The 144,179-nt window shown below is 40.3% G+C and overlaps 1 protein-coding gene across 1 annotated transcript; it reads left to right on the top strand.

The window, feature by feature from the left end:
* Positions 1 to 12,377: 12,377 nt before the first annotated feature.
* LOC126455752 (zinc finger protein 728-like) lies at positions 12,378 to 120,751 on the top strand. The gene is made up of 5 exons (XM_050091517.1): positions 12,378 to 12,498; positions 16,459 to 16,503; positions 55,917 to 55,970; positions 115,792 to 116,738; positions 120,494 to 120,751. The coding sequence occupies exons 1-5, from the start codon at positions 12,378 to 12,380 to the stop codon at positions 120,749 to 120,751; spliced, it is 1,425 nt and encodes a 474-aa protein (XP_049947474.1).
* Positions 120,752 to 144,179: the final 23,428 nt, after the last annotated feature.

The following is a 144,179-nucleotide window of genomic DNA, read 5'->3' on the forward strand; positions in this document are numbered from 1 at the left end:
TACCGGCTAGATGTCATCCATGCAGCCAATTGAGGACATATTGAACATTTATGATGGTCTTTATAAACTTCTGTCTTTTCTGAGTAATTTAGTATGCAATTTGTTGGTGTTAAGTGTTCTTCCTAATAAATAATTCTATTTAAAATCGGGTCATTCTTTTGGGACACCCTGTATAATTCAGACAAGGACAGCCAATGATATCTTCAGTGTGGATGCATACTAGGCCTGAACTCTTACAGGAATCGATAAAATGCCACAAGTAAAGAGGATAATGGGCAAGGGGCACTATATTAGTAGTATGTGGATAAATTGGGAATTTGAGTCTTATGGGAGGCATGCTAGGGTAATCCATGCAATTGCGATGACCACTGTGTCCGGATGATGGTGAAGACATGGCATCTGCCTTGTAAGCAGGGGGCCCAGATTTGAATCCTAATCAGGCACAAATTTCCAACTTTCCCCATCGATTTAATCAATGCCCACTTTCAGCCAAAGCCTGTAATTCATTTGTGTCTTAATCTGTATACGTTTTGAAGTCTTTTTCTCTGCGTTCCCCATTGTGCCGCTTCTCCTGTAAGACGATTCACTACAAACATAATCTTATGAAGGTCAGGCCAGCTGTTATGTAGCATTCCCTGAAAGGTTTTCAATAATAATATCATGTCTAAATCACTTGATGAAGTGAACTTTGAAAACTATGATTGATGACTTTGCTAAGTATTGATGCAAAAATCTTGATATGAGGAATAATCTAACCTAATACTAATTGATTCCTACTCGTGTCTGCCTCGAGCATTCTGACATGTGTAGCAACTGTAGGTGGACTATTGCTTATAGGCATTATGTATCTGTTATTGTTAACAGCGTGTTCTGTACTATTTGATGCTCTATTCAATAACAGAGGGAGAAAAGAGGGGGGGGGGGGGGAGGGAGATGGAGGAGGGGTTATTAAACAATGAATTAGAATTGCCTAACACTGAAGACTTATCATGAAATTGTTCTCTGTTTTCATTTGATTTCTTTTTGTTCACTAGCCGTTGTATCCTTGGCTCTAATTGATTAATCACCACTGATACAGCATCTGTATTCGTGTTGATCACTTTTTCTACATGGATTTTAGTTTGCATTAATTCTCTTAAACAAACTAATGTATTGAAGTAATTCATCCTGTGCTGACTTAATTGCATGCATATGTTCTAACTTACCAGCTGGGTATCCATTTCTGCGTCATGCTTCAATCCTATGTCTGGTCAGTATTCTAACCCATCCATCCTTCCTCCTATATGGAACATTGCTTCATCAATCTCGTTGAATGTTATGTTCAGTGTGGTAAATCTTTTGTCTATCTGATTTGGCCTGTTATCTATTTAATTGAACCTTGTATCCATATTAGAATTTAATTGAGTAAATTTGCCCATTAAAGTTTCCAATATGCTTCAATTGCCAACTGATTTTTCCGTTTGAGCCAATTTTGTTCCAAAACCCATTACTAACTGATAACTGTCAATATATACAACTAACTAAATATAAAATCTGTTATTCAAAATTATTTCTCACTTATTAAATATTGCAAATGGTTTTCCTTTGTGCAATAAATCCTGGAGTTCTGAAACAAATAATGGTCTTCTGATTTGTTACTGCCAACTCTGTATACATTACACTAACAAGCACTTATAATAAAGTATGCTACTATTCACTATAAAATAATGTGCAGCCCACCGAATAACTTAATATTGTTGGCAGCATGGTGGGCTGCTGCTACTACAGTGTCTGGTTGTATCCCATTGTTGTAGAAGTGTGTTGCTACCTCCAGGTTTGGCTGCACTCCTGCTGGTGAACTGGTGGGCTGCCATTACTATGTCCTATTCCTTTACCGAGCGAGGTGACGCAGTGGTTAGCACACTGGACTCGCATTCGGGAGGACGACGGTTCAATCCCGTCTCCGGCCATCCTGATTTAGGTTTTCTGTGATTTCCCTAAATCGTTTCAGGCGAATGCCGAGATGGTCCCTTTGAAAGGGCTCGGCCGATTTCCTTCCCAATCCTTCCCTAACCCGAGCTTGCGCTCCGTCTCTAATGACCTCGTTGTCGACGGGACGTTAAACACTAACCACCACCACCACCTATTCCTTTCCCATTATAAAGCCTCATTATTCGATAAATGCTGCCAATCATTATCACCACAATTGCGTGTTACGGAGGTGATCTGGTAAATTTGTAACTACCGATATCATTTGACCGTAATCATCCTGAATACTGCAGTTACAAAATGTGTTGTCAAAATAATCTCCTCAGAGATTGCTTGGTTGTATCGAGTGAATTAATCTTGAATAAACTCCTCTCGATACATTGTACCAATGGTTTGCCTTGTCAATTATTCGCCTAGCACTACTGTTTAATACCACTGCCATGTGAAACTTTCCATATTTTGTACCAAATTATATTCTTCTGGTCACTCCGACTTAATGTTTATGCAAATAATCCACTTTTATCAATGCATTTGCATCATGTTTGTTCATATCTTTTTCGAGTTCACATCATATTTTTTTTACTTTTTATCACTTATTCTCAATTTTGTTGTTGTTATCAATTCAATTACTAATGTGGTTGACTATTGGTTGGCTGCCACACATATCTTCTTATACAATATATTAGTGTCTCACGGTGTCAGGTTCAAGACTCCATTTCTTTGTTGCCTTTTCCTCTTTATCAAAGAAACATGGTAGCCATATATGAGGGTTCCGCCACCTTGATGCGTGCTTTTACTTTCTATTGGCAGAACTCCCCACTTCCTCCAGAAAATTGGTTTTTACAAAGAACTATTTAATCATTCTGGAGGAGTATTTGACTTATTTGCCAAATTACAAACAGACTTGAATTCACAACTCAATTTACAACTTGTTAGTTATAGGAATGTGACTGAACTGTTCCAAGGCTATTGGCAGATTTCTCCTGTACTTCATTCAACACTCTTTGGTCAGTGTTGACCATCATCATGGAGCATTGTCATGGAGGGGCGCCATGGTGCCACACACAGTGCTGTATACTCTGTGGCTACATGTGATGACATGGTTTCATTTTGAGATGGTTTTTCTCCACTGCACAACACTTGAGGAGTACCTCTAACAGAAAATCCAAACACAATGAACCTATAATTGCTTCAATACTCCGACTAACCCTTATAACATAACGTGAAACTTGATTGCCTATCAACTAGCCATAATGTCTCAATTATATCAGCTATTAAGTCGAGCAGGTGTTCTTTGAACTCCCAAATTATTAATTCGCATATTTGTACCCTCACAGTGGCTAACCTTCATTGCTGCAGTATGGTGATGGATATGGCTCCCCGTAGTTCTCGACTAACAATGTATCCAATGGATCTGCTATGTTCGTGTTTTCATATCACTATTACCTCGTACTTGGTTAACTTTTTAACATTATAATTCAATTTTGCTGACCCATTGTCATTTGCAGCTCACTTGCTAACAACCTTATAGATTGCACCTCTCAATGAAATGTTAAAACAACTGCTGTTAGGTGAGATTTTGGCTGCCGTTAGTGTTTTATAGTACCTGATAAATGCCTGTGCTATCAATTCCATCTGAATGAGACTCATTTATGACACAACTGTATGAGCACTGATGGAATGTAGATGTTATGGATGCTTCACTAGCTGTCTACCACTGCAACTGTACCCGTAGATTCAAATCTCGTTGAAGAAGAATATTCAAAGTGATATGTTGTCACTTCCTCTGATTTAATTGTAAATAACCACAAAGAAAATTATGTAGTGGAATTGAAAGAAAATTCTTGAATTAGTACTAAGTGCTATGCAGAGTAAAAAAGCAGCACTTTTTGAATGGTTGGTGTGGAAGAAAGAAAGACTGGATGTTTGCCACACAGAATATTTGTATTTGTCCCAAGTGTTCAGAGGAACTGGTGAGTACTGAAATATGCTGACAGAAGAGATAACAAGAAGTCTCGATGCCTATTTGCCGGACTTTTTTTTTTTTTTTTTTCACTGTTTGTGTGAACCTACATTTTTAAGTGAAACATAAATTGGTGAGCAGACAAGTGAATGTGCCCACAAGCTTTTTGACTGCTTTTGGACATCTGTAATGGTTCAAAGGTTGTAATTAAGCAGTTGCATTTTGTAGTGATCTGTGCCTTTCATGGAAGGGCAGGTATCATGTACGTCAAATGTAAAGCTAAGAGTAAAGATGTGCATGATTCAAATTAGTTTGTAAACATCAGGTCACATTCTGTGTGTAAATATTACTCAGAAGGTGTGGAGTCTACCTGCCAGAGAGCATTTGTAATCTCCATGGAGTAAGGTGGAATGAAGTAGCTCTGGTACTGTGGAAGACCTTTGGCACCAAGAAAGACGAATATTATGTTTATAAGTGGTTGGTGTTATATCCTATTTACAGAGATGTTAATGAGAGGTTTTTGGGACAGTCATATTAACTGGTTCTGGGAGTAGAAATGTCCCATGTAATGTGTAACAATTTATGAAACTTTGTGACAGTATACAAAATTAATTGGAACCAATCTTTACTTTATTTAAGTAGAGAAGCAGTGTTTTGTTTTATAGCCATTTTCCCTTATAGAAATCTGCTTGGAAGAAAGAAGTTCAATGCCGAGGAAGAACATGGCACAGTATAGCTGGACCCTGAGATAAATCACAAGAGTTGCAAGGTTGAATCCCTACACCAATCTAATAAGGAAGTGTTAGGGCAGCAGTTTAGGTGTAACTGAATGGAGTAATAGGTCTAGAACAGACGTTGCTTGAGCAGCCAGTGGCTGCATGGTTAAAGATACCATGTCATGGATTGTGCAGTCCCTCTCGCCGAAGGTTCGAGTTCTTCCTCGGGCGTGGGTGTGTGTGTTGTTCTTAGCATAAGTTAGTTAAAGTAGTGTGTAAGTCTAGGGACTGATGGCTTCAGTAGTTTGGTCCCCTAGGAATTCATACACATTTGAACATTTGAAGCAGTCAGAACAGTGCCACTCAAGATGAATATAGCTGTCATCAGCCATTAATAAACACTTCATTTTATCTACTGCTAATGCCGTTATCACTGATATGCCGTTCTGTAGACTGTCTTCACTAAAGAGGTTTAGCTAAAGTAAGGAATTGTATTAAAATAACTTAATATTATACTCAGTCCATGGTCATAATTTATGACATTTACACTGGATGTGTGGGGGAGGGCCAAGGAACAGTTGTGGTCGATATTGTGATAGATTGTAAGTCTCATTTATTGCCTCTGCGATGTGGAGATGCAAGCGTAGGGAATTTTGCTGCAGTTAAATAGCATATACTGAGTCTACATTATGTGTGGTGCAAAGATGTGTTGATGTTATTCACACACTGTTGAGCATTTCTTTCACAGACAGAAATAGTCTGCATTATAATTTGGCTTCAGTAACTACTGTTAAAAATAGAGTAGCAGAAGTTTGGTGTCATGAATCAGCAGCCTATAGGTAGTCCCTGAAAATTCCAGAACCATCTGCTCATCTGTGCTGTTATATTATAGCACTATTCTCTGTCTTGAGGATACTGACATTCAAAAATCTCTCAGCATAGGCAGTTCTTGTTATTATTCACAAAGCACCAGCAGCAGGTATATTATAATCATACATGTATATGGTAATTGTCATTCTTTCAGTATTTGTAGACTGAATGGCAATTCTGCTTAAGGATGACGTATTCCAGGCATTATTGTCAGTGTTTTGTGTTCCTTATTTCGCGTTCTGATGACAACTACTTCTCCTTTTATGTTATTTGTAGCTTGGGAAGTGACTCTGTGTATGTTCATGTTTTGTAATCAATGACAGCATTTTTAAGAAAAACTTTTTTAAGCCTATAATGATCAAAACATGTATTGACTACTCAAAATGCCTACAGTACAACTACCGAAAATACTACAAAAAAGTGAGTTACATCTTGTCCATGAGATTTTCAGTTTCCAGTACACTTAAGACAGAAAAAGAAAAGTAATTGTGACAGTTATTGATTTATGATGTTAAGTTAGCAGTTTGTGATCAGTGTAATATTAGTAACCACGCTTAGTTCCTAAACCTACTTACAGAAATGAGAATCACACACAATGGCTTGTACATTTGGTATTCAGGTGCTTGATGGCTACATTTTGAGACTCAAGCTTCAGCTTACTCCTCACTTACAAGCCTGCTAAAGAAACATATCTTATACAGGAATGTGCTGGTAGTATAACTGAAGCTTAGCAATGAAGTGTGGCATGTCATTCTGGGAATGAGTTGTCCCATTTCCCTGCTCTCCACTGGATGATGAAAGATGTTTACAAGTTAAGGTAGTTAATAAGTAGGAAACATCTCACTTTCAGAAGAAGTTTTATGGTCTGTGCCGATCAGAGTTGTACTGATTGTGTGCTATCGGTGAGGTGATTCTACCTGCTGGGTGGAGTCGTCTACTCTGTGGTTCCATGGGTGAAGGACATGGAGAGATTGTGATCTCCATGACATCAAAGAAATGCTCACCAGAGAACAAATGACATTTAAATATTTTTGTGCCAGTTATTATTGTCTTAACGGACTCTGATTGACATACATTTTCTTATGTTACTGGAATACATGGCGATGTAATTGCTCTGTCATCATCTAGAATTCTATACACAAAGGAGAAGAAGTCCACTGAGATGAGCTGATCCAGGGTTAAACAGGCACAGATTCGCAGGACCCTTTGAGTGCAAGAAGTATGGCAGCCGATAAATACATTGCACATACTTTGAAGAATCAGCCTACAAAAATTCTACTGACTGACTAATGAATTGTTTTACCTATCAACACCTTTAACCAAATTACGAAAAATAGGAAGAAGCGTTTCAGCATCACCACATAATATCTTTAGCAACTCTGTGGTTGTTTATTTACTTCATGCATGGCACAGAATTATGATGTTAGATTCACATGATATTATGTTGTCATTTCTACTGAATAATCTGAGTGATTTACTCTTAAGCTGTGACATTGATTTATTGGTTTATGGATTTGAGTTGAAGAAGATCTTTACACGCAGGAATTGCAACTAATCACATCTTCTACATTTCAGTTTCTCTCCCCTAGCCACCACAGGTGCAGTGAGTGAGGTAACTGCCACAGCTCTTCTTTGGATAGGTTGTAATTCATTTGTAATAGTACAGTGGATATCGTAATAGCAGTTTTCCATTAGTTTATTGAACACAGCATATGAGGAAATTAATCAACAACAATTTAGTCTCTCACATTATTTAAAACAGTCTTCCAATGCTTTGATAGTTTTCCAATTCCACACCTGTAGAAAACTACTGCTTTGGTATTAAAGACAGTTGTTTGATAAGAAATAGAAAAGCAAACATTTGAAGTTGCAAGATTAGAAGAATATGTGTGTGAGATAAGACTTCCCAAACAAACTCCTGGATGACTTTTTTCTAAATCCGTAGAGTGCAAGCAGGTGCTATGGTAGCAACACTTAATACAAATTTATTGGCCAGTTTTCTTTCTCTGCAATGGAAAGGCATCCCAGTTGTTGGCAACAAATGACATCTGCAATGTACACATCTCTGGAGAGCAGTTTATAGTACAAATTCCTATTTTTGTACTGAATGCAAAATATTATCTGTTCACACTGACCTTAGCCTTGAGGAGATGTTTTTCATTAGGGCCCACCCATTAATTTCTTCTTTTAGAAGACAACACAAACGAATTATAACTTGCCAGCATAACAATACTGCATATAAATGATCAGTGAGTAAACTGATGGTGTTCAGGGAAAAATGTAGTGATAGCCAGTCCTCTGTTTTTTGTTGCTTTGATGTATATCATGCTGTCCTCCTGCACCTGGCTTCTCAACCCTGCCTATTGAGTGCAGATGTCACATGAAAGAAAAATTATGCAGTTCATCACAAATATCAGTCATTGGGACTTCTTGAATGTGGCAAATCATTCTTACCAAAATGATCTTTCACGAAACAAGAAAATCCTTTCTTGATGTCATTTGTCCGTTAGCAGTTGCCTCGCACACAATACAAATGTTGAGGGCTGTGTCTGCTGCAGAAACAGATATGTGACCAAGGTGTGCAACTTTGTGGTCACCTGGTTGAAGGGCATCTGACAGAACTATAACAATTAATTTCCTGTTGTTCTGCAGTATGTGTTACTCACCAAGAAACTCACTTTGACTCTTCACTGATTACCATTCTACAGTTGTTTGACGTTACCATGTGTTATGTCAGAACTGTATTGGCCTGGAGAGGACATCTAAGTGGTCTAGACATTGGTTCACACATATATCACCAGTGTGTATTCCCTTCAATAAACTTTGAAAGCAAGTGCACTGACAATGCAAGTGACCCCCACCATTTGTAAAATCTATTTCCCTCCAGGCAGTGCACTTGCATAACTTTAGACAACAACTCCGCTCCTCTTTTCCCATACTTGAGGATTTCAATGTGTACACCCCTGTGGGTAAGTATCACTACATCTGGAAGAGGCCTTCTGATTGACTAACTTCCTTCCCATCTGATCTCTCCCCTCAATAAAAGTGGTCCTATCCACTTTTGGTGCCACCCATGGCATCTTTTTGGATGTTGACCTTCCCCAATCTTGTGGCTTTGTATGACCTTCGTACCCTCTGTGTCCTGTTGCTCAATGAGGTTGTTGCCATACAAGTGCTTTGATTGACCAAAGACATTGCAACAGCTGTTTACTCATCACACAATATGACCTCATTCCGTGATTGATTCATTATCAGGTGATTGACATCTAAAAGTTACTCAAATATTCCATTTACTCAGAGTCTTCCACAGTATTTGGTTAGAAGGTGTTTCCCTTCACAGTGGCGAAGTAGTAGTATTGTCTCAGTAATTAAAGCAAGCAAAAAGCCAACGTCCATCGATAGCAACCAACTGATTAGCCCAACCAGCATGCTTTAAAACTGCCTGAAAGGATGGTACCCCAATCATTATGCTGTGTTCTCAGATTACTGGACCTTTTCTTCCCTTAACAATGTGGTTGCCAGAGCTGTTGGAAGCAACTAAATCTGATAGGGTTTTCCTAAAAGCCAACAGATGATGGCAATCTTTTTTACTCTGTAGAATGCATATGACATAGCTTGGCACATCAAATTATACTTACCCTTCATGACCGGGATTTGCCAGGCTTCCTACTGATTTTTATTTGGCAGGTTTTATTCCATAGCTTGTTACGAGTTAGAGGATGTACATCTCTCAGCTCAACAACAGTTTCAAGAGAACAGCATCCCACAAGTCTCTGTGCTGAGTGTAACATTCTTACATGTCACCATCCTCGAGTTAGAGACTTCTGTTGGATTACAGGTCACCCCTGTGCTGTATATTGGTGACTTCTGTGTTTTAGCCGGCCAGTGTGGCCACGCGGTTAAAGGCGCTTCAGTCTGGAACCGCGCGACCGCTACGGTCGCAGGTTCGAATCCTGCCTCGGGCATGGATGTGTGTGATGTCCTTAGGTTAGTTAGGTTTAAGTAGTTCTAAGTTCTAGGGGACTGATGACCTCAGATGTTAAGTCCCATAGTGCTCAGAGCCATTTCAACCATTTGAACTTCTGTGTTTCATATAGCTCACTTTTTGTAGCCTTGGCTGAATGCCAGCACCAAATAACCATTCAAGAGGCCTCCTCGTGACCCCCTTCGTATGACTTCCATTTTCTCTCCCATGAAAATACAGTGCTGTTGTCATATCAGGGTCCATCTGGAGTGAGAACTGTACTTGAGTATCCACCACTTGGCTATTCTTGCACTGTCATGATTTTTGGGACTCCTCTTTGACAAATGGCTTTCATAAAAAGCTGATGTAACCTGCACATAATTTTATTTTGTGTAATGCTTCACCTCAATGTTGTGGTAGCAGAGCTGTACTGACTGTAACTTAAATGCTGGTGGACTGCTCACTCCTTCTGGTCATTCAGATTCTTTGCCTCTGATACTGACAAACAGCTCCCAGACAATTGCACTGTTGTGGTTTTTTTTTTTTTTTTTTTTTTTTTTTTTTTTTTTTTTTTTTTTTTTTTTTTTTTTTTTTTTTTTTTTCCTCCAGGTATGACATTTTAAATTGCTTTCAGTGCAGTGGTAGGGTGTTGAGGCTGGGGCATCTCCCACTGTATGCTTGTCTGGAGACTCTCAATCCAATCTCCTTTGCCATCTTCCTTGGTCATCACTCTTTTACTCTGGTTGGAATGCTTTTAGATGTAGTTAGCCCTGTTTTACTGCTGCACACTATTTTAGGGGAATCACTCCAGTGAATATTGGATGTTGTTCCCCTCTTAAAACTTTGACAGTAACAGATCATAAGGTGAGAAGCATGGTCCCCATCGCATGGGGAGCCCTGGGGGACATTTACTTGGCGTCACCCTCCTACTGACCTGACCATGTATCTCACCTTGGTTTATTATTATCGATCCATCTGGTGTCCACTATCCTTTTAGGCTTCTCCCTTCTGTTGTTACAAATCTGCTGGATATAAGGCATTCTTTACTCTGTAACTGTCTTCACCATTAGTGGGGTAGGAGCTAGGGATCAGATGTAGGTGGGATTTCTCTCACCACAGTTGTGGCTTAGGAGACCCATTGTCTCCTCTGACCAGTGTACTGGCTTGATCCATATACTCCTTTTTAAAAAAAATTCCTCAGCTCTGGCAACACATTGCTTTGAAAGCCTCAATTTTACCACTCCTTGAATACCTTCATAATGTGGTCACGTTTCTGGCTGCGATCACTATATCAAGGGTGAACTATCTCTTGACTGAGGACGTGATGACTGTGATGTTCAGCCGTTTAGCCCACAACCCACTAACAGTCTTCCATTGTATGCATTCTTTCCAATGATTGTTCCATTTTTGAAGGTATGTATTTCATCAACTACTGGCTTGTTAGTCTATTGTAACTGGATTTGCTATTGAAGTTTCTTGACCAACCTCTGTGGTCTGCAGGAAGTATATCATTTTTCTCTTATGCTTCAACAGCCAGGAGCTACATTCCCTATTCTACCATTTACACTCTCTGGGACTAATGATGCCCAAAGAGTAAAAGTTATGACCCCCCCCCCCCCAAAAAAAAAAATAATTTAACAACGAAGTTGAACAAAGCTCAACAAATGCATAAAAGTTCTTATTTTTCTGGTGTTGCAGTCCCTGTTCAGCCAACAGGTCACTCTTCTTTCATTTTTTGTGTACTTTCTTTCTTGCCAAATATTCTTGACAAAATAGGAAGACAAACATAATAATATTTCTGTATGTACCTGATTTTCATGCACAAAGTATCCTACCACAGAGCCCCCAGTTCAAGTATTCACTTCTTTATGAAATTAAACAATATGTAAGCAAAGTCAATAATTTTTGCTTGGTGCTTAGGACAGTTACGGTATATGTATAGTTAGGAGTGAACACCTCATTGTTACATAGACTATTCCAAATATTATTAACATTTGAAAAATGAAATCATATTGTGGTCAACAGAATAGGCTTGTCCTTTTTTAAATTGCACTCTTTCATGGCCCTACATGCATTTATCAATATCCAGCCAACTATCAACAAAGATGTAACTGAGTCAGAATAGTGCCAAAGACTGAAACAGTAGTGAGTCAAAAAAATGGCATATAACAGATATTAAGCCATGCTCTCACAGTAGTCGATATAAATTTGAATAAAAATACATTTTATGTTTATTTTATCGTAAACAGATAATTTTATGACTTGTGAGAGTTACATTTGTTATCATCATATAAAATATAAAACTGGATGTATATTTCTGTGTCTATTTTCCACGTCTCCCAGAACACCGTATTGAGTTGCGCCAATTTTGGCACACTTGCTACTTACAGGGGTGGGGGTGGGGATAAAAAAGTGTTGGTAACCACTGGCATCGAGACTGCCTTGCATAACTTGTGTGTGGCTAGTGTTGGCATGCATTTTGGGCTAACATGTCTATGTGGCCATGATGGAGCAGAGATATGAGGAAGGAGGCAATGGAGAGTGGCAAGACGGAGGAGGAGATGCACAGAGAAAAGGGAAGGAGGAGCTGGACAGGCAGAGAGACTGTAGGAGGAAATTGATGGAGAGACTGTAAGAGGAGGTGGACAGAGACAAGTGATGGAGAAGGAGATAGGCAGGGGGAGGGGGTAGGATGAGAGGGACAGAGAGAGGTGGCGGGAGGAGTGGACAGAGGCAAGTAGGAGGAGGGGATGGAACAGGAGAGAGTGGGGGAGGAGACAGACGAAGGGAGGGAGAGGATATTGGCAGAGGGGGTTGGGGATGGCGGTGGAAGGGATGGATCGAAAGATGGGGGAGAAGGTGGTGGACTGAGGGTTGATGAAAGAGGTGATGGACCATGAGAGGTGGGGAGGAGGAGGACAGAGATAATGCACAGAAGGTGACAGACACAGACACAGATAGGAGGTTGGAGGAGACTGACAGGGACACAAGGAGAGCAGGAGGTGGACCAATAGAAGGTTGAGCAGGAGATTGACAGATAGAGGGAGGAAGGCACTGGCATGATACAGTTCTAGGGCGAGAAGGTAATGGACCATGAGAGGGGATGGTGGAAATAAACAGAGAGACCGGTGGTGGGGGAGGATGTGTAGGTAATACAAGTGACATACACAACCATGGGCAGAGCCATGAGTAAAAAGCTTGTTTCTTGTATAAACTTTCTTTCCTGTACTGTACTTTTTTATGTAAACATTACTGTCATATGAAAGGTCATTTTTTAAGTGAATTAGAAAATAAAGTAAACAGTACTTGTGTGTTTTATCCCACATTGGTTACTTTTGCAATTATGTGAACAGGATCCAAAAATGTCAACTGTTTACTTAGAACGATATGACAGAGCCAAAATCACAAAAAGACACACCTTGGAACTAAAAAATGATGATGTATTGGGTGCTTAATTAAACATTTGTACTGAATTTAAACATTTTTACTGAATTCTAGAATAAATCCTGTCTGAGATAACTGCATTTCAAAAGCAAGGATGGAGGGGAGAGGATGATTTTTTGTGTATGCATGGAGAGGAGGGGGAGAGAGGGAGGCTTGTGGGAGACATGAGAGGAGCAGAAAATTTACCGATTTTTGCTTTTCATTGCTAGTTCTTTAAATTTACACATATGAGTTCATAAGAATATCACCTTTCTTCCAGAGATTCCCTTCTATGTTGCATAAATATCTTTGTTACACTTCATTGTCCTGGACTGTTATATTTTTTGTAGCACATTTGTGAATTCATTTTACTTGTGCTGTCATGCCTGTTTTAAAGGGTTCCAAGTCCCGGAGCGGTAATTGAGAATTATAGATTTACTGTGCCCTTCCATAATGCTCTTAATAAATCAAAGAGAATTATAGATTTACTGTGCCCTTCCATAATGCTCTTAATAAATCAAAGCCTTTCATTTATCTTCTCTATTACTTCTAGGTATTTAAACAATGTCACATGCTTCAGATTTCTTGTTTGTATCTACTTGTAAATAGAGCCACAATTTTCTGTATTAGATTGAAAAGCCGCCTGTGTTTTTTCTGCATTTCCTTATGATTCTTAAGTAACTCCCTTGTAGAAGATTGTGCCCATATATCACACTATGATGACTTTCCTATTAACTGAAAATTAACACCTTCCTGAAGTCACATTTGTCCCTTAGAACATATGAAATGATGTGAACAATGCCTCTAATAAAACTTCCTTCTCAGTGCATAACAGAAACTTCTTTCAGTTCAAGAATCAATGAGAAAAATCTGATTTGGTGTGCTGTATAGAGGAACACTATTTTGAATATAACGGGCTTATTTGTTGCTCACATTCCTTATAGTTTCTTATATTAGTTGGTTGTACTGACTACCAAACAAAGGATTGAGTATTGCCAGTTCTTCTTTTAAAACTTCTTTTGTCTTTTCATAGCACAGGGGCATAGCATTAAAACTAGTTATAAATCTTTTCAGTCCTATAAGCTGGTTTCAGAAGGGTATCCTGTTGATATTAAAGTTATATCTGCACCATCTGTCATCAAATTTTAATAGAAATTGTACTCTAAATATCCCAAAATATTCTAAATTTATTGGTCAACAACATTTTGTACACTCAAAAGTAGTTATGTCCACCTTAAGCTGCCATTGTATTCACCATATCAAATACTGAGGGTTGGATGAGAATGATTCTTCAATATTGCATGGACTACAAACAAACCCCATATGATTTGTATACCTGTCCTTTCTCTGTGGAGCAATAGTGAATGTTCATTTTCATTGAACTTGAGCATGTTGTGTTCAGCTGCATGTTGTGCCACTATGTTATCACTTTGCCCGTGGCCGCATTTTTGCAGTTGCCTCTTTTTCTTGTGAACAGCTGGTTGCTTGTCATACCAACATAAAAACTGTGGTTGAATTCATCCACATATAACCAGGCCTTTGATGGAATTGGATAATCTTGTGGCAGGCCTGGAGTAGGATGTGCTGAGTGGGTGGATTGGGCAGGTTTTGCTAATGGGTCTTCCACAGATATATGACCCCTGTGGCAAGCTGTTGGGAGTGAGAGTGGCATAACACCAGACCAGTGTATTGTGTGGGTTGGTTGGGCATTGGGATACCACTGTAGAAGGGGTGGGAAGGATCTTGGGTAGAATGTCCCTCATTTCTGGGCATGACGATATATAATCAAAGACCTGGTAAATTATGCGGTTCAGCTGTTCCATCTCGGCATAATGTTGAGTGAAAGGGGGTTGGTTTTGGATTTTGAGAGGCTAGGAAAGTTTCCTCTAGACTGCCCATAAAAAGATTGGCATACAAGGGTACCATGCAGTGCCCATGGATCTGTTTATGTAGGTATTCCTCAAAGGAGTAGTGTTTGTGTGTAAGCATGTAGTTGGTAAGGTGTATGAGGAGTGAGGAAGTGAGTTTGGACTCCGAAGGATGTTGGGACAGGGAGTGTTAGATAGTGGCTAGGCCATGGGCATGAGGCACATTGGTGTTCAAGGAGGTAGTATGAATAGAGACAGTAGGGATCCAGGTGTTAAAGAAGTGTAGGGGTGGTGGAGTTATGAAGAAAGTGGTTAGTGTCTTTGATTGAGAGGCTAGGCTTTGGACGATTGGTTGGAGGTATTGGTCAACAAGAGCAGAAATCCTTTCAATAGGAGCATAGTAACCAGCTACAATGGGGCACCAACAACTCTTGTGTTTGCGGATTTTGGAATGCTGATAGAAGGTGGTTGTGTACTTAAGGTGAGTGAGGAGTGAGGTGGACCCATGGGAGGGGGGGGGGGGGGGTGAGGGGGTGAGAAGGGAGATGGACACACGGGAGAGTTTTCAGGTGGGCCTAAGGATTTCAGTAGGGATTGGAGGTTATATTGCACTTCTGGAATGTATCTTGTGGAGGGAGCAGAGGTGGTTCTGGGTCATGGAAATGTTTTTTCTACAGTAGCACGTTTGAGAGGAATCTGGAAAGATGAAGGTTACTGTGAAAGGATGGGGTGGGGACCATAAAAGGGATTTTCATGGTTAGGCCAAAGGGTGGGTGTGTTAGGTATTCCATGGTGTAGGAAGAATTTAAGGGACAGAATGTGGGATTGGGCTTTTGATAGGGAAAGAGATATTTTCCTGAAATTGTGCCAAATATGCTGTGCACTGCAACACAAATGACACCTACAGCTGTTTTGCTATGCGAGCTGTTTGGATTCTCTCTTCCAGCACTAGCTTCTCTGAACTACACAATTGGGAATTGTCTCTCTACCAATTTCTGCACCCCAGGCCTATATCTCTGTTAACCTGTTCCCTGCTGCCTCACCTTACCTTTTCCCTTCTCTCCACACCACTCCCTCTTCTCTCTCTCTAACTCTTATATGCTCTACCCTCTTAACATATTTTTTCTTGTGGTGCAGCCACCCAGCTGTTGAAAGACCTGATTCACACTGTCCCACTACCACCCCTGGCCTAGTGTGTCTTTCCCTACCTTCCTCTCCACCACTATTTGCAAGGAAGCTGCTACTGATAAGCAACAGTCAGCCTTCCCATGTATGTATTCGTTTTTTCATGTGTGTGTGTGTGTGTGTGTGTGTGTGTGTGTGTGTGTGTGTGTGTGTGTGTGTGAATGAATGCACTTTTACTAGAGAAGTAGCAACACCTCAAAATGTAGAAAATACTGTTTACTGATTCCTACCTGCCACATACCAGTCAGCTATTGGTGACTGGTAGCCATTTGATGTGTTATTCCAGGCATTTCCATTGTTGTTATACAGCAATTAGAGGAATTTTTAAAATATGAAAAGCGAGGCATGCCCTCTCCTTCACAATTTTCTTCTTCCTCCCTACTGTATTTGTTTATAATGGCTAAGTGTACACAAACTGTCTTGGTATAATAGTTGCATAACACTGTAAGACCCTCTATTGTCCATATTAAATAGTAAGAATGTTTCTTTTCATTTTTGCAGTAAAGGAAGAACTAGTCCCAGGGTTATACACATTGCCCATGACTGGTAAGCTACTTTGAACTTGTAGAATGTATCCTCATTATATAAGATTACATTGGTGCAGGATAATTAAGTGTAGCCTCTAATAAGTATCATTAGCAGCTTGTTTCTGTACAGAAAAGTTGTTTGCATTGCCATGAATTCTGCAGTGTTGTACCTGTTTGTATTTCCTTTTGTTTATTCAGTTCTTGGCTACTGTCAGTGCATTCTGTACCACCAACCTTCATGGTGTCCTTTTACTCTTACATTTACTTATTTAAAAAGGAAAATTTCTCTAGTGTGTGTGTGTGTGTGTGTGTGTGTGTGTGTGTGTGTGTGTGTGTGTGTGTGTGTGGTGCCACCCACCCTTACATCATTACAGAAGCACAGTTATAATTGCTGGCCAATGTTAGTAACCTCATGTGTTTTCTGTACAGTTCTTGAGTTTGTTTTATCAGATTAGCAGGTTTATTTACAACTGTGTGTATTTTCTGGAAAAAGTGGTAAATTTCAGGATCTGCACTGTCACCCATCTTTTCATTTTTGCAGTAAAGGAAGAACTAGTCCCAGCATTATACACATTGCCCATAAATGGTAAGCTACTTTGAACTTGTAGAATGCATCCTCATTACATAAGATTATGTTGGTGTAGGATAATTAAGTGTTAATGTTAAGGGGGCCACTGGAATTGGTATGAATGGCAGTGGAACTTTTGTATGACAACTGTGATACATGAAGGTTGTATGGATGCCAACTGACTGCCATTCTTAGCCAATGTCATTCTGAAAGATAACGGTTCACAGTGTAACAATGCCAAGGGGAATGACATTTGGCCACAGAAACAAAATAGATGCATTCTGATCAAGCAAGTGATCATTATTATACATTTATCACAAAAATTGTAAATAATGTCTACAAGAAAGACAACAAAAACATATTGTCAAGAAATAACAACAACAACAAAACTCAGTCAATAATATGTGTAAATTCACATGTCATGAGAATGACAATGCCTGTAAGGAAAAAAATTAATTGAATGGTGAAGAAATGCTCTCACTGTTGGCACTGATTTGCTAACTTTGTGATTTACTCTTCATTGTACTTAAATTTTCTGGATTCATAGCAACTATTAGTCAGTTAGAGAGAATAAAGTAAAATTTATATTAATGCGGGAAATGTAGGTTGCAGAATACACACTACTAGAAGAGAGAGTACTTGTACAATTGATTTTTCTGTACTGGACCACTATATGATTCTCCTGTGTGTGATAGATAATTCTGTCATCATAAATAGAGTAATAAAGTTAATCTGCATTATAGATCAGAAATTTTGATACTACTAGGCAATGCAACATTATTTCTTCATGTGCTGTGTTCACTCTTGGCAATACAATTCCTTACAAGGAGGAAAGTTAATATTATCATATCGTCTGTTAGTGGGAGAGGAGAGGGAAGGAGCACGTGTTTCCTAATGATTCTAATGAAAGAATGAATTTTATTGGCCCTCATTGGCAAATTACAAGCAAGCTGCATTTGTTTATTAATGCTGCACCTGCTATATCTGGTGGCAATTAAGATGATTCAGTATGTTACAGTATACTGCTCAATGCAGACTGTAACAAAGAAAGCTGCAATTGCCACCAATAGCTCTATGCATTCTTTTAAATATAGAATTGTTGTAAAGTGTCTTCTCTATTTCTGTCACAGCATGCCATAACACAGAAAAGTTAGTAGCATAGCCAAGTCCATTATCTCATCATAGCAGATGAATAAGGAAAAAGTAAGTAATATGCTCCAAGTACTTAAAGATTTACCATCATTGCTGATAGAGAAGCTTTTATGCAGAAGTAAGAGCATACAGCAAACAGGATTAAAGTCATCCAATCACCCTTAATTAAAAGTGTTGGACGTATCACATGATGATACTCCAGACGAATATCTAGAATTTCATGTCAACTCAGGGTAGCCACCCAACCATTCATTTAAATTAAACGGCACGAACAGTTCCTTAGCCATGCTCAGCTCATTTATGAGAGAGAGAGAGAGACATAGGGATAAACTCACCACTAAAGCCAAGTAATAAGATGGTTAAATTATAAGTGAGGGTGACATATTTAGTAGCAACTTGTTGTGTATAACACCCTTCCATGCTAGTCTAGTCTTACCAAATTACAAGGGTTAGCACAAATAAACCGCATGTAAATTGATAGACTTGATATATCCCTCAGAATGGTGTTAATAAGTTTTAATCAACTGCTTTTCATATTAATCACTTTTCCATTATCTCTTGAGTCAGTTTTTATGCGTAAGTTACAGTAGTCACCAATGAGAATTTTGATATGACTGCTTTACCACATTTAGTGCTATTAGAAATAATGTGTGTGAACTCATGTAACCTACCACTCCTCCAACAGTATTAGCATCTGTGGGTAATGCTCTGTGTTAATATGAAGGCAGTAATTCATATGACAGTCAAACCATTGTAGAAAGGAATTTGAAGCCATTTTGACTTGTGTGGAGTAATGTTGAATGGCTACAGACTGTGTGCGTATGGTAGACAAGTTGAGAGGAGAATCAGATCTTTTTAAGGGAGAAACTAACAAAGTAATCATTCACAGCAGAGGATGAACCCATGTGCCCATTCCCAGTGATGTACCTGTAATTATCTACCACACAGTTAATCAGTAGCCATGACAGGTGTCCTCTGCAATAAGAGATGATATCCACTGACTTCATTTATTAATCTTCAATTGGTAGAACATGTTCTGGCATAAAATCAAGCACTGTCACACTGGTCGCAAACATTAAAGCAGAGAGCGCTGTGAAGAAGGCATTAGCCAATAGCACGGTGTTTGACCCCTATCTGGGACAACGACAATACAGCAGTGGCTTCTAGGCAGAGAGACCATAAGCACTGCACCTGACTGGCTGTGGCCCAGTTGAAGACTAGCCGTTCTATGAGCTCTACAGCAGCGACTTAGGAACTGTATTATTTCATTTGTATTAGAAATTGTATATACTGAAGAGATTTTCTTATTTTGTCTGTCATCCCTTGCTTGCGACACATTATTGTAAATTCTCAAAGTTAAGTATTGTCATTTATCTTAATACGATTTGCTTGAATTGTTGTCAAGAGATCCAAGAAAGCAGGTTTCATAGGCACCCCATATTTGACGAGTAGGCAGGACACAACAGAACACACTTGCCAGTATCATTCCCACTTACGCCAATACAAGTCCATTTATTCCAGAGGAGCTATGTTAATTCTCCCCCCCCCCCCCTCCCCCAATACTGATTCATTATGAATCTGATTGCAAATATAGAAAGATCAGCTACAACTAATTTTGCATGCCAGTCTTCGCACTAATAATTAGTATTCACATGAAATGCGAAAGTTGGCTTCTAGTCTCGTAAATTTATTGCTGATCAGTGTGAATGATCGTCCAATTACCATTTTAAATTTAACTTTCATATATAAAATAATAATCCCCCCCCCCCCATATAACTTCTAAAATACTTCCCAACTTAATTTTTGCGTATCCATTTCCTGTAATTCTATACCCAGGTGTGTTAACTAATCGGAGCACAACATGTAGCTCCCAAAACCACAGCTGAAAGTGTGAATGCTCACTACTGCAAGTAATTTTGGTGCAACATGACAGTGCCTGAGCCACCAGAATATGTTTAAGAGCAAAAGAGGTAGTGATAAGACTTACTGACCTGCATAAACTAAACCAAAGTTTATAACTGTGAAAGACACTGTGAACTTACGTTCATATCTCCAATATTTTGCAAAATTAGGGAAGCAAATTTTGAAAATAAAGACTCCCATATCTGCAAAGAAACTGCTGCATCAGGAGACTTTTTCTAATTCAAACAGAAATGCTTACTGTTAATTGCATTTTCTTGCATTCGAACAGCCCTTCACCTAAAATGCAAAAGTCTACAGTTCTGTTTTTTGTAATTGAAGCAATATACACACTACACACAATCATTTCTAAAGAACATATAAGTACACATTACCTCTTTACAGAACATTTGTTGCTGATGTAAACATACAATGCAATAAAATTTATGAAGGGACAAAGTATTGAGTTAACATGACATTCATTAACGAAGGTTAGTGTAATTCTGTAGTTATCTGCTGTAAGCAAACAGTATAAATGAACTTGATCTCTGCTTTTGCTTATATTACTCACACACTCTCACACTTGAAGAGCTCATAGCACAGGTTACATTGACAAGTGAAATGCTTTAGACAGCGCCCCAAAGCCGGAACCCCATTGGTCACAGATCCTCGGCTTGCCCTGCTACGTCAACCACAGGTTGTGGTTCCCGACCAAGTCTGTGTCTGCAGCAGTAGTTGGGTGTGGTAGTTCACCCATTGAGCATCCACTTGATAGTGGTTTTGTCATCTGTATGGTTTGTGATCTCACCCTGGCCGTAAGTGTGCAGATATAGCTTGCTTGCATCAGTGTTCTCAGTGTTCAGCATTAGTGGATCCACACAGATGAAAGCTTGCGCAACTTGTTTCGTTGAGTGACTGTTGCTATTGCGTCAGACCACACTGTCTGTACTAGGCTTCCGACAACATGTGTGTCATCTCTTCTTGCTGGCAAATAAGCAGGAGGGAGTTGTCCACTCACAGGGGTGTTTGTTGGGACACCGTTGAGCACTGCTTTGATTGCTAAGCCACTGTGGTGGTGGTGGTGGTGGTGGTGGTGATGGTCAGCTGCATGCTGCTATTAGCTGAGGTTTGGTCACTGTGCTGCAGTTGCTGCTACTGTGTAGTGTCCAACAAAAAATGCGCTACTAGCCTACAAGCTTAGTTCTTTTCCACATTATTCCAGCAAGGTAAGACTCAGTCTATTCACTATATGGTTTCTTTTTAACCTGCAGTAACAAAACCACCTATTATTACCGTCTAGTATCCACTGGGCATTACTGTTATGACTAGCTTAATTAAACTATTACTCACAATTCGTAGGAGACAATTGCCCATTTACACTCATTAACAAAAAGAAAAAAAGGCATGACATCACTACTTTTTGTCACAAAGGTTGTGCATGACTGTCGTACATTCTCTACATTTTTCTTTACACTTTCCTTGCTTTGAGTATCAGAGTGAAGTGTATTTTGTTTATTCTTTTTTCTAGCAAGTACTGAATACTGCTGTGTAACCCGTATACATCCTTGTTCCGCTGTGTAACCCGTATACCTTTTCCTGGTAGGTAGCCAGTTCCTGATTCCCCCAGAGGTAGCTGTCTTTATGTTCTCTGTGTGTTCTTTATCATTACTAATCAGTACGCTGTGCGGTGGATCACTTGTCATGTAGTGCCTTTCTTGCTGCCATCATGTCTCCAGATCCTCTGTCCCATTTGAACTGTTTCCTCCCCCGTGATCTGGATGATTTTCTCTACTGAACTGAATGGTTCATTACCCATCAAAATTTCTATTGGTGCATGCCTCATCGATTTATGTGCAAAGTTATTTATTACATCCTCAAAATCTCTTGGATACTGGCTTCAGCTGCTATGCTTTTTGTGGCATTACACCTGACACATCCTGTTTATGTCTTTCATGATATGTTTGGTCAGATGTAATGTGGGCCTCTATCTAGATACGAAGATTTTGTGAACTCCATTCCTACTCATTATCTCTATCCATACCTTAGATGTAAACTGTGATACATTATCACTTAATATTTTCTTTGGAAGGCAAATATTCATGAAATAATCTTTCTCCATGTTGCTGCCCATCCTTTTATCAAGTGTTTTAAGCAATGTATAGAAGCTTACATTTTTCTTTACACTTTCCTTGCTTTGAGTATCAGAGTGAAGTGTATTTTGTTTATTCTTTTTTCTAGCAAGTACTGAATACTGCTGTGTAACCCGTATACATCCTTGTTCCGCTGTGTAACCCGTATACCTTTTCCTGGTAGGTAGCCAGTTCCTGATTCCCCCAGAGGTAGCTGTCTTTATGTTCTCTGTGTGTTCTTTATCATTACTAATCAGTACGCTGTGCGGTGGATCACTTGTCATGTAGTGCCTTTCTTGCTGCCATCATGTCTCCAGATCCTCTGTCCCATTTGAACTGTTTCCTCCCCCGTGATCTGGATGATTTTCTCTACTGAACTGAATGGTTCATTACCCATCAAAATTTCTATTGGTGCATGCCTCATCGATTTATGTGCAAAGTTATTTATTACATCCTCAAAATCTCTTGGATACTGGCTTCAGCTGCTATGCTTTTTGTGGCAGTACACCTGACACATCCTGTTTATGTCTTTCATGATATGTTTGGTCAGATGTAATGTGGGCCTCTATCTAGATACGAAGATTTTGTGAACTCCATTCCTACTCATTATCTCTATCCATACCTTAGATGTAAACTGTGATACATTATCACTTAATATTTTCTTTGGAAGGCAAATATTCATGAAATAATCTTTCTCCATGTTGCTGCCCATCCTTTTATCAAGTGTTTTAAGCAATGTATAGAAGCTTATGTATTTAGAAAATATTTCAGTGAGTACAAATACTAGTAGCTCCACTTTGAGATACTATCAGTAGTACTAAATAGTCTACAGAAATCATCTCATTAGATTCTTTACAGACGAATGGAAAAACTAGTAGAAGCCAACCTTGGGGAAGATCAGTTTGGATTCCGTAGAAATACTGGAACACGTGAGGCAATACTGACCTTACGACTTATCTTAGAAGAAAGATTAAGGAAAGGCAAACCTACGTTTCTAGCATTTGTAGACTTAGAGAAAGCTTTTGACAATGTTGACTCGAATTCTCTCTTTCAAATTCTAAAGGTGTCAGGGGTAAAATACAGGGAGCGAAAGGCTATTTACAATTTGTACAGAAACCAGATGGCAGTTATGAGAGTTGAGGGACATGAAAGGGAAGCAGTGGTTGGAAAGGGAGTGAGACAGGGTTGTAGCCTCTCCCCGATGTTATTCAATCTGTATATTGAGCAAGCAGTAAAAGAAACAAAAGAAAAATTCAGAGTAGGTATTAAAATCCATGGAGAAGAAATAAAAACTTTGAGGTTCGCCGATGACATTGTAATTCTGTCAGAGACAGCAAAGGACTTGGAAGAGCGGTTGAATGGAATGGACAGTGTCTTGAAAGGGGGATATAAGATGAACATCAACAAAAGCAAAATGAGGATAATGGAATGTAGTCGAATTAAGTCTGGTGATGCTGAGGGAATTAGATTAGGAAATGAGACACTTAAAGTAGTAAAGGAGTTTTGCTATTTGGGGAGCAAAATAACTGATGATGGTCGAAGTAGAGAGGATATAAAATGTAGACTGGCAATGGCAAGGAAAGCGTTTCTGAAGAAGAGAAATTTGTTAACATCGAGTATAGATTTAAGTGTCAGGAAGTCATTTCTGAAAGTATTTGTATGGAGTGTAGCCATGTATGTAAGTGAAACATGGATGATAAATAATTTAGACAAGAAGAGAATAGAAGCTTTCGAAATGTGGTGCTACAGAAGAATGCTGAAGATTAGATGGGTAGATCACATAACTAATGAGGAGGTATTGAATAGAATTGGGGAGAAGAGGAGTTTGTGGCACAACTTGACAAGAGGAAGGGACCGGTTGGTAGGACATGTCCTGAGGCATCAAGGGATCACAAATTTAGCATTGGAGGGCAGTGTGGAGAGTAAAAATCGTAGAGGGAGACCAAGAGATGAATACACTAAGCAGATTCAGAAGGACGTACGTTGCAGTAAATACTGGGAGATGAACAAGCTTGCACAGGATAGAGTAGCATGGAGAGCTGCATCAAACCAGTCTCAGGACTGAAGACCACAACAACAACAACAGATCGTTTTGGAATAATTGAGTGCTTATAGTCCTTACATTGCATGGTCAGAATCCTTTTACATGTTTCTCATCTGTGCAATTTATTTGTCTTTTGTTAATTGCTGATATAGTTCCAGTGAAGCACATGTATTCATTTCTGTGCTACAAAATTGCATTACAGATACGTGTTATCCGAATCATTTCTTTGACTGTATGCTCTGGAACACACAATTGCCAGTTATTCCATTTGGTGTTCATTCCTTCATACACTGTGCTGTCATGTACCAAATAATTTCTTAATTTCTCCTGAATAGTGCAGCAATGTTTTATTTTTATCAAATTTAAACATCCTTATGCATTCCGTTTTGTATGGAACAGTCTCAGCATTTCCTGTACTTGGTTTTCATTACATACTTACAGCCCACTGTTCTTCTTTCTGGGTTGCATTTTTGTTCTTTTCTAAACCCACCAGGATTTGTGATAAAAGCCTTTGTGATGAAATTCTCTTTGCAGTGTCTATACGTGATTTCAGACTAAAATTCATGTAGGGCCAAGACTTGTCCCGTAAACTCACCCATGGCATAACTTAATGAACTTTGTGTTCATTAAAAATGATAGCACTTTGTGCTCTGTTAGTACCGGATAGATGCCACATAAATTTAGTGAATTGGCAGAACAATTGTGATCCATAGTTATGAATCAAATATTGAATTTCAAAATTATATCCGTGCATCTCAGCTGATTATATCTACTAAATTAGATTTTCTGAAGTGGATGAATGTAATTATGGGTCTGAAACCAGGGTAAATACAATTGTATTATTGAAAATCTGTCAGACTTGCTGAACCTGCAATCTAATGACAAGAATCCAGATAACATACTTTCAATGAGAACTTGTGTTGGCTAATTTGCTATCAGAGCAGGCCTCCAGGTGTTCGTACAGTGATTTTCAAACTTTGCTATCAGAGGTTCTCCCACAATGTTTGTGGGAGTTACACCACTGAGGGAACAGCTTTAGTGAGCACCATGGCTTATCTTGCCACAAGAATTGCATACACTGATGAGCCAAAGCATTATAACCTCTGCACACTGTAAGACTTATTACTGCCCAGCGCCATTGTGGACTTGTGTTGCAGTAATCAAAGTATATAAGCAGAGCAGAGATGAAACCTGTGAGTGACGACTCGGGCTGCAAATGGGAAAATCAACAGATACGTGTGCCTTTAACAAAGGGCAGATTGTTATGGGCTGATGCCTTGGAATGAACATCTCAGAAATGGCAAAGTTGGTCGGCTTTTGGCGTGCTACTTGCATGAGAATCTATGAAATGGCAGAAGGATGGTGAGACCATGAGTAGACGATGAGATGTTGAGTACCTGTGCCTTGTCACAGTATGTGGAGGTTGGTGTTTTACCCACTGTGAAAAGCAGGCTTCTGTGTGACCTGTGGTAGTATTCAAAAGCACCACAATGACCGTGGACTGCTTGTACATTATTGCAGACCACTTGCAGTATTTCACGTTCAATATCCTCTCCTATGGCGATGGCATCTTGATTTCAGAAGGCATGGAGCTGAGCTAAGTAGTTTGAGGAGCACAGTAGTGAACTCATGTTGATTTTTGGGTCTCCAGATTCATTTGATATTAACCCAATGCAACACAATTAGCATAATAGGTGAGCCAGCTTTGTGCCCACAAACCAGTGACTCGTAATTCGCATTTGCACAATATTTACTTGGTCATGACATACTCACTTTCCAACTGTTTGTAGGTATCCATGTATAGCTCTGGTGGCTGTTTCTAGTGTACTATTTTTTGGTAACTTCAGGAATCACAGCACAATGGATCTATACTGAAGCAATTCACAACACTTGAAACCTTCCAACTCAACATGCAGCTTAATTCATTATCAGCATTGCAAATTAAATTTGAAAACATGTAATACCAATATATACTTGGTAAGGCAGAAGAATGCTGAAGATTAGATGGGTAGATCACATAAATAATGAGGAGGTACTGAATAGGATTGAGGAGAAGAGGAGTTTGTGGCACAACTTGACTAGAAGAAGAGATCGGTTGGTAGGACATGTTCTGAGGCATCAAGGGATCACCAACTTAGCATTGGAGGGCAGCGTGGAGGGTAAAAATCGTAGGGGGAGACCAAGAGATGAATACACTAAGCAGATTCAGAAGGATGTAGGTTGCAGTAGGTACTGGGAATGAAGAAGCTTGCACAGGATAGAGTAGCATGGAGAGCTGCATCAAACCAGTCTCAGGACTGAAGACCACAACAACAACAACAACAACAACTTGGTAAGGAGATTTAATTAATATTATGTTTCAGCACTACTTAATTGGATTAAATGTTTCATGTCTGTAGTATACCTATGGGACTTCTCACCCTCAGTAAGTGCCCAGTTTTCCTGGAGGGAAGAAGACACTCTTTTTGCAAATCACTGTTGACAGAGTTTAGAGACCTGATATTTATGGCTGACGATAGAATGATTCAACTATTGTCAGTGCACACCTCGCATAAGAGTCACCAAGTTTGGAGATGTGTAGACAGAAAGGTTAAACAAGTGTCCTGCGTACCTGCTTGTGTCATGCACTGGTGTCACCAGAGTCACAGCTTGCATATCAAGAGACATCCAAGCACTTTTTTGCGAAGTGACACAGGTCAGGGCTGCTCTCAAGTCTGCAGGATGGTACATGTGTACATAATGTGTTTGTCAGAACTCATAGACATTATTCCCCTCACACTTCCAAGCATTAAACTGCAAAGGCACCTCTACCAAAATAGTTGTTTTGATAACATGCTTAGAACGATCTGCAGAAAATAATTTTTCAGTCTACTAAGCAGCTCAAGATAGGATTACATCTACATGAGATAGCTTTTTAAATGTTTTTGTCATCAGTTCTTACTATCTTTACTGCAAGCAGTTGCACCTCAATTTTTGCAAGGTGGATTTATTATTTTGTGTGGATGCACAGAAATCTTTGAGATAAATAGCAATTTAAGATTGCAGTTTAAGATTATGTTTGTAAATATAGTATTTCATTATTTTGTTCTTTTCTTTAACAGTCATATAAACTCAAAAATGATAGCATTCATTTTAAAATGATGCCAAAGGTAGTCTGTGTCATTGCCAAGTTTCAGTTATACTACCAGCAGGAATAATACACTATGTGATCAAAAGTATCCAGACACCTGGCTGAAAATGACCTAAAAGTACGTGTTGCGCTCCATCGGTAATGCTGGAATTCAGTATGGTGTTGGCCCACCCTTAGCCTTGATGACAGCTTCCACTCTCACAGGCGTACATTCAGTCAGGTGCTGGAAGGTTTCTTGGGAAATGGCAGCCCATTCTTCATGGAGTGTTGCACAGAGGAGTGGTATCAATGTCAGTCGGTGAGGCCTGGCATGAAGTCGACATTCCGAAACATCCTAAAGGTGTTCTGTAGGATTCAGGTCAGGACTCTTTGTAGGCCAGCCCATTACAGGGATGTTATTGTCATGTAACCACTCAGCCACAGGCCGTGCATTATGAACAGGTGCTCGATCGTGTTGAAAGATGCAATTGCCATCCCAAAATTGCCCTTCAACAGTGGGAAGCAAGAAGGTGTTTAAAACACCTGTAGGCCTATGCTGTGATAGTGCCATGCAAAACAACAAGAGGTGCAAGGCCCCCCTCCATGAAAAACATGACCACACCATAACATCACTGCCTCCGAATTTTACTGTTGGCACTACACATGCTGGCAGATGACATTCGACCAGCTGCGGTGGCTGAGCGGTTCTAGGCACTTCAGTCCGGAACCACGCGTTTGCTACGGTCCCGGGTTCAAATCCTGCCTTGGTCATGGATGTGTGTGATGTCCTTAGGTTAGTTAGGTTTAAGTAGTTCTAAGTTCGAGGGGGCTGATGACCTCAGATGTTAAATCCCATACTGTTCAGATCCATTTGAACAGTTTAGATGATGTTCACCGGGCATTTGCCATACACACACCCTGCCTGTGGTTCGTCACTCCACACAATGTTTTTCCACTGTTCAGTTGCCCAATGTTTACACTCCTTACACCAACTGAGGCATCGTTTGGCATTTACTGGCATGATGTGACACTTATGAGCAGCTGCTTGATCATGAAATCCACGTTTTCTCACCTCCCGCCTAACTGTCATAGTACTTTTAGTGGATCTTGATGCAGTTTGGAATTTCTGTGTGATGGTCTGTATAGAATTCTGCCTATTACACTTTATGATCCTCTTCAACTGTTGGCGGTCTCTGTCAGTCAACAGACGACGTCGGCCTGTACACTTTTATGCTGCACGTGTTCCTTCACATTTCCACTTGACTATCACATCAGAAACAGCAGCCCTAGGGATGTTTAGGAGTGTGGAAATCTTGGGTACAGACATAAGACACAAGTAACACCCAATCATCTGACCACATTTGAAGGTCATGAGTTCCGCGGAGTGCCCCATTCTCCTCTCTCACGATGTATACTGACTACTGAGGTCGCTGATATAGATTACCTGGCACTAGGTGGCAGTGCACATGACATGAAAAATATATGTTTTTGGGGATGTTTGGATACTTTTGATCACATAGTGTACATTCCCTAGTCATTGTGTTTCTTGAGCAGACTCAGAAATGAGGAGTACAGCTTGCTTCACAAAGCTGCTGCTGCCAAGGGCTGGAATACCAAAACTGTAACCTAACAAGCTTTATTACTGTTTTGTAACTAGAATGAAGGGCTAGGATGTAATTACTAATAATACTGAGATACACTGACTGCAAACCAAACCTCACAAATCAATAATTGCCATGATTACTTTTGTTTTTCAGTTTTACACATGCTGAAAACTTAAGTTCATAAGTTCATCCACCAGATGTACTACTCTTTTTTTTTTTGAGCATCTCTAGTTATTATATTGTAAATATTGTGATTATGACACACATCTTTTAATGACTGTGATCTGAAAACAGGTTTTTATTCATAACACTGTTATATGCACCTTCCCTGAAACAGAGAACACAAATGAAAAGACAACATCACGGTATTCATTGTAAAATTTGATTGTTCACAAAAAGACATCATAAGTTATGAATAAGATAAAATTCCAAATCAAGTAGTCTACTGTGCAAGGAAACTATATGCAGTAGCTGATAAAGTGTGCTCAAAAAGTCGCGAAGAGAATGAAACCAGTCAGTGTATGCAGTACTACTTGAGATTGTAGAGAGTTCTTGCATTTACACTTTGATATTTCTCTTGTGAATATTCTGTGATAGACTAAAGAAGACACTATTTAGAAAATATCATGGACTAAATTAAGATTAGACTACGAGAACATGAGCAACTGTGTAAGGACTTTACTCTTCATACAGTTTGGTGAACTTAATATTTTTATATTAATTTTTCTCTTGCTTAGGCATACTCTCATTTAGTAGGTGTTTTTTGCTTTTCTTTGCCAAGTAATACTAGCAGTTATGTTGTAACCATAGTGAGTAACTTATACTAACAGCTGTATGATCAGAATGGGAGGGCTGCTCAGTGACCATAGTGGTGTTATGTTGTCTAAATGCTTTGAATGACATTAGTGGTGGCAGATTCAGTCTAGTGCTGACTGTCGAAGTAAATATAGTACAGAGACAATGCTTCTTGTGAGCAACAATTCGGATTAAGCTATAACTGTTTCATCCTGCTCTGCACACTAGCTTCCAATATGCACTGACATGCAAATAGGAGCATTTATTTATTTATTTATTTTTTACATGTTAAGTTCCATAGGACCAAATTGAGGAGCAAATCTCCAAGGTCATGGAACGTGTCAGTACATGAAATTACAACATAAAAGTAATAACAGATGACAAAACAGTTTATGAACCCAAAAATGTTAATCCATAATCAATCTACAATACAACAAGAATCAGCTTAATTTTTCAAGGAACTCCTTGACAGAATAGGAGGTGTGAGCCATGAGGAAACTCTTCAGTTTCGATTTGAAAGCACGTGGATTACTGCTAAGATTTTTGAATTCTTGTGGTAACTTATTGAAAATGGATGCAGTAGTATACTGCACACCTTTCTGCACAAGAGTTAAGGAAGTCCGATCCAAATGCAGGTTTGATGTCTGCCCAGTATTAACTGAATGAAAGCTGCTTATTTTTGGGGATAAGCTAATATTGTTAACAAGAAATAACAGTAAGGAATATATATATTGAGAGGCCAGTGACAAAACACCCAGACTCGTGAGCAGGGGTTGACAAGAGGTTCATGTACTTACTCCACCTATTGCCCGAACTGCCCATTTATGAACCAACAATATCCTTTTAGAATGGGAATAGTTACCCCAAAATATAATACCATATGACATAAGCAAATGAAAATAAGCAAAGTACACTAATTTTTGAGTCAAATGATCACTCACTTCAGGTACCATTCGAATAGTAAAAATGGCAGCTTTAAGTCTTTGAATAAGATTCTGAACATGGGCTTTCCATGACAGTTTATCAATCTGAACACCTAGAAATAGGAACTGTTTAGTTTCACTAATCATATGCCCATTCTGTGAAGTTAAAACGCCAGGTTTTGTTGAATTGTGTGTTAGACACTATAAAAACTGAATCTTACTGTGATTTAGCATTAGTTTAGGTCATGAGCTGCACTATTTGAAATCGGGCCTATGTTACACACATCATTTTTTACTACCAAGCTAGTGTCATCAGCAAACAGAAATATTTTAGAGTTACCCGTAATACTAGAGGGCATACCATTTATATAAATGAGGAACAGGAGTGGTCCCAACACTGATCCCTGGGGCACCCCCACCCCTCCCCACTTGACTGTACCCCACTCAGACCCCACATCACAGCCATTCTCAACATTGTGAATAATGACCTTTTGCTGTCTGTTTCTAAGGTAGGAGGTGAACCAATTGTGAGCTACTACCCGTATTCCGTAATGGTCCAACTTCCGGAGCAATATTTTATGATCAGCACAATCAAATGCTTTAGTTAAATCAAAAAATATGCCTAGCATTCAAAACCTTTTGTTTAACCCATCCAGTACCCCACAGAGAAAAGAGAATATAGCATTTTCAGTTGTTAAAAGACTTCTAAAGCCGAACTGTATATTTGATAGGAAATTGTGTTACATAAAGTGATCAATTATCCTTACATACACAGCCTTAGCAAACACTGACGGCATAGAAATAGGTCTAAAATTGTCTACATTATCCCTTTCTCCCTTTTTAAAAAGCGGCTTTACTACTGAGAACTTAAATCGTCCAGGAAACTGACCATTCCTAAAGAAAAAATTACAAATATGGCTAAATACAGGGCTAACTTGTGCAGCACAGTACTTTAATATTCTGCTAGGCACTCCATCATATCCATGAGAGCCCTTAGTCTTAAGTGATTTAATTATTGACTCAATCTCCCTCTTGTCTGTATCACAGAGGAGTATTTTAGATATCAATCTCGGAATGGCATTTGCCAAGAGAGTTATATGATTCCCTGTAGAAACTAAATTTTTATTTAATTCACCAGCAATGCTCAGAAAATGATTGTTAAATACTGTACATATATCTGATTTATCAGTAACAGAAATATTTTTACTACAAACTGACTTTATATCGCCGACCTTGTGCTGCTGTCCAGACGCTTCCTTCACAACTAAACATATGGTTTTCATTTTATCCTGTGAATGAGCTATCCTGTTTGCATACCACATCTCTTTGCCTTCCTAATAACATTTTAAGCACTGTATAATACTGTTTGTAATGGGATTCTGCAGATTGATTGTGACTTCTTCTAACTTTTGATATAATTCCCACTTCATTCTACATGATATCCTTAGCCTACTAGTCAGCCGCCCAAGATGCCTATTACTGCTAGTACCCCATTTGGAATGTTATAATGGAAAGTAACTCTCAAAGAGCATGAGAAATGTGTTAAGGAAAGCATTATATTTGTCATCTATGTTACCGGCACTATAAACATTCTGCAACTCTTGTTCTTTGACAAGGTTTAGAAAACTCTCTGTTGCTGTTGGATTAACATTCCTACATAGTTTGTAATTACATGTGACATTTGTTTGAGCACAAAAGCCTTTTAGAGTTTAAATTTGTACATCTTGGTCTGAAAGGCCATTCACCCTTTTACTAACAGAATGCCCATCTAGTAATGAAGAATGAATAAAATATTTTCTGCGGCTGTGCTAGTGTTCCCCTGCACCCTAGTTGGAAAAAAAAACACAGTCTGCATCAGAACATATGAATTTAGGAGATCTACCAACATCCTTTTTCTTGCACCATCATGTAGAAAATTTATATTGAAGTCACCACATGAAAAACCCTCTCTAGCTTGAGCAGAAATGCCCTGATGTCAGAGTTAGGGGACCTATAAACAACAACAGTTAGAAGTTTAGTTTCACTAAATTCAACTCCCCCTGCACAACATTCAAATACAGGGTGGTCCATTGATCGTGACCGGGCCAAATATCTCACAAAATAAGCGTCAAATGAAAAAACTACATAGAACGAAACTTGTCTAGCTTGAAGGGGGAAACCAGATGGCGCTATGGTTGGCTCGCTAGATGGCACTGCCATAGGTCAAACGGATATCGACTGCGTTTTTTTAAATAGGAATCCCCATTTTTTATTACATATTTGTGTAGTACGTAAAGAAATGTGAATGTTTTAGTTGGACCACTTTTTTCGCTTTGTGATAGATGGCGCTGTAATAGTCACAAACATATGGCTCACAATTTTAGACAAACAGCTGGTAACAGGTAGGTTTTTTAAATTAAAATACAGAACGTAGGTACGTTTGAACATTTTATTTCGGTTGCTCCAATGTGATACATGTACCTTTGTGAACTTATCATTTCTGAGAACGCATTCTGTTACAGCTTGATTACCTGTAAATATCACATTAATGCAATAAATGCTCAAAATGATGTCCATCAACCACAATGCATTTGGCAATATGTGTAACAATATTCCTCTCAACAGCGAGTAGTTTGCCTTCTGTAATGTTCGCACATGCATTGACAATGCGCTGACGCATGTTGTCAAGCGTTGTTGGTGGATCACGATAGCAAATATCCTTCAACTTTCCCCACAGAAAGAAATCCGGGGATGTTAGATCTGGTGAATGTGCAGGCCATGGTATGGTCCTTCGATGACCAATCCACCTGTCATGAAATATGCTATTCAATACCACTTCAACCGCAAGTGAGCTATGTGCTGGATGTCCATCATGTTGGAAGTACATCGCCATTCTGTCATGCAGTGAAACATATTGTAGTAACATCAGTAGAACATTACGTAAGAAATCAGCGTACATTGCACCATTTAGATTGCCATTGATAAAATGGGGGCCAATTATCCTTCCTCCCATAATGCCGCACCATACATTAGCGCGCCAAGGTCGCTGATGTTCCACCTGTCGCAGCCATCATGGATTTTCCATTGCCCAATAGTGCATATTATGCCGGTTTACGTTACCGCTGTTTGGTGAATGATGCTTCGTCACTGAATAGAATGCGTGCAAAAAATCTGTCATCGTCCCGTAATTTCTCTTGTGCCCAGTGGCAGAACAGTACACAATGTTCAAAGTCATCGCCATGCAATTCCTGGTGCATAGAAATATGGTACAGGTGCAATCGATTGTTGATGTAGCATTCTTAACACCAACGTTTTTGAGATTCCCGATCCTCGTGCAATTTGTCTGCTACTGATGTGCGTATTAGCCGCGACAGCAGCTAAAACACCTACTTGGGCATCATCATTTGTTGCAGGTCATGGATGATGTTTCACGTGTGGCTGAACACTTCCTGTTTCCTTAAGTAATTCAACTATCCAGTGAACGGTCCGGACACTTGGATGATGTCGTTCAGGATACCGAGCAGCATACATACCACATGCCCGTTAGGCATTTTGATCACAATAGCCATACATCAACACGATATCAACCTTTTCCGCAATTGGTAAACAGTCCATTTTAACACAGGTAATGTATCACGAAGCAAGTACCGTCTGCACTGGCAGAATGTTTCGTGATACCATGTACTTATACGCTTGTGACTATTACAGCGCCATCTGTCACAAAACAAAAAAAGTGGTCCAACTAAAACATTCATATTTCTTTACATACTACACGAATAAGTAATAAAAAATGGGAATTCTTATTTTAAAAAATTCAGTTGATATCTGTTTGATGTATGGCAGTGCCATCTAGCGGGCCAACCATAGCGCCATCTGGTTTCCCGCTTCAAGCTAGACAAGTTTTGTTCTTTGTAGTTTTTGCGTTTGATGCTTATTTTGTGAGATATTTGGCCCAGTCACTATTAATGAACCACCCTATATATGTTCAGTGCAGTGCCGTGATATGTCTATGGACTCAAATGGAATACTGTTTTTCATGTACGTAGCCCCTCCCCCCACCCTGCAAGGAACTCCTTGAAAAACAGCCAGCTAATCTGTATGCTGGTAAAGGAAGCCTCTGAGTTGTCAAATTATTTAAGTGGTGCTCCAATATACCAATAATTTCGTAGTCAACATCTGTAAGCTGTTCACTAATTTTATCTCTAATACCTCTTTATATTTTGATGAAATATATCCTAATTCCTTCTCTACTTGGAAACGTGATGTCATCTGGAGGTGAGCCCTTAGTTAAAGGGACTTTCTTTAAGCAGTTATACCTATCAGCTGACTTCTATCTAAAAAAGGTGCAGTTCTAACACCAACTACTACAGGAATTTTTCCATGAGTGATACCACCACCACCACCACCACTACCACCTCCACCACCTCCCACTACACTGTCACCTATAAACTTTGCCTGCCTCCCCTTCTCATACCTACTGAAGTGAGGGCCATGCCTAGTGAAACCCGAATTACTGATAGACCAAACTGGCACCACTGAAATGTGACCCATGCCCTCTGCCATCAGCGCTCTATCCAGCCCCATGTTAACATGCCTAACAGTCACATTAAGATGAGACCAATTGTGATGCTGAAACTGTTGCACGAAATGCACATTAAAGCCACCAGTTTGAGTTTGCTATCTTTACCAGGTCACTGCCTACATCAGATTCCCCGTCCCTGTCAAGACTGTTCCCTGCTCCACCCACTACCATTACCTGATCCTCCTTCGTAAAATTCCTACATAACTCCCCTGTGCTGTCAGCCACTTGAGCCAACCCTGCACTAGGCTTCATAATGCTGGTGACGTGGTACTCACTCCCCAACACTTCCTGCAACTACTGGCCCACACCTCTACCATGCGAACTACCTAGCAGCGGAACCTCCTTCTTTCTGTTAGACTTTGCAACTGACCTAGCCCTCCTAACTGCTGAGGACCGCTGCATGTTCCCTACAACTACAAGAGGCTCCTCTCCAATCAACTTTGACAGTTGGTCAAATCTATTGCATATATGCAAAGTATACCTATCTGAATACCTCCTCCTCCTACCTGCCTTCTTGCCAACTGTCAGTTACCATTCTCCATCACCCTTCACCCTCCTTCCTCCCATAATGCCGCACCATACATTAACCCGCCAAGGTCGCTGATGTTCCACCTGTCGCAGCCATCATGGATTTTCCATTGCCCAATAGTGCATATTATGCCGGTTTACGTTACCGCTGTTTGGTGAATGACGCTTCGTCGCTGAATAGAATGCGTGCAAAAAATCTGTCATCGTCCTGTAATTTCTCTTGTGCCCAGTGGCAGAACAGTACACAACGTTCAAAGTCATCGCCATGCAATTCCTGGTGCATAGAAATATGGTACGGGTGCAATCGATGTTGATGTAGCACATTGTAAGGACACGTGGAGGGCAAAGATCTCACGCTCCCACTCCTCTGTCAACTTATTTCTACTAAAGATTCTGCATTCCTGGGAGAGGGTCTCACTAGAATGCCCACTGGCTCCCCCCCCCCCCCCCCTCCCCAATGAAAATACTTTGAACAAATCCCACACTATTACCCACTAGTCACAAACCTACAACAGAGCCCACCCTTCCCTCTCATGGTAAAATTTTACATGGAAAAAAAAAAAACAACACTATATGTCTACGTTATTGAAGTCCAGTTACACCGGTAGAACTATTTATAGAACTAACAATAGTGTTCTCAAAATTCTCTGTCTACCAAGAAAGCAACTACTACTTGTATTAAAACTACTACACCATAGCTAATACCAATACCAACAAAACTTCACAAAATTATTAGCTAAAACCAAAAATTGAAGTGGCCACTGGAACACTCAACAAAGTTAAAACACTGAATAAAACTTTTACTGAAATATTTCACTATAAACAACACTATAAATATCAGTGGGAAACTAAAGTACAAAATTTACTAAATGACTTCAACGCACAGAAAACTCTAAAAAACACAGCGAGTGAACATTTCCAAAAGATTATTAAATTGTTATTTTGCCACACACACAGCACGAAACACCGCTGAAAATTATTGAATTTAATAACTGTATAACAGTGCACAAATAACTTTGTCAGTACTTAGCTTCATAACTGCTACAGCTGCAAATGTACACCACAAAATGTAAAAACACTATTGAAGTGTGAGGCTTAGATGAATGACATAAGCACACTCACAAATAACAGACCACTCGAGTCAATAATACAGGAAAAAAGACTGAGATGAATGAAAATCGACTAATAAGTTACTTTTACAGCAAATATTAACACAAATAAACTTTAAAATAAGTAACTGAAGACTAAAACTTTAAAATATTGACGAGCAATTTCAACAGCAGTCCAGCACACATGACGTCACACCAAAGAGTAGCATCTACCTTGCTACACCATGTCATGTTTCCTTCAAGAACAAGCAGAGAATGGAACTACAAAGCATCTAACAGTTGATGGGAAACGTCTGTGTGTCTACTGAAACCAATATATCAAGTTGTTGTTTTACTTGTTCAGTTAGTGACTGCTATGTTATGTCAAATGATAGTTATATTCACTACCAACATTAATGATTTTGCCTCCATTGACATTAAATGATTGTTTGCTAGCGCTAAGGTAATGTGGTGAGTATTGGAGTGTTGAAATGCAAGCTTCTATCTATATAAGCAAAGGTAAAATTTGGCAGTAGCTCTTAGATGTGTATCGCTTCTGGCAAATTGACGTAACCAATAATTGCTATTGACTGTATAGTTTTGACTGTACCAAGGCACTCCGTAGCTTCCGTAGGCAGACAAATGAATAAATAAAGACCCACACATCATCTTTGTGATGATCCAAACTGTTTTCTGTTTATCTGTAAGAAAGAGCAAATAAAATTTCCATGATAGATTTGTAATGTAGTACTGGTAGACAAGAAAGTTAAATTTTTCCTGTGTAGCTAGAATACTAATTTATGCTGTATTTTAGTAAAGTGTATACTGACATTTGTAGCTGCAATTTCTCATGTAATAAGCAGTTACTGTAAATAATAGCACTAAACAGAGCTTTCCTTCACACTTTATTTCATCGGTTTTAGCACTGTTTTTGCAAGTGTTATGAATTCTTTATGCATCAAAATCCGAAAATACTATTGTTACATATTATATGGCACATAAAAAGTTACTCACTTTGCAGTTAATAATTTAATGCTGTTTACAAAATATACCTCAAGATCAATTGTAAAACAAATGTCTCTTGAAAGTGGCATCAGAGTGAGTAATCTGACTTAATGAACATAACCCTCAATTCGTGAGCTGATATTGCTACAATAATGATGACAGAATTCAGTGTTGTGATAGCTGTCTAACAAGTGAAACCATCTGCTATGCAGCTTACATGAGAAGTCACTGCACAGGATCTGCATGTTACAGTTAGTTAAGTAATCAGCTCACTGCAGTCCTACTTCCACTGTTCTAAAATAGGCAGACTTTTAGTTATTTTAATAAGTAGGTGTGCCACATTATACAGATACAAAACAAGTTTTCACCATTCACTTTTATTGCCTCAATAAATAAATAAAAAATAGAATCCATACATATTATAAAAATAGCTGTATGTATGTATATGTGTGTGTACGTATGTTCCCCGTAAACCACTCGACCAGTTTCAACCAGACCTGGTACATATGTTCCTTACTGTCAGGCAATAATCACAGTGGGGGTAAAGACCATCTACCTCTCATAGTTCAGGTGATATGACATCATAAACAATTAAATGCCTAAAAAACTGCCACATCATGTATGGTGTTTAAATTTATTACTTTTGTGATACTATGGCACCATACATTATTCTGGAGGTCTGATGTTATAAACATTGAGGGGTGTGAAAAACTGCTGCAATATGCATGAAATTTAAATTTATTACTGCTTTGCTACTAACTCTATTTGCAACATATTTCACAGACACTTTACCCACTTATGCCACTGAATGTACCTATGCAAATATATCATTCTACAACACACAGTTTAAAATATGTGACATCGAAAACACGGAGATGTGTAAAAAAATGTCACATCATCCATGAAGTTTTAATACATTTGTACTTTATTACTAAGACACTCCCACAGTCATATCAACTTAAGAAAATCTCTGTCACCTGGCCATGCTTTTAACAGGTTTCAACTACAAAATGCAACAGGTTCCAACTACAAAATGCAAAAGGCTGTTGGCAAAAACACTAGCTGTCTATACAGCTATGAAGGTGCATTGCCATAGAGAGATTTTCAAAACTGCAGTGAATATATCTGAAGCAGCTGCGCCCATTGTACAGAAACTGTTTGTGATATCATCTCACACCAAGTCTACTGCTGAAGTACATATAAGGTTTCGTTTCTGATAGAAAATTGGCAAAATGAATACCCTGGCCATGCTGGGTTTGCTAGTAAGTAAAAAATAAAAAGAAAAGTTGTGCCACCTGGTGGATTACACTTCATTATGCTTTTGATAAGATGGGGTGGCGTGTATCTGGTGATATAATATGGTGGCAGATATGGCTCCCAAAAAATTCTTGACTAACAATGTATCTAATGCTTCTGAAGCATTGGTGTTTAATTTTTACTGATACTTCATACTCCATGATTTTTTCTAACAGAAAAACTTAATTTTGCGGACCCATTCCCACCTGTGGTTCATGTGCTGCATCTCTTAGTGAAACCTTTAAACAATTGGGTTGGGTTGGGTTGTTTGGGGAAGGAGACCAGACAGCGAGGTCATTGGTCTCATCGGATTAGGGAAGGAAGTCAGCCGTGTCCTTTCAAAGGAGCCATCCCGGCATTTGCCTGGAGCAATTTAGGGAAATCACGGAAAACCTAAATTGGGATGGCCGGACGCAGGATTGAACCGTCGTCCTTCCGAATGCGAGTCCAGTGTGCTAGCCACTGCGCCACCTCGCTCGGTCTTAAAACAATTGCTGATAGCAGAAATTTTGGCTTCCTTCAATATTTTATAATACTAAGCAAATGCATATACTATCCTTGCCATCTGAATGAGACACATTATAAACCTTTTGCATAAGAGCTTCTGTTTTTGACAATCTTTATGATACAACTATATTAACACTGAGAGAGTGTTGACAATATCAGTGCTTCACTAGCTGCCTACTACCTTATTTTACGGACTTTAAGACATTACAGACTATAAAGAAGCACCTTAATTTTTAAGCAATTTTTTGTTTTAAGTTACATTTTTACCACTTTTATTATTAGATTGCAAAGCCAGACTACAAAAGAATCTTACTTTATAAAACCAAATTAATCTTTAAAATCCCTGAAAATCATCATCTGAACATTCCTATTCCTCTTCGTCTTCTTCTTCTTCTTCATTGTCATCATTGTCCTCTTCATATATATGACAATTTTCACTGCAATTGAGAGCATTACTTATGCCACACATCTTGAAAGATTTAACGATAATGTCTTCTCTCACTCTAGGCCATGACTGTTTTATCCACTGACACACTTGTTTGGTTTATGTCATTTTAAAGCTCCCTTTGGTGTGAATTTGTATTGGTTTTCATCCAGCATCAGTCCTCGCAGATAATAGCAAGCTATGTATTGCCCTGTCTCAATTTCTCTTTCACAGATTTTTTCAAATGACTACTAAACTGATGTAGCATAAGAAGAGAACTCTTTCTCAATGAAGCACCTTTCCTTCTCTTTCACACTCTGTTAATCCATAATTTCATACCAGCCTCATCTGTCCAACCCTTGTCATGCACATGAACACCACCACTTGGCAGTATTTCAGGAGGTTTTGGTAATGTTTTGCGCTTGAAGATTATCATTGGATTAAGTTTAGTACTGTCAGCACAACATGAAAGAACAACAGCGTAGTGCATTTTTTCATACCCTCTTGTTTTCATAGTTACAGCTTTAGCATCTTTCATGGCAACAGTTTTGTTACTTCACACATCAAGTGTCAGAGGAGTTTCATTCATATTCACTATCTGGCTGAGCTCCGCACTGGTTTCCTTCCAATGTTGATTAATAAAGCGATGGAAAGATAATATTTTCTCTTCATACTCTTGTGGCATTTTATGAGATATTTTGGTTTTGAATTGCATGCAAAGTCTATGATGCTTCATAAACCTGTAATGCAAACCACCTCCAACCTTTAAAGTCTGTTAAGTTCCACTGCAGTGCTAGCTTATGAGTCATTATTGAATCATTTTTGTATTAATTCCAGTGCCATTTTGATGGTGTCCTTGAATTCATTTCAATACACCATTTTCTACTTTCTAACACACATCACTTTCATTTCAAATTCACTGGCACTGTAGGCTGCAGTGATGCATCATAGGCTAGGTAGCGTTCTGGGTTTGTGATGGCAGGCTAGTGATTCCCTGCAGCCCATGTTTGATACATCAGTGCACTGCCGTTGCCAGTTGAATCAAATGCTGCCAGATAGAGATAGGTTTATTGTGCCATCAAATTTATGGCCGTTTTTAAGACTGGGGGAATTTTATATCAAACACTTGACATTTTTATATTAATTTCAAGTATAAGACACATCAGAATTTTGGAGGCAATGTTTTGTCCAAAAAAGTGGGATATTTTAAGTCAGATGTTTTGTCTCCTTCTCTAATGTAAATGAAAATAACCACATAAAAATTGAGTAATGGAATCATAAGAAAACTTTGAGTTTATACTGCAGTGTGTGTAGAGTAAAAAAAAGGCACATTTTGAATGGTTGGCCTAGAAGAAAGGAAGCATTGGATGTTTGACACACAGAATATTTATATTTTCCACAAGTAGGCACCGTCAGAGCAGGAGATATCCAAATGTGCTGTCAGCTAAAGCTGACAAGAAGTCTCTATGCCTATTTGTCAGTCTTATTTTCCACTGTTTCTGTGATCCTAGATTATTAAGTGAAACAGAAGTCTGCGAGTAGTAGTATCTGAAAACAAGTGAATGTGCCCAAGAACTATTGTGAAGGTGCAGTTAAGCCTTGACAGTAATTTGCAACCTTGTCGACTGATTTTTGTCATCTGTAACACATCAAAGGTTGAAATTAGCAGTTTCATTGATCTACCACTATCACTGTAGTCAGTGATATGCCATTCTGTAATCTCTCTTCACAAAAGAGGTTTAGCTAAAATAGGGAACTATATTGAAATACTGTAATATTAGACTCAGTCCAATTTCATAATTTGAGACATTCACAGTGGGTGTGGGGTGCGGGGAAAAGAAAGGGCATGATCGATGGTGTGATAGACTGTAACTCTTATTTATCGTCTCCACAGCAAGGTGACGGTCTGCTGCAAACAGATACAAGCATAGGGAATTTTGCTGCAATTAAATGGCATACCTTGTGTGTGCAGTGCAGGTATGTTGATGTTATTCACACACTGTTGAGCATATCTTTCACAGGCAGAAATGAAGTCTGGGTTGTAATCCATATCACAATGTCTGCTGCTGAAATAAGGTAGCAGTAGTTTGGTGTCATGAATTAACAGCCTATGGATAGTCCCTGAAAATTCAAAAAGAGTTTGCTTATCTGTACTGTTGCATTACAGATTGAAAATTCTCATTTGAATATTGTGACAGCCTAGAGGTGTCACTCGTATGAAACCATCCACAAGTAAACTAATAACTTTGCGTGCTGACTGTGAGGCGCCACGCAGAAAATCAACACCATGTTCTGCGTAGTGAAAGCATCAGCAGCGTTTATATTTACAATCATTTCAAGTAGATGGTACTTCTCATGATAGACTGAATGAAGTTTGCTTATGGATGACTTATTCCAGACATTGTTTTCGGCATTTTGTGTTCCTTGTTCCAAGTTCTAATGGTAGCTGCATCTTCTTTCATGTTAGCAATGGTTGGAACCAAACTTGTACTGCACACATTACTGCTGTTATTTCCTGACTTTTGAGCTCACTTTTTCAATCATATACCATAGATTCCTTGTGTAGTAGACTTCTTTAATTTGGAACTTTGCTACTTGTAACTTATGAAGACTCTCTGTGTATGTTCACATATTGTAATCAATGACAGCATTCTTAAGAAAAACTTATTTTTTTAGTCTATAATAATTTAAAAAGGCATTGCATACTCATAATGTTTTCAATCTAACTACTGGACATACTCCTAGAAAATGAACTGTGAGGAAAGCCTCTAGCATAACTTGTTTTATTTTGATATGACTACCTCTTTGGGGAAAATATTACTGGAAGGTTTTACTATTATGATGGGTTAGAAAGTAAAGCACATTGTCTTTGATGTTCCATCAAAGTGATAGTATTAACAGACTGACAAAGAAAAGAATGGACTTGAACTTCTGACTTCTACAGTGTGAGATGTTTACCACATGACCATGAGCAGATACGACACTGTTACAGCTTGAGCAGAAGACAATACTTACTCCAGAAACTTCCAATCCCCTAATGTTGCAATTTGCCAGACTTAGTATTCTTAGGGGCAGCCAGTTTTATTTCCATCTTAAGTGAATGACTCAATCTCAGTCTCTGAGGTGACTAGTTTGTGGCCAGGTTTTATGTCTGAGACTGAACCTGTTACCATAACACTCCATGAGAACTTCATAATGGTAGAGGGATTAATTTTCACTATGACATAACACTGCAGTGAGATGATGAACTATGCGAAACTTTTCCAGGCAAGGGATCCACTTCATTTGCCGTGTATGTCAAGGCCCACCAGGCAGTAAGGTTGGCACCAGTACATTTGTCTTTGCTTTTTAAGGTGTTTCACTTATAGATCAAGTTAAAAGTGATGACCTCAGATGTTAAGTCCCATAGTGCTCAAAGCCAAGCCATTTGTGATGCCATAGTCCCCCCCCCCCCCCCTTGGATTCAGTGATTTATATACGAGTGGTTCCAGCATAAATGTTCCCCATGTACATATGAACGGATTTGTGGAGATGATAGTGCTTCACAAAAATCCACCATGTGCACTATCATGTATCTGTTTCTGTTGAAATAATAACCATCCACCTTGAGCCCTGAACTCTGTTACCCAAACCATGGAGCTCAATATCGAGGAATTAAAAATCACCAAAGCTCAGAAAAAAAGCAATTGTTTTATACTGTATACAGTCTGAGTTATTTCACCAGTTGTACTCTACTATCCTGTACTCTGGTTAAGTCACTGGTGTATTTACTCCCTTGATACTGAAATTTGGTAAATGTACAAATAAACATGTACCAGGGGGGTGGAGGGGGTGGGGTTGATAGGCCCTCCCATCTCATCTTCTTGTGGGATTATATTGAGGAATCACTACCTACACCTGACTGGAGAAGCAGCATCCACCTTGGGCATGTACCAGTAACAAGGTTCCCTTTAGTTATCCCACTTGTCTGAAATCTACAGACCAGTGACCCTACAACAGCCAGTGGCTGAAAGTGCCACAGACTGTGACTCACAGGGCTGCTCACACTTCTTCTGTCCCTACACCCAGAGTGGATAAGTCCTCAGAAGAATCTCTTAACATCATAAGTTGCGAAAGAGACTTAGAAGAAATCTCAGGAGAAGACTACTCTATTGACCCTAGAGGCACTAGATCCCCTCTGCTGTTGGGCTTTGCACCAATGGTCATTGATGTTAACTTGCCACCACAGTGACAGACAGTGATATTGAGGGCTGCCCTGAAAACTGCTGGTAAGGATGATAGCCTGACTGGTATGCTGGGTTCTCAAAATGCAGTGTCTTTTTTGCCTGTAATAGTATGGTTACTGAAAGGGATGATCCACACCTGTTGGAAGCAGCAAAATCCAACAGACTTCTTCTAAAAGACAACACATGATTGCAATCTTTTTTGTACTGTGCAGAAGCTATATGACATAGCTTGACACCATCATATTTTATTTACCCTTCATGACTGGGATTTGCTAGGCTCCCTACTAATTTTTATGTGGCATATTTTATCCCCTGGCTTGTTTTGGGTTAGGAATTGTACAACTCTGCATTCAAAAACAGATTCAAGAGAACAGCATCCCACAGGTCTCTATGCTGAGTGTTGCACTCTTCCTCATCATAACCATTGTGTAGCAACTTCTGTTGGATGAACGATAACCCCTGTACTTTACGTCCATGACTTTCACATTTCATATAGCTCCCTATCTCTAGCCTTGGCTGAATGCCAGCTCCAAGGAGCTGTCCAAGGGGACTTCTCATGGCCCCTTTGTATGGCTTCTAATTCTTTTCCCACAAAAGAACATTTCTGTTGTAGTATCACGGTCCATCTGGAGCCAGAACTCTACTTGAGTACCGAACACTTGGTCATTGTTGCACTATCATGATTTTTGGGACTTCTCTGTGATAAAAGGCTTTCATGAAAAGCTAGCATAGCCAACACACAGTTTTATTTTACTTAACATGCCACCCCTTTGTTGTGGTTGTGGAGCTGTACTGACCGTAGCTTACATACCGGTGGAATGCACAATCCTTCTGACTCTCCATGTTAGATGTGGTCATTGGGATTCTTTGCCTCTGATATTGACGAATAACTCACAGACAGTAGGACTGGTTGTCCATTTTTTCTGTGAATGTTGTTGTTGTTATTATTAGGTTTAACATTTTAAATTACTTTCAGTACAGGCAGGGTGGTTGGTGCTGGTGTGTCTCCCACTGCCTGCTTGTCTGGGGTGACCCCAACCCAGCCTCCTTCACCATCGCTCTTTTACTCTGTGTGGATTGCTCTGAGATGTGGTTAGCTCCTTTTTACTACTACTACTACTACTACTACTACTACTACACCCTGTTTTCCATTTTAGAGCAATCACTCCAATGCATATTGGATGCTGTTCCCCTCTTTTAAAACTTTTGATTATAATAGATTGTGAGGTGGGAAGTGTGGTCCCCATTGCGTGGGGAGCCCCGGGGGAGACTTACCTAGCCTCACCCTCTTACTGACCTGACTGTTTCTCTCACTTTGGTTTATTGTTATTGATCCAACTTATGTACTTTACTGTTTTAGGCTTCTCACTTTTATTGTTACAAATCTCCTGGCCAGAAGGCATTCTTTACTCTGTAACTCCATCATTGATGGGGTTGATGAGGGGTCAGATGTAGGTGGGGTTTCGTTCGCCACAGATGAGACATGAGAGACCCCTTGTCTCTTCTGACCAGTGTGCCAGTCTGATCCATATACTCCTCTTTAAAATATTCTTAGCTCTGGCCTCAATTTTATCACTCCTGAATATCTTCATAATTCTATCACATTTCTGGCTGACGTCACTGTCTCCAGATGAACTGTCTTCTTGCTGAGGTACTTATGATTATGATGTTTAGTCCCTTAGCCCTCAACTAATTAATTGCCTTCCATAATATCCATTCTTTCCATGGCTTGAACCATTTTTGTAAGTATGTATTTCATCAATTACACCACTTACTGTAACTGGCTTTGGTTTGAGAGTTTTCTCTTCAACCTATTTGTTTAAAGGGACATATTTTAATATCCTCCTACCCATCAAAAACCCCTGATGTCTAAGCTGCCATGCGTGACATGTATCTGGTTAGTATCTGTGTAGGTACTTGGTGAAAGACCCCTGGATATGGTAAAGTTAAAATTTATTAAAAAATGAAACAGCGATAATGGCAGAATCAAAGACTGACCATAAGCATTGGCAAAGACATTAATTATGAATGTGCAGTAATGCACAGACAAAAAACATCATTCACTTTTCTGTACATGATTTTGTTTCACTCTCTCATATCTAGAAGAATGATGTACTGCTCAGAGTATGACGTGCTACAAGTGTTTTGTATTATATGTGATTCTGATTAAGAGAAGACTTAATAACAGTATTAAGAATTTTTATTAAAGTGAATTGGAGCCAAGTTGGGAGGAATTTCCTCCATGTTCTATACCATCAAAGACTGACCATAAGCATAGGCAAAGACATTAATTATGAATGTGCAGTAATGCACAAACAACAAAAAACATCATTCACTTTTCTGTACATGATTTTGTTTCACTCTCTCATATCTGCCTGCATCTACAATTGAAATGTAGGGAAGGAAGTCCACTGTCACATTTTTGCAAGAATAACCAGGAAGAGAAGCTTACAGAAGATGGCATATATAATTAAAATATATAGAGATGGACACAGAAAAAAGAGAAACAATGCAATGTAAAGTGGATGCTAACAATTTTGTATATGCAGAACATTTCATAATAATGTGATTTTACTAATATTCCTTCTAATAATTATATTTTTTGTTATTATAATACATACCGCAATGCATTGCAGGGGTTGCACATATCGATAGCCATGACGAAGCAGAGATATGGGGAAGGAGGAGATGAATAATTAGAGAGGGCAGGAGCATGCCATGTTCTGCCACCTATGTCCACGATCTCTAGGGTTAAGGTCCACCAAGAACAATTGTCATAATCACACAAAAATAATTTAACAACGAAGTCAAACAAAAACAGACACATGTATAAAAGTCCTCATTTTTCTGGCAGTGCAGTCCACATTCAGCTGACAGGTCATTTTTCTTGTGTTTTCTTTCATACTTTTTGGCTTGCCAAATATCCTTGACAAAATACAATGAAACTTAATAATATTTCTATATATGCACTTCCATACATGGAAGTATCCCACCACAGAGCCTCTGTGCTCACCTCCGAGTTGAAATGTTCACCTGTTTATCAAATCAAGCACTGTTTAAGCAAACTCAATATTTTTTGCTTGGTACTTAACTTAGTTGCAGTATTTGTGTATTTAGGAGTGAATATCTCATCATGACATAGACTATTGTGAGAATGGTATCAGATAGATTACATAATGGTAAGACAGAGATTTAGGAACCAGGTTTTAAATTGTAAGACATTTCCAGGGGCAGCTGTGGACTCTGATCACAATCTATTGGTTATGAACTGTAGATTAAAACTGAAGAAACTGCAAAAAGGTGGCAATTTAAGGAGATGGGACCTGGATAAACTGACTAAACTAGAGGTTGTACAGAGTTTCAGGGAGAGCATAAGGGAACAATTGACAGGGATGGGGGAAAGAAATACAGTAGAAGAAGAATGGGTAGTTTTGAGAGATGAAGTAGTGAAGGCAGCAGAGGACCTAGTAGGTAAAAAGACAAGGGCTAGTAGAAATCCTTGTGTAACAGAAGAAATATTAAATTTAATTGATGAAAGGAGAAAATATAAAAATGCAGTAAATGAAGCAGGCAAAAAGGAATACAAACGTCTCAAAAATGAGATTGACAGGAAGTGCAAAATGGCTAAGCAGGGATGGCTAGAGGACAAATGTAAGGATATAGAGGCTTATCTCACTACGGGTAAGATAGATAATGCCTACAGGAAAATTAAAGAGACCTTTGGAGAAAAGATAACCACTTGTATGAATATCAAGAGCTCAGATGGAAACCCAGTTCTAAGCAAAGAAGGGAAAGCAGAAAGGTGGAGGGAGTATATAGAGGGTCTATACAAGGGCAATGTACTTGAGGACAATATTATGGTAATGGAAGAGGATGTAGATGAAGATGAACTGGGAGATACGATACTGCGTGAAGAGTTTGACAGAGCACTGAAAGACCTGAGTCGAAACAAGGCCTCGGGAGTAGACAACATTCCATTAGAACTACTGATGGCCTTGGGAGAGCCAGTTCTGATGAAACTCTACCATCTGGTGAGCAAGATGTATGAGACAGGCGAAATACCCTCAGACTTCAAAAAGAATATAATAATTCCAATCCCAAAGAAAGCAGGTGCTGACAGATGTGAAAATTACCGAACTATCAGTTTAATAAGTCATGGGTGCAAAATATTAACGCGAATTCTCTACAGACGAATGGAAAAACTGGTAGAAGCCGACCTCGGGGAAGATCAGTTTGGATTCCATAGAAATATTGGAGCATGTGAGGCAATACTGACCCTACGACTTATCTTAGAAGCTAGATTAAGGAAAGGCAAACCTACATTTCTAGCATTTGCAGACTTAGAGAAAGCTTTTGACAATGTTGACTGGAAAACTCTCTTTCAAATTCTGAAGGTGGCGGGGGTAAAATACAGGGAGCAAAAGGCTATTTACAATTTGTACAGAAACCAGATGGCAGCTATAATCCATGGAGCATAAATAAAAACTTTGAGGTTTGCCGATGACATTGTAATTCTGTCAGAGACAGCAAAGGACTTGGAAGAGCAGTTGAATGGAATGGATAGTGTCTTGAAAGGAAGATACAAGATGAACATCAACAAAAGCAAAACGAGGATAATGGAATGTAGTCGAATTAAGTCGGGTGATGCTGAGGGAATTAGATTAGGAAATGAGACATTTAAAGTAGTAACGGAGTTTTGCTATTTGGGGAGCAAAATAACTGATGATGGTCGAAGTAGAGAGGATATAAAATGTAGACTGGCAATGGCAAAGAAACCATTTCTGAAGAAGAGAAATTTGTTAACATCGAGTATAGATTTAAGTGTCAGGAAGTCGTTTGTGAAAGTATTTGTATGGAGCATAGCCATGTATGGAAGTGAAACATGGACGATAACTAGTTTGGACAAGAAGAGAATAGAAGCTTTCAAAATGTGATGCTACAGAAGAATGCTGAAGATTAGATGGGTAGATCACATAACTAATGAGGAGGTATTTAATAGGATTGGGGAGAAGAGAAGTTTGTGGTACAACTTGACTAGAAGAAGGGATCGATTGGTAGGACATGTTCTGAGGCATCAAGGGATCACCAATTTAGTACTGGAGGGCAGCGTGGAGGGTAAATATCATACAGGGAGACCAAGAGATGAATACACTAAACTGATTCAGAAGGATGTAGGTTGCAGTAGGTACTGGGAGATGAAGAAGCTTGCACAGGATAGAGTAACATGGAGAGCTGCGTCAAACCAGTCTCAGGACTGAAGACCACAACAACAACAACAATATTTGAAAACTGAAATCGTGTTGTGGTTGATGGATATTGTTCTTTTGGTCCTACATGCATTTATCAGTATCCTGCTGAGTCAAAACAGTACCAAACACTGAAACAGCGGTGAGTCAGAAAACTGAGATGTATCAAATATTGAGCCATGCTCTCACAGTAGTGATAATATTTACAAATTTTAACAATAAACACATTTTATGATAATTTTGTTATAATCAGATAATTTTATGGCATTTTTGTGATAAATCATTTAATATTTTCATCAAACTTTACCATCATTATAACATTTAACAAATCTTGCTTTTCTGATGCAACCGTGATATTTTTTGTATGAGCTACATTTGTTATCATCATATACATATAAAATTGGATCTTTATTTGTGTGCTTATTTATCACATCCCCTAAACCACTGGATCAAATTGAACAAAATTTGGGATAGTGTTTGGTAAGAAGTATTGTGAGGATAAGAAACAACTTGCTCCTGTAGGGATAAGGGTGGGGGTAAAAAAATGTTGGTAACCCTTACATCTAAGCTGCGTTGCATGACATGTGTTCAGGCGATATCGATATGTGTTCCAGGGGTTACATGTATCTATAGCCATGACTGAGCAGAGACGTGGAGAAGGAGGAGATGGTTAAGTAGCGGGGGCAATAGGAGATGAACAGTGAAAAGGCTAGGAGGAGATGGACAGAGACAAGGAGAGGAGGCAATGGGGAGAGGGGAGATTTGGGTGACAGGCATAGAGGGGTTGAGGAGGAGAAAACGGACAAAGAGAGAGGCAGGTGAAATAGACAGAAAGATGCAAGAGGAGGGGATGGACCAATGAAGAGTGGGGAAGGAGGTGGTCAAAGATAGGCAAGGGAATATTGACAGAGACAGCAGGGAGGAGGGGATATACAGAGAGTGTGTGAGGAAGGGATAGATTGAGAGATGGTGGAGGAGGAGATGGATCAAGAAAGGGGAAGGAGGAGATGTACAGAGTGAGGGGAGAGGAGGAGGACAGAAATAGGGGGTAGGAGGAGATGGAGAAGGATAGGGGGTGGGAGGAGATGGATTGAGACAAAGGGAGCTGGAGATGGACCAATAGGAGGAGGACAGTGTGAGGGGAAGAGGGCGATGGAGAGAGAGAGAGGTGGGAGGGGATGATGAATAGATAGAGGGGGAGGTGTGGTTTACAGATAGAGGGCGCAGGGGCGATTAACCGAGAGGCTGGGGAAGAGGACATGGACTAAGAGAGGGGAAGGAGGAGATGCATGTCATATTTGTGGCATACACATCTGTGGGCAAAGCCATGGGTAATGGTATGGTTTCTTTTATAAACTTTCATTCCTATACTGTACTTTGTGAATCATCAATTTACATTCAGTGTTCATTAATCACATACAATCATTAAGTATTGTTTTTAAATATATAAATGTTATTGTCTTCATATGAAAAATTGTAGTTCTATGTGATTTAGAACCAATGAAGTACCCAGTACTTGCTTGTTGCTATCTCACATTAGTAAATTTTACAACTATCTGAACATCTTAACAGTATCCAAAAACATTAAGTATAGTGAAACTTCCTGGCAGATTAAAACTGTGTGCCCGACCGAGACTCGAACTCGGGACCTTTGCCTTTCGCGGGCAAGTGCTCTACCAACTGAGCTACCGAAGCACGACTCACGCCCGGTACTCACAGCTTTACTTCTGCCAGTACCTCGTCTCCTACCTTCCAAACTTTGCAGAAGCTCTCCTGCGAACCTTGCAGAACTAGCACTCCTGAAAGAAAGGATATTGCGGAGACATGGCTTAGCCACAGCCTGGGGGATGTTTCCAGAATGAGATTTTCACTCTGCAGCGGAGTGTGCGCTGATATGAAACTTCCTGGCAGATTAAAACTGTGTGCCCGACCGAGACTCGAACTCGAGACCTTTGCCTTTCGCGGGCAATATCAGTTCCAGAAATATAACCTCAACATCAGCAAGACAAAGACAGTGGTGATGGCAGTCAACAGAGATGGGTAACCAGCAAGTGTAAAACAAGGAGACCAACAACTAGAGTGTGTGAACAGTTTTCCTTACCTCGGAAGTGTGATCTTCAGTGATAAGTTGATCAGAAATGAATCACCAACAGAGTGCACAAAGGATCTGAATTCTACCAACCAGTAAGGCCACTTTTATGGGATGACTTGATTCCAAAACCAGCCAAACTGATGATGTTTAATAGCTATTTCATACCAATATTGACTTATGGCATTGAAACATGTACCCTCACAAAAAGAGAATCATCAAGGCCGCAAGCATCAGAGATGAAATTTCTTAAATCCACCTTCCAGAAGACCAAGATGGTCAAGTTAAGGAATGAGGAAGTGAGGAAAGAAGCTGGAATAGAGACATCCCTATTAGACTGAATTGGCGCATATAGACTTCGATGGTGCGTGCATATGATGAGAATGGAGCCAACTAGAACAGTATAAATAAATTTGGAAAGACAGGTGGATGGGAAAAGACCTCAAGGAAGACCTCGAACCCAATGGATGGACTTGATTAAGGCTTATCTAGTGACCAGAAGATGAACAGTGGACGATGATCTCCGTGAACAGGTGTATTTGAACAGGACTAAGTGGAAGAGGCTCATTACCAGTACCCAGGAAACTGGAACTGTTAAATTGATGAACGTGAGATATATTTATTTTGTCACATGACCTGGGTTGTGGGGTATTTTCTGTACAGTCTTAAAAAAAAGGTCTTTTGAGTAATACATATACAGTATTTGGCAATTTAATGAACTTAAAAGTAAGTTATAACAATACTGAACACTTAGATTATTTGTGTATGAACATAAGCTGTGATGAATGCATATTGTTACTTTGACAATTCCTTGACTACAATATATCCTAGCCCCCCCCCCCCCCCCCAAATACTTGAGCTGCGTGGTGCATAGAAGAAACCAGACTTACGGATGTATTCCTTTTAGGTACATGTAATACTTTTGTTAAGTGGTGTAGGAAAGTTATTGTAGAAAGCAGATACTTTTGGATTATTGTAGAAAGCAGATACTTTTGGACTAAAGGAGTCCACGCACCAACAACAGAAGTATTGAGCTGTCAATAGGCACAAACAAAAAAAGAAAATGATAGCTTCTGGGGTTATCATATGATGAGCCCCCCCCCTCCCCACACACACACACACGTGCAACATGCCATGCAACATTTACGATGGGGGACCCAAAAGAAACTGGATTGTTGTCATAAAAATTTATTGATGAACATTTTTACAAAATTACTTCAGACACCTTCAAAATACTCTCCATTACATATGATGCACTTGTCAAGTCTCTTTTCCCACTGTTGTAAGCATGTTTGGAACTCTACAAGTTTGATGTTGTCCAGTGCCCTTTGCGAAGCTGTTTTTACCACCTCCACATCATCATAATGCTCCCCTTTTAGCGTTTCTTTCATTCGAGGAAATAGGAAAAAGTCACACGGGGCTAGGTCCGGCGAATAAGGAGCGTGGGGAACGACAGACCACCTCTGAGATGCCAAATAGTGGGTCACTCATAAGGCCATGTGTGCTGGAGCGTTGTCGTGATGCAGAAACCAGTCAATTGATCACCAAAGTTCTGGGCATTTCCTCCTCACATCCTCTCGCAGATGCCTTAAAACATCCAAGTAAAAGTGCTGGTCAACAGTCTGGCCAGGAGGTACGAATTCCTGATGCACAGTTTCACGAACATCAAAAAAGACAATGATCATCGTCTTCACATTTGACCTCTTGCCTTGCTTTTTTTGGTCTGGGAGAGTTGGGAGTCCTCCACCGACTTGATGCTTGCTTGGTTTCTGGGTCTTACCCTTAACACCAACTCTCATCCCCTGTAATGACTTTGTTCAAGAAGTTTGGATCACTTTCAATCTCTGTTTTCAAGTCCTGACACACATTCATGCAGATGGTTTTTTGCTCCTGTGTGAGAAGGCACCACGGAAAAAATTTAGCAGCAACACGTGTCATGTGCAAATCCTCACTCAAAATCCGCTAGCATGAGCTCCAAGTGATTCCTGTCTTGGCTGAAATTTGGTCGATCATTTGGCGACGATCCTCGTTGATCTTTTGTCAGACCTATTCAATGTTTTCCTCATTTCATGATGTTGAAGGGCGTCCAGAACGAGCTCGGTCTTCAACGCACATCTCACTACGTTTGAAGTGCCCAAACCACCCAAAAACCTATGTGCGGCTAATAGTGTCCTCCTGGAAAGCTTCCTGAAGCATTTGGTGTGTCTCTGTTCCAGTTTTTTAAGCAGGAAACAAAATTTCACACACACTCTTTGTTCTTTTAAAGTTGCCATAACGACTTCGCAGAGGTAACCCGCCAACAGTCAGAGAAACACAATACCACACTTGCACATTCAGCTGTACACTAACGCCACCTGCACAGCTGTTTCACGAAGGTCTCTACTAACACCATCTAGCGTGAGAACCCTGCGCTACATCTACAAGTGGCAGCACCCTCGGAGTCCGGTTTCTTTTGGGTCGCCCCTCGTCTGTGGGAGACCCTCTGCCGTGCAACATGTACATGTAACACCCAATACCGTGCAACATCAGTAGGGTGACTGCTCCGCCACATATAATTGGTTAGAATCATTTCAATTCATATACTACGTGTATTAGCAACCTGCTCTCGCTTTGCAAGCTTATCGGTAATTTTGTTTAGAGGCCATAGGTTAGAGTTATGATAAAAATTAGGAGAACAGCAATAAGTGCCTGAACATCATCGCTTTCGTATATCTTTAACTAGTGCACACCAGGTAAGTTCTCACGAGACACAAATATTAACATCCTAGATGTGCATCGGATTTCAACCAGAAAATTATGCCGACAGTGGCAGGGGTGTGGTATGGACTCGAGAGACACAGTGAGACTGTGTCACTGCAGCATCAGTCCAGCAGAGGCTTCTGCTACTGGAAGGTAGCCCAACTGCAAAGACAGGCAGGCGAGGGTTCCCACAACCGAGAGACCGCCCAATTGTAACACCGCACTGCTGCCATCTACCACTACCGGGAGACCACCCAGCTGCTGTGCCAGGCTGATGCGAGCTACGATAGTGGCAGATGCCAGGCTGCTGCGCAAGGCTGATGTGAGCTCCTCCTGCTGGGATGACGTTTGATTGTAGCACCGGCCTGGTGCGAATGCTGTGCCAGGCTGAAGTAGTTACCACTACCGGGAGGCTGTTCGATTGTGGTGAGCAACCTCTACCAGTAGGCCACCCAGCTGCTGCACCGTGCCGATGTGAGCAACCACTACGAGGAGGTCGTATGATTGTAGTGCCAGCCTGGCATGGCCAATCACTGCTGGGAGGCTGCCCAGCTGCTGCGCCAGGCTTATGTGAACTACCAGTACCGAGAGGATTGTAACAACAGCCAGGCACAACCTACCCCAACCAGGAGCCCGTGTCAGGCTGATGTGAGCTACCGCTACCTGGAGGCCATTTGATTGTTGCATCAGCTTTGTGTGTCATACCACTATGGGGAGGCTACCTGGCTGCGATGTGAGCTGCCGCTACCGAGAGGGCATTTGATTGTCGTACCGGCCTGGCGTGAGCTACCTCTACCGGTAAGCCACCTGGCTGCTGTGCCAGGCTGATGTCAGCTGCCACTAGCTGGGGGCCACCCGGCTGTTGTGTCAGGCCTGTGTGAGCTGCCACTGCCAGGAGGCCATCTGATTGTAGCGCCACCTTGACGTAATGAACCACTACCGGTAGGCTGCATCAGGCTGATGTGACCGACAGCTACCTGGAGGACATTTGATTGTTGTGTAGGCCTGGCATTACATACCACTACCCAGAGGCTGCTCGGTTCCTGTACGAGTCTGATGTGAGCTACCACTAACGGGAGGCTGGTTGAGTGTACTGCCAGCCTGGCATGAGCTACCTCTGCCAGTAGGACAGGACGTTCGGCTGCTGTGCCAGGCCAGTGTCAGCTACCACTACTGGGAGGCTCGCACATGTATGCTCAAAGGAGTTCTGTCATTTGCCACTATTTGGCATCTTTATCCAAACAGCAGGGGACTTTAATTCATCAGTTTTGCCATTACGCACGAAATATTCATAAATCGTGTACACAAACCTTCTTCATGAATAACTATGTCTACTAAGGAAAATCTCATCAAAATTGTACTTGTAGTTCCTGAGATTAGCACAAACATACTGACAGAAACAGCAGTTGGAGGACAGTAATTTGTATACATATGTATAAATAGATTCTTGTCTCAATCCACATCAAGCTGTAAAATTCATTCTGCTCTTGTTTTTTCCAGTTAAGGAAGAATCAAGAATTAGCACACCCCCACCTGTTATCAACAGCATAGAAGGTAAGCAATATTTGTACACTACTAGAAAGTAAGCACTGCATAGAACACAGTAGTAGTTAACCCACTTTCTTATATGGTTTTGTATTTGATGTTAATGTCTCATAATATTGTCAATTAAGAAACACCACAAGGTAAGTGTCTAGTGAAGGAAGTTGTAAAAACCCTTTGTTAAAATCTGCTTGTACACTGAGAAGTGGTAATATCAGTCTTAAGGCAATGCTGTATTCACTATATTGAGTTGTAAGAGTTAGATGCCAGTGGTTTGGCAATTTCCACAGTCTACAGATGCCATACAATTTGTGTGAAATCTGTGCAGCAATAAAGTGTACAGTGCAGATGTTTGTGTCAAATGTGTGTTGCTGTTGGATTTGTACAAGGAGCATTCCATAAGTAATGCAATGCATTTTTTTTTCTTCTGAAAGCAGGTTTGTTTTATTCCGGATTCCAATACACCATAGTATTCCCCACTCTTTTGGCTACAAACCCCTATTTTTCAGCATAGCCTCCATTCAGTGTGATAGCCGTACATGACTGTACTAGAATGGCATGTGTGCCCATGTGGTACCAGTGTGCTGGTTGATGTCAGAGCCACTGTCTTGCTGCATTAGTAACCTCCCCATCATCCACATACTGCTTCCCATTGGGCCGAACACATGGTTGACTGAATGTGCAAGATCTGCTCTGTCGGTGGATGAGGAAGAACGGTCCAACGACATTTTGGGAGGCGCTTTCGGGTCTACAGTCTTCTGTGAGGGCAGCATTCTCATGGAGGAGGAGAAGCTCATTTGCATTTTTGAGGCGATGAACACACTGAAGTTGTTTCTTCAGTTTCCTAAGGTTGGCACAATATACTTCAGAGTTGATCATTGCACAATGAGGCAGGACATCAAACAGATTAACTTCTTCAGAGTCCCAGAAGACCGTCACCATAACTGCACCAACTGAGGTTGCAGCTTCTAACTTTTTCTTCAGAGGAGAGATGATGTGGCAGCACTCCGGAGATTGCTGTTTTGTTTCCGGTTCAAAGTGATGAACCCACATTTCATCGCCTGTGATGATACTCCACAAAAAATTGTCGCAATCAGTCTAACATTCAAGCAGTGCTGCACAGATGGTCCTTCGTTGCTCTTTAAGGTCTTCTGTTAGGTAGCGAGGAAACTAGTGGGTACACACCTTTGAGGATCCAGTCGGTTGACGAATGTGTCAGCACTATCAACAAATGTGTCCAGTTTAGCAATGAAGTGTTTGATTGTGATTGAATGAGACTGTCTACACATTTCAACATTCCAGGAGTCACAGCTGTGTGTGGCCGGCTGACACACGGGAGATTGGACAGGTTTGCCAAACGTCTTGTTGCAGTGGTGACAAATGCCCAATGACTCCGCATGCTTTTGTTCACTGCCAGGTCTCCATGGACATTCTGTAAATGCCTATGAATATCTGAGATGCTCTGGTTTTCTGCAAAAAGAAACTCAATGACAGCTCTTAGGTTGGAATGCACTTCTGTTATGGGCACTATTTAGAAGGCTACGTATAGCCCTCTGCCACCTATCGGAACTTGAAGAAACAATAGGGGCTGAAGCAGAAATATTCCATGATGTCCCACAGTAAATTCAGAATTTTTTTGAACTGAAACAGGCCAAGATAAAAGGTTTTGCATTACTTATTGAATGTATATAACAGTACTTTGATTGGTACTTCTGGAATCTGTCTGAACAGATTTTTGGATTGCAGCAGGTCTTCATTAACTTCACTCCACGATATTTCAATTAGATACCTGCCAGTCATTTTCAGGTGAGCCATTGAAGACTGACGAAGACGTTCTCTGCCCTGCCTTATATAGCACGCTGACAGTATTGCCACGCATGTGTCAAAGTCACGAAGACAGAAGGACCACACGACTGGTGGCAGCACCCTCTGCAAAGACCAACTGTCTTCAACATTGCCACTCACCGCAGTCATCTGAGTGTTCTGGCATCTTCGTCTAGAGCAAATCTCGGAGATGACAGGATTCGATGCATTATCCAGCTGGTAGCTGCAGCGGTTACTAGCTGGATAATGCATGAAATACTGTCATGTCTGCGATTTGCTCCAGATGAAGAGGCGAGCGGTAATGTCAAAGACAATTGATCTTTGCAATTCCACTAGCAAGGACACTGCCACCAGCTAGTGTAGTCCTTCTGTCATCATGCCTCTGACACATCCGCAGCAATACTGTCAGCGCGCTATAGAAGGCGGAGCGGAGAACATCTTCATCAGTCTTCAGTGGGAAGATGACCAGTTGAATTATAGTGGAGTGAAGTTTAAGACGACTGGCTACAATCCCAAAATCTCTTCAGACATTTAATTTGTTGAGAAAATTTTAAATTCCACTTCTGTACTCTATTACCAAAGCCATTATTACTATGTTAAATGCAATAAAATGTAATTTGTTTTGCACCGTGTTTCAGGAACAGTTGTAAGTTAACATTTGATATACAGGGTGGCGCACGAAATGTGTTACCATTTTGTTTTTGAATATAAACTTTATTGTCAGTACAATCTGAAAGGAACATATACTACAATGAAGAGCTGTCCATGGAGATTTGTTCTAACTCAGCACATGCTCAATATGTCCATCATTTTGTTTCCTAACTTCCTTCAAACAAACACTGAAGTTAGTGATTACCCTATGGCACATATCTTCTGTAGTTTCAGTGCAAGCTTGAAGAATAAGTCTTCTGAACTCCATTAAATCACGTGGACGTTTCGGGAAATTTTTTTCCTTTAGGTACCCCCAAAGAAAAAAGTCATGTAGATTGAGGTCTGGACTATTGTGGGGCCAATTTTGTCCGTCATTGAAGCGACCTGGAAACCTGAGTGAAATGATCCGCATGTCAAAATGATCGTGTAAAAACTCCAACACAGTGTTTGCAATATGTGGCCTTGCTCCATCTTGCATGAATCACTGCGTGTTGAAGGGCAAGGCAGTAGCAAGAAACCATGGAACCAAGATATTGCGAAGCATGCTCAAATAATGCTCGCTGTTCACAGTTTCTTCAAAGAAAAAGGGTCCAGTAAGTCCGTGACTGGAAATTGCTGCCCATGCTGTAATCCTTGGAGCATAATGTTGTCGTTCATGAAGCACTTGTGGTTTTTCAGTGGCCCAAAAGCGTACATTTTGTTTGTTAACCACACCATCTAAATGAAAATGCGCCTCGTCTGAAAACCAAACATTGTCGAGAGTTTCTTCCCTATCCTCTGCCCACTGAGCAAACGGTAGCCTCTGCTGCTTGTGTTCTTCAGTGAACTTCTGTGCACAGGTCATCTTGTATGGGTACATATAGAGGTCACTTTTAAGTATGCATTGAACGGAGTGTCTGGATATTCCCAGTTGCACTGCTGCCTTTCTACATGATTTCCCGGGACTTCTCTGTACAGCAACTCGTACCGCTTCAATATTCTCCGGAAAACAAACATGCTTAGGCCAAGGTCACTTTGCTTCCAATACTGTTCCTTCCTGTACAAATTTATCGTACAACCTGTGGATGGTCTTCTTGCAAGGAACCCATCGTGTGTTAAACTGTTGTCGAAAACGCCTCTGAGTCACAACAAGGCTTTTCGTTTCATGAAAAAGAAACACAATTGCTGATCGTTGCTGTGTCGTCCGTCTTCCATTGTCAGCCATTGCTGCTTAGTAGTCTCCTAGCGGCAGTATTGTGAATTACACGTCATTTTGTAACTTATTTGTTTTTCCAAGCTCTGCTGGTACTGCTGTAGAGATCCCAGCAGGATATCTAATGAGCGTTGTAAATTGTGAAAGAAACAATTGGTAACACATTACGTGCGCCACCCTGTATTTCCCTACCCTCAAATTTTTTAACAACTGTAACAAAGCTGTTATGTTAATACTCAAGATTACAAGATCATTCTACTTCTCAAGCATTCCTCTAGCTTTCTGTACAACGTTTCACTATTGTTGATATCTAATTTCTTGAGAAGTCTGCGGCTATGTGTGAGCATGTATTTTCTTTTATTAAATCACTATGATCACCATCACATGCTGGAAATGCATATTGTCTCACAGTGTCACTCATCACATGCACAATAAAATAAGCAAACACACTGTATCATAATATTTAATTGAATGTGTGATTTTACATTATCTTCTTCCTTTGTAAATTGTGTTTATTGACAGTATGATTCTTCAGTAAAAAGATGTAGGCCTATGTCTCAGTCTTTTGGTGTGGTATGTATCACTACAAGCCTATGCTTGTTTTCACAATGCATCTATTATTTGTATAATGTCCACACTGTGGAAGAAAATATCCAGTGATTTGAGCAGTGCTTGGTAATACAAATATTGTTCATGCAATTAAAACTGCTTATAACCTGCCTTGTATGCTTTTGGAAATTGTTCACCTAGGCCCAAGATTTCTTTTCATGTGTCATGTTGCAGGAATTAAATTCTAAATTCAAACATATCATCTTAGAAAATTTTGAAATGGAAATAAGGTATTGTACATTTGTTTTTAGAATTACTCTAAGGTGACTTTCCAAAGCTGACAACAGCTTTCTCGGCATGATTTTCTGTTTAGAGAAGTGCTGCAATACGCTAGGCATTCTATACCTGTTCCAGGTCTCCAGATGAAATTCTATAAGCTACCGGTAGGCTCTCTTGTTTGTTACCAAGTTTGTGTGCCAGTTCATCGCTTATTAAGATTAGCAATGTGTCTGTGTAACACTTTAATCCATAATAATACTTAAGAACAGTACAATACTTACAGAAAATTCTACTTCTCTGCAGGCCTCTAAATATAAAATATCTGTTGATTGCCTCATTGTAATGGAGGCTTCACAACATTCTTAATTTCAGCAAGGACATTGTTCCTGTAGACATCTATTGGGAATAGATTTCCAAGAACTAAAGGAAGAGTGGGAAGGAGATGTGAGGGGAAAAAAGGGCCACAATGAAGGTAAATGGCTAATTGGAGAAAACAGCTGTATTTATACTCAGTTTTGCTGTTGTTGTATTAGCGTAGTATTAGCAGAACACACAAAGGCTGGTTTCCTGAGGCTTGAAGTTGGGCCTTGTGTTCCCAACCCAATGAGGTATGTTTTCAATGTCAATATTTTGGGAATAGCACCATGTTTTGGAACAGTCAAGTGGTCTGTGGTAAACATCACATACTGCCTTTCGGAAAAACATCATCCACACAATTCCAAAGATTGCTAGAGAAGACAAGTTTAACAATTATAGCACAAACAGCTTAACAGCTCAGACATCCAAGTTTGCTGATGAGAATAATTTACAGGAGAATGGGGTAAATACACCTGAGAGGCAATTCTGACATTGCAGTTGATAATGGAAGTAAGACTGAAGAAAAATCAAGGTGTATTTATAGGATATGTTGACCTGGAAAAAGCATTCAAAAATGCACAATGGTGCGAGATATTAGAATTTCTGAGAAAAATAGGGTTAAGCTATAGGGAAAGACAGTCAATATACAATATGTACTAGAACCAAGAGGGAACAGTAAGAGTGGGAGATGAAGAACGAACTGCTCAGATTAAAAAGGGCGTAAGACAGGGCTGTAATCTTTCACCCCTACTGTTCAACCCATACTTCAAAGAAGTAATTACGGAATGTTACGGAACATGGACTGAGAATAAATAGAAGGACGAAAGTAATGAGAAGTAGCAGAAATGAGAACAGTGAGAAACGTAACACCAGGATGAGTGATCACGAAGTAGGTGAATTTAAGGAATTCTACTACCTAGGCAGCAAAATAACCCATGATGGTTGGAACAAGGAGGACATGAAAAGCAAACCAGCACTGGCAAAAAGGGCATTCCTGGCAAAGAGAAGTCTATTAGTATCAAACATAGGCCTCAATTTGAGGAAGAAATTTCTGAGAATGTAGTTTTGGAGCATGGCATTGGATTGTAGTGAGACATGGACTGTGGGAAAACTGGAAAAGAAGAGGATCAAAGCATTGAGATGTGATGTTACAGAAGAATGTTGAAAATTAGGTGGACAGTTAAGGTAAGGAATGAGGAGGTTCTCCAGAGAATAAGTGAGGAAAAGATTATATGGAAAACACTGAGAAGAAGAAGAAGAAGAAGAAGAAGAAGGGGCAGGATGATAGGACATCTGTTACAACATCACCGGTTAACTTCCATGGTACAAGAAGATCCCATAGAAGGTAAAAACTGTAGAGGAAAACAGAGATTGGAATACCTCCAGCAAATAATTGAGGGCATAGGTTGCAAATGCTACTCTGAGGTGCAGAGGTTGCCACAGGAGAAGAATTCATGGCAGGCCACATAAAACCAGTCAGAAGACTGATCACAACCTGTAGGTGAGTTATTAAGAGTGTTTACTGAGAAGATGACTGTGAAATTTGATAAGGCAGTTGGAGGGTTAAATTTAAACGGGAAATCTTAGGACAGAGTTGTCTGCAACAAATGCGAATTTAAAAAACACGTAAAGAAATTTAAGAAAAAGAAAAGAAGAAATGCATACTCCAGTTTCTAACTTACAAACAACAGTAATCTATGCATTTACAGATATTCAGGAGACATAGAACATCCTGGTGCAGAAGTCAGGCTCCAGGACATGACAATACAACTAGCCTAAATTTCTAAAAGGACCTACCTCATCTAATTTTGTTTTTCACTTCCTTAGATTACCTTACCAGCACAATAAATGCAAAAACTAGTGAATACTGAGAATCATTTCAATGTGTAAACCTTTAAATGTAACCCACCCGGAAAAACAGATGTTCATGTCCGCCTAGGAAAGTAAGTGATGAGCTAATATCTAGATATGCATGTTAGCAGAGGACAAGGATAATTCACAAGTATAAGCCTTCTAATTACCTCAACTCAGGGTAGAGGAAAACATGCAAGCCACAGTAGGCGGGTGAGGGAGGTGGTCCAGAAGTAAGTTCCAGCCATAAAAGGGATTAAGCTACTTTGAGAATAGAAAAGTGGTCAAATGGTAGAAAGAAGTATGGGAAAATGCACCTTGATATGAATTGGCTCATGTACCCTATTGAGGGAAGACCAATACCATAAAATAAGGGGCCAATGTAGATAGCCATAAGAATTTAGAATTGTGCTGGAAGTATTTTTTTGCATTAAGTGGTGTGTTCAACAGTTCTTAATTGTATGATGCCATTGTTATTTGAAGGCTTACCCCAAGACAATAAAGCAGAAAGATTTACCTGGGTCGTACAGCTCTTTGAACTTACGTGTCTGGCTAAATGAATGAACAAGGGAACAAGTGCAATAAGGTGCAGGGAACATGAGTATTAGGCAAGGAGTTGCAAAGAGTTACACATTGCTTTGGCCTGTAATTAATCAACAGAATAATTCATGTTTGTATAAGTAATATCATGCCATAATGCTTGGTCGTTTGTGATCTTTGCAGAACCCCCTGAGTAGTTGCTAGGTCATACAAAGTGTCAAGAAAAGAAGTGAATTTATGAATATACTTTTGCATGGTGAAACATACATATCCAGGCTTAGTAGCCAACCACATGCTAGATCTTTGAGAGTTGCTTTCCATTAGAATGTTCTAAACGGATACTAGCAGTAAAAGACAGGTTGGGTGACTGACTAGTGGGGTAAGGATATCATGTAGAACAAAGCGGGAATTATATCAAAATGTTAGAAGTAGTCACAATCAAGCTGCAGAAGCCCATTACAAACAGGTGCTTAAAATGTTATTAGGAAGGCAAAGAGATGTGGTATGCAAATAGAATACCGTAAAATGGGGTGACTTTGTGACAAGTTTTGCATGTTTTCACTCGTACACTGACCAATTTTTAACATAAACTGAAACGGATGGCATCATAAGATAGCTACAACCTTCCTTTACAAGATTATGTCTTCAAAAAATTTGTATCTCTTTTATGAACGACTATATAAAGGGAAAACTCTGTCACAAAGTCACCCCACCCTGTGGGGTGACTTTGTGACAACATTGTTTTTGGGTTACAAAGTATGGGAAAAAAATAATGTCACAATTTTGACCAATCAAAAAGTATATTTAATCAATGTACATGTGTTTGATGCTTTGGTAGAGCTACATCATTTTTACAAGTGATGAAAAAGGAGCTCCCTAATCTAGATTTTTCACCTCAAAGAACCCTCGCTTTCCTACCGGTCTTGGGGGGTCGATAGTGTAGAAAACTTCTTCTTTGGAGTACAGAATAGCATCTTCTTTAGTAGGCCACTTCCAGAACATCTTGGTCCTCTCCATAACGCTGACAATGTAGCCCTCTTGTTTTTCTTCAGTCACCCTTCCTGGAAAAAGTTTCCCTTCAAAGTTCACCACTACAAAATCATCCACTTTGAAAACGTTTTTTTCAGGAGCCATGCTGTCGATTCCCAAGACGTCTTTATCATTTGGAATCACTTTTGTGGGAGACATTTCAGGTTCTGAATCCTCCAAACAGCTGAAAGATTCATCCAGCACGTCGGGGTCACTGGGATCTTCATCCATCCAGTTCCTCTCTCTGCTGTTGTCTTCATCTGAAGAGCTTTCTTCAGACATCTCACCTGCCAGTACAGCCTTTTCCTTGGATCCGCTGGGTCTGGAGGAAGTGCTGGCTTTTGTGTTCTTCCCTTTCGGCTGTTCCGCCCTACTGGCTTCGATTTCGGCACTGGAGATACTTCTGCCTGCTGGAACAGTGAGCCTTCTCCTTCTCTTGGGGGCCTGGCATCCTGTAACCTCTTCTCTCTTCTTCTGCAGTTCTTCTATGAAGATCTCACCAACCACTCCTGATAAGGACTGTAGGCTCTCTTCCAAGACGGCCTTCGGGAGTCTTTGGAGGACTTCCATTTTGTTAAGCGGAAAAATCCCAGTCTTCCTAAATCCTGACTGGAGATTTTTTATGATGTTCTCCTGCAGCTTGTCCATCATTTTCTTTAACAGACCAGGCAGTTCATCTTTTGGAACTGATGTGCACCGGCTACCAGATGTCGATTGCTTCCAATCTGACAAAATTTCACGCCAAATCAGTTTTAGAACTCTGAATATGGCAACATCTAGCGGTTGCAGTAGATGTGTCGCATTTGGTGGGAGTGCGATAAATTTTATCCCATACTTTTCGCAGAGTTGAATAACCTCTAGGTTAATATGCAAACTCAAATTATCGCCAATAAGAACTTTTTGGCCATCTTGTTGTTTCAGTATGGGGAGCATAAGATTGATGAACCAGTCCTCAAACACTTGGTGATCAAACCATCCAGATTTAGTACGATTGTAGCGGGCTCCTTCAGGTCCATTTTCGGTCCAGGTCAACCACATGTTCTCGGCCTTGTAATTTACGTATAGTGGAGCCAACTGTCCTGCGGCGTTCCCACAGACCATAATCGAAGTACACGCTTTGGAACAATTTTGTATCCGCTCTGGATATTTTGCTCCTCTTCTGACCAACACTTTTTTGCTTCCCGGATCGTCCTGGACGTTCGTTTCGTCGTAATTCCAAATTTTTTCTGGCGGAATACCCTCTAACGCCTTCTCTAAATGCTCAAAATATGAGTCAATCACTTCAGTATCAGTCGCAGCTCTTGCATATGTGATATTTTTGGCGACACGTTCGGAGAGAACATACTTATGCCGCTTCATAAATGACATGGCCCACTCTCTCCCAGGAAAGTTTCCATTTCCAAACACGGGAACTTTTCTTCCGGTTCGATCTAGATATGATTTGACGACACAGCGCAAATCAAGTAATGTCATTGGGAAACCATAAGATGCCATTGCAATGGAATGAGCAACGAATGTATCCTCTTCTTCTTTTGTGAAAATAGGTTGACCCCCATGCTGTCTTTTAGGTTTGACTGTCTCTGAGTTTGAGGTGGTCGAACGTTTTATCTCTTTGGTTTTGTTCCAAAATGTGTTTCGATGAATATTGAACCTAAAAGCAGAGAAAAAGAACGTATAAAACATATATACCAGTATGGTATAATTCAGAAAAAAATACCATACCTTTTAAAAGATGTTTAATAGAAAAAATGCCAAAAATATCAGAATTTTACGAAGGTAGGTTTAAAATTTGCATAAATGCTTCCTTTACAAATGCCAGAAGTTGCAAATTGGTGTAAAAACCCGTTTTATGACAGTAAAGTTTGTAACAAAATAAAGGAATGTAGGTAACTTCCTGGTGTACATAGCTGTATTTTGCTCCCTATTCAAGCAGAAGAATTTGCTTAAAAACGCCAAACAGATGGTCATCTAAACGTCTATTTTAGCCTTACAGTATCCAATAAAATGTTTACTTCCTGTGTGACAGTGTATGAAAAATTAAAGAACGATGCTGCTCGCAGGGTCATTTTCTTTGTTAAAACCAATTTAACAGCTTTATCTAATGTCTCTGGAGAGTAATTTCTATAGGCTCTTGCACCCAACTTCCTTTTATAAGACCTCATCTTCTTTTCAGTGCTTGAAAGACAAAAAAACGTGATAAAATATAACCTAAAACCATGGTGGGGTGACTTTGTGACAAGTTGGGGTGTCACAAAGTCGCCACACAAAGTGCGTGCATTTCAGTTTTTGTCTCATATGTTCAACAAACATGGCTTGATTTAATCGATATTCTACAATAATTTGCCCAACATATTAACAAACAAATGTACATACCTGTTTTAGTTGCGTCCTTAACATAAACGTTTTCACAATATAAAGTTTCCCTCGTTTTACGAAAACGTAAATAACAGCGTTTCTAAGCAACGGCGTCGGAAGGAACTATGCGTGTGCAGAAGCTTCACCCTGCTGCCGCTACGTGGCGTGGCATGTCTGACAAACGAAATGCGTGGTTCAGCTCTTTCCTGAGACGAGCGGTCGCGGCGCGAGATTTAAAATACGAAAACTCGATCCCTTGTCACAAAGTCACCCCACCAGTCACAAAGTCGCCTCATTTTACGGTAGCTAATTCACACGATAAAATGAAAACCATATGGTCAGTTGTGAAGGAAGTGTCTAGTCAGCAGCACGAGGTCGGTGATTAAAGTCAGTTTGTAGTAAAAATATTTCTGTTACTGATAAATCAGATATATGTACAGTATTTAACAATCATTTTATGAGCATTGCTGGTCAATTAAATAAAAATTTAGTTTCTACAGGGAATCATATAACTCTCTTGGCAAATGCCTTTCCGAGATTGATGTCTGAAATATTCCTCTATGATACAGACAAGTGGCAGATTGAGTCAATAACTAAATCACTGAAGACTAAGGACTCTCGTGGATATGAGGGAGTGCCTAGCAGAATATTAAAGTACTGTGCTGCTCATGTTAGCCCTGTACTTAGCCATATTTGTAATTTTTCCTTTACGAATGGTCGGTTTCCTGAACGATTAAAGTACTCAGTAGTAAAGCAGCTTTATAAAAATGGATAAAGGGATAATGTAGACAATTTTAACCTATTTCTATGCCATCAGTGTTTCCTAAAGCTATTGAAAAGGCTTTGTATGTAAGGATAATTGATCATTTCTATAACATAATTTGCTATCAGATGTACAGTTTGGCTTTAGAGGCTGTCTAACAACTCAAAATGCTATAGTCTCTTTTCTCTGTGAGGTACTGGATGGGTTAAATAAAAGGTTTCGAACACTAGGCATATTTTTTCATTTAACTAAGGTGTTTGTTTGTGTAGATCACAAAATATTGCTCCAGAAGTTGGACCGTTATGGAATATGGGTAGAAGCTCACAATTGGTTCACTTCTTACTTTAGCAACAGACAGCACAGTGTTGAGAATGGCTGTGATGTGGGGTCTGAGTGGGCTACGGTCAAGTGGAGGGTGCCCCAGGGATCAGTGTTGGGGCCAATTCCATTCCGTATTTATATAAATGATATGCCCTTTAGTATTGTGGGTAATTCTAAAATATTTATGTTTGCTGATGTTGTGTGCAACACTGGCTTGGTATCAAATAATGCAGTCGATGACCTAAGTCCATGGCTTATAGTAAATAAACTAACTCTAAATCACAGTAAGATTTAGTTTTCACAGTTTCTAACACACAATTCAACAAAACTCGACATTTTAATTTCACAGAATGGACATATGATTATTAAACTGAACAGTTCAAATTTCTAGGTGCTCACATAGGTAGTGAACTATCGTGGAAGGCTCACGTTGAGGATCTTGTTCAAAGACTTAATGCAGCCGTTTCTTCTCTTGGATCGGTATTGGAAGTAAGTGATTGTTCAACAAGAAAGTTGGTCTACTTTGTTTATTTTCATTTGCTTACGAGGTATGGTATTATATTTTGGGGTATTCTTCCCATTCCCAAAGTTATATTTTTTGCTCAGAACTGGGTGATTCTGGAAATAAGTTGTGTAAGTACGTGAACCTCTTGCCGACCCATGTTCACTAGTCTGGGTATTTTGACACTGGCCGCCCATTCTTTACTGTCATTTCTTGTTAACAATATCAGCTTATTACTAATAATAAGCAGCTTTCACTCAGTTAATACTCAGCAGAAATCCAACCTGCATTTGGATCGGATTTCCTTAACTCCTGTGTAGTAAGGTGTGCAGTATACTGCTGCATCCATTTTCAGTAAGCTACCACAAGAATCCAAAAATCTTAGCAGTAATCCACACACTTTTAATTTGAAACTTAAGAGTTTCCTCATGGGTCACTCCTTCTATTCTGTTGAGGAGTTCCTTGAAAAATTAAGCTGATTCTTTTGTTATATTGTTGATTGCAGTTACTTAAAGTTGTGCCTTGACTTTTTGGGTTCATAAACATTATTTTTATCTGTTATTACCTTTATGTTGTAATTTCATGTACTGACGCTTTCCATGACCTTGGAGATTTGCTCCTCAATTTGGTCCTACGGAACTTGACGTGTAAATAAATAAATAGGTAAATCAAATGCTAGGTTTTAGGGAATTTTTTACACTTTTGGTAGAAGTATTGAACTACATGGTTGGATTTGTAAATGTTCTAATGGTAGGGGCTTTGCTTTAATATAAATTAGTACTTTCACATTTTCTGTGGGCTAGTGACTTTAAACGCCAATAGCCTTGCCGCAGTGGTAACAGTGGTTCCTGTCAGATCACCAAAGTTAAGTGCTGTTGAGCTTGGCTAGCACTTGGATGGATCACTGTCTGGGTCTGCTAAGTGCTGTTGGTGAGCAGGGAACACTTAGCCATTGCAAGACCAATTGAGGACCTACTTGACTGAGAAGTAGTGACACTGGTCACAAAAACTGATCGCATGCCCCTCCGTATCTGCATCCGTTGATGCCTAAAGACTGAGGATGACATGGTAGCCGGTCAGTACTGTTTGGTCTTCAAGGCCTGTTTGGACAGTATTTGTTTTTTTTTTAGTGACTTTAAACAATCTGGATATCAGTATTAGTTTTCTATACCAAAGAATCTCTTATGTGTTTCATAAGTAACCAGGGTGAACAGCTGGTAGTTGTATGTGAAATATACTCAGTAGATAATCTTATGTGTGTAGTGCAACATTCCCATGTAGTAAACTTAAAAGAGAATCATATAGTTTGTAGAACATTAGTGTGAAAATATAAATTTTCTTGCCCAGATGCAAGTTAAATCCACAAACGGATGTTAAGTCCATGTACATGGAAGGATTTGAAACCAGGCTAAGGTAGCGTTGTGTCACGCCCTATTTTGTAGGAAACAGCAAGTCACACTCAAGGATTAACTTAGTTGACATATTTCGGAAGATTTCTTAATGTGTAAGTTAGGCAAAAAGACGGGACAGCCCACTGCATGGAGAACGTGTGAAATTTTGTGCAGAGACAGAGTAATGCATCGATGCCATATATCTGGCGAGCAGTACAGGCATTAAATCACAGGCACGTGCTGTGATGTGGGATTGCTTACTCCATGCTGGTGCCATGCCAGAGATGAACTCAGCCCATGGAATAGTACCACAGATGAGAACATCTGACTGGCTTCTTCCCTGTGCAGAGAGATCAAATTTGTTGATTTAGGACCTTGGGTGGCAATCTGCCGCATAGAGAACATTGTCTACTTTGGCAGTTGTAATATTAATCTAGTGTTCTGCAATATGTTCATGTGAAATGTTGTTTATAATGTTGAAGAATATATAAGTTGAACTAAAGTCATAGTATTTGTTGATATGATGACATTAATTGAACAGCAGCCTCTCTTACACCTCCACACACCACTGGCAGGTGGAGAAGACAAATTTGCACAGCAGACTGGAATGAGTAGTGAGTCTCGTCCACTACTGCAAATGGTGACCAGATTATTTAAGGATATAGTGAGTATTCGGATCATCCGACAAGACAGTGTATGCACTGGCATTTACTACAAATGCAGGTGCAAATATCAATCAAGCAACTGTGACACCATATTTTGTGACTGTGACAGGATGCAAATATTACTGAAGAAGTGGAAAGAGAGCAGTTATTACAAAATAAGAAAAATTTGGAAAATTTATGAAGATTTTCCTAAGAAATTAGGTTGCTTGCCATGGACAACAGACATAAACAACATAGTATTCAAAGAAAGTCTACTTCGGTAAAGTGAAGTCTGGGTGAATTGTTTATTAGTAGTTGGAAAAAAGCAAAAGCCTCTCACTATGGTGAATCATCAATAAAATACAAAGGAGAGTGAAGATGACAGTTCATGAAACAAGACTCGCCAACAACAACAAAGTGGGCAGAGATGACCGAGCAGCTTGTTGTCTATGAGCAGCTGTCCCTGCTTTGATTACTCATTGGGAAATCTACACGACGAGACTACAAGACTTCACTCCATGATACCAGTGCTAGACATCCCACCACTCTCCCAGTCCAGCCAACACATACAGTGAGTTGTTAAAGTGCTGAACAAGTTTTATCAATAGTTGGAGTGATGTCTTGTGATAGTCAGTAGTGTTACATGCAATCTGTTTACAGGGGAAATTGAGTTGTATATGATAGTGACACTGTGCTTGGGAGAGTCTGTGTTTATACAAAAGCATAATTCTTAAGTGAATATTGTGTACACATACTTATGTGCCAATAATAACACATAGAATAGCTTCTGAAATACTGGTAGGGCTCCATGATTTCATAGTTAAATTAACAAATAGGTTAAAAATGAGGTAAGACGTGATTTGAGCAAAAAAATAGATGATAACACAAATGAGTTGAACAAAAAAATCACAAATGAGTTGAACAAAAAAATCAGTGATTCCAATCAGAATTGTCTGTTAGCATATAAAATATAAGGCCAATTTAGAAAGGCTGGAAAAAGATTTAGAGACTCATATCAGAGAATCAAGGCAAGAGAAAGAAGAAACAAACAATACACACATCAAAAAAAGTTGTGCATCACCTCGGTTCTGGGAGTTCCAGAACCTGTACAGAAAATTGGAATAGAGACCAACATAAACATCATTTCCGCCCTATTTATTGCTCATGAAAACCACACATTTAATGTTGCACCACCATACAGTGAGACCTTGAGAGGTGGTGGTCCAGATTGCTGTACACACCTGTACCTCTAATACCCAGTAGCACATCCTCTTACATTGATGCCTACCTGTATTCATCATGGCATACTAACCACAAGTTGCTCAAGGCACTGTTGGTCCATATTGTCACAGTCCTCAATGGTGATTCAGTGTAGATCCCTCAGAGTGGTTGGTAGGTCATGTCGCCCATAAACAGCCCTTTTCAGTCCATCCCAAGCATGTTTGGTAGGATTCATGTCTAGAGAACATATTGGCTACTCTAGTCGAGTGATGTCATTATGTGCTTGATAGGGGTGTGGATTGTCGTCCATGAAGACAAATGCCCTGTCAATATGTGCCAATATGGTTGCACTATCAGTCAGAGGATAGCATTCATGTATTGTACAGCCATTGCGGCGCCTTCCATTACCACCAACAGCGTACGTCAGCCCCATGTGATGCCGTCCCAAAACAGCAGGGAACCTCCACCTTGCTGCAGTCGCTGGACAGTGTGTCTAAGGCGTTCAGCCTGACCGGGTTTCCTCCAAACACACGATTGTCTGGTTGTAGGAATATGCGACACTCATCGGTGAAGAGAACGTGATGCCAATTCTGAGCGGTCCATTCGGCATGTTGTTGGGCCCATCTGTACCTCGCTGAATGGTATCGTAGTTGCAAAGATGGACATCGCGATGGATGTTGCAAGTGAAGTTTTGCATCATGCAGCCTATTGCGCACAGTTTGAGTCAAATGGTTCAAATGGCTCTGAGCACTGTGGGACTCAACATCTGTGGTCATAAGTCCCCTAGACCTCAGAACTACTTAAACCTAACTAAACTAAGGACATCACACACATCCATTCCCGAGGCAGGATTCGAACCTGCGACCGTAGCAGTCACGCGGTTCCTGACTGAGCGCCTAGAACCGCTAGACCACCGTGGCCGGCCAGTTTGAGTCGTAACACGATGTCCCGTGCCCGCATGAAAAGCATTATTCAACATGGTGGCACTGTTGCCAGGGTTCCTCCAAGCCGTAATCCATAGGTAGTGGTCACCCACTGCTGTAGTAGCCCTTGGGCGGCCTGAGCGACACATGTCATCGACAGTTCCTGTCTGTCTGTATCTCCTCCATGTCCGAACAACATCACTTTGGTTCACTCCGAGATGCCTGGACACTTTCCTTGTTGAGATCTCTTCCTGGCACAAAGTAACAATGTGGACGCGATCAAATCACGGTATTGATGTCTAGGCATGGTTGAACTACAGTCAATACGGGCCATGTACTTTCTTCCTGGTGGACTGAGTAGAACTGATCAGCTGTCCGACCCCCTCCGTCAAATAGGCGTTGCTCATGCATGGTTGTTTACATCTTCGGGCGGGTTTAGTGACATGTGAACAGTCAAAAGGACTGTATCTGTGATACAGTATCCACAGTCAACATCTATCTTCAGCAGTTCTGGGAACCGGAGTGATGCAAAACTTTTTTTGATATGTGTAGAATTTTAGACTTACAAAAGTCATGAGACTCATATAAAGAGAAGGCCAGAGAGGAAAGTAAGAAACCAACCATTCTGCTCCAACAGGCATACTTCTTGTGCTCAGCTTATTCCAGAATTGCAAACAGTTTTGAACAATCACACCTTATTACTTACAATACACCTACAAAAGTACAATCTCGACAGGTGCATAACACTAACTGTTTGCATCTTTGTATGGGGATCCTTTTTTTTTACCTTTTATACAATGTACATATGTGGGGTCAGTTTTGTGCACATTTTTTAGTGGAGTTTGTGAACAGAAGTAGTAAAAGACTTGAGACCAGTGGTTTTATATCGGGACAATTTGAGAACACAGGCCTTGCATGTGCACACCCCCCCCCCCCCCCCCCTTGCCCCACCCACCCACCCACCCATCCACCCACACACACACACCACACACACACACACACACACACACACACAAACACACACACACACTAGTACTCTGATTTTTTTTGCCTTTCTTCTCTATTATGAGGACAATTTCTGTTCATCCCTCCTCCGAGATTCATATATTTCTGTTGTGAAACCCTTCATTCATTCTGTCTCTGTAATTGACTAAAATCCCGTTGTCACAGGAGGACTCGAGGGTTAAGGAGCGTACATAAACACGCATAAATACACATTAATACTAACTCTCAAATCCATACACACCAATACACTAGTAGATACAAACAGAAATGCACTTATTAATCTGAGGTTACATTTTCTTTTTTCTTTGGGGGGGGGGGGGGGGGGGGCAGACTAGTAGGAAAGTAACCCAGCCCCTTAGCATGTAGTTAACGACGTGCTAACATCTTAAATGTATGGATAGCAGTAAACCGAGCAACAGGAGAAAGGGTTATGAAATTACCACAAAACAACCCAATTGTTAAGGCGGTACCACAGAACACTTAAAAGGGGAGTAACATTTTAAGTCTGTTGTGAGGAAGAGTGTGAAATATTAAAGGAAGAAATAAATAATTTATGGACAGTGTTACGTTGGAGGATGTGAACCAAAATAAAATGATACAGGCAAGATGGTCAAATGCTCCATGAAATAGTAATGAGGGGAAAATGTGCAAAGGTATACAAAGATAGTAAAAATAAACTAAAATGAAATAATGAAGTTTCTGTTTTCTCTTGTTCTTGAAAGAATATAATAAGTTTAGTAGTATCAAAGGTGTATAAAGTCTCATAATAAGTCTCAACAATAAAGTATTAAAAAGCATAAGTTAAGCAAGAAGCAGTAGGCTACGAGCTCAAAATAAATGAATGATTCTGACACATTTTGCCTCCACCGTGGGACATGTAATGTCACAGGCTATTTTGTAAGAAATAGTGTGTCACACTCAATGTTTAACTTAGCCAACAATATGTGTCGGAAGATTTTTTTTAATGTGTAAGTTAGGCAAAAAGACTGGACAGCCCACTGTGTGGGAGATGTTGGAAATCCGTGTAGAAACAGAGTAATCCATGGACACCATATGTCTGGTGAGCAGTACAGGTGTTAAAATATCGCCACCTGCTGTGGTGTGGGATGGCTTACTCTGAGTTGGTGTAGCACCAGAGATGAACATGGTACATGGAATAGTGCTGCAATGACAAAATCGCAACTAGTGTCTTCTCCGTGAAGAGATATCAGATGTATTGATTTTGCAACTTGGGTGACAATCTGTCTTCTCTGGCAATTGTAATACTAATATGGTGTTCTGCAAAATGTTAATGTGACATATTGTTTATGATGTTGAAGAATATATTAGTTAAACTGACGTCTGAGTATTTGTTGAGTTGGTGATGCTAGTTGGAGAACAGCATCTCTTACAGCTCCACACATAACTGCAAAGTGAAGAATGATCAGCACAGCAGACTGGAACCGAGTAGCAGGTCTGGTCAACTACTTCAGACTGTGACCAAATTATTTAAGAAAATAATGAGTATTCAGAACACCAGACAAGACAGTGTATACAGTGGCATGTACTACGCACATAAGTACAAGCATCAATCAAGCCACTGCAACACCATAAAGGTTGAAGATTGTTTAAAACTTAAGAGTCTAATTCACTGTAAAGTAAGGCATTATTAAGAGTAACAATTTGTGATGGAAGACGTCTTGTGTGGGTTATACACTCCGTCCCGTGCAATCCGTGTGAGCTGGAGACATAGCTGTTGACATCTCTGTGAAGGAAAGTCAGCCATTGCTCAACAGCCCTGATATATGAAAAAAACTGTAAAATGTTAAAGCTGTATAACTTGGAGCTGTAAGCAACTGGAAAATGCAATGTACACATTTTAACAGGAGTTGAATACACATATTGCACAGAAGAAGAGTTTCAGAATTATTCAGAAGTAGGTGGTCTTTTAAGTAACTTTTCTGGCTGGCACTGCATTGCAACAGAGGTAAAGTAATCTGAAGCCAAGATGTCTTGGCCGCAGTACTTATGTAACTGGTTTCAAGTGCAAGGGTGTGAAATTTATAATCTATGGCAACTATAAAATAAACACGCAAATGGACCATTAAGATGTAGCTACATCATTGGGGATGGGTGGGTGGGCGGGGAGTGTTTGAGTAGTGTTCCACAGCACTGTAGAATATGACATCACATGGTACGATCTTGCTGTTAAGTCAAAGAAGCAGATGAGCACAGGAAAATGTGATTTCTGCTGAGGTAAACAGCATTCATGGCTGTAAAATACCTTGTTTCAGGCCCTTACTTTCATAGTTCTTCCAGCTGACGTGAATCATGCAGTTGAATCTCTCCATCCTCTCTCTCTCTCTCTCTCTCTGTGTGTGTGTGTGTGTGTGTGTGTGTGTGTGTGTGTGTGTGTGTGTGTGGGAGGGGGGGGGCAGTAATTAAGATTATTTGTGGTGTAAAATTATATACTGCATGTTTTAGGACCTACAAAACATTAGTCACAATACAAAATGCACAGTAGTGAACTCATAGTACTTCGAAGTCTTCAGTATGCTTCAGCGGTTGTTGTTTACATGTGAGTTTCTGGATCTAACATGAACTAGGAGTGGTTTAAGTTTACTGACACAGTCATATGTCACAGTAAGAGAAGGGGATGTGATGGAAGTGGCCATCACTCATACAGTCATCAGTTTCCTAACACAAGACATCAACAGCACGATACATTTGCAGAATACTTACTGCGTGCAGGATCTTCTGGTTCCTGCATAATTGAGTGTCAACATACTTTAGTGCTCATACGCAAACACATCTGTCAATTTTGAGGAATATTTGGTAGATCAAGCAGGATGTGTTTCATTGCCAGTGCATGTGCCTGATTTAACACACTTTGGTTGTATTTTTCATTGGTGCCATGTCAAAGAGTGTGGCATAGATTACGCCAATAAAGCATTGAAAAGAAGAGATACGAGGGCCGTTCAGAAAGTAACCTCCGGTTGATTTAAAAAAATACACCAAGTTAAATAAAAATATTTTAATTTATACATCTTACAACTACATCTTTGCACTATTTTTCTACATAGTCTCCATAGCGATTGAGGCACTTATCATATCTATTCACAAGCTTTGAAATTCCTTCTGCATAAAAATCACCCGCTTGTGCCTGGAGCCAGCCTGTGACCGCATCTTTGAGCTCTTCGTCGTCATCAAACCGCTGTGACCCGAGCCATTTCTTCAAATGCATGAAGAGGTGATAATCACTTGGCGCCAGGTCTGGGCTGTAAGGTGGATGGTTGATAACATCCCACTTGAAGGACTCAAGAAGGACCGTTGTTCTGCGAGCAGAGTGAGGACGGGCGTTATCGTGCAAAAAAACGATACCGGAAGTCAGCATACCACGGCGTTTGTTCTGTATAGCCCGTTGTAACTTTTTTATTGTTTCACAGTACACGTCTTGATTAGTGGTCATACCACGTTCCATGAATTCAACCAACAACACCCCTTTGGCATCCCAAAACACCGTTGCCATCAGTTTTCTGGCAGAAAAATCTTGCGAGGCTTTTCTTGGTTTGGTAGGCGAATTTGAATGTGCCCACATCTTTGATTGTTCTTTTGTCTCAGGGTTCAAGTACTTAATCCAGGTTTCGTCACCGGTCACGATTCTGTTTAACAATGGTTCTCCTTCGTCCTCATAACGTGACAAAGTCTAATGCAGAGGCCATTCTTTGAGTTTTGTGGTGGTCGGTAAGAATTTTGGGCACCCATCGTGCACAGAACTTACGGTAACCCAATCTTGCTGTCACTATCTCGTACAAGAGAGTCTTAGAAATCTGTGGAAAACCAGTAGACAACTCCGACATTGAGAAACGTCAATTTTCACGAACTTTTGCATCAACTGTCTGAACGAGTTCGTCAGTCACCAATGATGGTCTACCACTCCTCTCTTCATCATGAACGTTTTCTTGTCCACTTTTAAATAAACGTACCCATTCACGGACAACTCCTTCACTCATAACTCTTGGTCCGTACACGGCACAAAGCTCACGATGAATAGCTGCTGCAGAATATCCTTTGGCTGTAAAAAACCTTATGACAGCACGCACTTCACATTTGGCGGGGTTTTCTATTGCAGCACACATTTCAAACTGCCACAAAAACTAAACTAGCGCAGGTACGACATTCACTCGACCACGGCTTGATGCCGACTGACCTGTTGAGTGCGTGAACGCACAGATGGCGTCGCTACTCCCCCCACCAACCCGCACTGTGACCAATCGGAGGTTACTTTCTGAACCACCCTCGTATATAGGAAGAAATACATTAACAATAACAAAGTGCATTTACAATTTATAGTTAACTTTTACCCAAAATTCTCCTTGAAATTTGCGGAAAGTTAAATTAAAGGGTGATGACACAACACAGATTCATCCTCGTGACCTGATGTTTTACATGGAAGTGGATGTGAAACTTCACAGTTGCATCTATAATTTAAACGAGTCCTATATTAATGTGCTGCACTATCAGAGACCATTCTGGAATGGATGGATCATATTACTAACACAATCCACTATATCACTGAAGCATCAGTTTCACAACCTACAGATAAATTAACAGAGGCAGCCTGTTCCATGGAGGAGCAACAAATGCTGTTTCACAGTCAAAGGCACGTGTGCGGCTCTGTGTAGATTCAAATCTCATTGAGTTACTGAGGAGAACAAGAAAAGATCTTAGCAACATTTCCTGGAACTATTCATTCCACTAAGATTTGCATTGTGTGGAAGACTGTCAGGAGGATTTCTAGGAGAGCAAGGACATGGTCAGCTGCTGATTTAATGCCAACCACATATCCTAAGACAAATCAGAGAGACATAGCCCAGACAGTGGCAGAACATTTTTCAGAATTACTGCCACTGCTAGTCAGCTTTAAAATTTTTGACAACACAGAGTTGACACTGAGAAGAATGTACAGTTGGGGCTCTAGTTCCACCAATGGTGAAGCATACAACTGCATCTTCTCCATGTGGGAGCAGGATTCCGTAATGCCTGTGGCGCATGACGCATCACTTGATCATGGTAGAGTGCATTACAGTATGTTGTAGCACCTCACAGAGAAGGAAAGTGTTTCAGTTCCCCTCTTGAAACCTGGGACGGACCATACAACCCAAGTAGTTACCATAGTTTTGTCTTCGCTAGTTCTTTAGAAAGAACTTGGTTAGCCACCACTTTGTCTGCATTTTAGAATCCAAACAGCTCCTTCGTCAGGTTTAGAAAGTTTTGGAAGTGTTGCTCCACCCTTGACAAAGTGGTCTTATTGGAAGTGGCTGCACAGTAGGTTTTCCTGCACATGCATCACCTGATAGGTTTAGTTTTTGACCTTAAGAAAGGCTATGATACTATACTGAGACATGATATCTTTAGGCAGGTCTATGAACGGAGCTCCCTTGAATGTCTTCCCTTCTTTTTGCAATCCTTCCTCTCCCCATAGTATTTTAAATATTGAGTTGAGGACATTCTCTCTTACCATTATGAATTGATACAGTGTACCTCAAGTAGTGTTTTAAGTGTATGTATATTTTCTAGGGCTATGAATATAATAGTGTAACATCGACAGTAAGAAATTTTGTCCAGTGTTTGTTATTTGGACACAACATCTTCTCATTTTACTCCCCTTCGATCCTTGTAACAACAACCCATCAGCTACAGCTGAATATGGGGTGTGTTCAAAAACTTCTGGAACTTTGCCCACAAAATTTTCTGTGCTTACCTTTTACTTATTGTGCATGGTTCCCTTTGATATGCTCTCCCCCACAATTGATACACCACTCCCAATACTGTTTCCATTTCCAGAAGCAATCTTGGTATGCCTCTTGCTGGATTGTGCAAAGCACCATTTATGAGTTTTCTTTTATCTTGTCTATCACTGCAAATCTTCGTCCTTTCAATTGTATTTTCAACTTTGGAAATAAAAAGACGTTCACAGGGCCAGATCTGGAGAGTATGGAGGATGAGGCAACACAGTGAGTTTATTTTTTGTGCAATAGCCACACACCAAGATGTGTGAAAGGGCAGGTGCGTTATCATGATGCAAGAGCCATGAATTGTCTCGCCACATTTCAGGCCGTATCCTTCTCACATTTTCTCGTAGGCATCACAACACATCCTGATAGTACCATCGATTAACATTATGTCCCTGTGGCACGAATTCATGATGAGGTAATCTTTCAAATTCAAAGAGAATTATCAGCATGCCTTTGATGTTTGACCTGACCTGATGGGCTTTTTTTGGTCTTGTAGAATCTTTCCTGATCCATTGTGAAGATAGAACTTTGGTCTCAACATCACAACTGTAGATCTACATCTAATCACCAGTTATGATTCTCTTAAGGAAGATCTCGTTCTCATTTCTGCGATCCAAAAGCTCTTCACAGATTGCGTGGCAAAGTCTTTCTGGTCTTGACTCTTGAGCTGTGGGTAGAACTTGGTGGCAATGTGATGCATTCCAAGATGCTGTCAGGATTTCATGACATGATCCAACTGAAATGTTACATTCTTCTGCAATCTCTTGCACAGTCAGTCTTCGATAGGCATGCACAATTTTGTTGATGTTCCTGACGTGAACGTTATTGGTAGACATCAAAGGGCACCCTGAACAAGGGTCAAACGGTCATCTTTAAATTCTATGAACCATTTGTAACACCGAGTACAGCCAAAGCACTTATCACCGTAGGCTTCCTACATCATTCTGTAAAGATTTTCATGAATTTCATACAACATTTAATGCAAATAAGTTGCTCCTCTAACTCTGCCATCTCAGAATTCGCAAACTGTGGAGGCAACGTTCTACTCAATACAGCACTGAACAATAATTAAAAGACATATAAAAATGAAATTTCCAGCAGTTACGCATTAAACACTGCCATGTGCAGGGATGCAAACCACATTTTGCTCTAACATACATTGAACAGACCTCGTACAGTATTAGAAGGCTGGAGGAATGTGTGTGTGTATGTGTGGGGGGGGGGGGGGGGGGTTGTGAGCATTCTTTTTAATGGTTTAGATTTCTGAACTGAATTTTAAGGAAGTGGTGAGATTTGTGGATCTCACATTTGATTTTAAGTATACTTGATTGCCACACCTTCAGCTTGTTTTGCATGAGGAACCTACTTGTCTAAGTCGTTGACTTGTGGTTAGTATGTGTCACATAAAAGAATGAAAATTGACAAGCATGCCTGTTGCAAGTGGTTTAGTGATGTTAATAATCAACTGACTGTGTTTGTTGTAGGGATATGAAATGCTAAATGTGCTGAAGACTGCACATGAAGAGAAGGGTGTGTGGATATGTTATTTGTTAATGTTGGAATTAATCAATTTTCACTGTACTCCCTTATATTATACTAATGAGGAGCCATCCTTCTATATTCTCTTAATGTTTAATTTATTGCTTGCTTCTGAGAATTGCATGAAGACTCAACCAGATATACAAATTAAAAAATGGTTTAGGTTTCACAATACCTAGAAAAAAAAGGCTAAACTATACTTATATTATACTTATATTATACTAATGAGGAGCCATCCTTCTATATTCTCTTAATGTTTAATTTACTGCTTGCTTCTGAGAATTGCATGAAGACTCAACCAGATATACAAATTAAAAAATGGTTTAGGTTTCACAATACCTAGAAAAAAAAGGCTAAACTATACTTATACAACGACTTTTTTAAATGAAAGTGATTTCAACAATGAAAACATCAGTCTGTTGTAGGGTTAAAATAATTTTTGATATTGTTTAGCACTTAGAAAGAAAACAAGACATAAAGAATAATAGAAAATTGTGCTATTTACTGCTTTCTAAATATTGTTTGATGTGTTTGTATGCATACACCTTTCACATTCTTCCAGTTCTCAGCAGTGTGGAGAATTCAGTGTGAGATTTTTGTCAAGAACACTCATTTTTAATTTTGCTTTGTCCATTAAGAAACTTTACTGCATTGCTGGATCCTTAATGCTCTTACTGTATTTAGACTTTTAGTAAGAAGGATAGTCTGTTATAACCTCACTTTTATTATTCACAACAGAGCTAAAAAGCAGGTGACAGTCAGGTGATATTGGAGTTAATGTGTAAAAGTGATGAACAGTTTCTGACAAATGAGTCTCACTACCTGAATAATATGGCAGTGATGCAGCAGTGGATTCAACTACTATGAATAGTTTATTGAGGCAGTACAGCTGCTCATGTAAAAGAGACTTTAGGAATATGAAAGTGTGAATCCTAAGGGACTAAATATTTTAAAAAGTGTAGTCACTGTGCTTGGGGCACAGACCAAATCTTTATGTTTTAATTTTATGGAGCCTTCATGCAATTGTATTGTAACTGTGGACATACTGTCTATGGAGCTGCAAGAGCTTCAACTTTTAAAACAAATTTGGACTTCGTGTATCACAGGAGAATATTCATATAGAGGCACATGTGTGTGACACATGTGCAGTTTTTATGGCAGACTTCTGTGGTATTACCTGACTTTTCCATCAGTGCTTGAAGAAAAATGATGATGATAAAAAACCAAACACTTTCCTGTTGCACTGTAATTGTTAATTATGTAGTACAGTTTTCAGGTTCTAAAGCCATTCCTAAGTGTCAGTTTAATGTCTCAGTAAAAGATAAAATGACGTACTGTCAAGATTTTATTGAGGCAGATATGCAGTATTTACAATGCATATTATATGAGTGGTTTTGAGTTAAAAGATGTTCCACAAAGTTTGAATCTGTCATTCCTACATTCTAGTTTCTTTTGTGTTCGACAGCCAAGTACCCACGGTTCTGTTGGTTTGTCAGGCAGAGATATGACCATTTATCTGAATATGAGAGAAGCAAGAGACTGGTCAGAAGCACCAAATTTTAAATGTTAATACTTTTAGAGTAAACAAGACTGCTTACCAGATAGCAGAAGCATTGAGTCATTGATAGAGAAAGAAAACGTGGTAGCTTTTGGAGTGATCCTCTTTTCGAGTTAAACTTAAGTGTACACACACACAAACACACACACACACACACACACACACACACACACACACACACACACACAAATCTCATTGTCACATTGCAATCCCACCCATTCTCCATCTCTTGATCGAGGACACCTTCCTGGGTGCATTTTACACCACGCACTAGGCAGTGTCGCTTTCTGCATCGACGATGAGCATGGTCCTCTTTGCACCTGATATCCAGCATGGTAGCCATTCCATTGTGGTGAGGCCACCATATACCCTGTTGGTTGTAGCTCCCTGACCACACAGAGATCACTCTACTGATGCCTGCACCGTTCACTCACCACGTATGCCAAGGGGTAGATGCCCATCCCCCTGGGGCATTGGGACTCCCGACAATGGCCATCCTGCCAGGTGGCCTTTGCTGCGGCTGGGTGGCACCCGTGGGGAGGGCACCTGGTCGGATTGGGTGACTTCAGGGAGGATGACACACGATGAAGCGTAGTCCATCGTCTCTTGCTGGTGGTGAAAAACCAGCAGTCTCTAAGTGTTCACGAGCTCAATTCAACACACAGAAGTACAACCCCAAATCGTTCCCTCCCTGGCCACGCTATGGGAGGAACATCAGGGTAAGGATGGCAGTGGATCTTATTCACCCCGGTACCATGTATGTTCGAGAGCTGATGGGGAGTCTTTCGTGATGATGAACCCTCAGTTTTTTGTTGAGCATTTAGAGGACAAGTTTGGAGAGGTGGAGCGCTTGTCCAAAATGAGATCTGGGTCAGTCTTGATCAAAACAGCATCTTCTGCCCAGTCACGGGTGTTACTCGCTTGTCACAAGCTGGGGGATGTTTCTGTAACCATCACACCCCATAAGAGCTTAAATACAGTCCAGGGTATCATATTTCACAGGGATCTTCTTTCGCAGTCCGACAATGAGCTGTGTGCAAATTTAGAGAGGTGAGGTGTACATTTCATCCGGTGTGTCCACCGGGGTCCAAGGGATAATCAGGTTGCCACCAGTGCCTTCATCTTGACCTTCGAGGGTGATTCATTGCCCGAGAAGTTCAAGGTGATGGTCTGCCGCTATGATGTAAAGCCCTATATCCCTTCCTCGATGTGGTGCTATAAGTGCTGGAAGTTCGGTCATATGTCTTCCCACTGTACTTTCAGTGTTACATGTCGAGATTGCGGATGCCCATCACATACCAATACTCCATGTGCCCCACCTCCCACCTGTGTCAACTGCGAAGAGCATCATTCACCTTGCTTGCCAGACTGCAGGATTCTCCAGAAAGAAAGGAAAATCATGGAGTACAAGTACCCTGGACTGACTGACCTACACTGAGGCTAAGAGAAAATTTGAATGTCTGCATCCTGTGCCTGTAACATCGTCTTACACCGCCACTATAACAGTTCTGGCACCGCCAGCTACGCCAACCCCAGTCACATCTCAGAGCTGGACAACTACACTTGCCCCCCAACCATTGGGGACATCCATCCCCACTTCTAAGCTGGAGAAGTGTAAGTCTTCTTTGGCTTCTCTCACTTGGAAGGGGTCCTTGGGTCACTCCCTTTCCAGGTTTCTACTAGTGGGGAAGATGACACCCAGCAGTGACTGAAGAGTCCAAAAGCAGCTGGTCATTGCGCTTCAACACTCATCCTCAGTCCCGGAGACTGAGCCAGTGAAGTCCTCCCAGCCAGGAAACCCAAGGAGCAGGAAATCCAAAAAGAAAACCCCTAAGACCAAGGAAATTGCAGTTGCACCCACACCACTGCTACCTACAAGCCCTGCGTCTGAGGATGGGGTGGAGATTTTGGCATCCGCTGGGGATGTAGAAGATCTTGCCAGACCCTCAGACACAATGAGTATAGACTGCTCAGGCAATAAGTCAGCGGTAGCAGGTGACTCTGAGTTGTAATCTACCACACAATGACGTCATTCTCCAGTAGAATTGGGTGGTTTTTTCCACCGCCTGGCTGAGCTACGGCAACTGTTAAGCTTTACACCTCCTATCTGCATTGCCCTCCGGGAAACCTGGTTCCCAGCAATGTGGACCCTTTCCCTCCACGGCTATAAGGGATATTACAGGAACCATAACGAATATAATTGAGTGTCATGTGGAGTTTGCGTTTATGTCCTAAACTCAGTCTGTAGTGAACCTGTGCCTCTTCAAACCTCTCTTGAAGCTGTAGCTGTCAGAATAAGGATGACACAGGAAATAACTGTCTGCAATGTATATCTTCCTCCACATGGTGCAGCACCTCTGAAAGTATTGGCTGCACTGTTTGATTAACTCACTAAACCTTTCATACTTTTGGGAGATTTTAACACCCATAACCCCTTGTAGGGTGGCACTGTGCTTACTGGCCAAGGCCGAGATGTCAAAACTTTCGCAGTTCGGCCTCTGCCTCTTAAATACTGGGGCCACCACACATTTCAGTGTGGCTCACGGTAGTTACTCGGCCATTGATTTATCAATTTGTAGCCCAGGACTTCTCCCATCTATCCACTGGAGAGCACATGACCACCTGTGTGGTAGTGACCACTTCCCCATCTTCCTGTCACTGCCGCAGTGTCAGGCCCACAGACACCTGCCCAGATAGGCTTTAATCCCCCACACACACGGTAACATCGATGTGATGGTTGAGCAGGTGGCTACAACATTTGTTTCTGTGGCAGAAAACTCGATCCCTCACTCTTTAGGGTGCCCAAGGTATAAGGCAGTCCCTTGGTGGTCACCGGAAGTTGCTGAAGCAATTAAGGAGTGTTGGCAAGCTCTACAGTGGCATAAGCAGCACCCTTCCCTGGAGCACCTAATAGCCGTTAAACAGCTCCATGCTCGCGTTCACCAACTTATCAAATGACAGAAGCAGGAGTGTTGGGAGAGATAAGTCTCAACCATTGGGTGCCTTATGTCACGTTTCCAAGTCTGGGCAAAGATCAAACGTGATTTTGGGTACCATACCCCAACAGGTGTTCCTGGTGTTAACATAAATGCCATGTTATCTACCGGCACAAACACGATTGCCAAGCACTTTGCTCAAGCCTCTGTGTCGGAGAATTACCCCCCAGCCTTTCACACTCTCAAACAATGGCTGGAAGGGAATGTCCTCTCATTCACTACACGCCACAGTGAATCCTGTAATGTCACATTTACAGAATGGGAGCTCCTCAGTGCCCTTGGACATTGCCCCAACACAGCTCCTGGGCCTGATCAGATCCACAGCCAGATGATTAAACATCTCTCATCTGATTGCAAGCAATATCTTCTTGTCATCTTCAACCACATCTGGTGCGATGGCATCTTTCCATCACAATGGCAGTAGAGCACCATCATTCCAGTGCTCAAACCCAGTAAAATCCACTTGATGTGCATAGCTATTGGCCCATCAGCCCCACCAACGTTCTTTGTAAGCTGCTGGAATGTATGGTATGTCAGCGGTTGGGTTGGATCCTGGAGTCAAGTGTCCTACTGTCTCCTTGTCAGGGTGGCTTCTGCCAGGGTTACTCTACCTCTGATAATCTTGTGTCCCTCAAGTCTGTCATCCAAAACACCTTTTCCAGACAGCAACACCTGGTTTCCATCCTTTTTGATTTGCATACGACACGACCTGACGACATCATATCCTTGCCACAAAGTATGAGTGGGGCCTCCAGGGACCACTCCCGATTTTTATCAAAAACTTCCTGTCACTCCATACTTTCTGTGTCCAAGTTGGTGCCTCCCATAGTTCCATCCATATCCATCAGTATGGAGTCCCACAGGGCTCTGTATTGAGTGTGTCTCTATTTTTAGTGGCCATTAATGGTCTAGCAGCAGCTGTAGGGCCGTCCGTCTCACCCTCTCTGTATGGAGACGACTTCTGCATTTCGTACTGCTCCACCAGTACTGGTGTTGCTGAGTGTTGCCTACAGGGAGCCATCCATAAGGCGCAGTCATGGGCTCTAGCCCACGGCTTCCAGTTTTCAGCCGCAAAGTCGTGCGTCATGCACATCTGTCGGCATTGTACCGTTCATCCAGACCCAGAACTTTACCTTCATGATGATCCATTCACTGTAGTTTTTGATGCTTGATTGACTTGGCTTCCTCATCTTTATCAGCTTAAGCAGAAGTGCTGGCAGCACCTCAACACCCTCCATTGCCTGAGCAACATCAATTGGGGTGCAGATTGCACTACGCTGCTGTGGCTCTACAGAACCCTTGTCCAATCTTGAATTGACTATGGGAGTGTGGTTTATGGCTTGGCAGCGCCTTCAGAATTGGATTTACTCGACCCTATGCACCATTGTGGGGTTGGATTAGTGACAGGAGCTTTTAGGATGAGTCCGGTGACCAGCGTACTGGTGGAGGCTGGGGTTCCTCTATTGCAGATCAGATGTGCACAACTGCTCGCCAGTTATGCCGCACACATTCGTAGATCTCCTGAGCATCTGAATTACCATCTCCTTTTTCCGCCCACAGCAGTCCATCTCCCGCATTGGCGGCCCAGGTCAGGGCTGATTGTAGTTCACGTGCAGTCCATTCTTTCCAAACTGAAGTCCTTCCCTTTACCACCTCTACTTGCAGTCTGTTCACATACGCCTCCATAGTGTACACCTCAGCTGCAGCTTCAGCTTCATCTGGACCTTTCACATGGCCCTAAGGACTCCGTTAACGCTGTGGCTCTCCTCTGTCACTTCCTCTAGCTTTTTGTTGTGTTCCAGGGCTGTAAAGTGGTTTACACGGGCAGCTCGATGGCTGATGGTCGCGTTGGCTTTGCCTACGTTCACGTCGGCCTAACTGGACAGCATTCCTTACCCAATGGCTGCAGTGTATTCACTGCAGAGCTGGTGGCCATTTCTCGTGCACTTCAGTATCTCCGTTCATGCCCTGGGGAGTCTTTCCATTTATGTACTGACCCCTTGAGCAGCCTGAAAACTATCGACCAGTGCTACCCTTGTCATCCTTTGGTAGCATCCATCCAGGCATCCGTCTATGCCCTGGAATAGTCCTGTCATTCAGTGGTGTTTGTCTGAACCCCTGGTCATGTCAGAATCCCAGGAAATGAACTATCTGACAGGATGGCCAAACAGGCTACACAGAAACCACTTCTGGAGATGGGCATCCCCACAACTGACCTGCATTCTTTATTACGTCGCAAGGTTTTTCAGCTTTGGGAAATGGAATGGCAAAATCTCAGAATGCACAACAAACTGCGAGTCATTAAGGGGACCATGAATGTGTGGAAGTCCTCAATGAGGGCCTCTCACCGGGATTCCATGGTTCTCTGCCAGCTCCTCATTGGCCATGCCTGGGTAAACTACGGCTACCTCCTGCACTGTGAAGATGCACCTCAGTATTGGTGCAGTGCCTGGTTGACAGTGGCCCATATCCTTCTGCTCTGTCCTTCTTTGGCTGCCCTGTGGCTTCATCTTCGGTTGCTGGACTAGTTATCATTGATTTTAGCAGACAGCACCTCATCGGCTGATTTGGTTTTATGTTTCATCCGTGAGGGTGGATTTTATCATTTGGTCTGAGTTTTAGCACATGTCCTTTGTCCCTCTGTGTCCTCCACCCTAATGCTTTTAGGGTGGAGGTTGTAATGTGTTGCAGGGTGGCTGGCTTTTCCTTTTTATTTTCATCATCGACCAGCCACTGTAATCTGCTTCCTTGTTTTAGTCTCTACCTGTTTCTTGCATCTCTCTGTTGTTCTCTTGTCCTCTTTTGTTCCTTTTAGTGTTCGTTGCCTTTCCTACGTTCTTGTGGTCTTTCCTTTCATTCTGTTTTGCGTTATATGTCTTGTCTGTTTTATTCTCATACTTGTGCCACTGTTTTATTAGGAACAAAGGACCGATGACCTCGTAGTTTGGTCCATTTTCCCCTCTTTTAAACCAACCAACCAACACACATGCACACACACACACACACACACACACACACACACACGCACACACACCTCCCTATGTGGTGCTGACTGGACACACAGTGCCGTGCCTCATTTTGCCGGGTGGACTTGATTATGGTGGATGTTGTGTCGGGTGGGCTGTATAGAAGCAGAGAGAGGTGAGAGGCAGGAAGAGGGATTGAGAATAGGTGGCTAGCAGCTCAAAGGGAGGCAGGTGGTTTGATGGCTAGGAATGCGGGAGGGAGGGGAGGCAGGTACATGGGCTAGGTATGCGATACATGGTTGTGGAAGCCGGTAGGGAGTGGTGCACACTAAAATGGATGTGAATTTGGAGGGGTCGGAAAGACAGATGAAGAGGAAATTGTTGGGTGAAGAGTGTGGGACAGTGAGCTACTGAAGATTTAGCCCAAGGCAATTATGGGAGCTGAGGATATATTGCAAGGATAACTCTTATCCGTGTAGCTCAGAGAAGCTAATGGTAGAGGGAAGCATCCATATGGCATGTGCAGTGAAGCAGCCATTAAAACTGAGCATGTTGTGCTGAGCTCCATGTTGTGCCACCAAGTGGTTGACTTTATTCTTGGTAACAGTTTGGCAGTGGCCATTCGTCATTGTGACAGATGGTTGGTAGTAATATCGTCATAAAATTCTGTGCAGTGTTTACAGCAGAATTGATATATGATGAGTGCTTTCACATGTGGCCCTGCCTCTGATGGGGGTTTAAGATAAGCCTGTGACAGGACTGGCGTAGGAAGTGCTGGGTTGGTGGATTGAGCATGTCTTGCACCTTGGTCTACCACAGGGATATGATCCCTGTGGCAAGTTTTACCATGATGAATGGCCACTGCCAACTGTTGCCAAAAACAAAGTAATAGATTGGTTCGTCACAAGCAACTGCTGCTGACAGCTGCTTGATGGTCTAAAACAGCACAACAGCTCCCAACTAAATACTCCAAAGAATACACAGCAAGCTATAAGCTTCATTAATACTGTGTGAACATTCTCTTTAAAAAGTATAGTTTGAAAAATATTTCAGTTGTAACATGAGGTCAGGCAAGTCTGATTTTGGAAATAATGGTTTAGGACTATGCACAGGAACTGACTTTGTGTTTTATCTGCATTATGATAACATTGGCTTAGGAACTTTGTTAATGTTACAAAATATTCTTTACTGCAAAAACTAAAAGCTAAGTTCTCAAGTTTCATAAGAAGTGTATTTCATATATTTTGGAACCCTTAGCTACTGCGTTGTCTGTAATTTTAAAACTCTGTTTGTCATTACTATTATCCTGTCATTAATCACTTTCTTTAAGGATATCATGGCTTGACGCCCTATGGAATAACATGTTTACAGTGAGGTGCAGATAAGCTGATCCTGCTCAAAGAAACTCAGAGAAGAAAAAGAAATTATACACGTATTCTAATTTAATTTAATTGGAGATAAAACATTAATGCCACACAGTACTTTTAGCATATTTAAATATATGATTTTGTATTTTCCATGTTATGTTAATCTTATTTCCTGGGTTATTTTTTGTTCTGTTTGAGAGGCAGAGGGGGCAAAAGAGAGAGACAGACCTAGATAGATTTTAAGATCCACTGGTGGTTAAAAGCTTCAAAGGCAGAAGTAGGCTACAATTGACAGAGACAGGAAGATAGAATGTAATAGAAGATGAGCGGATAGCTTTGAGACATGAAACAGCAAAGAATCAAATATCCAAAAGACAATGCCCAGTATAAACCCAAAAAATATGGAATTTAATTGATGAAAGGAGAAACTATTAAAATAGAGCAAATGAAAAGGAATGCAGAAATCTAAAATGAAATAGACAAGAAGTGCAAAGGGGCAAAACAGGGAGAACTAGAGGAGAAGGGCAAAGCTGTAGAAGGATACATGGCTGTGGGAAGGATAGATACCCCATTTAGGAAAATGGAAAAGAGATAGGAGAAAAAGAGATGCACCTCTATGAATATTAAGAGCTCAGGTGGTTAGCTCATCCTAAGCAAAGAAGGTAATACTGAAAGGTGGTAGGGCTATGTGGAGGGTCTAAATAAAGGAAAGAAACTTTAAGACAGTATTGGAGAAAGAGAAGAGGAAGTAGATAAAGATGAGATGGGAGCTATGATACTTAGGGAAGAACTTGGGAGATCACTGGAAGACATGAACTGAAAGAAGGAAGCTGAAGGAGATTATAGTCCCTTAGAATTACTTAGATCCTAGGGAGAACATACCATGACAAAAACTTTCCACCTCATACCGTGCTGATGGGTGTGAATATTCAGTTTAGTAAGTCATGGCTGAAAAATTCTGACACAAATTCTTTACAGCAGAGTGGAAAAACTGGTAGAAGCTCACATCATAGATAAGTTTCGATTCCAGAGACTATATCGACAGTACGACTTGCCTTACAGAACAGACAGAAGTGTGTATAGACATGTAGATACAGAAAAACCTTTGACTACTTGGCTGGAAGTTAATAGATATAATTTTCAGGGAGTGAGAGGTTGTCAATAACTTGGATAGAAACAACACTGCAGCTATAAGAATCGAAGGATATGACAGGGAAGGGGAAGTTGTTACGGGAGTAAGCTAGAGCTGCAGTCTATCCCTAATATTACTTGGTCTATATATTGAGTGAGCTATGAAGGAAATCTGAGAGAAATTTGGAAAAGGAAATTAAGTTCAGAGTGAGTAAATAAAAATCTTAAGTTTTCTGATATTATTGTTGTGTGACATAAATACAAAGGACATGGAAGATCAGCTCAGTTGAAAATAGGTTATAAGATAAAGTAAAGCAAGAGTAATGGAAAGTAGTCAAATTAAATCGAGCTATGTGAGCAGCAAAATTACTGACAGCAGCTGAATGAAAGAGTATGCGAAATGCAAGCTGACAATAGTAAAAGAAACATTTCTAAAAAAAGAAATTTATCAACACTGCATAGTAAATTTAAGTCTTATGAAGTGTTTTGTGAAGTTACTTGTTTGGAGTGTTATCTTGTGGAGGAGGGAAACTTGGACTATAAATAATTCTGACAAGAGGAGAAAAGTAGCCTTTAAAATGTAGTGTTACAGAAGAATGTTGAAGATAATATGGGAATATTGGATAAATAATGACAAGGTATTGTTTCAGATTGAAGAGAAAAGAAATTTAGTGGACAGCTTGACAAAGAGAAGTGATCGGTTAATGGTACATGTTGAGGTGTCAAGGAGTTGTCAATTTGTACTTTAATAATTAAAATGGTCAGGGACTATCCCTTGAGTCATTGACTGATTATAAAGATAGCACAAGGAGAATTGCATTAAGTCAGATTAGTTTCAAATCTGCAACCAGAAATTCCATCAAAGAAAGAGCAACGATGGTTTTCCGTGATCTTTACAATTTCTTTATTGATTTTAAATTTAAAACCATTGTCTGTAGATACTTTATAGTTTGTCCTGGAGTAAATCCAGTGCATCGTCCTGCCTTAGATTGTTTATTTTAAAGTAAGTTATTATTCTGTTATACTGTATCATTTTTTTTTACTGAGCAGCATGTTTTATTCCTAGCAGCATTAAAGTCTCCTCAAATGATGAGTTTCCAATCAGTTATTCGGATCTGTATAGCTGTACTGTATTCAATGGATACATGAAATGGATTGTGTTTCTTTCTGATCACCTGTACCTGTACACTAAATGTGCTAGTAGCATGTGTGTTTGTTGTTGTTGCAGTCTTCAGTCCTAAGACTGTTTTGGAGCAGCTCTCCACATTGCTATATCCTGCGCAAACCTCTTCATCTCCGAATAACTACTGCTTCATACATCGATATGAACTTACTTACTGTACTCATCTCTTGGTCTCCCTCTGCAAGTTTTACCCATCATGCCTCCCTCCAATATGGATGATTCCTTGATGTCTCAGAATGTGTCCTATCAATCAATTGCTTCTTTCAATTAAGTAATGCCACAAATGCCTTTTCTCCCCAATTCTGTTCAGTATCTCTTCATTAGTTGCACCATCTACCCATTTGATCTTCAGCATTCTTCTGTAGCACCACATTTCATAAGCTTGTAATGTCTTGTTGTTTGACCTGCTTATTGTCCTTGTTTCACTCCCATACAATGCTACACTCAAGACAAATACCTTCAGAAAAGACTTCCTAACACTTAAACTTATATTCAATGTTAGCAAATATTTCTTCTTCAGAAATGCTCGTCTTGTCATTTCCATTCTGCATTCTGTATCCTCTCTACTTCAACCTTCATCAGTTATTTTACTGCCTAAGTAGCAAAACTCATCTACTACTTTTAGCATTTCATTTCCTAATCTAATTCCTTCAGCATTGCCTTGTTTAATTCAATGGCATTTCATTATCCTTGTTTCGCTTTTATTAGTGTTCATATCCTCCTCTCAAAATTCTGTCCTTTCCGTTCAGCTGCTCTTCCGAGTCCTTTGCTGTCTCTGACAAAATTACATTCTCATCAGCAAACATTAAAAGTTTTTATTTCTTCTCACTGAACTTTATTTCATTCTCAAAATGTTTCTTTGCCTTCATTTACTGCTTGCTCAGTGTACAAGTTCAATAACATCGGGGATAGGCTTCAGCCCTTTTTCACCCTCTTCTCAACCACTGCTCCCTTTCATACTCCTTAACACATAACTGCTATCTGGTTTCTGTACAACTTGCATATGACCTTTTTCTCCCTGCACTGCACCCCTGCTACCTTCAGAATTTCAGGTAGTGTGTTCCAGTCATCACTGTCAAAAGATCTCTAAAAGTCTAAAAATACTAGAAAAATAAGTTTGTCTTTCTTTAACCTTCTTTTAAGATAAGTCGTTGGGTCTGTATTGGCTCATGTGTTCCAACATTTCTCCAGAACCCAAACTGATATTCTCTGAGGTTGGCTTCTACCAGTTTTTCCATTCTTCTGTATATAAATAGTGTCAGTATTTTGCAAGCGTGACTTATTAAACTGATAGTTCGGTAATTTTCATACCTGTCAGCATGTGATTTCTTCGGAGTTGGAGCTATTACATTCTTCTTGAAGTTTTAGAGTATTTCCTGTGTCTCTTATATCATGCACAGGAGATGGGATAGTTCTTCTACTGTCTTCAATATATCATCTCTCAAAGCTACCCATTCATCAGCTACTGTGTTCTGTTCCCCAGTTTAAGTCAATTGTTGCCTAATTCTACCTTTGAAACTCTCAACAACCTCTGGTTCTTTCAACTTAGCTAGGTCCTATATATGTAAGTTCTTACTTGGTTTGCAAATTCCTCTGTTTTAATATACAGTTCATAACCAATACATTATAGACAGAGTCCACAACTGCACCTGGATATATCTAAATGTTTAAAGTCTAGTTGGAAATCTCTGTCTTACAGTTATGTAATCGATTGCAAATCTTCAGCTGTCGCCCAGCCTCTTTCTCGAATACCACCCTTCTTTGATGGTTCTTAAACTAGGTATTAGTGATGATTAAATTATGCTGTGTGGAAAATTCTGATAGGCAGGTTTATGTTTCATTCCTTTCCCCAAGTCCATATTCTCCTTCTATTTTTCCTTCTCTTCTTCCTACCACTGATTTCTAGTCACCCATCACATGAAGTGAAGTGTTTCTCTCCCTTAACTATCTGAATAATTTCTTTTATCTCATCACACATTCTTTGTCTCTTCGTTATCTCTGGAGCCAGTTGGCATATAAACTTATACTTCTACATCTACATCTACATTTATACTCCGCAAGCCACCCAACGGTGTGTGGCGGAGGGCACTTTACGTGCCACTGTCATTACCTCCCTTTCCTGTTCCAGTCGCGTATGGTTCGCGGGAAGAACGACTGTCTGAAAGCCTCCGTGCGCGCTCTAATCTCTAATTTTACATTCGTGATCTCCTCGGGAGGTATAAGCAGGGGGAAGCAATATATTCGATACCTCATCCAGAAACGCACCCTCTCGAAACCTGGCGAGCAAGCTACACCGCGATGCAGAGCGCCTCTCTTGCAGAGTCTGCCACTTGAGTTTGCTAAACATCTCCGTAACACTATCATGGTTACCAAATAACCCTGTGACGAAACGCGCCGCTCTTCTTTGGATCTTCTGTATCTCTTCAGTCAACCCAATCTGGTACGGATCCCACACTGATGAGCAATACTCAAGTATAGGTCGAACGAGTGTTTTGTAAGCCGCCTCCTTTGTTGATGGACTACATTTTCTAAGCACTCTCCCAATGAATCTCAACCTGGTACCCACTTTACCAACAATTAATTTTATATGATTGTTCCACTTCAAATCGTTCCGCACGCATACTCCCAGATATTTTACAGAAGTAGCTGCTACCAGTGTTTGTTCCGCTATCATATAATCATACAATAAAGGATCCTTCTTTCTATGTATTCGCAATATATTACATTTGTCTATGTTAAGGGTCAGTTGCCACTCCCTGCACCAAGTGCCTATCTGCTGCAGATCTTCCTGCATTTCGCTACAATTTTCTAATGCTGCAACTTCTCTGTATACTACAGCATCATCCGCGAAAAGCCACATGGGACTTCCGACACTATCTACTAGGTCATTTATATATATTGTGAAAAGCGATGGTCCCATAACACTCCCCTGTGGCACGCCAGAGGTTACTTTAACGTCTATAGAGTCTCTCGATTGATAACAACATGCCGTGTTCTGTTTGCTAAAAACTCTTCAATCCAGCCACACAGCTGGTCTGATATTCCGTAGGCTTTTACTTTGTTTATCAGGCGACAGTGCGGAACTGTATCGAATGCCTTCCGGAAGTCAAGGAAAATAGCATCTACCTGGGAGCCTGTACCTAATATTTTCTGGGTCTCATGAACAAATAAAGCGAGTTGGGTCTCACACGATTGCTGTTTCCGGAATCCATGTTGATTCCTACATAGTAGATTCTGGGTTTCCAAAAACGACATTATACTCGAGCAAAAAACATGTTCTAAAATTCTACAACAGATCGACGTCAGAGATATAGGTCTATAGTTTTGCGCATCTGCTCGACGACCCTTCTTGAAGACTGGGGCTACCTGTGCTCTTTTCCAATCATTTGGAACCTTCCATTCCTCTAGAGACTTGCGGTACACGGCTGTTAGAAGGGGGGCAAGTTCTTTCACGTACTCTGTGTAGAATCGAATTGGTATCCCGTCAGGTCCAGTGGACTTTCCTCTGTTGAGTGATTCCAGTTGCTTTTCTATTCCTTGGACACTTATTTCGATGTCAGCCATTTTTTCGTTTGTGCGAGGATTTAGAGAAGGAACTGCAGTGCGGTCTTCCTCTGTGAAACAGCTTTGGAAAAAGGTGTTTAGTATTTCAGCTTTATGCGTGTCATCCTCTGTTTCAATGCCATCATCAGCCCGGAGTGTCTGGATATGCTGTTTTGAGCCACTTACTGATTTAACGTAAGACCAGAACTTCCTAGGATTTTCTGTCAAGTCGGTACATAGAATTTTACTTTCGAATTCACTGAACGCTTCACGCATAGCCCTCCTTACGCTAACTTTAACATCGTTTAGCTTCTGTTTGTCTGAGAGGTTTTGGCTGCGTTTAAACTTAGTGTGAAGCTCTCTTTGCTTTCGCAGTAGTTTCCTAACTTTGTTGTTGTACCACGGTGGGTTTTTCCCGTCCCTCACAGTTTTACTCGGCACGTACCTGTCTAAAACGCATTTTACGATTGCCTTGAACTTTTTCCATAAACACTCAACATTGTCAATGTCGGAACAGAAATTTTCGTTTTGATCTGTTAGGTAGTCTGAAATCTGCCTTCTATTACTCTTGCTAAACAGATAAACCTTCCTCCCTTTTTTTATATTCCTACTAACTTCCATATTCAGGGATGCTGCAACGGCCTTATGATCACTGATTCCCTGTTCTGTACATACAGAGTCGAAAAGTTCGGGTCTGATTGTTATCAGTAGGTCCAAGATGTTATCTCCACGAGTCGGTTCTCTGTTTAATTGCTCGAGGTAATTTTCAGATAGTGCACTCAGTATAATGTCACTCGATGCTCTGTCCCTACCACCCGTCCTAAACATCTGAGTGTCCCAGTCTATATCTGGTAAATTGAAATCTCCACCTAAGACTATAACATGCTGAGAAAATTTATGTGAAATGTATTCCAAATTTTCTCTCAGTTGTTCTGCCACTAATGCTGCTGAGTCGGGAGGTCGGTAAAAGGAGCCAATTATTAACCTAGCTCGGTTGTTGAGTGTAACCTCCACCCATAATAATTCACAGGAACTATCCACTTCTATTTCACTACAGGATAAACTACTACTAACAGCGACGAACACTTCTGTGGTGAGTGTGGGCCTGGTGTCTATCTTGCCTACGATAATGTGTTACCTATGCTGCTCCTGTTTTCACATTCATTATTAGAACTACTTTTGATTATCTCTATTTGATTTTGTATTTGTAGGCCTGCACTCACTAGACCAGAAGTCTTGTTCATCATGTCACTGAACTTCACTAATCCCCATTATATCTAACTCCTACCTATTGATTCTCCTTTCTAAATTTTCTAACCTAACTACCTGATTAAGGGATCTAACATTCCCTGATCCAATCTGGGGCACCAGTTTTATTTTTCCTGATGACTGCCTCCTCCTGAGTATTCCCTGCCCAGAGATCTGACTGGGAGGGGGGGGGGGGACTATTTTTGCATGTGTTCAGGAAAAGTAGTGGCTGTATAGTTTCCCTTGCTTTCAGCTGTGTGCAGTTCCAGCACAGCAGGGTCATGCTGAGTTACATTACAAGGCCAGATCAGTCAATCATCCAGACTGTTGCTACTGCAACTGATGAAAAGGTTGTTGCCCCTCTTCAGGAACCACATGTTTGTCTGATCTCTTCATAGATATCCCTCCTTTGTGGTCAGACCTCTAGTATAGCTATTTGTATCGTTGTAGCACTCAAGCTATACTACCTCAACAGTGTCTGTTGTTATGGGGAAGTTTATATGTGTTTTACAGGTCCATGTGTGTAAGATGTAGAGCTAGTAGCAGTCAGTCACGTGTTCCTCCACTGCTGAACTAAGTCATGGAAGTGTATGTAGTCAACACATCAAGATTGGTCAACATAGTGATGTGACAGAAAGTTGAAGGGACTGTCCCTTATGGATGTGTCAGTGACAATCAGTTTTCTAACTCATCAAGAATTACCACTGTCAATGAATGAATATCCATCTCAACCAGTTTCCAAGTGAACATTGCAAAGGGAACTGCATGCAGTGGACATTTGTAGCCGAGTACCTTGTGAAAGGGCTTTTTTCACAGCATCACACAAAGCTGCCCATCTTCAGTGTGACCCAAACAACACATAAACTGGACAGAAGCTGGCATGAGTGTAATCCAACAAGCCACAATTCTGTGAAGTCTGGTGTTTAACTTGCAATATATGGAGAGAGTAGTTTGGGCCAGATGCGGTTCTGTGATGTTTTAGGGTGTTGTTCATACCTTGACTTAGGGCCACTCATTCACATAACAGTAAACATGATGATGGATGTCTATTTTAACATTCTTGGTAACCAAGTGGTATCTTTTCATCTACATCTTCATGATGAATATGTTATGAACACTCCCATCTTCTGAGATGATAGCAGGTATGATCACATTGTTGCACATACACATTCCTGGTTTGACATACACATGAGCTTCTTCTCACCTCTTGACTGACCCACTAAATCACCAAACCTGACTCTCATTGAAAATGTCTGAGACTATTTGGAACAGCAGGTAGAATGTAGCTATTAATATCCCCCCCTTGCAGTTCGGTAGCTCTTTGGGCTCTCATCAGGGCTGCTTCAGCTATTGGACGCGGCGAACCTGAAGAAACTTGTCAACTCCCCTCCCTGGTGTAGTTGGGACCATTATCAATGCTAGATGTGGTGTGACATGGTGTTAGGATGGTGTCTGGGGAGAGGGGGAGGGGGTTTGACAAATTTCTTATCCAATGTGCTTATTGTTTCCTCTTACTGCATTCCTGTAGTTACACAGTAATATTGTTTATGATTTCTGTGTGATGTTAGTTTAAATATTGTTTTTATTGCTTTAAGAGTGGTAACCGTAACATGTGTGCTTGCACCAAATTTTGTTGATCAGGGTGCGTATAAGGATATAGGATTGTAAGTAGAAAAGTGTTAATCATAAATTAACAGTATATTCTTCCAATAAACCACCACATCTTACTTGGAACTACCCAGTATACAGCTATCAAAATCCTAACATCCCTTCACTTGAGGAAAAAAAATTAGTAAAGATTTATAAAATGTTTGATCTTCCTGAAATATGTTGCTGTACGTATGACTGAAATATGTGAGTGATGCCATGTGAATTATTAAAAGAAAACGGAATGCTTACAAAATTTTCTGTGTGTCATGTGTGAATATGCCTGTGAAAATTATTTTAAACAACAACTCAGTCTAATTGTAGATAAATCAAGATCTGACTAACTCCTGAAAGTTTTAAGTTTGCCAGCACAGTTTCCACAGCAAAGTTACTGATGTCTTCACAGTGCCACGTGTCCTAAAACAAAATGTGGTACATGTAATTATTTAAAGCACTTCTGTGTGTCACAATTGGGTTGAAAATATTCTAAGTCCGCAATTTACTTACTTTGTGTGGATCCGAAAAATTGAGCTATGTGCATTTAGTTTAGCTGTACCACTGACTAACTCTCTGAATGTAGGATCCTCACAAGCGATGCTTCAGCCCCTGATTGAGTTCAGTGCTAGAACACATTGCTTTGCATCCCTTTTCTTCCATCCATGTGTCTTGTGTTGTCTTCTACCTTATTTGTCTTCTTGTTTATTCTTTGACACATTTTTTGCCATCTACACTGGCAGCGAGGCAGTCGGCCACCTGTAGGTCATCTAGCTGGCGTAGCGGTGCCTCTGCCATTACTAATGCTCTGCAGTCAGGTGAACTTTGGTGCCCTCTGCTCATGCCATGACGGAGGAGCTTGAAGCTGCCAGGTGCGGGGCATTCTTTCGAGTGTGTCAGTTGTCATTGCTGAAGTGATGGAGTGAGACAGTTTTTCGACCAAGCTCAAGTGAATGTAATGCCTAACTAAACACTCGTATCAAATCTGTTTTTTATACATTTAATCTACAGCAGAACACAGTTTTAATTGGAAATTGATAAAACGCTGAAATTGCTGAACTACCACTCACAGAAGCATGAAACTTTGGCTCCTGGGCCATTTACACATCAATAACACTAATCCACAATCAAAATGATAGGTCATCAAAGAATGCAAGTTCAGTAATTGAAAAATGGTGGGGTCAAGAGTAACTGTTCAGCTGCAGCAGTCGGTCAGACTGTGCTAATGGTGAAATAGACCTCATATCCTAACACCATGTAAACTATCAAGTTTTGCATCACTAGTAACCATAAATGTATTTGCTCTCTAGCTCTGTCATTTGGAATCATTTATCCTGGTGGGATAAAAACATTGGAATTGCAGGTGTTTAATGAATGTGGTATTAGTATGATTGAATCCTGTGTTTGATGGACTTTGGTAAAGGGCAATATGATAGACACTTCTGAAGTGAATGCTGTTCTTGCCTGAATGATTTTGAGCTTGGCATTTAATTGAATGCTTCATCCCAAAATTTTAGCCTAAATTACTACCTAGGCCATTTATGGTTGCTTCCTAAACTGTTACATGGGCCACTTAGGTTGCAACATAATTGTTATCTAAATTTCTCCCAAAGAGCTTAAATCAGTAATCATTGTTGCTTTACAGGTCTCTTAGTTAAAAATACTAGTTACCTGGTATTCATTGCTCAAGGAATTTTGCACTAGTTTAGATATTCGCTCGCTATGTGTTGTGACTTTCATTCTTACGGTTTAGTCCCATTTGAGAGATGCACGCAGTTGTAATGATGATTCCCAGGTGGACGTAAATAACACTTTATTCACAATGGGTAAAATCTGATAACAACTGAAAAATGATTCATGGTCACTCAAAAGAAACAAAGTTTGCTGACGTGGTATGCATTTCAAGGAAAGATTCATTCCGAGTGGCTGTAGATGCAGTGTCCATCCTGTATGGAGTATTGTGATGCAGTGCGAAGATGGTGCAATGTAGAGCAGAGTGTTGTCGGATCTGGTCTTGGTCAGTTCCAACTGATGACCTACAAATGTAGCCTGTTCCTAGCCTGGAACTGAGCGAGCAGTTGAATGCTCGCTACTGGAGGCTTTACTTGGCCTTAAGTATACGGTAGGCTGATGCACATTCTCTTAGCATGCAACATGCAGACATTACTTGTTTCCTTGATAGCTGTACCATTGGCTTCCTGATTTGTGTGCTATTTGGAAGATGGTACATGTGAAATATAGTGTATCAAAAGACTGTTCACATGCAATATTGTGACAATAACATGTGATGCCCATGTGGTATTAATAAACAGTCTCTGGAGGTGAGACACCTGTGGGCCACAGGTAGGCAAACCCGCAGGGCTAAGATGTTGTACTGGCAGTGTATGTAGTTGGCTTATGGACCATATACAATCTATGGGTGTTACTTAGAGATGACCTTGTTCTTACAGCTTTCTACCTCTTAGGCTTAACTTCATTTATGACTTGTGTTTTTCACCTTATGCCTTGTGTTTTTCGACTGCTTGTGAACTTGTTGCTGCATCGGTATGCTTTTGTCCAGTCTACAAAATATTGGAGCATCTGTTCTTTTCTACACCGAAGCTTTACAGTGGTATAGGAAGATTAATCTTAAAATTATCAGTTGAATATTTAAGATACTTCCCCCAAACTACAGTTTGCATCCATTATATTTTAAGGTCAACTTACTCTCCTCCCTCGCCCTCCCTCTTTAATAAGATACATCTAACAATACATACTGTGTGGCAGTGACACCATTATGGGCACTGATTTTCATTCCTGACAAGTTATGGCATTTCATAACATAGGCTTCAGTGAGGTATTCAGTTGAGGACAGTTGTAGAATGAAAGACTGGGACTTTAAAATTACTTCACATAGCATTGAGATGAAAATAATTCAAAACATTGTCATTTGTAAGATATGAAATATTGCTTTTTGTGACTAGTTTCAGTTAATGAAAATTGTTGACAGGAAAAATGTTAAATTTGATGATGTATAGAAATCAGTCTGTTTATTAATTACTACAGTGTCACAGCAAATGAACTAATGTATACATTTCAGCAATCTATCAACAATGTGATTATTGTGTGGGTCTTTTGTGTTAAGGTTCTGTATAATCTTCTAATAAAGGAAAGAAAAAACACAGTGTTTTGTTATGCAATGAAATTTCTTATCCGTAAGTGGGCAACAAGATAGTAGACTACTTACTGAATGCCGTAGATGTGCCAATCTGTGTTCTTTGACTCTGTCTTGTCAAACTTCTCCTTTAATCTTCTTTCTGTAATTATTGATTTTAGAGAACTGTTGTTAAATAATTTACACAATATTGCAGTTTTATTTTTAATTTTTCTTGACGTTTATTAATACCAAGTTCATTTTCAATTATCAGCTGTGTAGAACATATGAGCATCTAGATCTTAATGTCAGGAGCAAATTATGTATAAATCAAAGAACATAATACAATAGGGACTAACCAAATGGGGCAGCACATTTTTTAAGACACTGACCTCATATTCGTGAGAGTGGAGTGTGCTCTGTCCGGCCATCCTGAGTTAGATTTTCCTAAAACTTTTCAGGCAAATTCTGTGATAGTTCCTTCATAAAGGCCATGGCCAACACATGTCCTCTCCTAATAGGAGTATACTTCTATATTCTGTCTGTGTGTATATTTTTGAGCTATTTATTTTTGTTTTAGAATTAGAAATTCTATATCATTAGGGTATGATCCCTGGATGAATAAATGAATAAAACTAAATAACTACAATTCAGGAAGTTACACCATCTTGAAGAATTTTGAAACATTTCATACTGGCAGTGATCAACAAGATGAAAAGCTGGTCCACAATATAAAAAAATGTATGATATCTGCGAATTGAATTCTCTCCTCTAACTGACTGTGGAACTGTGTGTGACACCTGTATGAAAGATGTGTGTATTACATAAATTACCAACTGGTGAAATACAAGAGTATCACATTTTAGTTATTGATATAAAAGAATATATGACGGAAAGGATGGATTGCAGACAGACACAACAAAAAGACTGCTAAACAAGTAATCTTCTGGCCAAAAATGTCTTTTTCAGAAGTAGACACACACACACACACACACACACACACACACACACACACACACACACACATATGACCACTGTCTCTGGCCATTGAGGCCAGACTAAGAGCAACTGCACATGATGGGAGAAGCACTCTGGGTGGAGGGGTAAGGGGGAAGCCGGAGTGGGGAGGGGGAGGGTTAGGAGGGATGGGGTGGAGAACCGTAAAGTGCTGCTTGTAGAAGCATGTAGGGGATGTGGTGGGGAGGGGCTAGGGCAACTAGGTACAATCGGGTGGTTAGACAGAGGATGGGGAGGGGGAGTGGGAAGGGAATGGCAAAGGAGATAAGTAAAAAGATTGTGGGTGCATTGGTGGGATAGAAAGCTATGTCTAGTGCTGGAGTGTAAACAGAGAAGGGGATAGGTAGGTGGAGGACAATGACTAACGAAGGTTGAGGTCAGGGGTTACGGGAACGTAGGATATATTTCAGGGAGATTCCCACCTGCACAATTCAGAAAAGCTGGTGTTGGTAGGAAGGATCCAAATGGTGCAGGCTGTGAAACACTCATTGAAGTGAAGAATGTTGTTTCAAATAACTTCCGGGAATTCAACCAGGTAACACTTTCAGATACCGCTGATATTTCAGCGGGAGAACACCCCGCCATTTTCAAGGGAAACTGCAATGGACAGGCGGCGTACATGCAAATTTAAAACCTCGATTCTTGGACTGAAGCAGGAAAGATAACACACACACTGAACACTAGTGCCACCAAAGATGACCAAAAGTCAGAGCTATCGATAGTGAGACTATGAATTTGCAGGTGAGGTAGCATTGACTCTGTCCCTCTGTTTTTTGACAAGGGAGAGAGCAGGATTCCAAATGGAGTTTAAACAGAAACCTCCATCCCTGTTAACAAGGTTGCTCGCTAATTTAATCTCAACTGCCTCCCTAATAACACTGTCCCAATAGCTGGACGTGCATGCCAATGTCTCGGTGTTATTATATAACATGGGGTGACCAGTATCCAAGCAATGTTCAGCAATAGCAGATCTACTTGGCTGCTGTAATCGTGTGTGCCGTTTATGCTCAGTACATCGGTCCTCCACGGTCCTGATAGTTTGACCAGTATATGCCATGCCGCAGCTACAAGGAATACGATATACACCCGCCTTACCCAGTACAAGATCATCCTTAACGGAACTCAAAAGTGCTCTACTTTTAGATGGAGGTCGGAAAACACATTTCACATTGTATTTCTGTAAACACGACTGATCTTATTGGACGTGTTTCCTACGTAAGGCAAAAAGGCAGTAGACTTAGGTGTTGACTCAGGATTATCATCAATCACCCGATGTACAGTTGGTCGATAGCGCAACGCACGTTCAATCTGTCTATCACTATAACCATTTTGACGAAATGTAACTTCAAGATGGGACAGCTCAGCTGGCAAAGTCTCAGTGTCAGAAGTGACATGTGCCCTGTGTACCAAGATACGAGGTACCCCTTAATTCTGAGCCGGATGGTGGCAACTATTAGCCTGTAAGTACAAGTCGGTGTGAGTACGTTTCCTGTGGACTGCATGTCCCAATGATCCATCATCCTTCCTCCTAATCAATGCGTCAAGAATGTTCGGGTGGATCGAGTTCAGATGTTCTAAAAAGACATTCAAATTCTCCCTACCATGAGGCCAAACAATGAAGGTATATTCAACGTATCTATAGAAACAGGCGGGTTTCAAAGGCACGGACTCCAGTGCACGCTCCTCGAAGTCTTCCATAAACAAATTTGCGATCACAGGAGACAACGGACTACCCATCGCAACTCCATCTGTCTGCTCGTAATACTGGTCATTAAATAAAAAGTAAGTGGATGTCAACACATGCCAAAAGAGATTAGTTAATTCAGCACCAAACCTGGCCTCAATTAACCGCAATGAATCAGACAGAGGAACACGAGTGGAGAGAGAGACCACATCGAAACTCACTAAAATATCAGAGTCATTCAACCACAGTCCCCCCAAACGACGTAAAAAATCAGCTGAGTTCCTGATATGATGTTCACACCGACCGACTTGTGGACTCAACAGAGAAGCAAGATGCTTGGCTACACGATATGTCGGAGTGCCGATGTTACCCACTATAGGACGGAAAGGAACCCCTTTCTTGTGAACCTTCAGGAGGCCATATAACCTAGGGGGAACAGCACTATAGTTGTTAAGACTCTTGATAGTGTTCTGCAACAAACCACTTTTCTTCAGGAGGCTGTTGGTCTTTCTCTCAACACTTTTTGTGGGCGCAGCATCGATTCTGCGATACGCTGAATCAGATAGTAAACGTTGTATCTTTTGTACATAATCATGTATATTTAAAACAACGGTGACATTGCCCTTGTCTGCAGGTAAAATAACAATATCGGGATCAACTTTGAGAGAGCGTAAAGTAGCCCTCTCTGCTGCTGTTACGTTACTCTTGGGTGGACGAGCCCTAGTCAAAACACGGCATGCCTCCCTCCTTACCTCCTCTGCAGCGTCAGGAGGTAGTTTACAAACTGCCTGTTCAATTGAACTAATAAAATCAACTACCTGCAAACTCTTTGGAGTGGGTGTAAAATTTAAACCCTTCCCTAGCACAGATAAGGTTGTTTCGTCAAAAGATTTCTCTGTGAGATTTATCACAGAACGTCGAGCTATAACATCCGACTCCACGCGATGAAAATGTTCAAACTTTGCCAAATGCCGGGCAGTGATGGAGTTGTATGCCCAGTCAGCTTGACTCCTTGAGGCACCGTCCAACCAATCCCAAGTGAAATCAGGCACTTCAGATGCAACCATTAAATGAAAACGATACAATTCTTTGGAAACAGAATCCAAACATCGACGAGCAAAACGAATCCTTTTGCAAACAAGAGCCAAGCCAGCATGTTGCTTGATGCGATTGGCGGCAGGAGAATTAATATGGTGCACAACCTTGGCAATTGTTTGGTCATCTTTGGTGGCACTAGTGTTCAGTGTGTGTGTTATCTTTCCTGCTTCAGTCCGAGAACCGAGGTTTTACATTTGCATGTACGCCACCTGTCCGTTGCAGTTTGCCTTGAAAATGGTGGGATGTTCTCCCACTGAAATATCAGTGGTCGCTGAAAGTGTTACCTGGCTGAATTCCCGGAAGTTATTTGAAAGTTGTATATGCCAGGAGAAACTCAGGTCTCACAAGAATGTTGTGTTTTGCAGTGTGCTCATGAACTGAATGGTCCTGCTATTTCTTGGCCACAGTTTGTGGTGGTCATTCACGTAGCAGACAGACAGCTTGTTGGTTGTCATGCCTATGTAGAACACAGCACAGTGGTTGCAGCTTAGTTTTCAGATCGCATGATTGCTTTCACAGGAAGCCCCACTTTTGATTGAATAGCTAATGCTTTTGACCAGACTATACAGACTATACAGGAATATAAGCCAAGAGCCAAGGGGATTGGATAGTGGAGTAGTAGGGGTGGACGAGGATATTGTATAGGTTTGGTGGGCAGCAAAATACCACTGTGGGAGGGGTTGGAAGGATAGTGGGTAGATCATTCCTCATTTCAAGCCACAACGAGAGACGTTGAAACCCTGGCAGAGAATGTGATTCAATTGTTCCAGTCCTTGGTGGTACTGAGTCATGATGGGTACAAGGTTGGGAGGTAATTCAAGTCTGTGAAGGCCTCAGTGAGACTGTTGGTATACTTCGAGAGGGACTGCTCATCATCACAGATGTGGTGGCCATAATTGCTTGACTGTGTGGAAGGTACTTCTTGTTACAGAATGGGCAGCAACTTTTGAAATGGAGGTATTGGTGATAGTTGGTACGTTTGATATGGATGAAGGTACTGATGTAGACACCTTTGATGTGGAGGTCAACATCGAGGAAGGTGACTTGTTGGGTTGAGGAGGACAAGTGAAGCAAATGGGGGAGAATGTATTGATGTTCCTCATACTTGGTCCACATCATGAAAATTTCACCAGTAAATCTGGACCAGGTTAGGCATTTGGGATTCTTCATCGTTGGGAAGGATTCCTCTCATGGTCCATAAAAGGGCTGGCATACGATGGTGCCATGCAGATGCCCATTGCCACACGACAGATTTGTTTTTAGGTGATGCCTTCAAAAAGGAAATAATTGTAGGTGAGGATATAGTTGGTCATGGTGACCAGAAAGGAGGTTGTAGGTTTGTAATCTGTCAGGCATTGGGAAAGGGAAGTTTTCAATAGTGGTAAGGCCATGGGCATTAGGGATGTTAGTGTAAAGGGAGGTTGCATCAATAGTGTCAAGCAGGCACCATGTGGTTAAGAAACGGGAACTGTGGAGAGTAGGTTTCTGGTAATAGCATGAATATGTTGGTCTACAAGAGCAAATGGGGTCTCTGTGGTGGTTTGTGGTTATTTCTGCGAATACAAGGTTAGCTTGCATGTTGTGGGATTTGAGGAATGATGGTGATGCAGGATTCGAGATTAACAAATTATGGAACGTTAACAGCAGGTGATAAGTCAGCAGTAGAGGTGGATCTCAGTTGGTTGGACAGTAGAGGTGGATCTCAGTTGGTTGGAGGAATGAACTGAGTCAGGCATGGTTCAACATTGATGTTGGATGGAGTCTGATCGGATGGGTTGGTGACGAAAAAGTCTTTCCGTTGTAGGGACTGGGAGAAGGTCTTTGACAAGTCTAGCATGGCTGAATTTGGGAATAGCACAAAAGGTAAGTCCTTTAGAAAGGACAGATACTTCTGTGGGATAAGGCTTCAGAGTAAATATGCACAACTGTGTTTCAGGTCCATTTAGGTTATGGCTTCTGTATGGTGATGTGAGGAAGTTTTTAAGAGTTGTGGTAAATGTAGTAGGTCTGCAAGGCAGGGATTGCTAACCCCCATCACAAAGACAGCAACATCAGTACCTCAGTCCGTATCAAACATGATAACTACCAGCAATACTTTCACTTCAACAGCTGCCACACATTCCATACCAAGTAGTTCTATCTGCACAGCTTAGCCAACTGTGGCCTTCACATCTGTAGTGACAAGCAATCCCTCTCCAAATATACCAAGGAGGCCTCACTGAGGCCTTCACAGACTGAAATTATGCTCTCTACCTTTTACAAAAATAAATATCCTGTGCCTTATCTCTCCAGTCACGCATGACCTCCTGAAGTTCCACTGTCCTTGTGACTCAGTGCCACTCAGTACTAGAGCCACTGAATAACATTCTCTACTAGAGTTTCGACTATCTCTTGGCGTGCCATGAAATGAGGAATGCGCTACCCGCTACCCATCCCATCTCTTCCACTGTGGTATTCCGCAGCTCACCGAACCTGCACAATATCGTCATCTATCCCTACTCCACAACTAATTGCAAAACCCATTGCTTGATGGCTCATATCGATGTAATAGGCCTAGATGCGCGACCTGTCCCATACATTCACCCATCACCAACTACTCCAGTCCAGTCACAAGTATCACCTATCCCATCAGTACAGGGCTATCTGTGAGAGTGGTCATATCATCTACAAGCTAAGCTGCAACCACTGTGCTGTGTTTTACATGGGCATGACAACCAGCAGGCTGCCTGTTCACATAATTGGCTATTGACAGACTGTAGCCAAGAATCAGCTGGACAATGTGGTGTAGTGGGTGAGGGCAGGGGAGGGGGTGGGTGGGAGGGAGGAGGCAAGGGGGTCTTTCGTGCCCCAGGCGCCACTTGCAGAGATGCACCCATTGATCTCCAAGGCAAACAAGATTTTCTGGAAAATATATTATTATTAGAATAAATTGTGCAACTTGTATTACTATATGTATTTCTAGAAGGGGGGAGGGAGGGGGAGGTGCCAATAAAGTGTTGTTTCGTACCCCGAGCACTGAAGACAGGAGACAGGTGTCATCAATAAAATGTAGAGCCGTGCGCCGATTTTGAAAAAAAGCTACTGCTGACATTCTGTGCCATTTTTATAATATCATCTTGTCACTTCTAGCCAGATTTGTTATTGAATAATTTTTACAATAAAATGCAAAAATAATACAACTTTGTATTTTATTATTAATGTATTTGCACTTTTTTTTCCCTCCTCGATACAATAGATACCACATATAGGTCGTGTGTTAACACCATATCCCTGCACACACATGCCCATGCAGTGATATCATAATATACACCATGTTTTCTCTTGTGCCATGTGACATCTAACTTGGTGATTCTCCTGCCTGTAGAAAGCAAGAAGCCAAATTTATCAGCTAAAGAGCTTCAATCAGTGCAGTTGGACTTGCTTGGAAATGCATTCAAAGTTACAACAGTGTTGTGTGTTTCTTGTTTATAACTTGTGCGAGCAGGGAGTGTTGGGGGAATATAGCGTACATTCTAATTGTTATAGTTCTGCTTCTGCATCTCCACTACAACAGTGGTATCAGCTGACTTCATCACTTGAAAGTCCGCCCTCGTAGCTTAGTGACCAGCCTGTTTGACTGCCATGCAGTGGGCCCCGGTTTGATTCCTCACTCAGGGACTGGGTGTTGTGTTGTCGTCATCATTATTAGCCCAATGTGGCGTCAACTGATAAGACTTGCAACTCGGTGGCTGAATTTCTCCAGCTGGAGACTCCTGGCCATCAATGGCATATGATCATTTCATTTCATCACTGCAGATTTTTCGTTTGGCTGAAAGGACAACTAGAAGAAACAACTAATCTTTCTGCCTCCAGGGAAATTTGAACCATGACACTGAGTGAGAGCAAAATGTGACATGTTTCACGGTAGTGCTCTGGGTTTGTGGACTGAGGGAGGCCCCCAAAAGACCACTTCAGTGGTGTTATGGGTGTGTAATTGCAGTTATCAAATCACCTTTCTCATTACCCTCCAATTATCTTCCATGGTGGAAACAGGTACTCTCATCAGATTAGCTCCTTCACAGAAAATGCTTTTTGCTTGAACGATGGCTGGTGACAGCCTATGTTCGGACCACTTAGCAGTGGGTGCTTTGCCTGGGAGCAGTTACCAATTGCTTTTGTGGGGCACTAGGTATCTGTTCTGGACGGGTCAGGTGAGGCCCATGGCACTAGTGTCAGCGATAGCTTGTTTTTAGCACCGACTGCACTCTACCTGTAGTAAAGCTGATACTATGGTCTTGAGGGTGCATCAGAGATTTTACCTTATAGCAAAATTTATATTAGATAATCTATAACAATGCTACCCAGAATGGAAAAAACACAAATAACTCAAAAAATAATACTCCAGTCACAAAACAGCACTAACTCCATGAATATAGTGCATACCTAAACCCATGTACCAAATTTGGTTTTCATAGACTTAATCCACAACAGAGCACAATTTCAATCAAACATCAATAATGTGGTAAAATTCCTGAACTATCACTCACAAGAATGTGAAACTTTGGCTCCTGGGCCATTTATACATCTACAACACTAATCCATAATCAGAGTAAGAGGTCATCTTAGAGCGCAGTTTCAAGAATCAAAATATTGTTAATAACAGTGTGGCCATGATTAACTTTTTAGTGCTCAACTGCAGCAGTTGGGCAGTCCTTGGTAATGGTCACATAACCTCACATCTCAGAACCATATAAAATATCAAGTTTTGCTTCACTAGTGATCATAATCCATATTTACTCTGTAGCTCTGTCACTTGGGATCATTAATCTGGAAAAAGATAGTTAAAACTTGGAAATGCTGGGATTTGACAGACATCTTGCTAATAAGAGTGAATGCTTCTTGTAATGAATTGTACGAGCAGTTTGTTACCAGAACCATGCAGATAGAAAGTACAATGTATTTGATGCTGTTGAGTAAAGGAAATAAGTGAATACTGTTCTGCTTGAATAGTTCTGAGACCTTGGCATTTAATGGAATGCTTTGTCCCAAGTTGTGTAATTGTGGTTATGGCCTATTCTATTACCTGGGCCACTGATGAATGCAACACGATTGTTATCTAGATTTCTCTCAAAGAGCTTAAGTCAAAGTTACTGTGCTCTGGACTTAGTTTAAAAATACTAGTTATCTGGTATACATCACTCAAGTAATTTTGCACTACTGTAGACATTCACTTCCTACGGGCATTACTTAGAAATGACCTTGGTCGTCCAACTTTTTACTATCTAGTCTTCCCTAACACCCTATGCCTTGTGTTGATAGCCTGTTTCTGTACTTGCTGCTTTGTCAGTAAGCTTTCATCCCATCCTCTAAGTATTGGAGCAAGTCTTCTTTTCTAGGCTGAAGCTTTACAGCAGTTTAATAAGATTAATAATAAAATCATTATTCCTGTGTGACTGCTCAATGAGACTGAAATTTTAAAGTCTACTTCCACTCCTCCTCTCTCCATCCTCCCCCACATAAGAAAGCATACTATGTGAGAGTGATACAGGTATTATGGGCACTGATCTTCATTCCTGACAAATTCTGGCATTTCATAGTATATATTTTAGTCAGTTATTCAAATAAAGACAATTTTCCAATGAAAAATAACTAATGCTGAATTTTCAATTACTGTTTATTTTGCATTAAGTGCTCTAAAAGTAGCTCAAAGAGTTGATGTTTATGTGATATTAAATATTGTTTTTTGTGACAAGTTTCAGTTAATGAAAATTATTTACAGGAGAAGTGTTAAATCTGATGATCTATGTGCATCTGCCTGTTATTTAATAACTACTGCACCATGGGAAATGAACTACTGTACCATATATGTTTCAGCAATCCATCAAGAGTGTGATTATTGTGTGGGTCATAACCGTCTACATTAAGGCTCTGTAGAATCCATGTGATATCATTTGTTTGGAGTTCATCATTCATATGCATCACTGTAAAGATTTCACAAATAATTATTACACCATACTAAATAAAAGAAAGAAAAAAATGCATTGTTTTATTATACCATGAACTTTCTTATCTTTAAGTGTGCAACTAGTGATTGCTCCCAGAAATTGGTAGTAGACTTCTTACTAGATGTTGTTGATTTGCCAACCTGTTTTCTTTTCCTCTATCTCATCATTCTTTTTCATTAATCTTCCTCCTGTGATTACTGATTCTGGACAACAGTTATTAAATAATTTACACTGCACTGCAGATTTGCTTTTCATTTCCCTTCACATTTGTTAGTACCAAGTTCATTTTCGATGTATCCTTGTGTATAAATCAAAGATCTCTGTACATTATGGACCATCCAAGTGAGTCAGTGCTATCGTTAAAACATTGTCGTTGTGTTTGGGAAGGTGGAGTGAGCTTTGTCTGGCAGTCCTGATGTAGGTTTTCTGTCATCTTTCTAAATCATTTCAGGCAAATGTCAGGATGTGTTCTTGATAAAGACCATGGCCAACAATCTGTCTGTCCTATCGTTGTAGAAGGATACTTCTATATTCTGTGTCTACTAATATTTTTCATTGTATTATGGTACAAAAGTCTGTATCATTGTAAGATGATGACTGGATGAATACAAAAATAAGTAAATACAGATATTAAGCTGCACCACCTTGAAGAAGTTTCAAACATTTTGTTTGTGGCAATGATCAGTAAAATAACTAGACATAAATTACAGCTAGCCATGACATACAAAAACTACATGATTTGTACTTGTTGAATTCTCACATTTGACTGACCATGGCACTGTATACAACTATACAGAAGGTGCTCGTGTTGCAGACATTACAAATTTATAAAATACAGTATTAAATGATGGAAAGTCCAGTATGGGATAACAACAACATTATGAAAAGGATAGATTGCTACTCACCACATAGAGGATACGTTAAGTTGCAGACAGGCATAATTAAAAAACTGCTAAATATTTAAGCTTTCAGACACAAAGGTCCTTCTTGGGACATAGAAAACACAACTGCGGACTGCAATCGGGTCTGACATGAGCAACAATCAGGATGCGTGGTAGCTGTAAGGAGGGGGCAGGAGTAGGAAGGGGAAGGACTATGGTGGGGAAGGTGATATGCTGCCTGTGAGAGTGCACAGGGACGTGTGAGGTTTATTTTTCCCTCTTCTTCTGCTGATTTATATTTTGTAGGGTTTGTGGTGAGTCTTATACCAACACTAGCAGGAATTTGCATCGCTGGCCGATATAAATGGGCCATATTTTGCCGACCCTAATACAACTCCTGATGAAAGTAGTATTACCTTTATCCTCTCTTCTCAGAGTAGTTGTCTGGTGGTCCAGATCCTTCCGTGCCAGCTCCCTGTCGATCCAACTGCGGTGAAGATTCCTGGAATGCTTCCGCAAGTTCTCTCTACTGCACTACTAAATAAATTGCCACACTTCTCACAAACAGGGGTACATTTTGCCCAACTTTCCCAATGTTCTCACTATTTCATTTAACAACACATCAAACAATTGCTACGGTAATACCACTCTCTTGAGTACATTCAAAAATGTCCTTAAATGCATACTTTAGGACCTGAGATAGCAACCCAGATAAACAACTACTGCTTTTCAATTGTTCATTGTGCCCCTGTTGGTGTATTGTTTACTCCATGGCTCTCGGATTGAGGCACTTGCTGCACCATGGCACAAATGACTCCCGGACAACCAGTGGTTGTAATACCACTTTTACTGGTCCCCTTCTTGCTGGCTCCACCACTGCTCCACCTTCACTGCAAACAAGAAAAGAAAACACACAGTTTCCCTTTCCCACTACATTTATTCTTATTCAATTTATTCATGAGCATCTCTTGTTGATGGCTTTCCAATGGTGTGTTGGGATGTTGACAAATATCTCAAAACACTACACGTGGTGGCTAGAAGGTAAGGCTGCTAAGTGCCAAGGTGGGGAGCTGTGTTTGGGTGGGGGGATGGAAAAAGGCGAAGTTGAGATGTAGTAAAGGGGAAAAGACTCATAAGTTTGTTGACAAAATAGAAGGCATGTGTAGTGCTGGAGTTGGAGCAGGGAGGAGAACAGGTAGGTGGACAAAAGGGACTATCAAAGGCTGAGGCCATGGGAGATCTGAGAATGAAGGAATATGTCTGAGAGAGCATTTCTACTTGTGAAATTCAGAAAAGCTGGTGTTGGTAGAAAGGATCCAGATGGCACAGGCCATGAAGCAGTTATTGAACTGAAGCACGTTGTTCTGGGCAGCTTGCTCAGCAACTGGGAAGTCCAGCTGTCTCTTGGTTACAATTTGGTGGCGGCATTCATGTGGACAGATGGCTGTTTAGTTGTCATCTGCATGTAGAAAGCAGCACAATGGTTGCGGTTTAGTTTGTAGATCAAATGCCTGCTTTCACAGGTACCCCACCTTTGATGTGATAGCAAATGCCTCTGCCAGGATTGGGATAGTGGGAGGATGTATTAGACAGTTGTTGGATCTAAGTCTATCACAGGGATGTGAGCTGTGAGGGGTTGAAAGCAAGGGTGGAGTAGAGATGGACAAGGATATTGCTTAGGTACTGTGAGCTGTGGATACCACTGTTACCATTGTGGGAGAGGTGGGGAGGGATAGTAAGTAGGAAATTCTTCATTTCAGAACATGACGAGAGGTAGTTTTAAACTCTGATGGAGGATGTGATTCAGTAGCTCCCGGGTGGTACTGGGTCACAAGGGGAGTGCCCTTTTGTAGCTGGACAGTGAGTATCTGAGAAATGGTAGATGACTGGAGAAAAAAGGCATATGAGATCTGTTTCTGAACGAGGTTGGGAGGATAATTTTGGTTTCAGAAGGCCTCAGTGAGGCCCTTGGCATATTTGGAGAGGGTCTGCTCATCACTATAGATGTGACAGGGTGACTAGGCTGTATGGAAGGGACTTCTTGGTATTGAATGGGTGGCAGCTTTTGAAATGGAGGTATTGTTGTTAGAGGTTGGTAGGTTTCAGGTGGACAGAGATACAGATTTAGCCATCGTTGAGGTGAAGACCAAATCAAGAGAGGTGGGTTTAAGAGAAGCTGATGAAGCAAATGAGGGAGAAGGTGTTGAGGTTCTGGAGGAATGTGGGTAGGGTTCCTCACCCTCAGGTCAGATCATGAAGACATTAATGAATCTGAAACAGTTGAGAAGTTTGGGATTCCAGTTGGTTAGGAAGGATTCCTCTAGATGGCCCATGAATAGGTTGTTCCCACTCCAGCAATACATAGGCCTTGTATTTTTCCAAAGCACCTACTAGTCTTTTTCCTCTTTTCTATTTCCTTCCTCTCCTGTTTCCTGCTTCCCCGCCCATCCCCGCCGCCACTCACACACACAGCCATTAACTCTGAACCCAGCACCCCTATTCTGTACCTATCAAATCCCTGCACACACTCACAGGCATCACATCATCTCCCACCACCCCTACCCTGCGATCCCTTCCCCTCTCTACCCCATGCTGCCTCCTTACCCCTACAACCCACTGCGGATTGCTGCTGCTGTCATATGCAGTTTTAGCCTGAAGTCAGGACACAGTGTTTGGAGACAGTGGCTATGGGTGTGAAAGTTGTGCTTGTGTGAATCTGTGTATGTTTTCTGTTTCCGAAGTAGGATTTTTTTTATCTTCTCATTGTGCCATTTTGTAACTTAATGTCTCTTCTATGTGGTGAATAGCAATCAATCCTTTTCATAATATTGTTAAAATAAAAGATTATTACATTCTTAATATCAACACAAGAGACAGAAAAATACAGTAGGCAGTGAAGTAAATATGTTTAACTGAAGGCTGTATAATTACAAAGTAACAAAACAATAGGACCTACTTTATTAGGGGATTTTCTAGTGTGCACTTGAATTCCCAAAATTCTCCAATTATTTTTGAGGAAGTGAAATATTGTAGTTGGAATAATTAACACACTAGCAGGTTATTTAAGTAACAGTATTCATTTATGAAAAAAGAAAATGCTATGCTACAAAATTATAACACTGTATTTTGCAAAGAATTACAACTTTAGATTGAAACATTCTGGAACATAAAAATTTAGAATTCGAATTAGTTTTGAAATACTATTTTTTTTTTGAAAAAGCGAAATATCTCCTTGAAAGAAGAGAACAAAGGTGTTTTAATTAGCTATGCCAATCTTAAAACAAATAGTTTTTAGCAGGACACAATTTTGACGAACATGTGCTTTACAGGTATATTAAATAATAAATATGTCTTTAAGTAAAATGTTTCCAAATGAACTATTTACACACAGTCAGACAGTAGCGAAATACTGAAGGATAATAATTTGGTAATTTTGTGTAACCACAGTATTAACCATACTGATGAAGAGGCACCATTAAAAAAGTTTGCATCATGTGTGGTACAAGAACAAGTCATATAATTCCACTTTGTTTTGTTCTGTGACTCCATCGCTTTTACAACAATGTAGTTTGCATAAACATATAAATCTATTATAAACAAATTTCACAGTTTCTTGTCTCAGAATATGTATAAAGCAATGTTATAATGAGACAGTGAACATGTCTTGTAATAATAATCTTTGTGTTACAGGCAATGCAGAACCACAACATTCCACCATAAAGCAACCAGATGTCTCAACCTCAGTTATGTGTGATGGGAGTGTACACCCTCCCTTGAGACCAGTGCAAACAAACAAAGAAGCCAGCATTGCTCATGAACCAGAATGTTGTGAGCCTATTCAGATAGCTCCTCACTCAAAAATAAGTCAGGCAAATAGTGAATCCAGCACTTCACAAGAACCCCAATGCTTGGGTCCTTTTGTAGAACCATCAAGCATTAAGTGTTCTAAATGCTCAGTGGTACTGTCAGAGTATTATCAACTTCTCAGTCATTCCTGTATTGCCAAACACCTTTCCAGAGAGTCGAGGAAAAAAAAACTCAAATGCTACTTTTGTGAGAAGGAGTATGGTACTATGTCTGCTTTGAAAAAGCATATTAAAACATATGTTGAAAAGACATATGTACAATGTAGCATTTGTGGAATGCGCCTTAATCGAGAAATATCTTTCAAAGAGCATGCACTAATACATACAAATCAGTGGCCATATCGCTGTCACATCTGTGGTCATGGTGCCAGATCACAACGCTATTTGGAGCGCCATAAAACCATTCATACAGAGAAGTCTTGGATGTGTGATGTCTGTGGAGCCATGTTTCACAATCAAATAAGATTAAATACTCACAAAATAGTGCACTCAGAAAGGAAATATGAATGTGACTTGTGTTTTGCGAAGTTCAAAGGACGTTGTCAACTCAAGAGACATAAGAAGAACATGCACTCTGTCAGGGAAAAGTTTCAGTGTGAAGACTGTAGTTTAGCTTTTACAAGTAAACACCAATTGAAGTACCACAAAGAAGTGAAACATGATGATAATTCTAGTGGAGAACGTTTCATTTGCTCTGTGTGCAACAAAGAATTCAAACGTAGATTTGCTTTCAATAAACACATGAATAAGCATACTCGTATATATGAAAATGTAATATACACATGTGACATATGTAAGCGGAATTTTACAACAAAATTCTATCTAGCTCTACACATTGCAGGACACAATGGGAAACGATTCAGTTGTAGTCGCTGTGGAATGTCATTTACACAACAGGGTAGTGTAAAAAGGCATATGTTAAAATTGCATTCCAGTGACAAATGATACTCTTGTTTTACTATTGTTTATGTGGAAGAGAGAAATGGAAAGCATACAAGTCTGCAACATTTTGTTGTCATTGTCACTGATAGTGAAAACTTGTGAGCTATTGAGCCTGTCATATTCTCTCCAAAATTCTTAAATACTCGATGTTTTGATCCCTCTTGCAGGATCTCCTTCAGGCTTGACGTCCCCAGATGGCAGAACACTGTTGAAAGTCAGTGCCTTGTTCACTTATAAAAGACTGTATTCTAGCACTTTGGTGGTGTTATTGTATAAAAAAAATGTCCAGTCTGCCAATGGTGGGCAGTTGTCTTTGGGTATATGCTGATAAAAGATAAGATAAGAGGGAGGCAGTGGGTATGATATAAAAATTTAATTGTTTTCATGCCACTAAAGTGGCTTACTGATAATATTTACTTCCTTGATGGCAGGTAGCTATGAAGCCAGAATTTCTTTTTTTCTCTTGTTATCAGTGATCTATAAAAATGCTGATGACGAACATTTGAGCTTGCAGTACACAGGCTCTGGAAACTGTTGTTGTGATCTGACATACGAGGTCATAAGAAAATTGAAAAATGTTTCATCAAACTACAGATTAGATAGCACTCTTATCAAGATTCTGCTGCCTGGAACTTGTCTCTTCCAGAATATATGGTCAACCAAAGACAGACAAAGAAGGATGCACACCAAGACCTATTGTGAATGGGATTCTTTCCATTGTACTTTTTAGACAGTCCTGTGTCAGCAAAAGTGAATCATCTGAGTGGAAAAACAAACCCTCTCACTAAGAATTCCAAACATTTGTTATAAATAGTATTCACAGTAAAGATATCCACAACTAACATTCCTGTCGAGTTGAATGTGAAATCTTTTGTTATTGATATCCAAGTAGCAGATACTGTGTACTTCATTGGAGGCAAAATTGCCATAGATAAAAGTAAACTGGTCAAAATCTGCATGTGGTTCGGCTATTTTAAATGTAAAGGAGGATTTTTTGAGCAATCTGACAATGTATCCATGTGCCCAATTTTTTGTCAGTAGCAGCTCGCATTTTTGTGGACCATTCTGAGCAACAGGTTAACTAATGCAGAATTAAAATCATTCCGCTGGCTCCACTATGTGAATGACATATTTGTTGTATAACCACACAAGGAAGAGTTACATGAATTCCATGATTTCCTAAATAACATTCGCCCTGGAGATAGTGAGGTTGTCATCCCAATCCTAGCTGCATTAATCTATAGAAACTGATCATAGCAAGATTTCGTAAGGGAAAAATTGGTGGACAACAGATATGATGATTGTTTTCATTAATGGGGCCTGCAAATAAAATGATAACAATAATGTGAAGAGGATGAAGTAGGAACATTCCTTCCATTCAGTAAAGTTATTGTTTTTTACTAAAGTAATTGACCCTATAGAGAAAATCCATTGGACGGCTGACATAAGGACTACAATGCAAAATAAAATAAATTGTTGTATCTTGGATGGACATACTTGGTCATCTCCTCACCACAGGAGTATATGAAGTGATGTGTTTTGTAGCAAAGTATATACACATGTAAAATTTGTGGTACTGTATCACTGAGAAAAATGTGACAAAGTTATATAATTTAATAAGGTAAGAGCTCTAACCAAAGAAAGTATTATTTGTAGTTGAAACTCAGGACAGAAGGTGAAATCTAGAAGAATGAATGAAATATCAATTGTGATGACAGCTGAAGGCTTCATGGCTGTTAGTCGACATGGAAGAAAATACCTAGCCATAGTGTGCGAGGGACATGAACAACTGCCAGTAAGTCTGCTTGGTGGTACAACAGTAATATTTTGTTAAAAATTCTCCCTCTCTCATTACTATTTACCCAGTGGCAATGCCCACCAATGACAGCAGAAATTTTTTCCCCAGTTACTCAACTTCTCCAAAAAAGCATGGGAAAACAGTCTCCTATGAGCAAACACAATACAATTTTTCAGTAGTGGTCAGGAACCACAACTGTCCTCTAAAAGATTCCTGCAGAAGGATCAAAACATCAAGAATTTTAGTGAAGAGGAATATGATGCGCCCTAACAGATCAAAAGATTTTACTGTAAATGGAAAGCAGTGATGGACAAAAATATGACTGTGTAATTTATATTCATTAATAAAATATTCTCGGGTCTCAAGCCACGTCAAGTGGTTAACTGCCCACGAACTTTTGGCAGAAATCTCCTCTGCCATTGTCAAATGGTTGACTGTCATCTGAATGCTGCTGCCATGCTTATATAGCTGTGCCACTACCAGTGACATCACTGGTACCTAGTCCTGCACCATATATGGCAATGTTTTGTTGTCGTAATCGTTGCGCCCGCTTCAACTTTCCGATCACAGGATCCCACGGTGACTCAGCTGAAATCCACCATCTTTATTGAGGGTGTTGTTGATATTTGGATCTCTGTTGCTTTAAGTGTTTCACCATTCCAGAAGCCATTGGTCCGTTTAATAATAGAAGTATTGATGAATGAAATTTGTTGTCCGTTTCTCAATGCATGCTCCTCCAGAGCTGATTTTTTGGGATAGCATAAGTGGAAACACCTTTCATGTTCTATATGAAGCTCTACAATAGTGCAGACAATCTGACTGACATAAAACTGCACACACCCACATGTTATTTAGTATATTCCAGGTGTTCTGAGGCATACATAATGTTTTGCAGGTTTGATTCGTTGCCGGATCTTTGCTGGCAGCCTGAAGACTATATCAATTTTATGTTTCTTCAGGAGCCTGCTAATCTTCCCTGTTATTGAGCCACAAAACGGAAAAAATGCCATCTTCTTTGTGTCTTCTTCAGAGGTCTGCTTTTGCGGCTTAGATGAAACTGCTTGCAAAATTTGTCTATTGTTGTAACTGTTACCCTTGAAAACCTTACGTAAGTGGCTCAATTCCCTCGGCAGATTCTTGGTGTCTGAGATGGTTTCAGCTCAATGTGCCAGTGCCCTCAGAACAGACTGTTTCTGTGCTGGATTGTGCTAGCTTATGGCTTACAAATACTGAACCTTGTAGATGGGCTAGTGGTAAACACCGTGACCTAGACAGCCATTGGTTTTTCGACAGATAAGGACAGCCAGGAATGGCAAGGACCAATCCTTCTCTTCTTCCATTGTCAACTTTATATGGTTGTGGATGTTCCACGAACTCTTTGAGATTTGCATGTCCATGAGAACATATGATGTTGTAGCAATAAAAACAACTAGGCTTTGCAAGAGCCCTGTTGTGACATAGTCAAAATACTCTGTAAAGAGGTATTCTACAACTGGAGCTAATGGGCTCACCATTACGACACTGTCCATCTGGTTGAAATATTCTCGACCATGTAAAAAATACGATGACATCGGGGTATGTTTAAATAAATCCACGATAGTGTCGTGAAAGAGCCGGGACAGCAAGTCTACAGAGTCTATAATGGGCACACTCCTGAACAGGGAAACCACAGCAATACTAACCATACTTATTTCTCGTTCAGCTACAGGCAAAGCGTGATACACTTACGAACATCAACATAAAAATTTAAATTAACATTAACAATGATTTACAATAAAATTTTCAGGGTTTCCAGCCACAAAAGTGCTTGGTCACTTATCACATGTATGTCCATCAGATTTCCTCCCTAGTCCGTGTACGTCGCACTCAACTATATGCTGCATGGTTTGACTCTCTCTGCACTCACAATTGGGGTCCTGGGAGAAACCCCACTTTTTCAAAAAATATCCGCACCGACCAACACCTGTCCGCAGACGATTTAGAGTTACCCACACTCTATGTTGGAGTTGGAAGCCTGGAACTCATTGAGATGGGTCCTCAATAAGGAAACTGTTATTCACTTTGCTTTCCTGCCATTGCTGTTTCCACAGGTTATCGATATCAATCTGTTGTTTGAGTTCTTTCCAGAAGGGATTTCTTGACATCAATCTGTCAGGGGGAGGAGGTAGGTCCCTGAACTTTTCTTTGTACCTCTGGATTGCTCTTTCACGTCTAATCGAGGGTGGTTCGATATTGGCAAGGACGGGCAGCCAAGGTTTCGGGGTGGGTCTTACTGTTCCTGTTATGAGCCTCATTGTCTCGTTAAGTTGCACATCAATATATCTGACATGCCTACTGCGGGCCCAGACGGGTGCGCAATATTCCGCTACACTATACAGAAGTGCCAGTGCTGATGTGCGTAGAGTTTCAGTGGAACATCCCCAGGTTGTTCCTGCCAGTTTCATTATGATGTTGTTTCTTGTTTTCATTTTTTGGGCGACTTCGTACAGGTGGCTCTTATATGTGAGAGTGCGATCTAGCTTAACACCCAGATATTTTGGCGTTCTATCGTTTTTCAACAATTTACCTTTTATTTGCACTTTTAGCTCACGATTTGCATCTTTGTTACACAAGTGCATTATTGATGCCACGGATTTAGTCGGATTTACTTCGAGGTGCCAGTTGTCATAATATTGTTGTAATCGTTCCAGATCCCTGTTTAAAATTTCTTCCAGTTCTTCGAAAGTGTTGGCGTGAGCCGCGATAGCGATGTCATCTGCATACATAAAAGAACGAGATTCCAGGTTTGGGATGTCCGCTATGTATAAATTGAAAAGGCATGGAGCCAGCACAGACCCTTGGGGGAGACCATTTTGTAGTGTCCTGTAGCTGCTTGTTTTCCCATTCAGAGATACCTTGAATCTCCTGTTTATCAACATATTTTTGACTAGATCTATGATCTTCTTGCATTTCACGACTTTTGACAGTTTATACAGTATCCCTTTTGTCCATACGGTGTCGTATGCTGAGGTGAGATCTAATAATACCATGCCCGTTTTCTTTTTGTTTTGGTAACCTCTTTCAATGAAAGTGGTTAGGGCGAGAACTTGGTCGCAACAATCTCTTCCTTTTCGAAAACCGCCTTGCTCTGGGGGAAGAGCAGCTTCTATTTTACTTTCTATTCTGCCTAGGATGACTCGTTCAAACAGCTTGTAAGTGGTGCACAATAAAGATATCGGTCTATAATCTTTAGCATTCTCTCCTGTTTTCCCTGGTTTCTGGATGGCTATGACTTGTGCGTTTTTCCATTGCTTTGGTAACCGGCTGGTATCTATGATATTAGAGAAAAGAGAAGACAGCCATGCTCTTCCCTTTGGCCCGAGGTTCTTCAAGAATTCTGGAAGAAGGCCGTCACAGCCAGCTGCTTTACCAGGTGACATTTTCTTTAGTGCTATATTTATCTCTTCTTGTGTTACCCAGTTCGCTAAACCTGCTTCCTCCTCGCTTGCATCTAGCTCTTCGTTCATCAGTTGGTGCAGTTCTTTTTTCTTCGAGGCGGAGGCATGGATTCTGGATGTTTGTAGTATAGAAGAGCATATCTTGTTAGGGGTCATTTTATTATTGATGTTCCGTCCCTTGAATTGTGCTCCGCCAAGTTTCCTCAGTAGACTCCAGCTCTTCTGTGAGGAGTGCGTAAAGTCCATTTGTTCCATCCGCTTTTGCCATCTCTGTTTGCGTTCCTCGTCCATAGCTCTTATGAGCTGTTCTCCTAGTTCTGGATTCTCTGTTTTGTTATATTCATCGAGTAGTTGTTCGCACTCCTTTGTCCAGCATGGGATGTATTCTTTCCGCGCTCCTCTTGGTATTGAGTTATTTGCCGCTTTAATAATTAACTTCGTAAATCTGTCGTAATTTTCTGGAATTGGGGGAATTCGTTTACATTATTTTCAATGGTATCTTTAAACTTAACCCAGTTAGCCTTCCTGAGGTTCCAGCGGGCTATAGGGGGGCTCTTTATTACTGGTATTTGGATCCCAAGGTCTATAATAACAGGTCTGTGTTGGCTCCGAGGAATACGGCTCAGTACAGTTCTCTTGGACGGAAGTGCTATTCCAGTTTCTCCAGATGAGACAAAACAAAGATCGGGCGTTGATGTTGTGCCCCACGCTCCTGAACAGAAGGTGGGGGTATCTTTTGCATCATATATTAATGTATAATTATTTATATCTGCCCAGTCTGCCAGCATGAGTCCTTCTTTGTCGCAAGACTGATAGCCCCATCTGGAGTGGTGGGAGTTAACATCGCCAATTATGACTGCAGGGTGTTGTGGGTTAGGTAAAACAGGTTGTTCCCATTTTTCTGAAGGTGGCTTGTACACGTTATACACAGTCATATCGTTTAGTTTGATTCCCACGGCAAATTCGTGGTGCATAGTTTCCTCAATATTATCAACCAGTTCTTTCTTGATCAGTGTTGCAATACCGTGTTTATTATGGGCTTTATAGCCCACAATTTCATAGCCTGGTATTAGAAGTCTCGAGATATTTTCTTCTGATAGATGTGTTTCCTGCAAGGTCAGCACATCAATTTTTTCTTCTGTTAGTAGCTTTGTGAGGATGTCTCCTTTTGTCCTCGTGTATCCTTCTATATTAACTTGGCATATACGTATTCGTCCACGCACTTGGCTTCGGGGGGGAAACTGAGGCATTTGTCTCGCTCTCTTGCGTAACTTCGCCTGTGAGGGCCGGGAGGTATTACTACGTCCGGCCGCCGTTTGGTGGTGACATTTGCTTCTCGTGTCGCAGCTAACCATACTATCCCTTCATCAAGGCATAGACATTTAATTGGATGAACAAAGTCCACCATATTATGTACATGAAGTTTGTAGGTCAGTGATCCAATGGTGCTCACTATAGGCCTTAAGTTGTATCCTACTTATGACCTTTGGCAGACACTATAATGTGGATGGTCTGGGTGTCTGAGGGAGAAGGTTTCTAATAACACCCTCTTCCAGGGTGGACCATTTGAGAAGATCTGAAGTCTTCATTACTATTCTGGATGTTGGGTCACAAAGCAGTTGCTGGTATGTCTCTTTCTGCAGCATCCATTGGAAGCGTCCTCAGGACCCAACATCCAGAATAGTGAGGAAGACTTTAGAGCTTCTCAAATGGACATCAGTAGAAGAGAGCGTTATTAAAAAAAAAAATTTCCTCCCTCAGACACCCAGACCGCCCACATTCTAAGGTCTACCAAAGGTGCGTAAGAAGGATACACCTTTAAGGCCTATAGTTAGCACCATTGGATCACTGACCTCCAGGCTTGCAAAGCATTTGGCCAGCCTCCTGTCAACACATGTTGGACATTGTGTGCATCATGTAAAGAATATGGCAGACTTAAGTTGATCAAATTAAATTTCTGTGCCTTGGTGAAAGGGATATTATGGTTAGTTTTAATGTGGTTTCTCTATTTACGTGTATGCGCATCACAGACTTCATAGGCTTGCTGTCCCGTCTCTTTGACGACACCATCATGGGTTTATTTAAACGTGCCCTGACATCATCGTATTTTTTACATGATGGAGAATATTTCAACCACATGGATGGCATCGTGATGGGGAGCCCATTGCTTCCAGTTGTAGGAACCCTCTTTATGGAGCATTTTGAGGAAATCACTGTCGACATGGCTCCTGCAAAGCCTAGTTGTTTTAATCATTACAGCAGTGATACCTTCATCATATGGTCTTATGGACATGAAAAGCACAAAGAGTTCATGGAACATATCATCTATGACCACATAACATTCACAAAGGATCCTTGCTTTTCCAGGACACCCTTGTAGCCTTGTCCGGTGAAAACCCAACGGGTGCCTCAGGCACATCATTTATCATAAGCCCACCCACACAGTCCGGTATCTTCATGTCACCAGCTACCACCACTCAGCACAGAAACGGTCTGCTCTGAGGATCTCGGTACATTGAGCTGATACCGTCACAGATGCCAAAAACCTGCCGAGAGAACTGTGCCACTTACGTAAAGTTTTCAAGGATAACCGTTACATCAATAGAAAAATTTCAGAAGCAGTTTCATCTAAATCGCAAATGCAGAAGATCTCTGTTTTTGGCTCAATAACAGGGAAGATTAGCAGTCTCCTGAAGAAACATAAAGTTGATACAATCGTCAGATGCCCAGCAAAGATCTGGCAACTAATGAATCCTGCAAAAGATGGTGTACGGTTCAGAACACCTGGAATGTACAAAATACTGTGTGGGTGTGTGTGCAGTTTTATGTAGATCGGATGGTCTGCACTATTGAACAGCATCACAATGAACATGAAAGCTGTTTCCACTTATGCTACGCTGAAAAATCAGCTTTAGCAGAGCATGCATTGTAAAATGGATACCGGATTGCATTCGACGATTAAAATGGACCATTGGCTTCTGGGATAGCATAATACACGAAACAATAGAGATCAAAGTATCGGACAACACTCTCAGTAATGATGGTGGATTCCAGCTGAGTTTGCCTGGGATCCTGTGATTGGAGAGTTGAAGCAAGTGTAGTGACCACATCGCCAAAAAACATTGTTGAATATTGTGCAGGACTAGGCATCTGAGACGTTACTGGCAGCATCGCAGCAGCCATATTCAGACAACAGTCAACCACCTGACAATGGCAGAGGAGATCTCTGCCAAAAGCTCATGGGTAGTTAACCACTTGACATTGATTGAAACCCGAGAATATGTTATTAATGACTTTGTAATGTACATATGAATTTCTTTGTAGCCATTTTATAAGAAATTATTTATCATTATGTTGTAAGTATTCTTTTCTTGTTTCACATAAATTCTTTATGTTGGATTTTTGAACCAACAGAAGGCATCTAAATTGTGATGTTTTTTATTATATATATGCACTACAATATATAATATTTTAAATATAAAGATTGTTCAATTATTCAGTCGTGAAACAATAAAAATGAATGGCTGTTGTCAAGATACTAACTGATGCTGCAAAACCCAACGTTGACCTATATATTATTCAAAAGTGAATGAAGATGCATGATACAGACATTCTTGGTGCAGTTGACTATCACATATCACCAACAGAAACTCTGACTTGGCTTTCAGCTCATAGGATAGAAACATGCATTTTAAGTTCATAATAATCAACCTTATATACTTTGTTTATGGAACTTTCCAACTGGTTTGGTTATACTACTGCAACCTGTACAGTTGTCTCAGAATCCCTGAAGCGAGGTTGTTAATTGAGTAGTGTTGTGAAATGTAAGAACCAAAAATTCATGTTGAGGGGAGTGAAGTACTATCAGAATGGACCCTGAAGTATTTTGTAAAATTGTGTAGTGGTTTCAGAGTCATGAAAATAGTTTAGTAATTGTACTGACCACGTCATCTTCCAAAACATTCTTCAATAGAAGATACCAGTAAAAATGTTGTTCGCATGCTTATTGGAGTTCAGTAGCTATCTTCCATTACATAGAATACTCTCTTCTAACATCACAGGATTCAGACTTATGTGTGATGTATATTCTTATATTGTGCACAAGTTGTCATCATTTTCATGTGTGGTGAATTTGTAATGTTCAGGTGTTTAGCCATTATTTATAATACATTAACGAAGACAAGATTTTTTTAATAAGTCACATACGATGTTACTGGTTAAAAAAATCCCGAGAAATAGGTTGTTCTTAATATTTTCCATAAATTTACAGAAAAAAATGGCTTTGAAGTTTTCCAAAGGATTGTATTTGATATAGTATTTTTTTTTTGTTCAATTTGAAATATCTACATCTCATAACTGTATCATTTTTTTAATGAATAACGCACGTCTTCTGATTCTAATTACATATTGCATGCGAAATCCCTGTTTTCATTTCAAATACAAATTCTTAATTATCGATATTTTATGATAGACCATTAATAAAGGTTATGTAAATTAAGAAATGGCAGCAATTTAATTTTTTAGGACACAAATGAAAAACCAAATACCCTTTATTGGGCCCATGCCCATTGTTTTATACCATAGATGTAGTCTCACAGGAACCAGAGTGGCAAATGTCGTAGAAACATGAAAAACAATTATTTTCACAGCATTCAGCACACCATATAAATGCTGCATTTGCCACCATACCATTATAGTAAGAACCGAACAAAACTGATCTGGCACCAAGTTAAGTGATTTTTCGTGAGAAGTAACAAGACTGTTACACTGCCAGACATACTGCAATTAACACCCGCAGATTTTTCATATGCCACTGCCGAACGTTGGTAGAGGGAAAAATCTGGCATCACCCTAATCTGTATTGTTACCAAATTTATTTAAGGTGGCAGCCATAGATGTGGCAGCGTCACAGTGATGCCATGGCGGGAAGTTCAAGTTTTGGCGGGTAAATAGGTCAATTGGGCTACCTCTACTAACCTCCCCTCCCTCCGTCTCCCCCCCCCCCCCCCCCCAAATCTGGAAATAGGTGAGAAAAGGCTTCAGTCTGTGCTGGGCTGTCAGATAAGAAGGGCATAAGTATGCATTGTTTACTTAAGCAATTTGAGTTGTCATAGACAATAGTTCCATCCAGTGTGTTCACCATGAGGTCCGGGGTCCATCTGACCTACTTCATGACACCAGCACAGAGGGTGCTTTTGGCCCTACACCTGTCCCCTCCTATGCTGTAATCCAACATGGCAATCAGGGAAAAAAATGGTGGCAAAAGGACTCAGTCTATTTGCTGCTGCTGAACTGGCGGGACAGACGTAATAGTTTACTGTGTTCAATGTATGAGATGTCTGTGCTGCAGGAGGAGTAGTTTAAGGGTATGTTAGCTGTAGTAATGCATCTGAGGACTGTGTGGATAGCAATGATGTTTGCTGAAGACGAATACACTTCATGAAATAATGAATATGCAGCGGGATGGGGCTAATTTACACTTCATAACTCATGTTGATAAATGCATTTGCTGTAACTGTAGATAATTCGATAAAAGTCGAGTCAGTCTTCTGAAGTGCAAGAGGCAAGATATTCCCTCTGGTGGGCGCACTTCCTGCCCCCAGAGACCATGCGCTGGCTTACAGCACGGCCACGCAGTGGTCAACTACTTCCTGTCATGTTGTAAATACCCACAGCCTTCCTCCTTCTCATCCTTTTAATAGCGCTCTCTTCTACTGATGTCCATTTGAGAAGCTCTAATGTCTTCCTCACTATTCTGGATGTTGGGTCCTGAGGACGCTTCCAATGGATGCTGCAGAAAGAGACATACCAGCAACTGCTTTGGCGCATGGGTACCCTTTGTTGGTGAACACAAACTGCTTCAGGGGAATTCCGAGGAATATCATCACTGCCACACTTGAACACACACACTAAAAGGATCTTGGCACACTTGTGAAACCTGCATGAGACAATTCACAAGCTTTTGTGGGAAAGAGATTCTGAAACCGATATCAGCTACAATATCTGATTATACACTCTGAATTGATGATATTTAGAAGTCAAAATAAATATATCTGTAACTCTAAACAGGATGCTCACGACTTTCTGAGCCTTAGTCTAAGCAGAGATGGAAAAATAAGAACAATTTGAAGCACTGTCCTACAGACAAGAAAAAAGGCCAGAATTTTCGGTGAATTTCCCATATCCTGTAGACACTGCTCTGGAGACGCTCTAAAGACACAGTGCAGGTGAGGAACAGCATCCCGCCTGTCTGAACCAGAGGAGGAGGACTCAGCTTTGAACACTCAAGCAAAGAAGACATCAAGTGACTCTCAGAGCTTATCGTGGATACCTTGCCCCCCATCTTGTTCGAACCAGTCTGTAGCGGCTTCTGTGCCCTCCACAAGGGATGTATTGTGACTCTGATGTCCTTGTGAGCAAACCGTTCTGATTGGTTCTTACTGAATTTACTTGCCAAACTGCTGCTGCTGTTGGTATGGGGACACTGTCAGCTATTTTTTGCAGACAGATAAATTACGAGACTTTCAGCAACAAAACTATTTTCTGCAGATCGGAAAAAACATACAGTAGTCATATTGAACTGACAGTTAAAACCTGCAAAAGTGATCTGCAGATCATGAAATACAGAAACTATCACCAAAGACATTTCCTCAATTACACTGCTCTGCTATTGTCAAGGAAAGCTTGAATTTTTCAGTGTGAAACCTGCCAAACTGATGTTTGCCATTTTCTGCAGGCGTACAAATTACGAGACTTTCAATGGCAAAACTATTTTGTACAGATTAAAAAAAAAACATAGAACAGCCATATTGCACTGATAGTTAGTTTCCCATGGAAACTACTGCTGAAGACACTTACTCAGTTACTCTGCTCTGCTACTGTCAAGAAAAGCTTGAATTGTTCAGTGTGAAACATGATTTCCAACTGGGCTATATCACCACATACCATATCGATGTAGTAAACAATAGAGCTTTCCACAGGTATATTGTGCCCAATGTTCACATCCAATCGCAGTTCAGAAATTATACTATGCTTACATCAGTCCTATAAAATGATTGTTAATAACAGAGAATGTCTCTTATAAGGGAAGAGCCAAATGCATAACAACGATGTTTGACATGTGAAATTACTGTGCTGCCACTAACTCTGTAAACAGGACATCTGTCAAGCAGATGTGCACATGCGGATTGCAGTATCTCACAAACACCTCTCGCTAAATTAGAATCACCATAGTTATGAAATTGAAGACTCGATTTTATGTCCAAGATGCACAGGGCAATGGAGTACATCGCATAAATCTTCGTTCATCTAGATGAAAGTGTCAAAACAGCATGGACATGTTTCATCATCATCACACATGAGATGGAGTCCTCTGATGACAGAGGTTTGGTGCACAGGGTCAAACACATGATCCATTCTGTAGTTGTATATTGCAGCCACCCCAGCTCATAATACAGTGCTCCTTAGTGAAGGACCCATAGCGTCCTGCAACACGTGTCTTTTGCCAGTCAGGGTGCGCACTCAGGTACACACTAATCCTTAGCACACTTCCTGTCTCTCAGGAAATACTTCAGCCTCCCTTCTTTGTAACCACATGAAGCTAACATCAGACCTGAAGCCACTCTGTCTTCCTCCCTGGGCTATCCGTGACACACAGACGTACAGAAAACAAAGCAAATGCACTGAAACTGCATTTGAGTACAGTGCTGTACTATGCCATCCAACCAGAAAAATAATTCATTTGTGCGAAGTGTTGACAACTGTACTACCACATTTATAAGCTATTTTATAATATGTGGTGAGAAGTGATGTCATGATGACATGGACAGAAGTGACATAAAATTACAAAAAAATTGAGGCCAAAAACTTCGCTGAAATACAGGAGTACTTGCATGTCTTCTGCCTGGTACAGGACAATTCTTGTGTGTAGAGTAATATGTTGGATCAAAAGCTCAGGTGAGACCCCAAAGTCATCGACAAGCACCTTAAAAATTTTTATAATGTGTCCGTAACTAAGGAGCATTGTATTATGAGCTGGGGTAATTGCAGTATACAACTACAGAATGGATCGTATGTTTGACCCTCTCCTAACAAACAGCATTTACAATGTGCTTCTCTGTACTCTCCACCAATTACAGCTTTCCGATGTCAGCTAATAAACAGTTGCTGTGTGGCGACGTTCTACTTTATGCCTATTGAGGTAATAGTGATACACGCGAGTTGACTTATACCTTTGATGCTTTCCTGGAAAAAAAGACAGCTATCTGCCTCTAAACTTGCTTGAAGCTGCCTTAAAGGATGACAGAAAGTGGATGGAGTGATTGGTTGAGATGGAGGTGTAACGAGCTATGATGTAGTGGTGGACAGATGATGCATTCCAGAGAGAGAGGGAGATGTTGCTGCAGGTCATTTAACAATTTTTTTATGTTGTTCGGTCTGGGTGTGTCAGCTGTGTGGTATAACCTGCAATCGACTTGTATACAACTGTGTGTGACTTAGAGCACTATCCACTAGTGATGGTTAACAGCAAACCTCTGTCATCAGAGGACTTCCATCTCAGGTGCGATGATGATGAGACATACCCATCCTGTTTCAACACTTTCCTCTAAACGAACCAAGATTTATGTGACATACTCCATTGCCATGCCGCATCTTGGGCATAAAATTGAGTCTTCAGTTTCATAACTATGGTGATTCTAAGTTAGCGAGAGGTGTTTGTGAAGTACTCCAATCGCTGTGTAAACATCTGCTTGACAGATGTCCTGTTTACGGAGTTAGCGATGACATGGTGTGTAATTTCATACATGAAACACAGCTGTTATGCATTTGTCTCTTTCCTTGTAAGAGACATTCTCTGTTACTAACGATCATTTTATAGGACTGATGCAAGCATAGTATAATTTATGAACCGTCATCGAATGTGGACAGTGAATGCTATACACCTGTGGAAAGCTCTATTGTGCACACATCACAAAGAATCTATGTTTTAAGAAAGTAGATTTTTCTTTTTATACTTTGTCACAATAGTTTATCATAGATAAACTTGCAAGGACAATGTATGTAATGCACTTTAAATATATTTCTTACATTGAAATATTAACAGTGTTGAACTCCACACGACTAATAGGGCGGAAACCATACCTCTCTAACATTATAGCGTGTTTTAAGTGCAGAAGTGTGTAGCCTTAGGAGTGCATGTGTTTATGTTCTATCTTACCAATACCTTCTTGGTATTGACCACAGACACTAGAACAATATTTTAGAATTGATAGTGAATTTGATTTGCATAAATTGCTTCAAACTCTGTCCATCTGGAGCTTCATCATGCATAAAAACTACCTGTTTCTTCTTCTCCTTAAGAGTCTGCTATTTCATCACAACATTTTCATATCTACTGTACACCAATACAGGATGATGCTAACCCCTTCAACATGCGTGCATCTGTAGAGATTTTGTGCTTTTGGGTGGGTACCGTGAGTAAGATTGGTGCAGAACAGCAGTTACGGGCTTGGTTAGCTCTACTCCTTCACGAGATGTGGAATGTATCGGTCTACTTCAGATCAACTGCAGATTAAATCAGTGACAGTATTGCAGGGAGGGTTGGTCAAAGACAATCTGAGGATATCTTTCAATCTCTGACTTTATCCTAAGAATGTGAGAATGCTCTGTGACTCCCATTCGATAGGGAAAAATTGTAAATTACGCGCTATGATCAAAGTGCTAGAAATACATAGGACGCTGTATGGTATACATTGGTGTATGTGTTCAAGAATTAATGATGAATGGACGTACTGCACAGTCATTTATCTACGTTCGCAATCTAGTATCTGTTCTCACAAAGTAGAGGAGGGGCAGTTTTAGCGATGTTACAGAAGTTGGGAAGCATGGTGCCGCATCATTGGTTGGCACTGAAATTACTGTAAAATTGCTAAAATTGATCCCACTATCAACTTGAATCATTATTACAGTACACTGGTGCTGACTTTTCCATCCCATCCATCCACTGGTACACTGTGATTACCACATAATCATTGACTGACATTGCTTGTTTGAGATGGAGAAAGAGTTAGTAGAGGGCAACACTTTCCGGGTATCGATAGCATCAAAACAGTGATCATGTACATGACTGCAGTATGAGAAATCAGTCGAAATGCACACTGAGCTATATGCTACCCTGTCACTGTGAAAGCTGAGTCTAAATGTAGAGGGTGTCAACCACCTTTGCACAGCTGTTTGGAAACGCCCCACAATGCCGTAAAACTGTTCCAGTTTCCTTATGTTGTGACTGTCTTTTACTTAAAAGCAACCTTGTGTGGGTGTTGTGGGAGCAGCAGCAACATGATTTACACTGTGTGATGTCCAGCTTTCAGTCAGAGCCAACAGATCGAAATGTGTTAATGTCAGTTTAGAACCTGACACAGATCTTGAATCGTGGTGGAAAAAACAGGATGTATGGCAGTGTACAAAGCTGTGTCATACACTGCTTGGATGAGTTACAGCAGAAAAAAAAAACAATGTATCCAACAACAATATAGGGACCTTCTCATGGGACTGATAGTCTGTGGGACTGATAGTCTGTGGGATATGATCCACCTACAGTACAGGTGATGACACTTTACACTGGTCTGTGCAGGCGACTTTGATCAGTGAGTGGGCCAATACCTGTATACTTAATGGGGTCGGCGCATATGCTCGATGAGAGCATTGTTTTTTATACATATATATTTGAAGACAGGGACATGGTAATATCTTATCAAATTCTCTATCAAGTGACGTTAGCAGAGTTTTTATAGTTCATAGTTTTTTATTCTATGTTGAATGGTCCATGACAGAGAGAATGTTTGGGTGACAGACGTGAAAGTACACTGAGCGATGCACATCTCATTCGGACTGCAGTACCTGTATGTAGTTTGGAGACACACCTGTATGTAGTTTGGAGACACACCGCATGCAGTAGCAAAATCTTTGTCCTCCTTCCAGTTCCCGTACTATCTTTTTCCATTACCACCTCATGTTGCCTGAGAAAGCTTTGTTTGGGAGCAGCAGCAACATGATTTACACTGTGTGATGTCCAGCTTTCAGTCAGAGCCAACTGATCGAAATGTGTTAATGTCAGTTTAGAACCTGACACAGATCTTGAATCGTGGTGGAAAAAACAGGATGTTACACTGTTGGTGGAACTACAACATGTTCCCATTTCCAACAAATGGTCAAAAAAAAAAAAAAAAAAAAAAAAAAAAAATATTTTGTAGTTTTACTGTGGTAGATAGGTTCGAAAAAGGTGACTCATTTCAAGATACAAGAGTGCCACGAATATGATACACTAGTGGCTATAATCATTAAAAGACGTCTCTATAGGATCCAATGCAGGTATGTGGTTGAATGGAAAGACTTGATTCCAAATTGCAGACAGCATTTCTACCAGAAAGCATAACACTACAGATCTGAAAAGCCAGTGTGTTGGTCATAGGATTTTGTACATTTTTTATGACCACAATCTAGTGTTGCATTTTTTTAAGTGATTCGTAGCATAACACATGATCTACTGTACGTATCATTCTCAATCAACTATCCTGTTCCCTCGCCTATAATCCAGTGGATATATAACAGAACCTGTGACATGCCATTGATATATAATGCATTACAAATACTGGAGAAATATCTAGCAGTGGCATGATGGAGTTGCAAATACCATCTTCATACCATGTTCCTTTAACTGAATCACTTTCTAAATTTGGTGATTTTACTACGGCCTTACACCACCGACGATGTGCACCCCGTGCTTTCGGTCTGTTAATAAACACCCCAGCGATGACTGTCTATATTCAATGTCACAGTGTTTGTGTGGAAGATCACTTCATTCAGAAGGAATACGATACCTCAATTTATGAAGCTTGTATAGTTTTTAACAAGAATATCGTTAGTGATACTTGTGTGCGCTGGTAGAACCAAGGCCACTTGTGGCAGTAACATAGCTGTTGCAACCGTGTTTTCTTAATAGCTGGTCACCTATAAGACGATTACATCTCTCTTCCTAAGACACACTGGTACTGCTCATAAGAAAACAAATGAGACATGTCCATCCATCACGGATTGTTTGGTATCACCAGCATTCAGTTATTGGCGCAGTATTATACGTAGTAGGGGATATGTGTTAGTTTCGCTGTGATCAGGAAGCTTATAAAGTATGTGTACTGTGGTGTTCTGACATGTGCAAAGAAAATGGCTTTGTCCTGTCATAAGGAAGGTATAGATTTGATGTGGAAAATAGCAATAGGCTTAATATCCTTTTTTCTATGTCCAGTCACAAGAAGGATATAAATATTTCCAAGGCCACAGCCATTGGGAGTATTCCCTATATATCGCTCATTGTCGAATGTCATCAGATTGAGGCTGCAATTCCGATATTTAATTATAGATACAGTGATAAAATATATGTGACTGGTTTCCTTGGACGATTCTGTCTGGGGTGTGGGAGCGCATGTGGCAGCAGTATCCTATGGCTAGAATGATAGATATTTCCGGCTTATGGTGGGAGCTGTCCGAACTGGACGGGCTGAGTAGAAGAATGCAGCTGACCTATTCCCTGTCGCCCTCTAGGTGAGTGAATAGCGAACTAATACTCACTATGTGTTGGGCAGCTTTCGTGATCACACATGTTCTCTGTGGAAATTTGAGAAAATTCAACATGGGCGTGTTTTTATACTGGAAAGTTATTCCCTCCCATGTAAACTGTCCAGTTGACTGTTTCTACTCATTTCCTATCTTTATTTAGTTGAGAGAACAATGATTATGGTGTACATTGTGTGCAACGCCAGCAGCACCACAAAGTTCCAGATAATGTGTCTCAGACCACGAAGAAATATAACAAAATTATCATCTGGAACAACAGCAGCAGGCAACCAGAGAATGCAACTGAGACCAAGAAGAGCCACGACAGAGAATGAGGATTTTTATCGTATCAGGGAAGAACAGGAGACATCCATTCCATACGTAAGTTACATGGTTCAACCTAAAAATGATCAGTGTCATTATCTTTATCAGAAATCCCTCTTCTCTGCAAAGAAAGAAACAACACCACCAGGCTCAGTAGGTCGGAGTATTGACAGACGTTAAGTACTCAACAGTGCTGCAAATCAATATGTGCAGCATAAGGAATAAAATATTATAATTCTAACATTATTGTAGAAGTAAGAAAGTGGAAGTAGTTTGTGTATCGGAATGCTGGTTAACTGAGTCTGAAATAGATATTTTTGTTCTTCAAGGATATGTTGTGGCCAGCTTTTTGTGTAGAAAAGAGAAAAAAATGGCCGAGTTGTAATTTTTCCCAGAGATAGTGTGAAATTCACAAAAGTTTATGTGAGCCAGTGTTGTTCTACAGCAGATTGTGAGTTAAGCTGCATAAAGTTGATAGATGAGAATATGATAGTTCTAAGTCTCTATAGATCTCCAAATGGAGCAGTATAAATATTATTGAAAAATTTTGAACATGTGAAAAAATCTCAAGGAAAAAAGAAAAAATCGCTATCTGCGGTGATTTCAATATAGAAATGTCAAACTGTGACAAGAAAAGTATCAAGAACTGTTTTCAATACCTTAAGGTGACTAAATTTATTCTGTACAAATAAAAAGTCTACTTCTAAAGAAGCATGCTTAGATAATATTATTATTAACTTCTCTAGTGAGATTTTTACTGTTAGTCATGTAGATGGATGTTTCTCTGACCATCAATCATTAGTCCTCACAGTCTACGGTAAACTGTCAGATCACATCAATAATACAGCCCACAATCAAAATAAGGTGACTTGGGTGAGATCTCAGAAAGATGAATTTGTGAACTTGTTTCTGATAGACTAAATTATATAAACTGGGACTTTTTGCATGAAACACAGATTAGGCAAACTAATGTTGAAACTGTGTTTGACAAATTTTTTTATTTATTTACACGTCAAGTTCCGTAGAACGAAATTGAGGAGCAAATCTCCAAGGTCATGGAACGTGTCAGTACATGAAATTACAACATAAAAGTAATAACCGACAAAAATAAAATGTTTATGAACCCAAATATGTCAAGCCATAAATTTCAGTAAACCCACTCTACAATATAACATGAGTCAACTTAATTTTTCAATTAACTCCTCAACAGAATAGAAGGAGTGACCCATGAGGAAACTCTTCAGTTTTGATTTGAAAGCGCATGGAATACTGCTAAGATTTTTTTAAATTCTTGTGGTAGCTTATGGAAAATGGATGCAGCAGTATACAGCACACCTTTCTGCACAAGAGTTAAGGAAGTCCGATCCAAATGCAGGCTGGATTTCTGCTGAGTATTAACTGAATGAAAGCTGCTTATTCTTGGGAATAAGCTGATATTGTTAACAAGAAACGACAGTAAAGAATATATATATTGAGACGCCAATGTCAAAATACCCAGACTAGTGAAGAGGGGTTGACAAGGGTTTCGCAAACTTATGCCTCTTATTGCCCGAACCAGCCATTTCTGAGCCAAAAATATCCTTTTACAATGGGAAGATTTACCCCAAAATATAATACCATACGACATAAGCGAATGAAAATAAGCGAAGTAGACTAATTTTCGTGCCGAACGATCACTTACTTCAGATACCATTCAACTAGTAAAAATGGCAGCATTAAGTCTTTGAACAAGATCCTGAATGTGGGCTTTCCACAACAGTTTATCCATATGAACACCTAGAAATTTGAACTCTTCAGTATCACTAATCATATGCCCATTCTGCAAAATTAAAACGTCAGGTTCTGTTGAGTTTTGTGTTAGACACTATAAAAACTGAGTCTTACTGTGATTTAGCATTAGCTTATTTTCTACAAACCTTGAACTACACTATTTGAAACCGAGCCAATGTTCCACATAACATCCTTTACCACCAAGCTAGTGTCATCAGCAAACAGAAATATTTTAGAGTTACCGATAATACTAGAAGGCACATCATTTATATAAATAAGGAATTGGAGTGGCCCCAACACTTATCCCTGGGGTACTCCCAATTTGACCATACCCCATTCAGACCCCACATCACAGCGATTCTCAACACTGTGAATAACGACCTTTTGCTGTCTGTTGTTACAGTGAGAGGTGAACCAGTTGTGAGCTACTCCCCATATTCTGTAATGATCCGACTTTTAGTTAAATCAAAAAATGTACCTAGCATTCGAAACCTTTTGTTTAACCAATCCAGTGCCTCACAGCGAAAAGAGAATATAGCGTTTTCAGTTGTTAAACGACTTCTAAAGCTAAACTGTACATTTGATTGCAAATTATGTTATACAAAATGATCATTATCCTTACATACACAGCTTTTTCAATAACTTTAGCAAACACTGATGGCATAGAAATAGACTAAAAGTATCTACATTATCCTTTTCTCCCTTTTAATAAAGTGGCTTTACTACTGAGTACTTTAATCATTCAGGAAACTGATCATTCCTAAAGGAAAAATTACAAATATGGCTAATTACATGCCTAACATGTGCAGCACAGTACTTTCATATTCTGCTAGGCACTTCATCATATCCATGAGAGTCATTAGTCTTCAGTGATTTAATTATTGACTCAATCTCCCTCTTGCCAGTATCACAGAGTAGTATTTGAGACATCAGCCTCGGAAAGGCATTTTCCAAGAAAGTTGTATGATTCCCTGTAGAAGCTAAACTTCTATTTAATTCACCATCAACGCTCAGAAAATGATTGTTGAATACTGTAAATGTATCTGATTTATCAGTAACAGTTACTACGAAATGACGTTATATTGTCGACCTTGTGCAGCTGACGAGACACTTCCTTCACAACTGACCATATGGTTCTAATTTTATCCTGTGAATTAGCTATTCTATTTGCACACCACATATTCTTTGCCTTCCTAATATCATTTTAAGTGCCTTACAATACTGTTTGCAATGGACAACTGTAGCTTGATTGTGACTACTCCTATCATTTTGATATAATTCCCATTTTGTTCTACATGATATCCTTATCCCACTAGTCAGCCACCCTGGCTGCCTTTTACTGCTAGTACCCCATTAAGAACGTTTTAATGGAAAGCATCTCTCAAAGAGCATGAGAAATGTGTTAAGGAAAGCATTATATTAGTTGTCTATGTTACTGGGATTATAAACTTCATGCCACTTTTGATCCTTGACGAGTTTTAAGAAACTCTCTATTGATACTTTAGCAAATGTATTGAAGTGTGGTACACTTGTTCACACCTAAGAAAAACTAAGTGTAAAAGTAAGCTTAAGACCAAGTTAGCAAATTGGTATGCTAAAGAACTTGAAAACAATAGGGAACATATGTTGTTATTGTGAGATGCATATAAAAAGAACCGTGAGAGTGACACTAAGCAAGCTGATACAGTTATAGGAAGTATATGAAGTGTAAAATTTTTTATACAACTAAGCTGCTTAATGAGAAAAAATTAATGGTTTATAGAAATGTCACCAAACAAGTGCAAAGCAGCATGGCAGTTAATGACATAAGAACACTCCTCCAACCACACACAGGATGTAGCACTTGAACCAGACCAACTGACCGAGTCCTTTGTGACTTCAGTTCAAATGGCTCTGAGCACTATGGGACTTAACTTCTGAGGTCATCAGTCCCCTAGAACTTAGAACTACTTAAACCTAAATAACCTAATGACATCACACACATCCATGCCCGAGGCAGGATTCAAACCTGCGACCATAGCGGTCGCGCGGTTCCAGACTGGCCGAGTGAAGGAATTGTAAACAGAATAAACTTGACCAACACATCTGCAAGTGAACTACGTGGTAAGCAGCTGTCAGTGAAATAGTCCTTTCAGTGAAAAATGATCACACCTACAGATATAATAAAAGTAGTAAAAAATTCTCCAAATCTAAAACTATGGGTAATTACTGGCTATCGTAATAAAAGCAGTAAAAAATTCTCCAAATCTAAAACTATGGGTAATTACTGGCTATCCAACTACATTATCAAGGAAGTTATTCATTTACTTTGTGAACCTTTAGCCTTCATTTTTAACAAATGTCTTCAGTTTGGAATTTTCCCTGCATGATTAAAAATTTCAAAAGTTATACCAATTTTTAAAAAAGGAGACAAAAATCTCCCCCAAAATTTTTGCCCATTCTCAATACTTCCTGTAATTTCCAAAATATTTGAAACTCTTTTATATAATCAACTAAGTGATTATTTTGAAGAAAATAATCTCCTTTCGAACAAAAAGTTTGGTTACAGATGAGGAAAAAAATATCACCTCAGCAGTTCTTAATGTTGTAAACCATTTTGAAAATATGGATAAAGCCTCATTGGTTTTATGTGACCTAAGTAAGGCCTTTGATTGTGTCCCTTATGAAATATTGACTGAGAAACATGGATTTTATGGAGTACAAACTACAGCACTCAAAATAATTACTTCATACTCACGATACAAAAAGCAATACGTTTAAGTGAGAAATAGACTTTCTCTAATGAAAATGGTAGAGACAGGGGTACCACAGTGACCAGTGCCTGGACTACTCTTTTTCGTAATTGCCATCAATGGTTTGCCACATCATGTTCCTCAGTCTGTGGTCTGCTATACAGATGACACAACAGTAATTGCAACTCACCAGGACACATAAACATTAGCACAAATGTTACTGGAATCACTACATGCTGCCGTAAAATGGTTCTCCCCTAACAAATTGCTGTGTAGTTGTGAAAAGACACAGAATCACCTATTTTAACTATCTAATGATATAGAGACCGGAACAGTTAATCTTTTAGGATTCCATATTGACTCCATATTCAGCTGGGGAGAACACATCAGTCACATTTGCAAAAGAATGCCAAAAGTGACATACCTAGTGTGGAAACTGAGAGATTTAGTTAGTCCCAACTATTTAAGATATATTTTGCACTGTTCCAGTCTCACATTTCTTAAAGACAGTTAGTATGGGGCCACTCCACACATAGTACTGTTTCAAAATTGCAGTTTTCTTTAAGTTTTCTTAATATATAACAGTATTTACTAAGTTTTTTATTCAGTAGTTGAACGTGTCTTTCCCATCTTAAGTTATTGTCCAGCTATACTCATAAAAATTTTGTAAAAGAAGTTTGTTCTATCAGACATTTCCCAATATCTACTCCTATGCTATTTTTTACTCTGTTCCTTCTGTGCCTGAAATTCATCCAAGTGATTCTTTTGTCATTTATAATTAAATAATTGTCTGTGAACCATTCAGCAGCCTCTTTCGTTGTTGCAGTTATTTTTTCTTGTAGATCAGCTTCACTAACTCCCTTGATAAAAAGTCTTATATCGTCTTCAAAAAGTACTGATTCTGCTCTTGTTAGATGGTTAGGAAAATCATTATTAAAAATTAAGAAGAGCAGAGGGCCTAGAACAGAACCCTGACGTATATCACAATTAACTTTCTGATATGTTGAGTAATATTTTGTGCCATTATGTATTATTTCAACACTTTGATATCTGTTGTTCAGAAACGATATGCATTTCCACGGACTCCATAGCAATACAGTTTCTCTAGCAAAATATCATGGTTGATGAGGTCAAATGCCTTGCATAGATCTAAAAATGTTCTGCAGCTTATGTCCTCATTATCCATTGCAGTTAAAGTGCATTCCAAGAGGTAATATACAGCTGTTTCTGTAGACCTGTTTTTCCTGAACCCATTCTGTGCATTGGATTAGGAAACTCAACAGTCTCTCATATATAATCCTCTCAACAACTTTAGCAAAACCTGATAGTTGTGGCAATGGTCTATAATTTTGTATGGTATATGGACAGTCTTTAAAGTGGCTTTATTATAGATTTTTTGAGTGGAGAAGGGAATTTACTAGTTTTAAATGATGCATTAATAATATCAACTATTTCAGTCATTATTTTGTTGCTCTATGTTTTATGACCTTACCAGGAATAACATCACATCCACAGGACATTTTATTTTTCAGCTTATTAATCGCATTTCTTACTTCTGACTGCATAACTGGGTACAAAAACATTGTCTTTTCATTTGTGGGAACTTTTGACTTACTAATTTTTGAGTTCCCCAGGTTCTTGATAAGATTTTGAGCAGTGTTAATGTAGTAGTAGTCATTGAACACATTGGCAACATATAGAGGGTCTTCAACAACTTTTCCTTCCTTTTTTATGACAAGATTATTGTTTGTCACTTTGGATTTGCTTATTTTATCATTTATGACCTTCCAAACTGATTTGGTTTTATTGCTGTCTTTTCTGATAATTAAACCATTGTTCAGTTTTTTTGCTGCATTAATAACTTTCCTGTAGACAGGATACAGAAGTGATGATTTTTTATGTTGCAGGATACGAGTTGTTTTTACTACATCAATATGGTATGTGGTGATATAACTCGATTCGAGATCAGTTTCATGCTGAACAATTCGAGCTTTCCGTGACAGTGTCATTGAGGAAGCATCTTCAGCAGTAGCTTCCGTTTATCATGAACTGAAGACCACTTTCTCAGGGTTTAACTGCCGGTGCAATAGGACTGCTGTATGTTTTTTTGATCTGTATAAAATAGTTTTCCACTGAAAGTCTCGTAATTTGTCCATCTGAAAAAAGTGGCTGACAGTGTTCCCATACCGACAGCAACAGCAGTTTGGTGGGTAAATTCAATAAGAACCAATCCGAATGGTCCATTCACAAGAAGTTCCATGATGTCAGAGAGTCACAAGACATCCTTTGTGTGGGGCGTAGGAACCTCTACAGACTGGTTCAAACAAGACAGGGGGCAAGGTAGCTACAGAAAATTCTGAGAGTCACATTACATCTTCTTTGTTTGAGTGTTCAGAGACAAGTCCCAGCAGACCATCCTCCTCCGGCCTGGACAGGAGGGATGCTGTCGCTTACCCGCATTGTGGCCTTAGAGCATCTCCAGACCAGAAGCTATAGGACATTGAAAATTCCAGCCTTTTTTCTCGTTTGTAGCACAGTGCTTTGAATTGTTTTGATTTTCCAGTCTCTGCTTGGACATCAGTGTGTGCTTGGAGAAGTGAGGAAATAACGTCCCTGACTCCAGCAGCAGCAAATATAAACTAAGTCCACTCACCGTTTCAGAGAAGTGTTGAACCCCAAGCAGCTGTAAGACTCAGAAATTTTTTTCTCTGTGGTAGTGACTTCAAACAAGCGTCCAGTTTAGAGTTACAGAGATACTTATTTCTATTTCCAAATATCATCATTGCAGAGTGCACAATCAGATATTGCAGGTGATATCAGTTTCGAGATCTGTTTCCCACAAAAGCATGTGAAGTGCCTCAGGCTGGTTTCACAAGTGTGCTGTGATCTTTTTAGAGTCCACGTCTGAGTGGGGCAGTAAACATCGCAAAATTGAAGCAAACTACAGTGCAGTGATCTTTTTGAAAGTGCTTTTAGAGACATATTCAGTTGGATTTAGTATCTCCTGAAGCTGCTTGTGCTCAAAGACAAGGGTGTTTCCATAAAAGTGCGCGAAGTGTCTCTGGAAGTTTCACAAGTGTGTCGCGATCTTTTTTAATGTTTGTGTTTGAGTGTGGTGGTATACACTGCAAAATTGAAGCAAACTACTGTGCTATGATCTTTTTTGAAAGTGTATTTAGAGACATTCAGCTGGATTTATGAACTCCTGAAGCAGCCCATACTCAAGACATGGGTATTTGTCACAAAAGTGTGCGAATTGCCTCTGAGATGGTTTCACAGGTGTGCAGTGATCTTTTTAGAGTGCGTGTTCAAGTGTGATAGTGATGGTATTCCTCAGGATAAAATGTGTAATTGTTTAAATAATCTGGAGTCATCTGCAAAGCTCTCTCTCTCTCTCTCTCTCTCTCTCTCTCTCTCTCTCTCTCCCTCCCTCCCTCCCTCCCTCCCTCCCTCCCCCACTCTCTTTGTGCAGTAGCACATTTAGTTCCTGTGACATCTTCAAGTTATGTATGTGACAATATTCCACAACACCAGATGCAATAACTCCTGAAGCAATTCGTGTTCAATGGCAAAGGGTATCTGTGCACTGTGGATGGGAAGGAGGAAGGCTGTGGGTATTTCCAACGCAACCAGAAGTATGTGGTCACTCCTGTGGCTAGTGTGTGTCCTTCCCGTAAGTGAGTGTGTGGCCTCTGGAGGCAGGGAGTGCACCCACTGGAGTGAACATTTTGCCTCTTGCACTTCGGAAGACTGACTATATTTTTATTGAATGATCTAAAGTTACAGCAAACACATTTATCAACATGAGTTGCAAATTGTAACTTAGCCCCATCCTGGTGCATCATCATTATTTCATGAAGTGTATTCATGTTCATTGCTATCGACACAATCCTCAGATGGATGATTACAGCTAATATACCCTTTAAACTCCTCCTTCTCTGTCACAGACATCTCATCCACTGAACAGAGTAAACAATTTCGTCTGCCCTCCCAGTCCAGTGGCTAGACACAGATTGAGTTCTGGTCCTATCATATTTCCCCAAATCGTCATCTTGGATTATGTCACAGGAGGGGAGAGGTGGAGAGCTGACAGCAGCTTCTGGTGGTGGTGTCGTGAACTAGGTCAGTTCGACTCTAGACCTCATGGTGAATACACCATATGGAGCTAGTGTCTATAACAACTCAGATTGTTTAAATAAGCAATGCATACATCTGGTAGCCCAGCACAGACTGAATGCTTTTCCCACCAATTTACAGCTCCAGCAGGGGAGGGGGAGGGTATTGGTAGTGGGTGTGAGCAGGGGGGGGGGGAGTAAGGTTATTGGAGGTACCCCAACTGAACTACTTCCCCGCCAATATTCGTTCTTCCCGCCATGACGTTACTGCGACAATGCCACGTCTATGGGCGTTATCTTGGATCCGCCATCTTGAATAAATTTTGCAACAATGCAGAGTGGGGTGATGACATAGGCTTTATCACACTACTAACTCTGGCAGGACATAAAATGGCAAGTCATAAAAGAAGAAGAGAAAATGTGGTACCTGGGTGGCTTTGACAATTCTGTTGTTGATCGACTTGTTATCAGTGTAGCAGATG

Source organism: Schistocerca serialis, chromosome 2, assembly GCF_023864345.2.
Source record: "Schistocerca serialis cubense isolate TAMUIC-IGC-003099 chromosome 2, iqSchSeri2.2, whole genome shotgun sequence".
Classification (NCBI taxonomy): domain Eukaryota; kingdom Metazoa; phylum Arthropoda; class Insecta; order Orthoptera; family Acrididae; genus Schistocerca; species Schistocerca serialis.

What these genes read in the sequence shown, in the direction of transcription:
- LOC126455752 (XM_050091517.1), top strand. Translation starts at nt 12,378, where the DNA reads ATGAGAGGTGGGGAGGAGGAGGACAGAGATAATGCACAGAAGGTGACA. An exon ending in ATACACATTGCCCATGACTG is followed by an intron (nt 16,504 to 55,916) that starts GTAAGCTACTTT and finishes TGTTTTTTCCAG; the next exon opens with TTAAGGAAGAATCAAGAATT. An exon ending in TGTTATCAACAGCATAGAAG is followed by an intron (nt 55,971 to 115,791) that starts GTAAGCAATATT and finishes TTTGTGTTACAG; the next exon opens with GCAATGCAGAACCACAACAT.